The 137685-nt window shown below is 32.7% G+C and overlaps 5 protein-coding genes, 1 long non-coding RNA gene and 4 pseudogenes across 6 annotated transcripts; 3 read left to right on the top strand and 7 right to left on the bottom strand.

The window, feature by feature from the left end:
* The first annotated feature begins 598 nt into the window (after positions 1-598).
* Positions 599-1162, top strand: LOC131171418 (kiwellin-1-like; annotated as a pseudogene).
* Positions 1163-1556: 394 nt separating this feature from the next.
* LOC131171419 (riboflavin biosynthesis protein PYRD, chloroplastic-like) lies at positions 1557-8441 on the bottom strand (annotated as a pseudogene).
* Positions 8442-28146: 19705 nt separating this feature from the next.
* On the bottom strand, positions 28147-80291 carry LOC131171416 (uncharacterized). Its single transcript, XM_058131503.1, has 3 exons — positions 79713-80291; positions 79216-79428; positions 28147-28543 (listed from the first exon to the last, which is right to left on the bottom strand). The coding sequence occupies exons 1-3, from the start codon at positions 80007-80009 to the stop codon at positions 28214-28216; spliced, it is 840 nt and encodes a 279-aa protein (XP_057987486.1). The 5' UTR covers positions 80010-80291; the 3' UTR covers positions 28147-28213.
* LOC131171417 (uncharacterized) lies at positions 30212-31237 on the bottom strand. Its single transcript, XM_058131504.1, has 2 exons — positions 30931-31237; positions 30212-30642 (listed from the first exon to the last, which is right to left on the bottom strand). The coding sequence occupies exons 1-2, from the start codon at positions 31225-31227 to the stop codon at positions 30397-30399; spliced, it is 543 nt and encodes a 180-aa protein (XP_057987487.1). The 5' UTR covers positions 31228-31237; the 3' UTR covers positions 30212-30396.
* A 1906-nt stretch (positions 80292-82197) lies between the features above and the next one.
* LOC110642520 (uncharacterized) lies at positions 82198-85872 on the bottom strand. The gene is made up of 3 exons (XM_058131502.1): positions 85303-85872; positions 84800-85012; positions 82198-82635 (listed from the first exon to the last, which is right to left on the bottom strand). Exons 1-3 carry the CDS (start codon positions 85597-85599, stop codon positions 82306-82308), a joined length of 840 nt encoding a protein of 279 aa, XP_057987485.1. The 5' UTR covers positions 85600-85872; the 3' UTR covers positions 82198-82305.
* Positions 85873-90630: 4758 nt separating this feature from the next.
* LOC131171415 (uncharacterized) lies at positions 90631-92613 on the bottom strand. Its single transcript, XR_009142104.1, has 2 exons — positions 91752-92613; positions 90631-91047 (listed from the first exon to the last, which is right to left on the bottom strand). It is a non-coding gene; the product is annotated as an uncharacterized LOC131171415 (long non-coding RNA).
* Positions 92614-93175: 562 nt separating this feature from the next.
* On the top strand, positions 93176-95544 carry LOC131171414 (voltage-dependent chloride channel 1, chloroplastic-like; annotated as a pseudogene).
* Positions 95545-96449: 905 nt separating this feature from the next.
* LOC131171412 (kiwellin-1-like) lies at positions 96450-97050 on the top strand. The gene has a single exon (XM_058131501.1). The coding sequence runs from the start codon at positions 96487-96489 to the stop codon at positions 97048-97050; it is 564 nt and encodes a 187-aa protein (XP_057987484.1). The 5' UTR covers positions 96450-96486.
* A 394-nt stretch (positions 97051-97444) lies between these two features.
* On the bottom strand, positions 97445-103657 carry LOC131171413 (riboflavin biosynthesis protein PYRD, chloroplastic-like; annotated as a pseudogene).
* A 20045-nt stretch (positions 103658-123702) lies between these two features.
* Positions 123703-127398, bottom strand: LOC131171212 (uncharacterized). Its single transcript, XM_058130681.1, has 4 exons — positions 127307-127398; positions 126648-127107; positions 126147-126359; positions 123703-124321 (listed from the first exon to the last, which is right to left on the bottom strand). The coding sequence occupies exons 1-4, from the start codon at positions 127396-127398 to the stop codon at positions 123992-123994; spliced, it is 1095 nt and encodes a 364-aa protein (XP_057986664.1). The 3' UTR covers positions 123703-123991.
* Positions 127399-137685: the final 10287 nt, after the last annotated feature.

Here is a 137685-nt window from a genome sequence, read left to right as displayed (position 1 = left end):
TTGAAGTATAAATCATACTACAGTGCATGTTTGAAAATTCCTCCGCATATCTTGTGAATATTAAATAATAATGTGTCATGTAACATAAAAAAATGTTTCTTTTCTTGGTCTTACAGAAATGATCCTCTATACATTTATATCATTTATTAACATATGGTTATATTTATGGAACCTCTAATGTAACTTCTTCATAGTTGGGCCAATATGGGCTCATATTAACATGTTACTGCTATACTGTTTTGCTAATTATTTAAAATTATGATTTTCTAGAAATATGTTGGTATCATAAGCTTGATGAAATGAAAAAAATACAAAACACCAGCCAATGTTGTATTAATTTAAGTTCTTTTAATTCTGTTTTGTCTTCATCCTCCTCCTACACCTTTCACGGTACCTTTATCTAAGGTTTTGATACTGGTCATCATTTACCACTGGCATGATTATTTGAATTGAAACGATCACAAACTTGTCCTAATTTCACATTTAAATAATTGCTATTTTCAGTACCTTCTCTCTATATAAAGTCATGCCAATTCATTTCACTCACGCCAAACCATCATAAAACAGTACAACAGAGATAAAGAGGAAAACAAAAAAAATGAAGAGTCAAGTTTGCTCCAGCATCCTTCTCCTTAGTCTTCTCTTTCTTGTCATAAGCAGTGCATAATCTCAGACATGCAAGCCCAGCGGCAAGATAAGAGGTAGAAAGCCTCCCCCAGGACAATGCAACCAAGAAAACGACTCAGATTGCTGCATAGATGGCGAGCTTTACACTACTTGCAAATGTTCACCACCAGTGAGCAGCCACACAAAAGCAAAGCTAACAGTGAACAGTTTTGAAGCTGGTGGTGACGGGGGTGCACCATCTGAATGTGATAATAAATTCCATTCAGATAAAGAGCTGGTGGTAGCACTTTCCACAGGATGGTTTGACAACAAGAGTAGGTGCTTGAACTATATTACTATCCATGGAAATGGAAAAAGCGTCAAGGCCAAAGTAGTTGATGAGTGTGACTCTACCATGGGATGTGATTCTGATCATGATTATCAACCTCCTTGCCGAAACAATATTGTGGACGCCTCCAAAGCGGTCTGGAATGCCTTGGGAGTGTCTGCCCCTGATGATGTGGGAGAAATGGACATATACTGGACCGTTGCTTGAGCAATTGAGCTTGAGCGATCACTATATAATACTCTAATATAATTCTCATTCTCTATGTAATATTCTCTTGTTTATAGAATGATACATGTATTTTATATTTGTACCATATAAATCCATTATTGTGCCATATTTATAAAGACCCAATATATATATATATATATATATATATATATATATATATATATATATATAACGTTTCCCGTTTCATTCTTGTTACGAATTCCAAAAATAACCAATTAGAAATTTCAAAACAGACATCTATTTGTTCACCATTTTGCCTTGCAGATGTGAGACGTGCTTAAATTATTCATCAAACATGCAAGTACAAGAAGTCAGGAACAGAACCTCATCCACCAGTAGTGATGCCTGAAACATAATTACTGCTTTTAGTAGGTGAAAAGCAATGTTTACTGATTTTATGATCTGATATAAAAAGTTTTGTGGATGAAAGGAAGTTTTGTCTCTCCCAATAGCCATTTTTCTATGTTTCTTGAGCTCTAAAGTCAACAACTAGTATCAGAGCTTCTCTGGTCTTTAAAGGGGCAGCGAAAGAAAAACAAGGGAGAAAAACCGTCACTACAAAATCCTTAAGCACTGACAGTCAATGGCTTCCAGCTGCTTCATACCTCCTTCACCTCCTATTTTCTCAGGAGAAAATTACCAAATGCGGGTAGTGAAAATGAAAGCTTATCTCAAGGCTTTTGATCAATGGGATTTTGTTGAGACAGGCAGGGCACCTCCGCCATTGCCTGATAATCCTTCATTTGCTCAAATCAAAATGCATAGTAAGCAATGTGCAAAAAGGTTCAAGGCTTTAACCTCCATACATTCTGCTGTGTCCAAGAATTATGGCTTGTGAATTAGCTAAGGAGGCCCGGGATGAGCTCAAGGAGGAGTTTTTTGGGAAGGGACAAAACCAGGCATATGCAGACTAAATCTTAGGAGATTTTGAAGTTCTAAGTATGAGAGATACTGAGACAGAAAGATTCTAACATATTTTATGAAGGTGGTTAATGAAAGTGATTGATGGGGGATGAGTTAATAGACAAAAGAATTGTAGAGAAGGTGCTTGCAATTTTACATGAGAGATTTGAACCAAAAATGGAGATAAACACTGTTGGCTGGCTTCAGTTTATCCTTGACTCCATTTTGCACATACTTTTACTGGGAGAATAAACACCTCTGAAAAGCTGCTGGAGGCGAGAATCCATATCATCTTCTTTCTGCATTTCATCATTACTTTATTTCTGAAGTAACAAGGAAGCTAGCCACATTTACTCGGGTCGAGGTGCTTCCATCCGCTCACCGTCATTGTCGACTTGCAATGCTTGTTTCCTGCATAATCTTTCAGGCACTTCTTTTCCAGAATAGTCATTCTTTTCAATTGCAACATTCGTCCAAACATTTGGTTCAGCAACAGAGATTCCTTCATTAAACCCTTCCATATTGAATCAGAACTTCCTTATCCGATAAAGATGCCTCGATTGCCATTGGCCCTTCATTGAGCACCTCCATTGGATGAGTCACTCTACCATGTGATGTGATTCTGATCATGATTCTGTTACATATTAGTCTGCACACTTACTAAAACAGAGGAATAGGGAGAGAGAGATAGAAATAGATGAGAAAAGAATAAAAGTAGATGAGAAAAGAGAAGAGAGTAGATCAGAAGAGAAAGAGAATATTTCAGAGATGAGAGATATCTTTGATTATTAATGATCTTGGATAGTCTCCTCTTTACAATTAAGTTCTTATTTATACTTCTTTGGATCCTATAATTGCTCTCTACAATTACAATTGACTGGAGAGTAATTACAATATACTAGTACAATAAAATCTTCCTATTTAACTACTGGACTAACCTCCTAACTGCTTTACTCCTTACTCATAACATTCCCTACTCCTTGACATCATTCTTGTCCTCAAGAATGAAGAAAATGCTAGAAATTGAAATGAATTTTAGGTGCTGCCTTCTCATCAGCCGACAGAATGTGAGAATCCCACATAGTTTCTTTTGCTGGCCAGTTAATTCCCTAAATTTTGGAATACCAAATGTTAACTTCCATCATATGCTTCAGCTGAAATGTTTCATAGAATTGGCTAAAAGTTGCAAGTGATAGTATGAACTGTTAATGAACAAAGAATTTTTTTTTTTCTTTTGCTTCTCCAAATTTTCCATGCTTGTTCCTTGAAGATCATAATTCATTTGATGGCTGAAGTTTCTTCCTTTCCCTTCTTGATATTTCTCATTCATCTTCTATGAGACTTATAGGATTACTACAGCTGAACTCACCATCTTGGCTCCTAAAATTCTGCCACTTGCTTACCGTAACCACATTTTTTGTAGCTTCTTTATCTTTCTTGTTTTCAGGAACATCCCCAAAAGTTTGTGCAGCAAGAATTTCAGGCTTAACTTCTGCATTCCCCATTGTCAACTCTAGTTTCCTATCATCACCATCATTATCCTTCTCCTCCTCATATTCCTCTATTGCACCAGACAAATCAAAAACAAAATCCTGATCTTGCTTCATCTCAATAGACTTGTCTTTCTTATTGGAAGTTTCATCAAAGACATCTTGTTCTTCACTTGAATTTTCAAGAAGTGGATCCTCATTATTAAAGACTGCAACATTCTCCTTTACCACTTGAATTGCTTCCACCAATTTGTCAATTTTCTCTTGAAATGACTTCTCATATTTCTCTAATTTTTGTAATAACAATTCTTCCTGCCTTTTTAATCCTCTTTCAACAACTTCCATAATCCTATCAAGTAATTTCTGTTCCCAATGATGGTCTTCCATGATCATCATGTAGAAGGCTGAGTAAAATGTTGGAAAATTTTATTTCTTAGAGAAGAAAAATTATAGGGACTGGGGAAGAAAAGTTGATACAGAAACAAGGATTTCATGAAAGAATAAAGAGAAGAAATTAGGGAAAAGGTGGAGAAAGAAACAGGTTTCTAGAAATTCCAAGAATTTCAAGAAACAGGTTTCTTGAAATGCAGCAAGTGAAAAATTAAAGAAAAGAAACAGAAAAAAGAACCAGAAATTGATAGAAGAGAGAAATTTGATTCAAGAATTCAAGAAAGAAGGAAGAATAGAAAAGAAATCTGAATAGAGGAAAGGGAAGAGAAATAGAAGAAAGGAGAACAAAAGAGGAAGAGGATAGATCAGAAAAGTAAGAACAGAAGAAGAAGAGGAAGAAGAAGAACAAGAATAGAGGGAAAGAAGTAAAGACTTTCGGAGAAGAAGAAGAATTAGAGGGAAGAAGAGAGGATGAGAGAAGAAACCGGGTATTTTGAGAAGAGTAATCTACCATAGATGCTACTCCCATGGAAAAATTTTCAGTAGTTGCCCACCAATCTAACAGCTCGATACCAATTTGTTACATATTAGTCTGCACACATACTAAAACAGAGAAATAGGGAGAGGGAGATAGAAATAGATGAGACAAGAATAGAAGTAGATAAAAAAAGAGAAGAGAGTAGATGAGAAGAGAAAGAGAATATTTCAGAGATGAGAGATACCTTTGATTATTAATGATCTTGGATAGTCTCCTCTTTACAATTAAGTTCCTATTTATACTTCTTTGGCTTCTATAACTGCTCTCTACAATTACAATTGACTGGAGAGTAATTACAATATACTAGTACAATAGAATCTTCCTATTTAACTACTGGACTAACCTCCTAACTGCTTTACTCCTTACTCATAACAGATTCCTTGCGTTGACAATATTGTCGATACCTCTAATGCTGTTTTGAATACCTTAGAAGTGTCTAACCCTGAGTGTGGGAAAAATGAAAATATGCTGGTCCGAATGCTTGAGGCATCCGCATACACTACACATCTGTAATATAATTCATGTAATAATTTAATGTGTATAGGTGGATACATGTATATAAAATTATTATTATGTGTTTAAACTTCTTATGAAGACTCCCCATTGTATTTATCTCTGGGGCAGGTCAATGAATTGCCTGCAAAATAAAGCTTTAATACCCCAGGCATTAATATGGTGAAGCAATCAAAATAAGGCATAAGAGTGAACATATCTCAAGAAAGTTCTCAGTACAGCTTGTTGTTAACACATAAGCTGCTAAAAAAAAAGGGAAAATGTCTTCAGGCATCTGAAAATTCGCAAACATAATATTAAAGCAGCATGCAATCGCAAATGTAGGGAAGGTCAAATTTGTTGGTTCAGGACCTTTCAGGGCATTATGCTACTGTTTCTCGATGTAAGCAAAGGAATAAAGGAAGCATGAAATAAACATTTCCATTCTATTCTTGAAGCTCATAGTGAAATGGAGTACCTGGTAAGCTCGACATGGGCTCTGCTCGAAAATATATGTGCTGTCTCCTTGAGTTCAGACAACTTGCACTAAAGATAACCCTCCAGTATAATGCTCTGATGTGAGATCCTGGGCTGTAGATTATTTACTTTTAGTCTTTTTTGAACACTCTTCAAAGCCACAAAGGAACTCTTGGTACTATTTTCATCCCACAATGGCAATACTTCCACCATGACTTTTTGCAACATATTCTGCTCAATACCATCATTAAGAAGCCCTTGAAGCTCATCAAACCCTCCCCTCAAATCCAGCAAAATGCTGCACAGTCCCCGATGCTTAGCATACTCCAAAATTTCATTCAAGCATATCCCATCCAATACCACAGTTTCAATTCCTTTTGGAGCTGTTACTGGTTCGACAGTTGTCTCTTTGTCTGTAAATATAATCATTTTGGATGCTGCTTCTTCCTCTACAGAACGGATTTGGATTGGAGAAGAACGAGAAGCTGCAGTTATGACACAAAGGGGTTGATTGGCACCAGGTTCTTGTGATGTAGGAACTAAAAACTTGTGAATTAATGAGCTGGAAACTATAATTGCATCATATTCCTGTAACAATTTTGAGTAGTATCCGCCACACTCTGTGACTCCTTCCTCAAGTTGATTTAAAAGGTGGCCATTGACTGAGAGGGAGTATCTACATGTTAGGCAGATGCCTCGAGTTAAAATACTTCAACAATTATATTAGCTAAGAACAAAGTTAATACCAAAGCAGATCCTCAAAGAAAATAAGGAAAAAAAAAAAAAAATCCAAGCACTAGCATTAACCAACTAAAAATAGTCTCCTTAATATTAGTTATTCAGGATAAATGATTTGCTTTAATACTATCAAAGGGAATATATGGATACCTGAGTGTAACAAAAGGTTTCCAGTCAGCATTTGATGGATGTATGCCTCATTGAGCCTCTTGCACAATTCTTCTTCTACACCTACAAGTACATCAATGCCTGCATGTCTCAGTTTATCCACCCCTGTTGAAGCCACAATTGGATTTGGATCAACCATTCCAATTACCACCTTCTTAACTTTGGCATTAATGAGGGCTTCAGTGCAGGGTGGAGTTCTCCCGTAGTGATTGCAAGGCTCTAAGCTCACATAAGCTGTTGCTTTCTCAGCCAAATCTCCAGCATCTCTCAGAGCAAATACCGGAACCAAATTATCTGACAACAGTTTGTCAAGAAAAGACACTGATTTGAAAAGTAGACATCATATTGTACAAGAATAGGAAAGATGCATGTTAGCTGCATAAGTCAGCAAATCAAAGGTAGAAAATCCTCAAAACATAATCCACTCAAAATTTTGAAACTCTTTCTTCATTTTCAACCTTAACCTTCAATGTTTGCTCAAAAGAATGCTAAACACATTTCAAATCGAACGACATCAATAATTTAAATCAGGCAAGAATTACTAATCCCAGAGCTTTATGAAAGTTATCTGATCACCTAAGGTCGAAAGAAAAAATTGCTTCTAAACACGCCCAGACTCGGTCTCGGGTGCCATGGATAACAAACTCAATACTCGCAATTTTTAGATCCAGCCACTATTAATTGAACAGCAGAAAACGAGATTTATCCACAACAAAGAGACACTCAATACATGTAAACGAGACCAAAGATCAAAACAATCAGTCAGATTTAATGGCAAACGAAATGTGGAGACAAAAGGAAAGGAACGTGGGGTTACCTCAGCATGAGGCTGACCAGCTTTTGGGTGGAACCCTTCACCAACAATCTTGCCATCTTTGACAATGACGCAGCACACCATAGGATTAGGCCTTGTACACCCAATTGCCTTCCTTGCCAGTTCCACACACCTCCTCATATAAAACCCATCGTCTTTACCTTCATCACTACCATCATTTGCTAACACTCCACAACTGACCATAACCAATCCACCATATCTTCTCAAACCACCAAGTGATTTGGATAACCTTTTGACTGAATTGCAACACCCAAATTTGGAATGAAATCTGTACCCTGGAATAGAGAGACCAGAAGCTGGTGCAAAAGATAGAGCATATGAGAATGTGATAAATTGGGCAGTCCCAGAGTGCGATTTGAGAGTGAAAAATATTGAATTTGCATCTTTGTTTGGAGTACTGAAAGATGAGGATGTGAAATCTTAGCAGATTTTGTGGGTGTCTTTGTGATTTGCCTCTGAAGATTTGGTTTAAGATCGAAGCAAAAAAAGATTAGAAGTATGTGTGAGACTAGCGTGATAACCAACTACACCACCCAGACAATCTGTTTCTTCAGAGCTTCCTAGACATGCTGTTTCATTTTTTTTTTTTTTATTATCAATTTTATCAGATAGGCGATAGTACATCTTGTTATGCAATAGAGTTGATCAGGCATATCATATATTGTGCTCCAAAGTTAACGAAGCTCTCTGCTTCCATCTACAGCCCTCCCTCAACAAGTCCTTGAAATCATCCTCTGTTAGTAACTCTTCTTGTGTTGCTTTGCTCCTATATTTTGTCCTTGTAGTTGTTTTTTTTGGGGAGGGGGAAAGCTGGCAGTAAGTGGTGTGGATTGGTTTTTGCGGATTCTCATTCCCAATTTCGTTTCTCTTGGGCAGTGATCCAAAATGAGGCGTAACTGACATGATTAATCATGTTCAGTTTACTTAATGTGTGTTATAAGCATATGACTATCCATGCCTCCTGAATCTTTTTTTCCTCCACCGTATTTCTAGTGTTTTACACGGTAGGCCTAAGGAAGAATTTGTATCTGATTCATGCTACCATTCAATCTTTTTGTTTTGAAGGTGAATATATTCCTGGGCATTACCTTGCCAGATGCCCCAAAATTTGGAAAGGTCTTTGGAGGACAGTTTGTTGGGCAGGTCTGAATCATCTTTTCTCCCTCTTCCCCTTATGAAACAGTACAATTTAGTGTTGTTGAATGGTGAACATTGTCAGGAGATTTTGGCATATTAAGGCTTCTTGTAGACACAGGCAGATGGCAAAATGTTTTTCCTTCTAATCTATTGGCATGCATATAGCTGCATCTTCAAAATGTCCTTAGGCTTAAAAATTGAACTTCATTTCTTAGCTTGTAATGGTACATACATCTTTACATTCTTCTCAAAGCAATATGGTATTAATGTTTCTCATATTGTTATGAGATGGTCATAAACTGTAAAAAAAATCCTTTTGATTTGTCAATTTTTTGTCCACTGTGCCTTTTCAAATTTGAAAATGGCTTTTAATATAGTCTATCTCCTTTGAATTCTCTCAATATCACAAGTGTGACTACAATTTAAAATTGTGGAGCCCTTTTGTTTTAGATAGTTGCCTTTTTTTTCTCTTGGCTTTAAAGGAATTTTTCCTCATTAGAGTACTTCATTTCCTTCTCTCCTTTTATTCGGTATATTCCCCCTTTTTATTTTTAGTTCGGAAATGATGTTTTCACAATATATAAACATTACAGTTTCCTTCTTTTATAAAAGGAAATAGTTTTGTTTTTGCTCATCTTTTTTTGAATGAAAGTAATTTAACTTGGCACCTGTTGCACTCTAATTCGACCAGACAAGTAATTTATAAAAGATAGACAAGACTTCTAATTCAACCTGGATTTTGTTGCACTCGTTTTGAACAGACTTCTAAGGTTTTTGATACTCTGAAACAAGACCATTAAGTACCTGATATAAATACTAGAAGGCAGAAACAAGCAGGAGAGTTTGTTTTACTTTCAACCCTAATTTTCTAGGCAATTTGGAGAGAGTCTGCATCAAAGCTCAAATTTTCAGTTGAAGTTCTAAAAGTCCAAGGCTACAGATCCTTGTTTTGGTTTCTTTTGTTCTATTTTTTTTAGATTGTTTTATGTTCTCTTATTTTAATTTTATTATGTTTGTTAAACTCACCATGAGTGAGTAGTTTGTTTAATTCTTGGGTTAGGGAAATAGCACTCTCAAATTCTTTTATGGATCTATATTAAAGTTATTTAATAAATCTGAGTTTTATTCTTTGATTCAATCTTCTATGTTCTTAATACATGGTATGTGTTGGTATCCACTTAGTTATGATGTAAGATACTAACTAAAGAACTGAAAGATGAAGATTAATATTAGAAATCAGAATTTTGAACTTAGAAAATCTGATCTAGAGATAGGCTGAAATCCTTTATGGAGCTTCATAATTAATCAAAGAGCTTAAAGAGTTTTAATTAAGATTGATCTCCATAAAAGTAGGGCTTAGGTTAATTAAAATACACTTTAGATACCTTGAGAGATAACTTAAGATATATTAGGATTAATTTTTATCAAGGTAACAATTCTCAATTTGCTAAATAGATAAGGTTAAGTCCATAATAAGGTTAAAGTGTGAAATTCTAATTCTGAAATTATTTTCGTTAATAGCTTTCTAAGTTTAAGTTTATTGCTTTATCTTCTTTTATTCTCAACAACTTTAGTTGGTTAAATTAGTTTAATTTAAATCTCTCTTATCATATTCGATAGCTTAAATAGTCAAAGTTGTTGTTTAGCTTGGTACTTACAAATTTGTCGTGGGAACGATACTCTATTCATATTACTTATTAACGATCCCTGCACTTGCAAGGTTGCAAACTAGCAAATAAAACTCACGTGTAAACTTGATGTTCCTAACCCTTTTAGAAGACTTGAGGGAAGCTACGACATACAGTTGGCGTGGAGCATGCTTAGCCTTCTTTTATCGTGAGCTATGTCATGTTGCTGTTACTGAAACGAAGGAGATTTCAAGGCCCTTATTCATTTTGTAGATCTGGGTCTGGGAGAGATTTAAAATAATTTCTTCATCAATAAGAGATCCATCAACACCTGATGATGCACTACTAGGTGCTAGGTATGTCCCTACAACTATATTTTCTTTCTATTAAGCAATGAGCAAATTGATTTTTATTGCATTACATATAAATTTTTCTTAGCAATTAACAGGTGGAGTAGAGCTCGCTAGATTACTGATTACCACAAATTCGATACAACCTTGACTAGATTCGTCCTCAAGATGTAAACCACACTTCCATAAATCTGAGTTAAAATAATAATATGTTATATTTTCCTTACATTTATAATGACTTAATGTTTTTTTAATATTAACTTTAAAATTACATGGGAACCATATAATGATAAATCATTGGATGAGCTGCCAGATATGTATGTTCAGGGACGTCCCATTTAAAAGGCAATGGTGTCATTAGTTTACTTCCATATTATTGAATTGCAACAATCTTACAGGGTGCTCAGGTAATTTGGATTGGTTCAGCTTATTCCGTGCCCACCAATGCAGATAGACGAGCTGCACGAGATTGCTCTCTGACTTAGTGAGAGTAATTGGGTGCACCACTATACGACATATATTAATCATTGAAATATGCGAGAATGGTTCATTGTTTAAGGGCAAGAAATAGTACAACCATTCCACCATCATTTTGAATATATGGAGTGGTACTGTCGAGTTGCTAGACGTTGGATCTCAATTAATTGAGCTACTATTGGTTTTATGATAATGATTTACAACACCTATTTTTCCATTATTAAATACTTACTATTAATCATTTTATATTTTTTAAACCAAAATATAAATTAATGCATGGATCTTTTTTTTTTTTTTTACAGGAGGACGGAATCGAGGATTGTTTGCTCAAATTAGAGAACCCATCAACAGAAAATGTAACACAATTTAAGCGTATGTTGAGAAAAATGATGATTGCTCTAAAGCAAGAAAGTTGGCTTTGCCAGATGCCACCTCCTCAGCCCGCACATCAACCAGTAACTTTTATAGATGAATTAGAAGAGGACCAACCCATCAACTAATCTGAGCCCTCACATAGAGTAGGACAATGTCGATCACGTCCTGTTCGACGTTGACAATAGCCAATGCATCCACCCTCTCTGCTTGGTGATGTTTTGCCCCCACCTATCGCATTCCACCCTTACTCCACATCATCGGTGCCTAATCCTTCTGATCCTCTTCCCTCAGCGCCTGCACTGTATGATCCTATTCCATCCACAATATGCCAACCATATTCAGAAACTATCCCAACGCATTACACTGGTTGGGTGCCTACCCCATCAATGCCTGGCCCATCAGCAACATAGATGTCATTTCAATCTCAAATGAAAAGCAGAAGCACATTCAACTTCAGTGAGAGTCAGCAGCCGCAAATACCATTTGACGAATTATTTGCTCCTTTTGGCAAACCATCTAGTATTGGGTCGTCACACTATGCTTCGACTTAATTTGGTGGATATGGTCCATATAAATACTTTACACCATGTCAATCCGATGCCTTAAGCCATATTCCATCTGGTGCGAGTCTATTTGGACACTATAAACAAAGTGCTATGCATTATATTGCATGGGGGGAATCATCAGGACGACAATAAGGATAACCTAACCAACCATACGATGCACAAGGTGATCCAGAAGATTAGGAAGAAGAGGGATAACATCGAGTTCTTCGATTGATGTGACATATAAGGAGACCTGGATTTGGCACATGACTTATTTTAATACTTTTCTTCATTTATATATTAATTATGCTATTACTTTTATTTTGTTTTATTATATGGCATGTTTTAAACGTTATGCCAATTTGAATACTTGTCTTAATTTATATCTTCCTTTATTCCAATTATATGTACAATTTTCGCTTCTTACTCGCACGATATGCTAGTGAAAATTTTATATATTAACTTTATAAAATTAACCTATTTTTTTAAAAAAAAAATTTGCATAATTAAATTGACATAAAAAAAAGTAATTAAGACTAACGAGTATAAAAAACACAATGCAACCCACACGTTCTTAAAAACTAAAAATTTTATAAGAGATTGCAATCTAATTTGGTACTAAATTTTAATAACTTTGTTACTATGATTTTAATATTTTTTATTTCCTTAAAATGAATCTACTGGAGTGATTTATTTTTAATTTTTTTGTAACAAATGATTATTAAAACAAAGTCAAAAGAAATTAAAATTTTAAATTATATATTGTTATAAATGGTTACACATAATATATAATAATTTAATTTCTTTTATACCTAAATTTAATAATTGCAACCAAGAAAATAAATTATCCATAATTACGATAAGAATAAAAATTAATAAAAAATGAAAAATAATATAATTGAGGATAATAAATTTTTTTAACCATTTTTCCTGTCTCATATGACTTAAAATTTAATATATTAAAGTAACAAATTTTATTTTTTTTATTTTTATACATTATCTATATTTTTGTGAATATGCTTTTACTATAATTAGTTAATTATTATATAAAGGCATATAATTTTTTATGTTTAGAATTAAATTTTTATTATTTTTATTTATGTACAAAATAAATTTCAGTATAAAAAATAAATTAAGATGAAAATGGATCGAGACACCATTTTGATTGACGTCCTGCATGTTGGGATGCTAGTTATACTACCATCCTTCATTTGGGACTCTAGTTTAATTGGCATCTACATGGGACACTATTTAAATTGGCTTCCTACATGTTGGGATGCCAATATGACTAACATTTTGTACTGCCTCTTACTCTTTTCGTAACTTATCTACAACACACTTTTTTCTAGTAATTTTTCACTTACAGTACTCTTGCTGGTTTTATTGTTTACCACATAAACAAAGTTGAAAAGGGGGGAGCCTGTCACACCTTACCCCTCTGTAAGGCATAACATGATCCCGTAAAATACCTAATGAACTACCGAACTTCACCTACCGATAACTCATTAAGTACCCTACAAGGGATTTTAAAACAATTTTCTTATTTTTAACAAGTGGTGAGCATTTTCTAATAGGTATTTAAAACATGTAATTAAGTTTGAAAGCTAGTTGGAAATTTTGGCCCATTTTATTTTTCCGCAAATTTTATAAAAATTTTGACAGAGTTCCGTTTGTATTTGGAGAAAATAGTTTTTCAAATACCTGAAAAACGCACTTCTAAAAATTTTTCTCAACAACTGCTTCAATTTCATACTCAATCTCAATCAATTTCTCAACTCATTTATCAACTTTCAAATTTCAAATCCACTATTTAATGATCATCAAAATACTAGCAATCCATTTCATTCAAATTAAATAAAATAGTTGTATTCATATTTCATTAGAGACAAAACAATTTATATTCATTCTTTCAAAATTTACATCAAAAGAAATACAAACTAAACTTTATTACAAACTTCATACAAATTTTGTACAAGCTGCTCAAGACCCATTTACATGTCCATACATTTATATGCAATACATACATCAAAAGAAATATTTACAATTGGGGTATAAATTATACCCGAAGACTTCAAGCTGAATGATCCTCAATCTTTAGCAGCTTAGTCTACTGCTCCTCTAGTCTCAGATCTGCATGACAATAGAAGCTATCGCTGAGTACTAGGACTTAGTGGTGCACAACATACTAAAATAATATCTATGCAAAAATAAAATCACATTTATTCAAAAATTTGACTAAACATGAGCATTAAACACAAAACATGAATTATGAGATTTTAAAGCAAACCAAGTTCATTTCGAAGTATCAAAACACATTTTATAAAACCCACAGTTAGATCATACCATTCTAAAACAAATAGAATCTCAATAGCCAGAGGCTAAAGAGAAATCACATCACAAGGTTAGCTAGCTCAAATATATGGATATCCATTCACATCCTCTTCTACTGGCACACCTCAACACTTCTCCAGAGAAGGAATCAAAATTCGAAACTAATTACCTCCACTAGTCGTGCTAGTGAGGTGTTCAAATATATGGTCATGACACTGTGGTTTCAAAACTTATCTTAACAATTTGCTAAACATTGTCATTTCAAATATACACAATAACTTTCACAATTTAAATCAAACATCATAAGAATGCCATAATTCAATATTTCACATTGTTCAAAACAGTATGCAGAAGATAATTATAAAAAGTATACGTTGTGCACAAACCTCAAGCGAGTCGCCTCTTGGCCTTGACTCGGTTCCTCAGGTTCTTTCCCGGTATTCTTTTCAATTGAAACACACAATTTTACAGTGTTTCAGTACCATAACTTAGCATAAATCCAAAAATAAATTTAACTTCACTTTTACCTAGCTCTAACGTACTAAATTCGACGTTCTTGAAATTTTGTGTTTCGGGTTACTATTCACTGCACTATTCAAGTCAAATTATTGACTTTCTAAGGCTTAATAGGTATGGGAATTCCAACTTTACCCACATACCACATTTTGGTCACCAAACTTATTGGTTTTGGTCATTTTCTCAAAACTTAGGTCTTTTAGGCAAAATTGCCAAATTTTCAATTTTGGTGTCCCTAAATGTACTGTTTCATTGGTCAGTTTACTATTGGAATTTGGCAAAACTTTCTTCATAGAAAATGTTTCCTATTGTCTTAAGTTTATTCTCCTTTTTGAATCACCCCAATTGGAGTTTTGTAGCTCAAGTTATAAGCAAATTACGTTTACTGTTCATGCTGCAGAATTTGGTTCTGTAGATTTGTTGCTCCAACTTCGTTCAGCAATTTGATCAAGTTAAGTCCATAATTTGGTCTAATTTTCTTCATATGAAATGTTCTACCATGTCTTAGGTTTCCATCGGTTCAAGAATCGCCTAAATCGGAGTTTTCTAGAGAGAGTTATAGCCATTGAAACTTTACTGTTCATATGGCAATCTGCAGTTCTGCAGATTCAGGTCACCAACTTTGCTCAGTATTTTGATTGGGTTAAATGGCATAATTTGGGTTCGTGTTCTTCATAAAAGTTTTAGATCTATATCTTATCTAATTACTGGTAAAATTTCAGGTCATTTTGACCTACCTAGCTCGAGTTATGACCAAATGAACAAACACTGTTCATTTGATCAGTTTGTGCAGAGACAGCCTGTGATTTTCCGACTTCGGCCACTTTATTCACTAGGTTTTGGTCACTTTTTGGGCAGGCTTCCTAAATGAAAATTGTGTCATTTAGTGCCTATTTTCATCACTAATTGGTTCCATATCCATTGGACTTGTAAAATTTCATTTTTGGTCCCTCAAAGGAGGTTTTGGTCATGCTGCCAGCACATGACCTTATCCAATCCGAATTGGCTTTTAATTCCAACACTTCTAACACACCTCATTTGGTCACAAATGACCATTTTTCACTTCACATTAGGTCAAAGACACCATTTACAAGTTTTTCACATTTTTGGTCTCTAAACCCTAATGTCCAAAACCCTAACTACACAAACTCTTGCATTTACTTGATTCTATGCCTTTAACCTTAGTCATTCAACTAATTAAGGTTTATATACCTAATTAAATCCATCAAACCATGCAATTATACTCCCATCACCTGCTGGCCAAAATTCAGTTTAGTCCCTCACACATATTTTTATTTCATTTTAAGCATATTTCTAAGTTAACTAAGTTATAAACACAAGTAATAAACTTATTTGCAACTTAAATCACTAACCTTTGTGTAGCAACTTCTAACTCCCCTTTTCTCCAATTTTCTTTCTTCTTTTCTTCTTTCTTTGATGACCAATCTTCTTCTCAAGTTGCCTAGACAAACTTTAACTATGGTGGCTTACTTTTCTATGGTGAAATCTTATAATATGCAAGCTCGAAATTGAGCTTTAATGGAGGTTTTGGTGTGGGAGAGGGAGAGTGACATTTTTTAAGAAGACTTTTGTGTTTTATTTTTTTTTTCTTTTCTTTTATGTCTTAAGAAGACCAAAAATCAATTTAAGTAAATTTATTAATTATATTCTTTATGGCATCATGCATGATGTCATGCATAATGTCATCTCCCTACACCTTTTTCATTTTCTCTTCTTTTTTTTTTTCTATTAGTTCTTTAATTTAATTCTCGATCCCGAAGTTTTTTTTTCTCCGATTTTATTTAACAGTTAGGTCAGGAGTTAGCTCTCGGGGTCAATTGACTAAATTGTCCTCGCTGCTCATCGGTTTGCAATTAATTCTATATTTCTTCCGACTCCCTGACCTAATTATTTGACTGGCTTAACAGTTATTTTTCGTGATTTTCTCTTTTTCACTGTGTTCATAAGGGTCCTAAGGACCGCAACGTCACTTTTTACGGTTCAAAATTTGAGTTTAAAATGACTTCGCAGTCGTTCCTGAGAAGGTCACCCATTGCTGTGACTCTCGGCTCGTTTAACTTCTTCTGTTCTATTTTTCTTGTTTATACTTAACTAATTAGACATTACTAATTATTTGTGTTTATAGCTTCTCTAGTTGTCTTAAGTGTGGTTCTAATCCCCTTAATTGTCCGGACCAACACCGGTCACCGGAATAGTGAAATCTACCAGGCTATGCAAACGGGGGTGTTACAATTCTCCCCCCCTTAAATAAATTTCGTCTCGAAATTTTACCTGGTATCAATCTCTGAACAGCTGTGGGTGTTTTCTTCTGATGTCCTCCTCTCGTTACAAAGTAGCCTCTCGGCGAATGATGGTTCCACAAAGACTTTTACCAACGGTATCTGCTTGTTTCAGAGTCGCTTCACCTCATAAGCCAGAATCTCTATGGTTTCTTCTTCATATGTGAGGTCTGGATTTACTTCAATTTCCTCTACTAGTAGTACATGAGATGGGTCTGATTTATACCTCCTCAACATCGATACATGGAAAACATTAAGTATCTTTTCCAACTCTGGAGGTGATGCCAACCGATATGCCAAAGGACCCACTCTTTCCAGAACCTCATATGGCCCAATAAAATGAGGACTCGCTTTTCTCTTTCGCGAATCTCATAATTCTCTTCCAAGAAGAAACTTTGAGGAATACTTTCTCACCCACTGCATACTCAATATCCCTTCTTTTCAAATCAATGTAGGACTTTTGACGGTCCGATGCAGTCTTAAGTCGATCTCTGATCACCCTGATCTTCTCCTCAGTTTGCTGAACAATTTTGGGTCCAATCATCTTTCTTTCACCCGTGTCATCCCAAAGACAACGGGTTCTACATTTTTTGCCATACAAAGCTTCATATGGAGGCATTCCAATGCTTGATTGGTAGCTGTTGTTGTAAGCAAACTCAATCAAAGGCAAGTGTGTATCCCAACTGCCCTCAAATTCAATCACATAAGCCCGTAGCATGTCCTCCAAGATCTGAATTACCCTCTCGATCGCCATCTGTCGTGGGTGGAATGTCTTCAAGTTCAATCTAGTTCCTAGGGCTCTCAAGACTACCCTAATCTAGAAGTGAACCTAGGATCTCTGTCTGATACAATGGATACTGGCACTCCATGTAGTCTCACAATCTCATCAATGTACAACTTGGCCAATCTTTCTAAACTGTAGTCCATCCGAACTAGCAGAAAATGAGCATACTTGGTTAGTCTGTCAACAATAACCCATACTGCATCATGACTCTTCTGTGTCCTTGGAAGTCCCATCACAAAATCCATTGTTATTCTCTCCTATTTCCATTCTGGCACTGGTAATGGATGTAACAACCCAGTGGGTACTTGATGCTCTGCCTTCACTTGCTGACAAGTTAGGCATTTGGATACAAACTCTGCCACATCTCCTTTCATACCCATCCACCAGTAATGCTCCTTTAGCCCCCCTATACATTTTTGTGCCACTAGGATGCATGGCAAAAGGAGACTCATGTGCTTCCTTCAAAATGATCTGTCTCAAATCAACATCATTAGGAACACATATTCTGCCCTGGTGTAGCAGTAGACCATCATCTCTGATTGAAAATTCTGGTTTCTTGCCCTGTCGGACTTCTTCCATCAGCTTCTGATACTTCTGATCATTCTGAGCAGCCATTCTAATCTGATCAATCAACACTGGCTGTACATGCCATGCAACTACTGTCTGCCCATCATCATTAATCTCTAAGTTGGCATGTAATGATCTCAACTCATGTACTAAAGACAAAGGAGTAACCCGTAGACTTGCCATAGTCTTGCGACTTAAGGCGTTAACCACAACATTAGCTTTCCCTGGCTGATAGTCTATCAGACAATCATAGTCTTTTATCAACTCTAACCATCTCCTCTGTCTCAAATTCAACTCCTTCTGAGTACCCAGATACTTCAAACTCTTATGATCTGTGTAGATGTAACACTTTTCCCCATACAAATAGTGTCTCCAGATCTTAAGAGCAAACACTATAGCTGCAAGCTCCAAGTCATGTGTCGGATAATTCCTCTCATGCGGTTTTAGCTGGCGTGATGCATAGGCAATGACATTTCGATCTTGCATCAATACACAGCCTAACCCATTGTGAGAAGCATCACTATAAACGGTGTATTCTTTACCCGGTGTAGGTAAAGTCAGGACTGGAGCTTCAGTCAAACATTTCTTCAATTCATCAAAACTCTGTTGGCATTTATCCATCTACTAAAATTTCACATCTTTTCTAAGCATCTTGGTCAATGGAGATGCCAACATGGAGAATTCTTTCACAAATCTACGGTAGTATCCAGCTAAACCCAGAAAACTGCGAATTTCTGTTACATTTCCGGGTGGCCTCCAATTAAGGACAGCTTCAATCTTACTTGGATCTACCTTAATGCCCTCTTCTGATACTACATGCCCCAAGAAAGATATTTTCTTCAGCCAAAATTCACACTTCGACAATTTAGCATATAGCTGTTTCTCCCTCAAAGTTTGCAGTACAATCCGCAGATGTTTATCATGCTCTTCTGCATTCCTCGATTAAACTAATATATCATCTATGAATACCACAACAAACTGGTCGAGGTATGGTCTGAAGATAGTGTTCATCAGATCCATAAAAGCAGCCGGAGCATTAGTTAACCCGAATGGCATAACCAAAAACTCATAATGGCCATAGCGGGTTCTGAAGGCAGTTTTAGGAATACTCTGCTCTTGTACTTTCAGCTGATAATAACCTGATCTCAGGTCAATTTTGGAGAACACAGCTGCACCCCTCAACTGATCAAACAAGTCATCAATACGGGGCAATGGGTATCTATTCTTTATTGTCACCTTATTCAACTGCCGATAATCAATGCATAACCGGAGAGTGCCATCCTTCTTCTTCACAAACAATACTGGCGCTCCCCAAGGTGACACACTAGGGCGGATAAAGCCCTTGTCAAGCAACTCTTGCAACTGTACTTTCAACTCTTTTAATTCTGCAGGTGCCATTCTATATGGCGTTATGGAGATTGGATCCACACCAGGCATAACATCAATCTCAAACTGCACCTCTCTTTCTGGAGGTAATCCTGGCAATTCATCAGGAAATACATCCGAAAAATCACATACAGTAAGGATGTCCCTTAGTGCTGGACTCCCCACTTGGGTGTCTATCACATGTGCCAAGTATGCTTCACACCCCTTTCTAATCATTCTTCTGGCTAGTGCAGCCGAAATGATGTTTGATAGCAGTAAATGCCTGTCCCCATGTATTACCACATCACCGTACAAAGGGAGACCAAAAGTGATTGTCTTCAGTCTACAGTCAATCATAGCGTGATGCCTGGCTAACCAATCCATACCCAAGATAATATCATACTCTCTGAAGGGCATTTCAATCAAGTTTGATAGGAAAACATGTCCTTGGATCACCAAAGGACAGTCTCTATAAATTCTGTTGACCCGGACCTCTTGTCCTAATGGACTAGTTACTAGCACTTCAAAATCCATTTGCACACATGGAACAGCAAGTGAACTGACTATGCTAGCACTAACATATGAATGGGTTGAACCCGGATCAAACAATACAAATACTTCTTGATCAGAGATAGAGAATGTACCAGCTACCACATCAGAAGTCTCAGCCTCTTCTCGCTGTCAAATTGTGTAGATTCTGGTTGAAACACTTCCTTGTCCCGATCGACCAATCGTGTTCTGCTCGAGCGGTGCCTCTACCTCTGCCTCTACCTCTGCCAATTAATTGTGAACCTCTGGGAGCAGGACTCTGAATAGATCCCTCGGCAGTAGTAGGAGCTGGACCATATCTCGGAGCACTAGTACAGTCTTTAGCTATATGGCCCTTGCCTCCGCAGTTAAAACAGGCTCCAGTGGCCCAATAGCATTCCCCCCTATGAATCTTGCCACAAGTCTCACAGGGGCAGGCAGAATGTGAACCCCTGCTCGACTGCTGACCAGACCTAGGGGGTCTCTGTCCAGAAAATCTGCCCCTACCAAATCTTCCACCTCGACCCCTGCTGGGTCCACTAAATTTCTTCTTCTTTCCAGAGGTACCACCAGAACTCGGCTCTATTGACTTTTCCCCCTTGTCTTTTTCTGATTTCTCAGCTTTCTCTGATTTTTCTTTCACTGGGGTTGCTTCTGATACTATTCTTTCCAACTCAAGTGCTTGAGACATGAGCTCTGAGAAGTTGCTGTGTCGAAATCCCACAACTTGCATCCTTATGCTGGGCTTCAAACCGCCAAATCTCTTGCACCTTGCCTTGCTGGTGGTAAGGAGACTCCCCGCATAGTGACTCAGGCGGGAGAACTCCCTCTCATACTCTGCCACTGATATGTTGCCTTGTTTTAAACTCAAAAATTCTTGCAAATTCTGATCAACATATGCATCCGATGTATTTCATCAACTCTCGATGAAGTCATCCTGTGTCAAGATCGTGGTTCACCAAGCCGTGGGGATGGTCTTCCACCAATCATGTGCATCCCCTTGTAGTAGCGACACAGAATATTCAAACTTCAGTTCATCTGGGCAGTGCAGTTTCTTAAACACTCTATCCATTCTTTCAAGCCATTGCTCTGCCTCTAAAGTGTCCACTGCACTTTAAATTCTGCAGCCCCATACTTTAATAATTTATCATAACGCTGGTGGAGGTAGTGGTTGTGTCACGATATGTCCGGGTGGAGCTTGAGCAGCCATACCCCAGGCCATTTGTTGAAACATCGCGACCATCCGCGGGCGAATCAGGCAGGAACTGGCATTTGTGGGTGGTGCTCGATCGACTAACATTCGGTAAAGTGGGCTTCCTTGAGCCTCGGCTTCAAGACTGCTCAACTAAGCGATCTCCTTCTTCAATTTCACCAAGTTAGGGTATCTCCTGAACAAGTAACACATGGAGATTTCCCTCTGTTAGTTCATATTCATGATGTAATGCACTGTATGTAACAATTATGAACATTGAGCAGTTATACTTAACAAAGAAAAGACACAAATTCTCAAGTTAAAACATACTTCAAAAATTTGCTCTGATACCACTAAAAACATGTCACACCTTACCCCTCTGTAAGGCATAACATGATCCCGTAGAATACCTAATGAACTACCGAACTTCACCTACCGATAACTCATTAAGTACCCTACAAGGGATTTTAAAATAATTTTCTTATTTTTAACAAGTGGTGAGCATTTTCTAATAGGTATTTAAAACATGTAATTAAGTTTGAAAGCTAGTTGGAAATTTTGGCCCATTTTATTTTTCCTCAAATTTTATAAAAATTTTGACTGAGTTCGGTTTGTATTTGGAGAAAACAGTTCTTCAAATACCTGAAAAAAGCACTTCTAAAAATTTTTCTCAACAACTGCTTCAATTTCATACTCAATCTCAATCAATTTCTCAACTCATTTATCAACTTTCAAATTTCAAATCCACTATCCAATGATCATCAAAATACTAGCAATCCATTTCATTCAAATTAAATAAAATAGTTGTACTCATATTTCATTAGAGATAAAACAATTTATATTCATTCTTTCAAAATTTACATCAAAAGAAATACAAACTAAACTTTATTACAAACTTCATACAAATTTTATACAAGCTGCTCAAGACCCATTTACATGTCCATACATTTATATGCAATATATACATCAAAAGAAATATTTACAATTGGGGTATAAATTATACCCGAAGACTTCAAGCTGAATGATTCTCAATCTTTAGCAGCTTAGTCTGCTGCTCCTCTAGTCTCTGTATCTGTGACAGCGATAAAAGCTATCGCTGAGTACTAGGACTCAGTGGTGCACAACATACTAAAATAATCTTTATGCAAAAATAAAATCACATTTATTCAAAAATTTGACTAAACATGAGCATTAAACACAAAACATGAATTATGAGATTTTAATGCAAACCAAGTTCATTTCGAAGTATCAAAACACATTTCATAAAACCCACGGTTAGATCATGCCATTCGAAACAAATAGAATCTCAATAGCCAGAGGCTAAAGAGAAATCACATCACAAGGCTAGCTAGCTCAAATATATGGATATCCATTCACATCCTCTTCTACTGGCACACCTCAACACTTCTCCAGAGAAGGAATCAAAATTCGAAACTAATTACCTCCACTAGTCGTGCTAGTGAGGTGTTCAAATATATGGTCATGACACTGTGGTTTCAAAACTTATCTTAACAATTTGCTAAACATTGTCATTTCAAATATACACAATAACTTTCACAATTTAAATCAAATATCATAAGAATTCCATAATTCAATATTTCACATTGTTCAAAACAGTATGCAGAAGATAATTATAAAAAGTATACGTTGTGCACAAACCTCAAGCGAGTCGCCTCTTGGCCTTGACTCGGTTCCTCAGGTTCTTTCCCGGTATTCTTTTCAACTGAAACACACAATTTTACAGTGTTTCAGTACCATAACTTAGCATAAATCCAAAAATAAATTTAACTTCACTTTTACCTAGCTCTAACGTACTAAATTCGACGTTCTTGAAATTTTGTGTTTTGGGCTACTATTCACTGCACTATTCAAGTCAAATTATTGACTTTCTAAGGCTTAATAGGTATGGCAATTCCAACTTTACCCACATACCACATTTTGGTCACCAAACTTATTGGTTTTGGTCATTTTCTCAAAACTTAGGTCTTTTAGGCAAAATTGCAAAATTTTCAATTTTGGTGTCCCTAATTGTACTATTTCATTGGTCAGTTTACTGTTAGAATTTGGCAAAACTTTCTTCATAGAAAATTTTCCCTATTGTCTTAAGTTTATTCTCCTTTTTGAATCACCCTAATTGGAGTTTTGTAGCTCAAGTTATAAGCAAATTACATTTACTGTTCATGCTGCAGAATTTGGTTTTGCATATTTGTTGCTCCAACTTCATTCAGCAATTTGATCAAGTTAAGTCCATAATTTGGTCTAATTTTCTTCATATGAAATGTTCTAACATGTCTTAGGTTTCCATCGGTTCAAGAATCGCCTAAATCGGAGTTTTCTAGAGAGAGTTATAGCCATTGAAACTTTACTGTTCATATGGCAATCTGCAGTTCTGTAGATTCAGGTCACCAACTTTGCTCAGTATTTTGATTGGGTTAAATGGCATAATTTGGGTTCGTGTTCTTCATAAAAGTTTTAGATCTATATCTTATCTAATTACTGGTAAAATTTCAGGTCATTTTGACCTACCTAGCTCGAGTTATGACCAAATGAACAAACACTGTTCATTTAATCAGTTTGTGCAGAGACAACCTGCGATTTTCCAACTTCGGCCACTTTGTTCACTAGGTTTTGGTCACTTTTTGGGCAGGCTTCCTAAATGAAAATTGTGTCATTTAGTGCCTATTTTCATCCCCAATTGGTCCCATATCCATTGGACTTGTAAAATTTCATTTTTGGTCCCTCAAAGAAGGTTTTGGTCATGCTGCCAGCACATGACCTTATCCAATCCGAATTGGCTTTTAATTCCAACACTTCTAACACACCTCATTTGGTCACAAATGACCATTTTTCACTTCACATTTGGTCAAAGATACCATTTACAAGTTTTTCACATTTTTGATCTCTAAACCCTAATGTCCAAAACCCTAACTACACAAACTCTTGCATTTACTTGATTCTATGCCTTTAACCTTAGTCATTCAACTAATTAAGGTTTATATACCTAATTAAATCCATCAAACCATGCAATTATACTCCCATCACCTGCTGGCCAAAATTCAGTTTAGTCCCTCACATATATTTTTATTTCATTTTAAGCATATTTCTAAGTTAACTAAGTTATAAACACAAGTAATAAACTTATTTGCAACTTAAATCACTAACCTTTGTGTAGCAACTTCTAACTCCCCTTTTCTCCAATTTTCTTTCTTCTTTTCTTCTTTCTTTGATGACCAATCTTCTTCTCAAGTTGCCTAGACAAGCTTTAACTATGGTGGCTTACTTTTCTATGGTGAAATCTTATAATATGCAAGCTCAAAATTGAGCTTTAATGGAGGTTTTGGTGTGGGAGAGGGAGAGTGACGTTTTTTAAGAAGACTTTTGTGTTTTTTTTTTTTCTTTTCTTTTATGTCTTAAGAAGACCAAAAATCAATTTAAGTAAATTTATTAATTATATTCTTTATGGCATCATGCATGATGTCATGCATGATTTCATCTCCCTACACCTTTTTCATTTTCTCTTCTTTTTTTTTCTATTAGTTCTTTAATTTAATTCTCGATCCCGAAGTTTTTTTTTCTCCGATTTTATTTAACAATTAGGTCAGGAGTTAGCTCTCGGGGTCAATTGACTAAATTGTCCCTCGCCGGTTCATCCCAGTTTGCAATTAATTCCATATTTCTTCTGGCTCCCTGACCTAATTATTTGACTGGCTTAACTGTTATTTTTCGTGATTTTCTCTTTTTCACTGTGTTCATAAGGGTCCTAAGGACCGCAACGTCACTTTTTACGGTTCGAAATTTGAGTTTAAAATGACTTCGCAGTCGTTCCCGAGAAGGTCACCCATCGCTGTGACTCTCGGCTCGTTTAACTTCTTCTGTTCTATTTTTCTTGTTTATACTTAACTAATTGGACATTACTAATTATTTGTGTTTATAGCTTCTCTAGTTGTCTTAAGTGTGGTTCTAATCCCCTTAATTGTCCGGACTAACACCGGTCACCGAAACAGTGAAATCTACCAGACTATGCAAACGGGGGTGTTACAGAGCCAAAAAGATATATTTGACGCGTATCAATTTGCCGACAACGTGAGCTTGTGTATTTTGTGATTTGTTGACTGCATGAACTTGTAATTCTATTACTTGTTGAATGAGGGGAGCGGCCGTAACAAAATATAATGAAGCATCTTTTAGTTCTTTAGAACAACAAAATTACCTCAGGTCCATAAGCAGTGATAATTACCCTATGAAGACTCACTTTCGCTATGGCTCCAATGGGTTCCTTTAATCAAGGCACTGCCTATGAGTGGCTGGCTCATTTCTCTATTTTTAAATTTTTATTCTAAAGCGTTTGTTGAAATTCATCTTCCTAACTGTAGCGAACCCAATGGTTGAGCCTTTACTGGATACAATGAAGAGCTGACAAGAATAAATAAATAAATAAATGGAACACAGAGCCAAATTGTTACCAATTGAACAATAAAAGAAAGTTGAACAAATCATTCCGACAAATAAAATTATATTGAAAATATGTTTACTTTTATTATTATCTTAAAAAATAACAAATATATTTTTATTTGTATTAAAATTTTTTTAAATGTGATTTTTTTATATTAAATTTTAATTTAAAATTCAAAAAATTTATACTATTCACAGTTATTAATTAAACAGATAAAATGAATTATGATTTTTAATTATTAATTCATGTTTTATAATTTACTTTATTCAAATATTTTCTGCTAAAATAAATAATATTCAAAATATTTATTATATTTAATCCCAAATATGTATATGAAACCACTAAAAAATTATCATAACTTAAATTTTTGATAAAATTGACTTTTTTATTATCTATTATTTTAGTTATGAGCTAAAACGTTAACCTTTTTTTTTTAAATTGAGATTTCAATTTTATAAAGAAATAATAAATATAAAAAGAAAGAGAAAGACGACAGCCAATAAGTATACCATCTTATAACTTACCAAATCCTTAATCAGAAAATGATAAGCTACCTTGAGTCTTTGAAATTCAATTCTCATGTCCAGTAAGCCTAAAAATAAAGAAAATTGTGTGATGAATAGCCTATCAATCAACCTATTAATCAAACTTCAATAGTTAAATTATCTAATTTAATCAGAAAGAGTAAATAGTAAAATTTATCATATAGAGTGAAACAATCTTAATATCACAAATTCAAATGTAATTTTGATTTTTTATTTTTATTTTTATTTTTAAATAACATTTTTAGCCATTCATACTTTTAAGAATTTATTGTAACATATATTATATTATTTTTACTTTATCACATTTAACTTAATAATTAGATTCATATTATAGGTTAAGAATTAGATATGATAACATATAAAATATAATCTAATTATAAAAATAATAGTTTTTGAATTGATAAATATTTATTTATATAATTAATTAAATAAATATTAAAATAAAATTTTAATTTAAATGATGATAAATATATAAATAAATAATTATAAATTATTTCACGTACATGAAATACATGTGTTTCAAGGACTAGTATTTAAAAAATAATATTAATAATCTGAAAAGTGAAAAAAGTATAAAAGTAGTAAAAAAAAAAAAAATATATTTATGTCGATAGATATATAGTTTATATCTATAATATATTTAAATATATGAAAGAGAGGAACATTTGGATTTTCAAAAATAGTCTTCATCATCATTTATATTATTTACAATTATCTTATTGTTTTATTATTTAAATTATTTTTAATTTTTATGTAAATTTAAAATTTTTATTTTTTCAAAAAATCAATATATATATATATATATATATATATATATATATATATATATATATATATATATATATATATATATATATTATATCTATGATATATTTAAATATATGAAAGAGAGGAACATTTGGATTTTCAAAAATAGTCTTCATCATCATTTATATTATTTACAATTATCTTATTGTTTTATTATTTAAATTATTTTTAATTTTTATAAATATAAAATTTTTTTTTATCAAAAAATCAATATATATATATATATATATATATATATATATATATATATATATATATATATATATATTGATTTTTTGAAAAAATAAAAATTTTAAATTTACATAAAAATTAAAAATAATTTAAATAATAAAACACACACTATTGTTATATTACAACATTAAAATTTAATTATATACGATTACTAAAATTTAGAATATATTTAGTTAATTGTTAAATACAGTTGGTAACTGATAATTAATAGTGATTGTTATTAATTAATAGCTAACAACTATTAGTTGATAGTTGATAATTAATTATAGTTGATTTATATTGCGTGTTTGATAAAAATATGTCTAATGATTGCGATATGTCTAATATATAAAATAATCAATAAGAGTATAAATTACATAATTTACTATAAAATAATATTATATTATAATATGATATTATAATAAAACGAGGGAGAAGGACAGAGAGAGAACCAAGCTTGTGTTGACTAGAAAGAAGATAGAGTTGAATTAATTGGAGACTAATTAGAGTTTGTACAATTTAAATGGAGCCCATCAACAAGAAGCCCATTAAAAACACCAAGAATCATCTGGTAAATCTGGCCTAAAAAAACCTTTAGTTTACTGGCTCAAAACTATTAATCAAATTCTTTTCAAAACCATCAAATTGTCACCATCCATTTTATAGCATAATTTCACTTGATCTTTAAATTCTTAACCCTATGTCTTCACCACTTCAATGACCAGATCGGCTTTAAAAAACTTGATATATAGAGAAATATTAAATTAAAAAAATCAATTCATGTTAGTATAATAAAACAAACTTTATTTATATATTATAATAAAGGAGAAATCTCATTTGTTTAGAAAATGGCTAGATCCATCCTAAGAATTTTGCATATTTGAAAGACTTAGTCAAGCTGTTTTGTCCAGTCAAAAGGTTCCCAGTCTCGTGCAAAATTTGCAACCGCTTGCTTTTTTGCATCCACTGACTCATGCCTCCATCGACGATATACCTCTTCTTCTGGCAAACGCAGCATACCTTTTATTACATCGAGTCCAAAGGTACTTTTGAATTGCCTTTCGTCGTCGATAACGTGGACAAAGCCACTGTTTAAGCCAAACTCAACATGGAAGTAAGGGAAGTCCTTAGGGACAGAACCACGCAACCCCTTAACGCTTGTATCAATCAGCTTCTTTGCATTGTGCTGGCTCCACTCATGTTCAGCTTCTTCAATTGCCTGAAAAAAAAAATCTTCTTTAGAGACTTGTCCAGGAAGCAAGAAATTAACAATACAAGGATATATAGATGCATTTGCACATTTAAAATCATAATCTAGGCCAAAGATTCCATAAATTCAACTGACTCTTAATCCCAAACTAGTTAGAACAAGTTAATGATGTCATAATCCCAAGTTAAATTCAACAGAAAGATACTTATTGAACAACAACAGTTATAATGCATTTGCAGTAATTTTTATGCTGCAGTTATGTGGTAGCAATTTTGACAGAAGGTATATTCAAACTTATTGGCAAAAATCAGTGAACATAAGCTTATAGTACACATAGTGAATTCTTAAATATTAATTTTGTTATTTTGGGTAAAAAATCAACTTGTTTTCCTCAAAAAAAAAAAAGGTACAAATATTATATACTCCTATTTACAATAACTTCCTATTCTACAACAAATTTCACAAGTTGTTCTCCATGCCTGATGTCATGTCATTGTTTAAGAGGGTGAGCAAACAGTAAAGAATTTTTCAATTGCTAGCAAACAACACTGAAACAGAATTTCACTCTTTTCTGTTACCCTCCCTAAATACTAAGGTTCAGACATTAGTTCACAATTTAAACAAGCAAATGACATTATTTAGTTCAAAGGGGCATCTGTATGGCATTTTTTATGCAAGTGACTACCAATTCAGCATTTATCACTAGGGCTGTGTATGGTTCTTGAAGGAACCGAACCGAACCGAATTAAACTGAAGAATCGTACTAAATCGATAAGAACTGTATAAAACTTAATTTATTTTGATACTTTAATTTTATTCTGGTTCTTCGCTAAGAACCAAACCAGAACCGTATCAAGCCGAAAACCAAATTTATACATATGTTTTTCTATTTGTTTTAGATGTATTATATACTTTCAATATAATTATATATATTTATATATGTATATATAATTATGAACTAAACACAACATAATATTATATTTTATTTTTCTATATTTTCTTAATAATTTTAGTTATAAATACATTAAATCATCTTATAATTTTTAATTATAAATATACTATTATCTTATATATATATATATATATATATATATATATATATATATATATTAATTCTTAATTATATTGATATTTTATAGTTAAATATTATATGATTAATAAATAATTAAAATGTATATTATATGATATATTTATACTATTATATTATAGAATATATTTAATTGTAAATTAGATATACACCTTATAGTTAAACATTATATAATTTAGGTATAGCTAAAAAATTTATTATATGATATATTATGTATTAATAGCCTAATTTGAAACTTAAATGTTAATTTAAGAATGATTTTTTAAGGAAATAATTATATAAAATTATTTTAAGACCGATAATCGAATTGGAATCGAAGAATCGAGAACCATACCGAATCGGAACCGAAATAATAAAGAACCGAACCAAAACCATACCGAAATTTCGGTTCGGTTTCGATTCCTAGCCAAACCTCAAACCGAACCAGAACCGAACGCCCCTATTTATCAGTACAATTCTGACTCCCTAGTTTATGATAAAATTGGCACAAAATGCTAAAATTCTGCTAATAAATTAAAAAGTTATTGTTAAGATACTATTAATTGAACCTAAGATTGAGATGACGTGTTTTGATGTATTCTTCTTTTTTAGTGTATTTGAATTTTGAAAACAATATGTATATATATCCCCAATGACATGAGGGAATAATCAAGCTCTTTTTATCCCATATTCTTCTTCTCATTCTTCTTTATTTCTCCTTCTTTTACAATTATAAAGTTGTTAATAGAATTAAAGAAAGGAAGAAAGTAAATATTAGATGTTCAAGAATTTGTCATTAGGCCAAAACAAAATAATTAAAGACACTGACCTTTTTAAAGTAGAGAGGGCCCTGTTTAGCAATTTTTTGTGGCAGGGGAATGCACTCAATTAAACAGTGACGACGTTGTTGTGCCAACCCCATTACTGTTTCAAGGAACACTAAATCCTTCCCTTGTTTCGCAAACATCATTATAAGGCATTTCTTGAAATTGCGAATTTCTTCCCATACATAATTGTCAACACTCCTTGTGGCTGATTCATGCTGAAAAGGCCAACCAAACTACATTAGAATAAAGCAAGCAGTACTGAATTTAAAAGAACAGAAAATTCAACAATGTCTCATCATTTACCAAAAAAAATTAAGAATGAGTTTATTTCCCCTCCTAAAGCATGCAAAGAATCTTGAATGAAGAAGCATACAAATTTCCCATTATCCTTTAAAATTTTGGGATATATCCAATTTCACAGAATGCAGTAAGTACTGATGAAATTCAACTATGAGAAAGAAAGATAAGCATATTGTAGCATAAAGCAACCAGATTAGACTTACCTGCATCGGTAAGATAAAACAATGGCCTGGAACAACAGGCTGCCACTGTGGCAACATCAAATACGTGAAGTTTGCAATTGACACAACAAGGTGTTTTGGCTGATTAGGATTCTCAAAGCAAAAAAGGCAACGCTCTTGCTGAGTTGCAACCTTCTTCCTAGACTTTCGGCATGGCCCATCTTCAAAATCATATTCATCATCTGCCCGACCATATTGTTTATTCTGGATTAGCTTTATGTTCTCAGCCTCCTGTCTTTTCCGTTTTCCCCAGGATAAACAATCGTTAGCTCTCCTCATTTCAGGAAGCGAGACTGTGTGATTTGTGAATTTGAACGACAACGTTTGGATGCCGAGAATCAATACACAACCAAAGTAACCTGTCGAAAGCGATTCCTCCAATGCCTTATTGGAGCTGTTTGCCAGCAACCAAAGGAAGGCGAGAAAAGAAAGTAATAGTGAGCTGCAAAGGAAAAACCCTAGGAATTGCAGAGAACGAGAGTGAGAATCGACGGAGAAGAGAAAAGAAGTTAGCCTACACGGTATTTATAGAGCTGGGTATTTATAGAGTTTTGATTTTAACGAACGCGTTTTATAATCCTTGTTGAATCGGGAAAGAATTGAAGCAACAATACCCCCGACGAAATTCTTTACTGCGTTACGCGCCTGGTTGAGATTTGTTTAATTTTGATTTGCTAGGGGCCAGCTGCTTAATTTCGGGGTTGGGCCGCCCGCCAATACAATATTGTGCCATTTTCTAAAATTAATATTAATAGAAAAAAAAAAAAAAAATATATATATATATATATATATATATATATATATATATATTAAAGATGTAAAAAAAAATTATAATTTATTATCTGTATAATATATACATTTTACTTTTTATTGAAATAATTTTAATATGTTATTATGGGTGATGATATCAGCATTAAGTTAATTGAAATTTAAAAAAAATAAAAAACAAAAAATAATTATAAATTAAAAATCTCAAATTTAAATGTAAAAATAAATTAAATTGATTATTATATATATATATATATAATTTATTTAATTTAAAACTGCTTATCAATTTAGAATAAAATTATAGAAGAAAATATTTGTATTAATAATTATGAAATATTAAAATTAAATAACATCAATATATAAAACTAACAATCATATAGTCTTTTATCAAGTTATTTGTCTATCCCTTTATTATTAGATAATTGTAATATTTTTTTAAAAAGTCCTAAATTTTAATTTTTTTAATATTGTTATATGAAATAAAAAAAAAATATCTGTAAAATATATGAAATTTTCTGTATGGTTTAAAAAAACCTAAACTTATTTGATAAAAACCTCATAGGATTATATGGAAAAATAGAATTAAATAAAAAAATAATGAACTTATTTGTAAAAAGTTAATATAAATATATTGTCTTTTATGATTATTTTAAGTCCTATAAAATTATAATTTCATAAGAAAAATTTATAGAACTATTACATTGCAATCTTATATTTTGATGGTTTATGCATATGGAAGCAGAAAATTAGATATTTATTCCCAACTTTTTAGGGCAATAACTCTATTTTTCATTGCCATTATGTTGAATGCATAATAAAAAAATTTTATCCTCTGTTGTCCATGGATACTAATTCAATCTCCAACATTGGGTAAACTACCTTTGAAGAAGATATCATATTTATAATAAGATTATAAAATAGAAAATCAAACTGAATTTCAAGAGTCCAACTGATTTCCTAGTTTAACTCAATTATTCATCTTGAATCATTTATAAATAAATTTAATTAAAAATTGATGAAAACTTAAATTTTATAATTTAAAAATACATTGTTATAATTATATATAATATATTAATTTTATTCTTTATTATAACTTCAAATACTTATATATTTTTATAATTAAATAATAATATAAAACTTATTTAAATCGATAAAAATTTGAAATGAATGAGTATTTAAGTTTGATATTATGATTTTTTATTATATTTTAATACAAATAAATTAATTTTTATTTTAAATGATTAATTATCCAAACAAAGTTTAAATAATTTTTATGAATATACTTTTTAATTTTAATAAATTTTTAGATTAAGGTATTTTTTATGCAAAATAATTTATTTAAAAAAAAAGACTAATTAATAAAAAAAATCTAAGCACTTTCTTTTAATTTTATGTAAATTTTTAATTTAGCTAACTTTATCAATATTGTAAAATTAGTGTTAGTTTTATTCTATTTAACTAAATTTGTCAAAATTTTGTTAATGTTTTTAATTGTAAATTTATAATTATGTTAAGGGTATATATATATATATATATATATATAATGATTTTATTCAAAAATTAAAATGAATTTAACATTATAAGTTTATTTAATTTTTAGAACAATTAAAAAGATAAATTACAGACAGTGAGATTCTGTGTTTAACATTTTTTAATGATTTTATTATAATAAGTTAAATAATTTTTAGTGAATTAATAATACTTATGAGATTAGAATTATAAAATTAGTATATTAAAAATTGTAATAGGATTTTTAGTATAAGTAGAATTATTATTAAAATAATATTAAAATTTTAATTTGATTATTTAGAAATTGAATTTTTAGGGATTTAGCGATGAACATTTCATCGCCAAATGTTATTAGAAATGATGCTAGGATAGTAAACCTCATTAGTAAGGGTTATAGCGACGAATTTGTGTTGCTAAAAGATGATGTTGCATGGATAAGCCTTGTTGATAAAATTATTAGCGACTAACATTTTGTCGCTAAAAAGTGTTAGTGACGAATTGATATGTGTTAGCGAAAAAAGCCTTCATTAATATATATTATTGGTAACAAATTACTAATTTGTTATTGTAAATACGTTTTTTTGGTATTTTTGTAAGTAATGAAATAGTGAATGACATTTGTTTGAAATCCCAATGTTCTCCCTTTTCATATATTTATATATATTATAAATTAATTAATTATAGATAGACAATTTATAAAGATGGAGATTATATATTAATTGTATTTTTTATTTTTTACTTACTACTTTCATATTTTAGTTAATTAGTTCTTATAAAATTTTATATTCAATTGATGTTAAATAAAAATAGAACTAAGAATTTAAAATTTATATGAACTCTAAAATTAAGAATTTTAGATTCATACAAATATTAAAATTAATTTAAATAATAAAAATATTATTGTAATTAATTTGAAAAATGAATGACATTTTTGGTAAATCAAATGTTTCCCCCTCCCCACACTTATAGAAAGTATTAGTTTTTATTGTAAAGAGTGTTGCACAATGTGGGGCCCTCAAATCTGGTTCAACATCATCTTTCCACAATATTATCACGATACTTGGATATTAATGCCACAAAAGCGAAGTAAAAGAGTTGCCACTTGGATAATAACTGAGACAAATTCATAAGAAGGGATGTGGGTAGCAATTAACTCTTTGCAGAAGTTCACTACCATTCTTTTACTATAAGCCTAATGGCCTAGGCTCGGGATAGTGGGTACAAGAAAGGGAAAGTGTTTGGCATCCTCTATACCTAGACTTACCTTAGAAGAAGGCACAACCTTTACTAATAATTCTTAAAGTCTGTCTTATTATTTCTTTTATTTAATTCCTTATTCATACATTTATGCAAGTCTAAAGTTACACATAATCAATTTAAACAAATCAACCATGTACATTCATACATGCCAAGTTGCTAATTTAGTAATGTTACCCTTTTGCCACTAAGGCTGAGTATTCGGTTGTTTCAATTGAAAATCGAACTGAATCGAATAAATCGAAAATTAAATTTTTCATTAATTTAAAAATCAAACCGAATCGAATTATGTGAACAATTGAACCAATTCAAACCGAAATAAATCAGTTCGGTTCAAAATTTCAATTTTTTCAAATCTCCATTCTTTTTTCTTCGACGCTCAATCTCACTTACCGATTTCAAACAATCATCCAAATCAAAGGAATAACAACAAAATATTTTCATTAACACAAAAATGATGAATAAAATTTCCATCAACTCAAAACCACTATCATCCAAACAAGCAAGATGACAAGAGTAATAATAAAAAAGGCAAAAAATAAATTAAAAAAAAATAAAAAAAGAAAGGTGGATGTGTGAAGACTAGAAAAAGGTTTGCTGTGGTACTTTGCAATCTAATTGCAAATCAAACCTATTTAATTAATCAATTAAACTCTTTAACTAATTAATTAAATCACATTTAACTTGGTGATTACTTGTATATATGTGTGACTTACTAGGCTCATCACTAATTGGCAATGAGAAATGATATTAACTCTTAATATCATCAGAACTCTTTCTTACCATAAATGATTTCTCTAAGTCATTTTAGGCATCTCATAGACCATGGTTAACACCTAGCATAGCATGCCATGACCACCCAATCAGTAATAAGGAATACCTTAAATGAACCTTTTATCATATATTACCATGCACGAGAATCTCTCTGTTACAAAATCCCAATTCGAGTTGGAGTCATGGTTTATGTCAAACCCCATTTGCTATGAATATTATGTTCTCTTTTAATTTCAGTTCTTGATTAAAAAGATTTTCTCATCAGAAACTATTTTCTGATTAAATCTATCTATCCTGGCCAGGAACTTGAAACATTAAGAATAATTAAATGAAGATAGGATTTTATCCCTATTTACTTAGGGTAACAGATTCCATCTTGATCAACACCTACCTCCATATATAACTAGTAGGAGCCAACATATGCCCATATACCCATGCACAGTACAAGTATGAAAGCAGTATCAAACTCAAACCACCTATATATAAGATAACTGTGCTATCTCAGGTCTAAAGATTATATGCACTGATATGATTTATGACAATGCATTGACAAGAGTAAACTCCATGTGCTTGTCATAAATGTCACTGGTTCGGCCTACTTATCATGCATAAGTGCCTATCATGTTTGTTATATGGCATGAGACTCACCATTCCATCTTATTTATATCTCATATAAATGCATTGGGAACAAACATGAATACAATCTTTCTGGATAAGTCATGTCCTGTGTGAAGCATCTTCAATTGTGAACCAATTTATGATACTTTGTGCTAGAAATACTGTCACTCATATTCTTAACAACTTAAGAATAGAATTTCTAACAAAATATTAATGGACCTTTTCTATTACATATAAAAATTATGTAAACGGAAAAGTGAAAATGCATTTTATTAATAAAACATGTACAAGATACATACTAAATGATATGCTCTAGGGCATACTACTAACAGTTAAGCGTATGTTAAGGAAAATTGTGACTTCCCTCACCCGTCTACAGTATAGCCGAGCAAGGCATGTCACATTGGGTGCCGGAGCACCCTATCTCATCTTACTTTATTCCTTTAATAATTTGTTCTCGTTATATTTTAAAAATAAATTAAATTTCTAAAGGAGAAACTGATGGAGTTTTCCCTATTTTATTACCAGTTGGAGTGTTTTACTATTCACCTGTTTGAAAATTTTCAATAATATTTTACAATAAAGATCTAATCTATACTCATCATAATTATCTCATCATTTCAAATATCATATATGTATTTCAATCCCCATATTCATTTCCATACATTTCCATTTTAGCCCAATTCATATATAAAAATTCTCAAATTTCATTTATTTACATGATTTACACACTAATTATATAAATTCATAATTTACAAGATATAAAAATTAATTATATATGAAAGAGCCAATTTATTAATTTACATCATATACATATTAATTACAATTTCATAATTTACATTTCAACATACTAACTAATTATAATGTACAAAATATATAATATGACCTATATAGCTGAGGAGGTGACAAAATGTGACACTGCAGATCTGATCTCCAAAATTCCAGTCCGATGTGCACTGGGCTTGTCTTCAGTACCTACGCAAGGAAACAATTCATCACACTAAGTATTTTTTCTTAGTGGTGCAATAATATAACAAGAAAATAATATACATAAATATATATAGAATTGGAGCATATTTTCTATACTCAAGAATTTTATTGGTTTCATATGGAATTTTCAATACTGAATATCTTTCATCATTTATGTTGCTCTCTAGAAGCGCTTATTTCATAAGTTACAATAATCATATATAATATACAAAATAAATATAATTATTGAATTTGTGTTCATATTATTATGAAAGATGTATTTGTAATAATTATTTAAGCTATACTTATTTTATTAGTCTTTTATTACTTTACTTAACATTTTCTATATGTTTTGGATCATTTCATAACAATTAAATTCTTAGCAACTAATCTACTTCATTTTAGGTCTTTCTCACTTATTTGTTTAATTTCTAATATTTTTAACTTATTTCACTGCCCAAGTAACCTATGACAGGCTGACTAAACTGGATACACGGATCCTTGGCACTGGACACCATGGTGTCTCGGGCCGTCATACCATGGGACGCAGAATGTCAACCACGTATGCAATCAATATAGCTGACATTGGATACTGTGGTGCCTCACGCCGTCATACCATGGGACGCATAACGTCAACCACGTATGCAATCAATATGGCTAAGAAGCCATGGTAACAAATAGTCGGGCATACAAGCCATAAATGTGGGCATAAAGCTATAAATACGGGCATAAAGCTTTACGCAATACTGCTCAATCAATCCCCTATTGGCATGCCTGTAACGCCCTCACCATAAGTAGTCGTATATTTTACTGTTCCGACAACTCATGTCTGTTCGGACAGTAAAAAATGTCTGGAACTACACCTAAACTATAATGAGGAGGCATAAATTGAAGAAATAAATGTTAAGAAAATATAGGAAAAATTTAGAGAATTTATTAATTGGTATAAAATAATAAAAATAACACGATGAGTACCATGAAGGGCATTTTGGTTATTTCACCCCTAGAGGTGAATTTTGACCTAAATGTCAAATTAAAAATTAGGAAATAAAATAATTAACATAAATTAAATTTATGAATTTGAATTTGAAAAATGAGAAGAGAAAGAAGAAGAAAAGAAAAGAAAAGGAAAGGAAAGAAAAGAAAAGAAAGGAAATAGATTTATGAAATTTAAAAACAATAAAGTACACATAAATGTATATATATAAATACCTACAAGAGACAAAACCCCACCAACCATCTTCTTCTTCCTCTTCTCTCTCTCTCCTTGCCGTCTCCCTTGGTCTCTCCCTCCCCACCATTGTTATCAAGCTTAAAGCTTGATTTGCTCTTCATTTACCCATCAAAACCCATAGCTCTCTTCACAAATAATTCTCCCCACTCCATAAGAAAGCTTTAGATACCCATTTGAAGAAGAGAAATTGAAGTTTGCAAGTTGGGTCACAAGGTAAGTGCAAAAATACCACTCCCTCTCTTTTTTAAATCTTGTAAGAATGATGAGATGAGTGAGTATTCCATGAAAATGAAAACAAATAAAATGGAATTGAAGAACCCTAATTTTGGCAGCCATGAATCTTGTGAGGGTTGCTGTTTTTAAATGATGAAAATTGATTCCATAAGGATGTTTGAATAGTTGATATGATAAGAAGTGTAAAAGAGTTGAGTTTGTGTAAATTGGGTGATTGGAATTAGGGTTTATGTATATGATGTGGGGACTTTTATGTAAATGCTTGAAATTGACTTGGTTGAGTTAAGATTGTTGCTTATAGAAGTACTATGCATGCCAATTGAAGTAAGGAAGATGGAGGAAATTGAAATTGGGAGTGCTTGTTTTCTGCAGGTTTTGGGACTCATGAGTCCAGCATGAGTTTTGAACCATAACTGAAAATATGTGACTCCAATTGGTATGAGGCCAATTGGAGTTGAAACTAGACCCAAAATAGCCCATTTTCCATGAAGAAACCATGCCCAAATTTTGTCCAAAACTTGACCTAAATACTGCCCAAATCCGGATTACCCTGCACCAAACCCAGAAAATGACCAAATGAACAGTACGTGTTCATTTGGTCACAACTCTCTCTATACTGGTCCAAATGACATAAAATTTACATCAATGGAAAGCTTAGACATAGGGCTACACTTTTCATGAAGACCACTTGACCCAGTTTTGCCTTTAACCAAATCATATTGTTAGCACAAGTTCAGTCACTAAAACTGCCAACCCAGAAATTGTCCAAAATACTGTTCCTTTGGTATGCTTGACCAGTTTTGGCAAAAATGCCATAACTTGATCTCCAAAGCTACAAATTGAGTGAAACTAGTGCCAAAAGTTTTATAAGACATAGCACAACAATTTTTATGTTTTGACCAAGCTCTAGAAACTATTGCATCCTAGGAAAAATATTAGCCAAAGTTAGGAATTAAAATCTGGAAAATGTTAAGTGGAACCCAGAATGCCATTTGATACCCGTGTGTTCATTTGGCCATAACTCCTACTAAGAAATTCCATTTGAGATGTGCCAATATGATCTGGAAACATGATACTTAGGGCTACAATATTGATTTAGATACTTTTGCCAAATTCTAAGTGTAAAGACCCTAAAAAGAGGGTCAAACATATTGCGCTGAAGTTTGGTTATTGCCTTTATAGGATTGAGAGTCCAGGTTAATAAATTGACTATAACTTACTATACCAAGCTTGAAAAATTATGAAATTGTACCTAGGAGTCCCTAAGACATAGAGGAACATATCTTGTGAAGGAACCTAAGTTTAAAAATGACCATAAAATGATCAAATGACTGGTCAAATTTTATTGACTAAGAATTGTAAATTCTGGACAGCTTTGAGGCAAAGGGACCAGTTATGGTATTTTGACCATAACTTAAGTTCTATAACCCCAAATTCAGTGATTCAAAAACTAAAATTTAAGTTTAAACATAGAGGAGCAATTGTTATGAAGGAAGTGAGACTAAATAGACATCCTAACCTAGTCAAATTCCTAGATAAAAATAACACATCAACATAAACCTAAAGAAAGGTTCATGGAAAAAATGCTATATATGATAATTAAAATACTCATAAGGATAATTAAATATTAAAATTGATATGAATATGTAAATTGGGACTGATATCCTATTAAAATGAAATTAATGGTACCAATGAACAGCACCAAAAAATAGTAACAGTGAATAGTGCTAAAATAATTAAAAATGTTTAATTGCCCATAATATACCTAGACCTATTTATTTAGTTTGGATAAATTAGTATATAAATTAGGGACTACAGATAGCAGTACTGCCTACCGAGAAAATCATGAACTTGAAGAAACGGAAGCGTGAAAAACACAAGTTTATACCATTGAATTCAAAAATTTTCACCTAGGGTCACGTGCATCATGCAAGATTTATTTTTATCTATTTGATTTCAATGATAAACAAAATATTAAAACTCTTTTAATATTTTTTTGGATTTGTATTTGTCATTTAAGATTTTAAAATTAATCAGATTAATTTTAGAACCCTAGATTAAATCAAGAACGATTACACTAACCTCTTGATGCCTTTGCGTATGCGTGCCTTTGAGATTCGTCTTCAGGACACCAGATGTTGTCCCTCTAGCTTGTCCACACCAAGAACACCTATGGCAGCCCTTGAACAGCTTCAAAAGCTTTTTCTATTAATTAGAAATTCAAGTTCTGCCCTTTTAAGTGATTAAAGATGTAAACAGAACTCTAGAAATAATTTCTAGTGTTCTTAATTCAAGAGATTGATGGCTAATCTCTTTGAATTGATGAGAGATGAAGAAGAATAGATGGAGAGCCTCAAAATGGCGTGACAAAGGAGGAGTGGCTGCTGGTTGCTTTTCTTTTTTCATAACAACACTTATATAGATAGGTTAACACATTAAACCCTTGCCACATGTCACCCTTTGATTAGCTCTAGGTTTAAGTGACCCAATCACATTGTGCCAAGTGTCAAACCTATATTTAATCTTAATATTAATCATCTTACATGATTAAAAACATTTGGCAAGCTTATGTGTAATCCCATGTGTCACCATCTCATGGTGCCATGTGTCACACTATAAAATGACCAAAATGCCCCTGTGTATTAATTTTGAGTTCTTAACCCAAAATAATTATTTCTCTTCTTCTAATCAATTTATATCAAATATAAATTAATTAATTAATCTCTATTAATTAATTTCTCATTAATTAAATTCATATTTAAACACTTTAAATATAAATTTAACTTATACTACACATCCAATAATCTAGATTTGGTTTCAAGTCATGCTAGGGACTTTGCAATCTAATTGCAAACCAAACCTATTTAATTAATCAATTAAACTCTTTAATTAATTAATTAAATCATATTTAATTAGGTGATAACTTGTGTATGTGTGTGACTTACTAGGCTCATCACTAATTGGCAATGAGACATGATATCAACTCTTAATATCATCAGAACTCTTTCTTACCATAAATGATTTCTCTAAATCATTTTATGCACCTCATAAACCATGGTTAACACCTAGCATAGCATGCCATAGCCACCCAATTAGTAATAAGGTTTACCTTAAATGAACCTATAATCATATGTTACCATGCACTAGAATCTCTCTGTTACAAAATCCCAACTCAAGCTGGAGTCATTGTTTATGTCAAACTCCATTTGCTATGAATATTATGTTCTCTTTTAATTCCAGTTCTTGATTAAAAAGATTTTTCTTATCAGAAACTCTTTTCTGAATAAATCTATCTGTCCTGGCCACAAACTTGAAACATCAAGAATAATTAAAAGAACATAGGATTTTATCTCTATTTACTTAGAGAAACAGATTCCATCTTGATCAACACCTACCTCCATATATAACTAGTAGGAGCCAACACATGCCCATATACCCATACATAGTACAAGTATGAAAGCAGTATCAAACTCAAACCACCTATATACAAGATAACTGTGCTATCTCAGGTCTAAAGATTATATGCACTGATATGATTTATGACAATACATTGACAAGAGTAAACTCCATGTGTTTGTCATAAGTGTTACTGGTTCGGCCTACTTATCATTTATAAGTGCCTATCATGTTTGTCATATGGCATGAGACTCACCATTCCATCTTATTTATATCTCATATAAATAACTTGGTAACAAACATGAATACAATCTTTCTGGATAAGTCATGTCCTTATTATGAAGTATCCTCGATTGTGAACCTATTTATGATACTTTGTACTAGAAATACTGTCACTTATATTCTTAACAACTTAAGAATAGAATTTCTAACAAAATATCAATGGACCTTTTCTATGACACATAAATATATTATGTAAACGGAAAAGTGGAAATGCCTTTTATTAATAAAATATGTACAAGATACATACTAAATGATATGCTCTAGGGCATACTACTAACAATCTCCCACTAGCACTAGAGCCATTCATTACAATATCTTAGACCCATCTTCTCAAGATGTCGGTCTAGCTGAGTCTGTGACATAGGCTTAGTGAATGGATCAGCTGGATTTTCAGCTGATGCTATTTTCTGCATGGCTACATCGCCTCGCCCAACTATTTCTCTGATAATGTGGTAGCGTCTTTCTATGTGTTTGGATTTCTGGTGAGACCTTGGTTCCTTAGCCTGTATGACTGCTCCATTGTTGTCACAGTGTAGTGGAACTGCTGACTCAATGGAAGGAACTACTGTAAGTTCTATCACGAACTTCTTTATCCAAATAGCTTCCTTTGCAGCATCTGATGTAGCAATATACTCAGCCTCTGTAGTGGAATCTGCAGTCGTGCTCTGTTTGGAACTCTTCCAACTGACTGCACCTCCATTACAAATGAACACATACCCAGAGGTAGACTTTCTATCATCGATATCTGATTGGAAATCAGAATTAGTATAACCATCCAATTGCAAGTCTCCACCTCCATAAATCAAGAATAAATCCTTAGTTCTGCTCAAGTACTTAAGGATATTCTTGACAGCTATCCAGTGTTCCAAACCTGGATGGATTGGATTGATACCTGCTAGTCAAACTAATAGCATATGCGATATCCGGCCTAGTACACAACATTGCATACATTAAACTTCCAATAGCCGAAGCATATGGAATCCTGGCCATCTTATCTCTTTCTTCAGGTGTCTTTGGAGACATCTCTTTAGAAAGGTGGATACCATGTCTCATTGGTAACAATCCTCTCTTGGAATCAAGCATGTTAAACCTCTTTAACACCTTTTCCAAGTATAGACTTTGGGATAAACCAATTATTCTTTTCGCTCTATCTCTATAGATGCGAATTCCAAGAATATAGATGCGAATCCCAAGAATATAGGTTGCCTCCCCTAAGTCTTTCATGGAGAATGTATTTGACAACCATAACTTTATAGTTGTCAACATACCTGTGTCATTACCCATCAACAGTATATCATCCACATATAAGACAAGGAAAGTGATAGCACTGTCACTAACCTTCTTATATACACATGGCTCATCCTCATTTTTGATAAAACCGAAGGATTTAATGGCTTCATCAAAACGGATGTTCCAACTCCTCAAAGCTTGTTTCAACCCATAAATGGATCGCTTTAGCTTACATACCTTGGAACCATCTTGGGATTCAAAACCCCTAGGTTGTTCCATGAAAATGTTTTCTTCAATGTATCCATTGAGAAAAGTTGTTTTGACATCCATCTGCCAAATCTCATAATCATAGTATGCAGCTATAGCTAATAAAATCCTAATTGATTTAAGCATGGCAACAGGCGAGAAAGTCTCCTCATAGTCGACTCCTTGCCTTTGGCGAAACCCTTTCGCTATTAGCCTTGCCTTATAGGTCTCTACCTTTCCATCAGAACCAATTTTCTTCTTGAAAACCCATTTGTTCCCCATAGGTACAATACCTTCAGGTGGGTCAACAAGATCCCAAACTTGATTCTTATACATGGAATTAATCTCGGATTTCATAGCATCAATCCATTTTGAAGAGTCTATATGTGATATAGCTTCTTCATAGGTAAGTGGATCATCTCCATGATCTGCTTCTTCATGAGTAGACAACTCTTGTTCTTCTTCATGAAGGAAACCATATCTCACTGATGGGTGAGATACCCTGGTTGTTCTACGAGGAACAGCTGTAGATGTTTCATCAACGGGTATAGGTTGACTAGATGGATCTATATCCACCTGATCTGTTGGTTGGTCGGAATTCTCCAATTCTAACTCTATTTGCCTTCCTTTGCCTCCTTCTTGAACAAACTGTTGTTCAAGAAATGTGGCATCTCTACTTCTCACAACCTTTTGTGAAGTAGGCAAATAAAAATAATATCCAAAACTATCTTTTGGATATCCAACAAATCGACCTTTTTCTAATCCGGTCTCCAATTTATTAGTGTTCAGCTTTTTGATATAAGTTGGATAACCCCAAATCTTAACATGCTTAAGACTTGGTTTTCTTCCATGCCATATCTCATAAGGTGTGGAAGAAACTAATTTTGATGGAATCCTATTCAGAATATACAAAGCTGATTCTAATGCAAATCCCCAAAAGGAGATTGGCATATCAGTATAGCTCATCATACTACGTACCATATCAATAGGGTACGATTTCTCCTTTCAGATACACCATTCAACTGTGGCATTCCTGGAGGAGTCAGTTGGGAAACAATGCCATGCTCTTTCAAGTATTCATCAAATTCAGTACTCAAATATTCACCTCCATGATCTGATCGAAGAGCTTTAATACTCTTTCCTGTTTGATTTTCTACTTCAGATTTAAATTCTTTGAACTCTTCAAAGGATTCATGTTTGTATTTCATCAAATACAAATACCCAAATCTTGATTTATCATCAGTAAAGGTAATAAAATAATGAAAGCCCCCTCTAGCCATTTCTTTAAATGGACCACATACATCACTATGTATTAGCTCCAAAATATTTTTAGCTCTTAGCCCTTGTCCAACAAAGGGTGATCTAGTCATTTTGCCCTGAAGGCAAGATTCACAAGTTGGAGTAGGCTCAGAGCCCAATGAGGATAGAATACCCATTTTCTCCAGTTTTGCAATCCTATCTTCTGCAACATGACATAACCTTAAGTGCCAAATATATTTTGAACTTGAGTTGGTTTTCACCATGGCATTGCATTCTTTTAGATCACTTGCATTCAATTTGTGTTTGTCATTATTATCCAAATAATAAAGACCATCATTCATATAATCCGAACCAACATATTTATTTCTAAAATAAATATTGCAAACATCATCTGTGAAGTGAAATTCATAGCCATTTCTAGTCAAACTAGATATAGAAATGATGTTCTTAAAAGCATCAGGTACATATAAAATACTATCCAAACACAAAACATGTCCAAACATGTAAAAAGATTTAGATCCTATGGCTAAAGCTTCAACAGTTGAGCCATTGCCAATCCGGACTCTAATATCTTGAGAACGCAAGTTGCTACTATTTGTTAGTTCCTGTATATCATTAGAAATGTGAGAACTGGCACCAATATCTAAAACCCAAGCTGTAGATGAACTATGAGTATCATCTGAATCTAAATAACAAGATATGGACATACCTTCCGAAGGTGTATCCTTTTTTTCCTTTAGAGAAGCAAGATACTCTGGGCAGTTCCTTTTCCAGTGCCCATCCTTTTGGCAGTGGAAACACTTTCCTTTGCCTCCATCAGCTTCAGTTTTCCTTTTCTGTTTAGCTATTTTCTTAGAAGGACCAGGAATCTGAGGTTTCTTTTTCTTATTGCCCTTCTTCTTGTTGGACTTTCCAGTAGAAGAAGATGCAACCAAAGCTACCTCTTTTCCTTTATTGCCCGGCATATTCTTTTGGACAATAACCAGCATGTTGAGTAAACCAGCTAAGGTGCATTCCTATTGAGTCATATGGAAATTTGTCACAAAATTCCCAAAAGACTCAGGAAGGGACTGAAGGATCAAATCCGTCTGTAGTTGGAAATCCATGTTGAAGTCAAGATGTTCCAACTGCTCAATCAGTCGAATCATCTTGTGGACATGATCCCCAACATTCTGTCCCTCAGACATCCTCATTCGGAATAGCTGTCTAGATATCTCATACCTAGCATTCCTGCTGTGCTCACCATACAACTCTTGTAGGTGAAGGAGGATCTCACTCGCACTCTGCATGTTTTCATGCTGCTTCTGTAACTCATTACTCATGGAAGCAAGCATGTAACACTTAGCTCTCATATCATGCTTCTTACACTTGTCCAAAGTTTCATGTTCCTCTTAAGTGGCCTCTGGAGGTAAAAGACCAGGAACATTTGAATCTAGAACATATCCTATATGTTAAAGGTTCAGGACAAGTTTCAAATTTCTTAGCCAATCAGAGAGATTAGGTCCTGTCAACCTATTGCGATCAAGTATGCTTGCAAGGATATTGGATGGTGGTGGTTGTTCTGTGCTCATTTTTATCAAAAAATTAACTGCAGAAAATAACCAGATTAATTAGTAAATGTATCATGTAATTAACCAAAATGATTATGGTCTTTTAATCAAATTGGTCCTCCCACTAACTTAGCGAATCCTATACTTCCAAAGTAGAAAACGGAAATCCTAGTTGGATGGATTTCTAGTGGGTGATTGAATTCTAATAATTCTATTGATCATCCTCAGGTACATCCGTTATTGGAATTACAATAAACTATAAGTGAGCAACTCCTTGCCTATCACATCTCATGTGAGGTTCAATCCTTTACCTAGCCCCTAATGCTCAAAATCTCAGGTACATCCATTATTGACTTATCTTGCATTAGTTAAGTTGATCCCATTGAACCAGTAATTATGCAAGTAATTTTAATGTCCTCAGGTACATCCAATATTGGCCACCAAACCATTTACATATTTACAACATCTCATGCTTAATAATTATTCTTAAGAAAATCTCTTAAATTAACTGCATCTTATGCAACTATTTAAAATTTCTTAAAATAATTGCCCCAATGGAGGGCCTATGTTATAATTACTTTAATTATAGCATTTTCAACTTAATCATTTGTTTGGAAGATTTTATAGTCATCCTAATTACTATTAAGGTCTCACTTTGCACATTATCCATTTAGCATGCATATATCATATAATTGCATACATTCCTATACATCTCATGCATTCATGGATAAGCAGTAAATATGGTATGATCATGGACTTTCTAAGGGATTCAATTCTGAGCCACCAAGAATTGAATCAGGGCATTCCTAGGTGCATTTCATTCATTCATTTTACAAGAGTTGCTGAAGGAGTACATAATCAACACTTGATCTTGAATTCCTCCCACTGGTCCCACCAATGCTCTTGACCTCCTTGAACTTCTTGCAATCCAATTACATAGTAATCTTTGGCATACCAAGGCGAATTTACAAGAACTTAAATAAATGAAATTACAACCCAAAAATTATTACAAACTTAATAATACATGCCCAAAATAAATTAAAATTAATTAATTAATTTACAATCCCAAAGAAACATAAAAGAAATAAATCCAATCACATTGGTCTTTTATAGTCCATGATCATCCATCATGCATATCACTATTTAACAATTAAATAAAACATACATACTTAAATTAAATTGAATATCTCATATTCAACTTAAAAATCCAGATTTGAATATAATTCAAATAAATTTAAAAATTCAGATTTGAATCTCATTCAAACAAATTTAAAAATTCAGAGTTGAATCACATTCAAACAACCTTAAAAATTCAGATTTGAATCACATTCAAACATTTTTTTAAAAATCATATTTGAATCACATTCAAACATTTTTTAAAAAATCAGATCTGAATATTATTCAATCAACTTTAAAAAATCAGATTTAAATATGATTCAAACAACTTTAAAAATTCAAATTTGAATCACATTCAAACAACTTTTAAAATTCAGATTTGAATCACATTCAAATAATTTTTAAAATTCAGATTTGAATCATAATTTAATTGTGTGATTAAAACTACTAATTAAACACTTTAATTAGTCAAAGAATAGGCCTTAGATCATACAACAATTGCAGAATTAAAAGCCAAACCTTGAACCACCCATGGAAGCCAAACCATGCGCACCATTGATGGTGTTTTTCAAGCATGCCTCCACACCTCCATTGCAACCAGCAATGGATAAATCATCTCATGATCAAAACACAAAATTAATTATAAAATCAACAATCTAAATGGCAAATATAGTGGCTCTAATACCAATTGAAGAAATGGAAGCGTGAAAAACACAAGTTTATACCATTGAATTCAAAAATTTTCACCTAGGGTCACATGCATCATATAAGATTTATTTTTATCTATTTGATTTCAATGATAAACAACATATTAAAACTCTTTTAATATTTTTTTGGATCTGTATTTGCCATTTAAGATTTTAAAATTAATCAGATTAATTTTAGAACTCTATATTAAATCAAGAACTATTACACTAACCTCTTGATGCACTGCAGCGTGTCTGTGCCTTTGAGATTCGTCTTCAGGACACCAGATGTTGTCCCTCTAGCTTGTCCACACCAAGAACACCTATGGCAGCCCTTGAACAGCTTCTAAAGCTTTTTCTATTAATTAGAAATTCAAGTTTTGTCTTTTAAGAGATTAAAGATGTAAACAGAACACTAGAAACAATTTCTAGTGTTCTTAATTCAAGAGATTGATGGCTAATCTCTTTGAATTGATGAGAGATGAAGAAGAATAGATGGAGAGCCTCAAAATGGCGTGACAAAGGAGGAGTGGCTGCTGGTTGCTTTTCTTTTTTTCATAACAACACTTATATAGCTAGGTTAACACATTAAACCCTTGCCACATGTCACCCTTTGATTAGCTCTAGGTTTAAGTGACCCAATCACATTGTGCCAAGTGTCAAACCTATATTTAATCTTAATATTAATCATCTTACATGATTAAAAATATTTGGCAAGCTTATGTGTAATCCCATGTGTCACCATCTCATGGTGCCACGTGTCACACTGTGAAATGATCAAAATGCCCCTGTGTCTTAATTTTGAGTTCTCAACCAAAAATAATTATTTCTCTTCTTCTAATCAATTTATATCAAATATAAATTAATTAATTAATCTCTATTAATTAATTTCTCATTAATTAAATTCATATTTAAACACTTTAAATATAAATTTAACTTATACTACACATCCAATAATCTAGATTTGGTTTCAAGTCATGCTATGGACTTTGCAATCTAATTACAAACCAAACATATTTAATTAATCAATTAAACTCTTTAATTAATTAATTAAATCATATTTAATTAGGTGATAACTTGTGTATGTGTGTGACTTACTAGGCTCATCACTAATTGGCAATGAGACATGATATCAACTCTTAATATCATCAGAACTCTTTCTTACCATAAATGATTTCTCTAAATCATTTTATGCACCTCATAAACTATGGTTAACACCTAGCATAGCATGCCATGGCCACCCAATTAGTAATAAGGTTTACCTTAAATGAACCTATAATCATATGTTACCATGCACTAGAATCTCTCTGTTACAAAATCCCAACTCAAGCTGGAGTCATGGTTTATGTCAAACTCCATTTGCTATGAATATTATGTTCTCTTTTAATTCCAGTTCTTGATTAAAAAGATTTTTCTCATCAGAAACTCTTTTCTGAATAAATCTATCTGTCCTGGCCACGAACTTGAAACATCAAGAATAATTAAATGAACATAGGATTTTATCTCTATTTACTTAGAGGAACAGATTCCATCTTGATCAACACCTACCTCCATATATAACTAGTAGGAGCCAACACATGCCCATATACCCATACATAGTACAAGTATGAAAGCAATATCAAACTCAAACCACCTATATACAAGATAACTGTGCTATCTCAGGTCTAAAAATTATATGCACTGATATGATTTATGACAATACATTGACAAGAGTAAACTCCATGTGTATATCATAAGTGTCACTGGTTCGGCATACTTATCATTTATAAGTGCCTATCATGTTTGTCATATGGCATGAGACTCACCATTCCATCTTATTTATATCTCATATAAATAACTTGGTAACAAACATGAATACAATCTTTCTGGATAAGTCATGTCCTTATTATGAAGTATCCTCGATTGTGAACCTATTTATGATACTTTGTACTAGAAATACTGTCACTCATATTCTTAACAACTTAAGAATAGAATTTCTAACAAAATATCAATGGACCTTTTCTATGACACATAAATATATTATGTAAACGGAAAAGTGGAAATGCCTTTTATTAATAAAATATGTACAAGATACATACTAAATGATATGCTCTAGGGCATACTACTAACAGAACTGACAAAATATGTCTGGTATGATTGTTCTACAGGCTATATGCCTACTTATTGGCCATTGTGCCAAACTTTATTTCTGGCTTTACAAGCCTGATAATGGTCTCGTGTTCGACGTGGCCTGTGCACAGACGATATCTTGGATGACATATGGCTGTCTAACCAGTATACACCCGTGCATCCAGCTTTTATAATTTGTTATAGGTTTCTTGGGCACTGATAAAAATTAATTGAGACTTAAAATACAATAAGTAATCATAAAAGATCCCGATAATGTTAATTGCTTCCAAAGAGCAATAAAAATGTAAAAGACCTAGAAATTATGATTTGCAGATATTATTTTAATTGTTAAATTATTGTTATTATAAATTATGCACCACTAAGCGTTGTTCTTAGTGCGTTGGTTTTCCATCGCATAGGTACTGGAGATCAGTCCTATCAGCCGCAGCAGCAGTACTAGTAATGCACTGACAAAGCTCTGACTAGATCTGCCACTGTCCAGAGTCATCTCATCGATCTTTTGTATTTTGGTAGGGCCCATGTATAGACTAGTATTTTGGTTCATTATGTCTAGTCATGATGTATTTCATTTTGGACTTGTAATTAAACTTTGAGATTGAAATGAAAACTTGTAATTTATTATCTATGAATTTCTATATGAATGCAATAGATGATACTTCATTTTTAGATCTCATAAATAATTATAAATGATATGATACATGAGAATATGATATGGAAATGTGTAAAATGAATATGGACATGTTAACAGGTGATTAGTGGAACCCACCAGATGCTAATAAAACAGGGGAGGCTCTGTCCCGGTCTCCACAGAAATAAGATATAAAAAAAAAAATTCTACATATAGAATACATGTTTTAAATGACATCAAAAGTTTGCAATAGATATTATAAAACAAGATAGGGTGCTCCAACATCGAATGTGGCACTTCTTGCTTGGCTATACAGTAGACAGGTAAGGGGCGTCACATTTAGTGGTGTCAGAGCAGAGGTTTAGGCGGTCCTAGACCTAAATAGTTAGAAATAGATAGAGTGCATCACATGCATGGGCCTTTAAATAGAGTCGAGGTGACACTAATGCAGATCTATTTCTTTGTCTGTTTTATAGGATCGATGGCATCTGATCCTTCAGAGCACGGACCTCCAGGACTGATAGAGGAGGAAGTAGAGAGTCACACACCTGCTCCTAGTCGGGGGAGAAGTGGTAGTAGAGTAGAGTCATCTCAAGGTACTGTGAGTAGGGCACAGCAGGCCTTCTATGAACAGATGACATAACTATTCCGTCAGATCACCAGAGCTATTCCCCAGCCACAGCCACCTCCACCTCCACAGCCACAGCCACAGCCACAGCCACCACCACCTGTATAGCCACCTCCACCCCCACAGCCGCAACCTGTACACAGATCTCCACTAGAAAGACTGCAGAAGTATGGGGCAGTTGACTTCAGAGATAAGAGGGATGATGATCTAGCCACAGCAGAGTATTGGCTAGAGAGGACAGAGAGGGTATTGCAGAAGTTGCACTGCACCCTAGAGCAGCAGTTGGAGTGTGCTCTGTCACTGCTACAGGAGGATGCATATAGATGGTGGGTGACAGTATCTAGAGTGGTACAGCCTGCACAGATCACTTGGGATTTCTTTCTGGCTGAATTCAGAAAGAAATACATCAGTCATGCGTACTTGAAGGCCAGAAGGAGAGAATTTCTGGCACTGAGATAGAGGCAGCTGACAGTCTCTGAATATGAGCAGGAATTCATGAGACTTAGTGGATATGCATTAGAGTTGATGCCGACAGAGGTTGATAAATGCAGAAGATTTGAGGACGGACTGAATAACAACATTAGGTTGATAGTGACATCTCATCACTTCACAGATTTCTCTCTGTTGGTAGCATCAGCCCTTGATGTGGAGAGAGTCAGAAATGAAGAGTAGTCCAGAAAGGATAGGCAACGCAAGAGGGGTTCTGGATCTGGTCAGTCCGGGTCAGCAGACACGGATAGTAAGAGGCCCAAGGAGTCTCAGGGTTGGGGTAAGAAACAGAAGTCTCGGTTTGCTCTAAGGAGAGGAGGAGGATAGTCTGGTGCATTAGTGGTTAGTTCACCTGGTGCAGCTACACGGGGATCAACCCCGCCACTTGCTTATGTACGTTGTGGTAGACCCCATAGAGAAGAGTGCAGATTGTTGACAGGTGGATGTTTCAGATGTGGGTTTACGGATCACTTCCTGAAGGATTGTCCACAGAGGAACATTAGTGCTCCCACTGCTCCACCTCAAATGAAGAGGTCTGCCCCAGCAGCACAGAGGGGTAGGAGACATGCGAGACCTGATACAGCTGGTACATCACAGAGGCCTACTGCAGAGATAGTCCAAAGGCAGGAGATTAGGGTAGCACCTCGTGCTTATGCCATGAGAGCTCGAGATGAGCCAGAGCCAGCTGATATCATTAGAGGTACATTTTCCCTTTATGATCTGCTAGTATCTGCATTGATTGATCCGACCACACATTCATATGTGTGTATCACACCACCAGTTGATAGAGGGGTACAAGTAGAGGAGCTAGACATACAAATCACAAACCCTTTAAGCCATAGTGTCATGGTGAAAAAGGTCTACAATACAAGGGTATGAGTTTTTAGCTGACTTGATTGAGCTACCATTCCATGAGTTCGATGTGATATTGGGTATGGACTGGTTATCACGTCATCAGGCGATGGTAGATTGTTGGCTAAAGAGGATGTCACTACAGACAATAGATGGGGATGAGGTTATAGTTGTGGGTGAAGGAACGGGTTGTCTTTCCACCATCATATCAGCCACAACATTTAGGAGATTGATAAGAAAGGGCTGTGAGGCTTTCTTAGCACATGTGGTTGACACCAGGAAGACTAGCCCAAGCATGCAGGAGATCCCACTATATGTGATTTTCCGGATGTGTTTCCGGAAGAGTTGTCGGTTTGCCACCTGATAGAGAAGTGGAGTTTGCCATAGAGGTTATGCCGGGTACTGCACCGATGTCCATTACTCTATATAGGATGGCACCTACTGAACTGAGAGAGTTGAAAGTTCAGTTACAAGAGCTACTAGACAAGGGCTTCATACGCCCTAGTGTGTCACCTTGGGGAGCACCAGTGCTATTTGTAAAGAAAAATGATGGTACCCTTCGGCTATGTATAGACTACCGGCAGCTGAATAAGGTGACTGTGAAAAACAAATACCCTTTACCTAGGGTAGATGAACTATTTGATCAATTGAGGGGAGCTAGAGTATTCTCCAAGATAGATATCAGATCAGGCTATCACCAGTTGAGAGTAAAGAAGACAGATGTTCCTAAAACTGCTTTCAGGACCCGGTATAGACACTATGAGTTCCTAGTGATGCCATTTGGGCTGACAAATGCACTAGCAGCCTTCATGGACCTAATGAACCGCATCTTTCATCCCTACTTAGATCGGTTTGTTATGGTCTTTATAGATGATATCTTGGTGTATTCTAAGAACCAGGAAGAGCATGATGAACACCTGAGAGTAGTACTACAGACACTGCGGGAAAAGCAATTGTATGCTAAGTTGTCCAAGTGTGACTTTTGATTGGATGAGATATCCTTCCTTGGACACATTGTGTCAGCAGATGGGATCAGGGTAGATCCAAGGAAGATTGAAGCAATAGTTGAATGGAAGCCTCCCAGAAATGTAATGAAAGTCAGAAGCTTTTTGGGGTTAGCTGGATACTATAGGAGATTTGTAAAGGGATATTCCCTTATAGCAGCCCCACTAACTAAGTTACTGCATAAGAATGCAAAGTTTAATTGGAATGATAAATGTCAAACCAGCTTTGAGAAGTTGAAGGCTATGCTTATAGAAGCTCCAGTGTTGACACAGCTAGAGTCAGAGAAAGACTATGTGATCTACAGTGATGCCTCTCACAATGGGCTTGGGTGTGTTCTGATGCAGGAAGGGAAAGTAGTTGCCTATGCTCCTAGACAGCTAAGGCCACATAAAAGGAACTACCCAACTCATGATCTAGAATTGGCGGCAATAATATTTGCATTGAAGATATGGAGGCATTACCTATATGGTGAGAAGTGTTACATCTACACTGATCACAAGAGTCTAAAGTACTTGCCAACTCAGAAGGAACTCAATCAGAGACAGAGGAGATGGATTGAATTCCTTAAAGACTATGACTGTGTGATCGACTACCATCATGGAAAGGCAAATGTAGTGGCTGACGCCCTAAGCAGGAAGTCCATGATGGCTTTGAGTGCATTGAATGCTCGGTTGTCTTAAGCACAAGATGGGGTACTTTTAGCTGAGTTGTGTGTAAAGCCAAGTTTGTTACAATAAATATAAGAAGCACAGTTAAGGGATAAAAAGTTGCTAACTGTTATGGGCAGAACTCAAGAGGGGAAGGAAACTGATTATGAGTTGAAAGGAGATGGGTGCCTGTACTATAAAGGCAGAATATGTGTACCAAGAGATGAGGAATTGAAGAAGAATATCTTGAAAGAGGTGCACAGGAGCTTCCATGCTATGCACCCAGGAAGTACCAAGATGTACCAAGACCTAAAAACACATTATTGGTGGCCTGGAATGAAGAAAGAGATTGGTGATTTTGTGACTAGATGTTTGACATGCCAGCAGGTTAAGGCTGAGCATCAGGTTCCATCAGGGTTGTTGCAACCTATATCCAGACCAGAATGGAAATGGGACCCGGTTACCATGGATTTTGTGACTGGGCTACCATTGACACAGAGGAAGCATGATACTATATGGGTGATTGTGGATAGATTGACCAAGTCAGCTCATTTCCTACCAGTTAGAACCGACTACCCATTAGAGAAATTAGCAAAAATTTACATAGATGAGATAGTCCGGCTACATGGAGTGCCAACATCGATCATATCTGATCGAGACTCGAGATTTACTTCAAGGTTTTGGAAGAGGCTACAAGAGTCTTTAGGCACTCGACTACACTTCAGTATGGCTTTTCATCCTCAAAAGGATGGACAGTCAGAATGGGTGATTCAGGTAACCCTTAGAACCTAATAAATTATTATAGATGTTAAAAGACTATTAAAAATGACATGAATCACATGATAGGTATTGGAGGATATGTTGACAAGCTGCATCATTGATTTTGAAGGAAGTTGGGAGAAGTATCTTCCTTTGGTAGAGTTTGCTTACAACAACAGCTACCAAGCCAGCATAAAAATGGCTCCATATGAAGTATTGTATGGGAGGAGATGTAGGACTCCCTTATGCTGGACAGAAATGGGTGGGAGAAAGTAGTGGGCCCAGATTTAGTGAGACAGATAGAGGAAAAAGTGAAACTCATCAGAGACAATTTGAAAGTCACCTTGGACAGACATAAGTCATATGCCGACCTGAGGGGAAAGGATATAGAGTATGAGGTTGGCGATAAGGTGTTTCTTAAGTTATCACCTTGGAAGAAAGTGCTGAGATTTGGTAAGAAGGGTAAGTTGAGCCCTAGGTTTATTGGTCCATATGATGTCATTGAGCGTGTGGGTCCAGTAGCCTACAGGCTAGCTTTACCACTTGAGTTGTACAAGATCCACAGTGTATTCCATGTGTCAATGCTCAGGAGATATAGATCAGATCCTTGACATGTCATTTCAGCAGAGGAGATAATTGTGCAACCTGATTTGACATATGAAGAAGAACCATTCAGAATCTTGGCACGAGAAGTGAAAGAACTCAGAAATAAGAGGATCCCACTAGTGAAAGTCTTGTGGAGACACCACAACACGGAAGAAGCGACATGGGAGAGCGAAGAGACGATGAGGCAGCAGTTCCCTCAGCTCTTCACATTAGGTAAATTTCAAGGATGAAATTTCTATTAGAAGGGAAGAATTATTTTACTGTTCCGACGACTCATGTCTATTCGGACAGTAAAAAATGTCTGGAACTACACCTAAACTATAATGAGGAGGCATAAATTGAAGAAATAAATGTTAAGAAAATATAGGAAAAATTTAGAGAATTTATTAATCGATATAAAATAATAAAAATAACCCGATGAGTACCATGAAGGGCATTTTGGTTATTTCACCCCTAGAGGTGAATTTTGACCTAAATGTCAAATTAAAAATTAGGAAATAAAATAATTAACATAAATTAAATTTATGAATTTGAATTTGAAAAATGAGAAGAGAAAGAAGAAGAAAAGAAAAGAAAAGAAAAGAAAAGGAGAGAAAAGAAAAGAAAGGAAATAGATTTATGAAATTTAAAAACAATAAAGTACACATAAATGTATATATATAAATACCCACAAGAGACAAAACCCTACCAACCATCTTCTTCTTCCTCTTCTCTCTCTCTCCTTGCCGTCTCCCTTGGTCTCTCCCTCCCTACCATTGTTATTAAGCTTAAAGCTTGATTTTCTCTTCATTTACCCATCAAAACCCATAGCTCTCTTTACAAATAATTCTCCCCACTCTATAATGAAGCTTTAGATATCCATTTGAAGAAGAGAAATTGAAGTTTGCAAGTTGGGTCACAAGGTAAGTGCAAAAATACCACTCCCTCTCTTTTTTAAATCTTGTAAGAATGATGAGATGAGTGAGTATTTCATGAAAATGTAAACAAATAAAAAGGAATTGAAGAACCCTAATTTTGGCAGCCATGAATCTTGTGAGAGTTGCTGTTTTTAAATGATGAAAAATAGTTCCATAAGGATGTTTGAATCGTTGATATGATAAGAAGTGTAAAAGAGTTGAGTTTGTGTAAATTGGGTGATTGGAATTAGGGTTTATGTATATGATGTGGGGACTTTATGTAAATGCTTGAAATTGAATTGTTTGAGTTGAGATTGTTGCTTATAGAAGTGCTATGCATGCCAATTGAAGTAAGGAAGATGGAGGAAATTGAAATTGGGGGTGCTTGTTTTCTGTAGGTTTTGGGACTCATGAGTCCAGCATGAGTTTTGAACCATAACTGAAAATATGTGACTCCAATTGGTATGAGGCCAATTGGAGGTGAAACTAGACCCAAAATAGCCCATTTTCCATGAAGAAACCATGCCCAAATTCTGTCCAAAACTTGACCTAAATACTACCCAAATCCAGATTACCCTACACCAAACCCAGAAAATGACCAAATGAACAATACGTGTTCATTTGGTCATAACTCTCTCTATACTGGTCCAAATGACCTAAAATTTACATCAATGGAAAGCTTAGACATAGGGCTACACTTTTCATGAAGACCACTTGACCCAGTTTTTCCTTTAACCAAATCATATAGTTAGCAAAAGTTTAGTCACTAAAACTGCCAACTCAGAAATTGTCTAAAATACTGTTCCTTTAGTATGCTTAACCAGTTTTGGTAAAAATGCCATAAATTGGTCTCCAAAGCTGCAAATTGAGTGAAACTAGTGCCAAAAATTTTATAAGACATAGCACAACAATTTTTATGTTTTGACCAAGCTCTAGAAACCATTGCATCCTAGGGAAAATATTAGCCAAAGTTAGGAATTGAAATCTGGAAAATGTTAAGTGGAACCCAGAATGCCATTTGATACCCGTGTGTTCATTTGGCCATAACTCCCACTAGGAAATTCCATTTGAGATATGCCAATATGATCTGGAAACATGATACTTAGGGCTACAACATTGATTTAGACACCTTTGCCAAATTCTAAGTGTAAAGACCCTAAAAAGAGGGTCAAACATACTGCCCTGAAGTTTGGTTATTGCCTTTATAGGAATTAGAGTCCAGGTTAATATATTGACTATAACTTACTATACCAAGCTTGAAAAATTATGAAATTGTACCTGGGAGTCCCTACGACATAGAGGAACATATCTTGTGAAGGAACCTAAGTCTAAAAATGACCATAAAATGATCAAATGACTGGTCAAAGTTTATTGACCATGAATTGTAAATTCTGGACAGCTTTGAGGCAAAGGGACCAGTTATGGTATTTTGACCATAACTTGAGTTCTATAACCCCAAATTTAGTGATTCAAAAATTGAAATTAAAGTTTAAACATAGAGGAGAAATTGTTATGAAGGAAGTGTGACTAAATAGACATCCTAACCTCATCAAATTCCTAGATAAAGATAACACATCAACATGAACCTAAAATTCATGGGAAAAATACTAAAATACTCATAAAGATAATTAAATATTAAAAATGATATGAATATGTAAATTGGGACTAATGTCCTATTAAAATGAAATTAATGGTACCAATGAACAGTACTTAAAAATAGTAACAGTGAATAGTGCTAAAATAATTAAAAATATTTAATTGCCCATAGTATACCTAGACTTATTTATTTAGTTTGGATAAATTGGTATATCAATTAGAGACTACAGATAGCAGTACTGCCTACTGAGAAAATCATGAACTGATAAAATATGTATGGTATGATTGTTCTACAGGCTATATGCCTACTTATTGGCCATTGTGCCTAATATTATTTCTGGCTTTACAAGCCTGACAGCAGGTCTCATGCCCGACAATTGGCCTCGTGCCTGACAGACGTATACTGGACAGATATATGGCTATCTAACCAGTATACACCCGTGCATCCAGCTTTTATAATTTGTTATAGGTTTCTGGAGCACTGATAAAAATTAATTGAGACTTAAAATATAATAAGTAATCGTAAAAGATCCCGATAATGTTAATTGCTTCCAAAGAGCAATAAAAATATAAAAGACCCCGAAATTATGATTTGCAGATATTATTTCAATTGTTAAATTATTGTATTATAAATTATGCACTACTAAGAGTTATGCTTAGCGCGTTGGTTTTCCATCGCGTAGGTACCGGAGATCAGTCCCATCAGCCGCAGCAGCAGCACTAGATCTGCCACTGTCCAGAGTCACCTCATTGATCTTTTGTATTTTGGTAGGGCCCATGTATAGACTAGTATTTTGGTTCATTATGTCTAGTCATGATGTATTTCATTTTGGACTTAAAATTAAAATTTGAGATTGAAATGAAAACTTGTAATTTATTATCTATGAATTTCTATATGAATGCAATAGATGATACTTCATTTTTAGATCTCATAAATAATTGTAAATGATATGATACACGAGAATATGATATGGAAATGTGTAAAATGAATATAGATATGTTAACAGGTGATTAGTGGAACTCGCCAGATACTAATAAAGCAGGGGAGGCTCTGTCCGGGTCTCCACAGAAATAAGATATAAAAAAAAAATTCTACATATAGAATACATGTTTCAAATGACATCAAAAGTTTACAATAGATATTATAAAACAAGATAGGGTTCTCCGGCACCGAATGTGGCACTTCTTGCTCGGCTATATAGTAGACGGGTAAGGGGCGTCACAATGCCAATCTAACCAATCTGACACATTTGTCTAGGCAATACATGGGCACATTAGTACCATTAAATGTTCATATGTTTTATTATTTCATTATATTTTCTATTTATATTTTATAGCATTTTAATTCTAGTTATAATGGAAGCATAATTTTCAAATCACATTTCTGCATAATTTTCAAATCACATTTCTACGTAATTTATACATTCATTATATGATCTATATTGATCACAATTCACATCAATTATTTTCACATACCATTATACTTAAAACATTCTTCCTTTCTCTCATGATGAGAATTAATGTCTCATTCATACATTCATGTGATCCATTTATTTATTACAATATTTATATGAATTCATAATTCAAAAAGTATTTTACTTACTAAGTATTTATTATTCACTTTAATTCCACTCATGTACCATTTATTGTATAAGGTGTTATTATCTTATTTGTAATAGAAACATAAGTCCTAATGTTAATTTCATCTTATTTATACTTAACAATCCATTTAGGTAAATTTCATTTCATATTTTAAGTTGTATTACTTATGTTTTATGAGGTCCACTAGTGATGGGAATACAAATCCTAACTACCTATTCACATAACTTAAGTGTTCATTAAGTTATTTAGGTGCATTACTATTCCTATTCCAAGTAATCCATGAACATTTCATGGATTCCAAATTTCATACCTTAATTTCCTCTATCAATTTAGTTCTTGTATTTTGTATCACTGTATTTACTATTCAAATTACTATTCATACAAATTTTGACTATTTAATAAATAATAGGATTACAAATTCTAATTTCATAATAATACTACATTTTGGGTTATACACTTGTTGGTACTAGTTGCCAATTACAATTCAAGGCTCTCTAGGATTATTTCCAAATTTTCAGATTTTGTCACCTATGTTTACTATTCTATTGGACCATTCTACAATGGGATTTTGGCTAATCTTTCTTCATCAAAGTTGTTCCATAATGTCTCTACTTTAATTCCCTATTTGAATCACTCCATTTGGAGTTTTGTAGCTCAAGTTATGGTATTTTTACCATAACTGGCTGGATTGGTCATCGTTCAAAATTTCTGGGCAAATTTTGGTTCTAGTAGTTTTGATGAGAAAATTTTATTAGCAATTTGATTAGGTTATAGTCAAAATTTGGGTTTCAATTCTTCATGAAAGTTGTTCTATATTGTCTAAGCTTTCCATGTGTTCAAGAATCAAGTCATTTGGACCTCTTTACACAAAGTTATGGCTATTTGAACAATCACTGTTCATATGATCATTTTTCCAGGTCCAGATTTTGGTTACCTGGATTTAGGCAATTTTTAGGTCACTCTAAGTTAGTTTTCTGGGCAGGGTATCTTCATAAAAAATATGGCATTATGTCCATAGTTTCACCTCCAATTGGCCTTACACCAATTGAAGCTATATAAGTCAATTTGTGGCTGTCCAAACCCACTAGATTCCAAGTCCAGAATTTCCAGCAAGAGGGCAGCACCACCAATCCATAATCCAATGCCACAATCACTTCCATTTTATGGTCAAACCATACCAAATGGTCACTAATTGACCATTAGAACACCAATTCAACATCAATTGAACAAATCCCCAATTTTCTCCTTAAAACCCTGGCTCCAAATTTAAGATTCCCACAACACATAACAATTAAGTGTACTAAGCTTACTTATCATCATACTTAAGCAAATTATCAAGTTTATTTGCAATAAAACACTTTAATTCCTACTCCTACACAAGCTGGCCGAAATTCTTGTCTAGCATACATCCATCAAATTCAATATTTATCATAAAATTCTATTGTATATCAGTTTGTTTTCACCATTAGAAGAAGAAGAAAAAAGGGTTTAGTACTAACCTTAGTAGGGTAGAATTTTCTCTCAATCAAACTTCACTTTTCTTGTACTCTCTTGGTTGCCAAACACGTCCTCTGGGTCCAAGGATTCATTTAAGTGTTGGGGTCTTGAGGTAATATGGTGAGGAAGCATGAGAATGAAAGCTTGCAAAGAATGGCTATGGTGGACAACCATGAAGATGGTTCGGCCAACTTGGGATAAATAGAAGAAGATGACTAAATTTTGGTCTCTTTCAATTTCTTTTATCCTTTTTAAATGTATTTGTCTAACTCTAATTGGTTAAGGATTTTTAATTGCATCATCTTTACATGTGCATGATGTCATAATTATGATTTTAATTTCATTTTATTTTTTTCCTTTTTCTTCTTTCTTTCACTCATTTTTAATTAAATTTTTAGCAATATTTATTCATATTTTTGGACATGGATCTCACTTACTTAAATTGACAAGTTGGTCAAAAATTATCTGTGAATGTGAAATGACCAAAATGCCCTTCGTTTTATTATTGTGCTAAAATTGTCTGTACCGATTTACAAAATTTTCTTAGCATTTCCTTGGCATTCTATTGCCATCCAAGCCTCGATAATCTTTCACTGGAGCCCCAAAAATTATTTCACAGGGTTTCCCCCTGGGTTTAGGGTCGGCAACTATCTTCACAGCCGCTTCCCATTAGGGTTACCCATCGCCAGAGCTATGGCTCATTTAACCTTAGTGCATTTCATTGCTTAAATTTTTTTTTAATTTTTCTTGTCATTATTTAAACTATTTATGACTCCTCACTCTAGTTTACATAGAGTTTCAGACATTTTGACTGTCCGGACAGATATTAGTCACTGGAACAGTAGAATGTACGGACTATCTAAAGTAAGGATGTCACAATTCTTCCCCTCTAACAAAAATTACATCCTTGAAATTTACTTGATTTAGGTAACTGAGATAATTTCTTCACTTTTCCTGTTTCTCCCTCTGTCCTATGATTTTTCCATAGTATTTTTAAACTCATTTCTAATAATAGAACTCTGTCCTGGCATAACTATACCAAAATAAAGACCATATGCAAATATCCTCATCTCGATATACTATTGAGAAACTATATAGCTCTATACAATAATCTCAAGTCAGTACTATAATCTACAGCTTACAGCACAAACATCGAGAATATTACATTGTTACCACGGTATATCCCAATAGATCAGATTTTTCTATACTTATCCTTTTCGAATCTATCATTATATACCTAGACTTATCATAAAGAAAGAATACGTTACCTCAAATTATGTCTTGGAGCATCTTGCTCCTCTCTGGCTTGGGTGACAGTTTTCTCTGTCTGGATCCGTGGTAAATTCCTCTTAAGACAATCTTTTAGATAGTGGTCCATGGCCCCACATCTATAACAAGCTCCGGTCAATCCCATACATTCACCTTTATGCCACTTTTTACAATGGCCACATTTTTTTAGGGTAGAACTTCTCACTGTTAGCCCTGATGTACACACTACTAGTGTCTCTAGTTGACCTCTTCTAGGCAAAAGCCTAGGCCTCTGTCTCCTACTCTAATCAGATGTCGGACTTAATGGTTCTCTAGATCTCTTATTATTAGACTGGCCAAAATCTCTTTTCTGTTGATCATCCTTTTTATTCTATTCTTTTTCATGGATACAGTTAATATATTTCTTTCTGAACTCTATCAGAAAGAAATTCCAAGTCATCTTGGCTGGCAGCACTACTTTTATTATAGAATCCAGCTTCCTGTAGCAGTGAAACTGCACACTCTAAACTCTGTTTTGGTATGCAATGTAATTGCTGCAGCACTCTTTCAGTCCTTTCTAACCAATATGCAGCAGCTGTAGAGTCGTCTTCCTTCTTACCCTTGAAGTCTACAGCCCCATACTTTTTGATTTTTCCCAAAGGTGACTTCTGCTGAGGTTGTGATGGTGGAATTGCCCCCGTCATCTGTCGAAAGAATTCTATCATCTGCTCCAATAAAGCTTGTTGGGGTCGTGCAGACCTCTCTAGCACTTGTGGAGCAGGACCTCCCCTGCCTCCAACATCACTCCCAACCGGGGATGACTTTCTACTTTTTCCCTTACTGCTCTCTGCGACTCTAGGTTCATACTATAACCTAAAATAACCAAAGAAAATAGATCTGCATTAGTGTCACATCGACTCTTATGAATATAATGCATGTTATGCACACTATCTCTTTCTATCTATCTATGCCTAGGAACGCCTAAACCGTGCTTTGATACCAATAAATGTGACACCACTCACCCGTCTACAGTATAGCCGAGCAAGGCATATCACATTCAGTGCCGGAGCACCCTATCTTATCTGACTTTATTCCTTTAATAATTTGTTGTCGTTATATTTTAAAAATAAATTATATTTCTAAAGGAGAAATCGACGGAGTTTCTCCTATTTTATTACCAGTTGGCGTATTTCACTATTCACCTGTTTGAAAATTTTTAATAATATTTTACAATAAAGATCTCATCCATACGCATCATAATTATCTCATCATTTCAAATATCATATATGTATTTCAATCCCTATATTCATTTCCAAACATTTCCATTTTAGCCTAATTCATGTATAAAAATTCTCAAATTTCATTTATTTACATGATTTACACACTAATTACATAAATTCATAATTTACAAGATGTACAAATTAATTACATATGAAAGAGCCAATTTATTAATTTACATTATATACATATTAATTACAATTTCATAATTTACATTTCAACATACTAACTAATTATAATGTATAAAATACATAATATGACCTATATAGGCCCTATCTACATGCATTGCTGAGGAGGTGACAAAATGTGACACTATAGATCTGATCTCCAAAATCCCAGTCTAATGTGCACTGAGCTTGTCTTCAGTACCTACACGAGGAATCAATCCATCGCGCTAAACATTTCTGCATAGTGATGCAGTAATATAATAAGGAAATAATATATATAAACAAGGATATAATTGGAGCATATTTTCTATACTCAATAATTTTATTGGTTTCATATGAAATTTTCAATACTGAATATCTTTCGTCATTTTTGTTGCTCTCTAGAAGCGCTTATTTCTATTCTAAAGTGTCTGTTGAAATTCATCTTCATAACTCAATAGTTGAGCCTTTACTCCCCAGTAAGGATACAATGAAGAGCTGACAAGAATAAAAAAATAAATGAAATAAAGAACCAAATTGTTGCCGGCTGAAAAAAAAAATGAAAGTTGAACAAATCTTTCTAACAAATAAGATTATATTAAAAATATGTTTACTTTTATTATTATCTTAAAAAAAATAACAAATATATTTTTATTTGTATCAAACTTTTTTAAATGTGATTTTTTATATTAAATTTTAATTTAAAATTCAAAAAATTGATATTAATCACAGTTATTAATTAAACAGATAAAATGAATTATGATTTTTAATTATTAATTCATTTTTTTATAATTTACTTTATTCAAATATTTTCTGCTAAAATAAATATTATTCAAAATATTTATTATTTTTAATCCCATATATGTGTATGAAACCACTAAAAAATTATCATAACTTAAATTTTTGATAAAATTGATTTTTTTTATTATTTATTATTTTAGATATGAGCTAAAACGTTAACTTTTTCTTTTTAAAAAAAATTAAGATTTCAATTTTATAAAGAAATAATAAATATAAAAAGAAAAAGAATGATAATAGCCAATAAGTACAACATTTTATAACTTTTCAAATCCTAAATCAGAAAATGGTAAGCTATCTTTAAAATCTAATTCCCGGGTCAAGTAAACCTAAAAATAAAAAAAAAAAAATTGTGTGATTAATAGTCTATTAATCAGCCGCTCCGACATACAAGTTTGAGATTTTATAAGAGTGTATAAAAAATTGAATAAAGAAAATTTAAGTAAATAATTTAGCTTGACACTAGAATTGAATTTCAAAAACTTACAAACAACATCACAAATAATGTAAAATCTTGATAAATATTATTATTTTTATTGAAATAGTTTTAAAACAATTTTATTTTTAATAGTGTAGTTAATAGTTTTAACAATAGTGTTATGATCATTTTATCGTATTTTTTATTTTTGATTTATTTTTTTAAATTTTTTTATTATTAAAATAAAGATTTTCTTTTTAATTTGTACATGATATAGTTTGAAATTTGTGACATATTAATCTTTTTTTTTCTTTTTTCAATTAGTAAAATCTTTTAACTATAATGAACGCTAGAATTTCGTCAAATCTTTTGGCAACTTATCTTATAATATTTTATTATATTTACTTTTTTGTTAATATTTTTTATTATAATTATTATTATTAATTTTTTATAATATTTTTATATTAATTTTTTAGTACTAAGTTTTCATTAATAATTTATTACTTTAATAATTTTTTTAAAATTTATTTATTTAAATTTTTTATTTATTATTTGAAATTTTAATTTTTTATAATTTTTTAAACTAACAACTAACTTTTCGATTTTTAAATTAGTTACAAAGAGTAACTGATTTACAAAATAGTTACAAAATTATAAAATTAAAGATATCAATTTTTTTGCAACTGATTATATCTTGGTTGCTAAATTGGTTACTTCTAACAACCAATAGTTTTTTATCAAAAATTTTATTTTTAAATTTAATTAACTTGGCAATTGATCTGATTGTAGATTATTATTGATAACCGATTTGATTGTCGATTACTATTTGTAATCAGTCTCATTGCAATTGACTGAATCGATTGCTAAATCGATTAATAACTAATTTTAATGAATTAGTAATCGATTTGATCAGTTGCTAATTTATTATTATTATTTTTTTAGTGATATAATTTTAAAAAAAATTGACTTGCTTTACGTTACATATATAAGATTTCATTTACTTTAACAAAATTAAAATCTATATCATAAAAAAGTTATGTGTTGAGCCATATATATGTATACTATATACCTACAATAAAAACTTAACATTTCTCACATCTTTTAAGAATTTAAAGGATATTAAATTTATGCGAATAATATTATTTCATTTTTCATTTTTATTTATTTTTATTGAGTAATACATTTTAAATTAATATTTATTTTTCAATTAATATATGATAATATGTATATGCAAAAGGTTCAATAAGAGTTGAATTATAAAAATCTAAAAAGTGTTAAAGAAGTAAAAACCATGAAAACCATACCTAACTCACTTAACGGGAAAATCAAACATATATAGTTTTGTAATTTAATTTGTTGGTTTCAATTTGAATACTGTAAACCGACTTTGTTGATTTGTTTTAATTGGACAAAATACAGTAAACCCACTCAAACCAATTCATGTACAGCTTTACCTGCAAATACCCTAAACCTGTTATGGATATCTATTGATACCTTAAACCTGCTACACTATTAGCTAAATGAGTTCAAGTAGTAGATACCTAGGGTTTAGAACCTGAACCTATCTGAACCCATGACAGGTAGCATATTTTGAACTAAACCTGCCCAAATCAATACATAAATTACTAAAACCTATCTTAATAGGATTCAATCAAATCGGTTATTCGTGGAAAACTCAGCCCTTTACCATTCCTATTCCACAAGTTGTTCACAAATATCTTGTAATGTCCTTAAAATCCTGAGGCAATGTACCTAATTGATTAATGTTATTTCAGACTAAATTATTTTTTTTCTAGATTTAAAATTGCTGAGCAATGTTAATTTTCCTTTATCTGTTAATTGTGATGCTAGGGAATAGACCCTAAACCTTCTGCTACTAAATAATGTGGATAAAGTTACCGCTTTCATGGTTTATTATGTGAATTAATGCATGACATTAAATAAAAAAGAAAAAAAAAATCCAAGACATTACATGAAGAGTATAAATAAGCGAAGTAAATATTTTAAGAGAATCTATGGATGAATGATAAAGGATTGAGATTTTAAATTTTGAGTCACATGGGTATTCATTTGTGAAAAATTTACATACTAAATCATTATTATTATTATTTTTAAAAATTTAAAATATTATGAAAAATAAAAAATTATTATTAATTTATTTATTTAAGACTAAACAAATTACTAAATGCATGCTTTATTATGTGAATTAATGTAAATATTAAAATTGATACTTTACATATATTATTAGCTATTGATAAATCCAAATGCATGTTTTAATAAATATTAAATGATTAGTTATTTAGCCTAATCATCTACAACAAAAAAAATAATTTAAAATAGAAGTTGTTTATCTAAATATTAGTTTATTATTTTCAATAACTCAAGCATTTAATCTTTAAATAAAGAGATGCATTTTCAATATTAATTAAATGTGACAAATTGACAATCAATTTTAAATAAATATAAAAATATAACATATCAATTGAATTATAATCATGTGCTAATCTTGTTAAATAGAATATTCAATTAAATTAAACACGTTGGATGGGATTGTCAATTTTATTATATAAACTATGCCTATTGAATTAAAGGGCAGGTAAAAAGTAACTTAAAAATTATAAATATTCTATAAATATTATATTTTTAAGAAAAAAATTGTATATTATTAAGATTATGTTTAAAACTTATATTTATTATTTATAATTTATTTTTTAATAAATAAATTTATATTATATAATAATAAATTAAATTAAAAGAATAAAAATAAAAATTCTCATGGAGAAATCCACCCAGCCCTTCCCTACTCCACGGTGGAAAAGTCATTTCCCCAACTCCGATATCTTGCGCGGTTGGGACGGGAAGAGCAATCGCCACCTCGCTCTGCCCGTTGTCATTTTTAATACTAAATGCATATTTATAATATCTTTAATAAAAATATAAACGGCAGAAAAAATTATGAATTAATAAAAATATCTTCTGTCTTATTTATATTACTTATAATATTTGAAATTCTAATGTCAAAATAATCGAACTAAAAAATTTTAAAGCATTAAAATAAAGGAGAAAAATCTATTTTTACTATATAATCCTATTATAATTTGATGTAATATAAATATATTTTAGAAAAAAATATTACTCTGAAAGAAAAAAATATATAAATATAAAACAAAAAAAAGATATCATAAAAATTTTTTAAAAATCCCGAAGAATTATAGACCCTTAAAAGATGTATGATTATGAACACATATGTGTTGAAGTCTAAGTGTTGATAAGAGAAATTAAGACGAGACACTTGTAGTGGTGCGATCCACTGCTTTCCCGATGAAGGAATTCAAATTCGATAATTAAAAAAAAAACATTGTTAGGAGAGCAACTATAACTTTAAAAGAGATTAATATTCTGTTGGACCGTAAAAAAGATAAAAAAGGATATACTGATAAATTTAATAAAAGAAATTTAATATCTAAACTAATAAGAATTAGAAGATTAATTTTATTCAAAGTTGACACTAACAATTTAACTTCTTAAATATAATAGATAAATAGATAGATAAAAAAGTTATTAATTAAAACTTTTATTTTTTTTTAATTTGAATATTATTGTTTGTATTGTTATTAATAATTTTTTTAAAAAAATGATTTTTAATAGTATTCAAATATATTTTAGTTTTTTATAATTAAATATTATTAAATTATTTCATATCATTTATAATTATATCATCAAGTTAAATAAATTGAAAATAATTATCAATATGGGATGTACTTGTGAATGGATGAAAATGCCTTAAAAATTTCATCCTATTAGAAATCTTATTATAAAACTAATTCTAGTTAAAATCCTTTTATATAAAAAAATTGGTTTTGTTGAAAGGAAAACTATCAAAAAATTCCTATATTTTTAAAGTTTTTGTAATTCTATCTTACATACTGAAAATTATTAAGTAAACTCTAAACTTTTTAATCCTTAACAATTTAACTTTATCGTTAAGAAAATTATTATTTCACTAACAAAGACGCCTTATAAGCTCCACATACGATACAAAGCATACTGAAATAATATGTTTTTACCCAAAATGTAACACCCCAAAATTTTATTATTTATGAGTATTTTTGGTATTTTAATTTTATTAATATTTTAGGAAATTTTTTGAGATTTTTCTGATTTTAAAAATCGGGTTCGATTTTCCGAAAATATAAACTTTGATGATTTTTAAAAATTAATTTAAAGATCATGTGGCAAAACTAAAAATATATTTGGAGTCTACGTATTTTTCTGAGTTTTATGAAATTTTTTCGGAATTTTTGGACCTCGTTTTCGGTCCCGAGGCAGAGTAAAAATTTAAAATTTTGTATTTCGAATCGAACCGGCCGAATCGAACCGGACCGGATCGGACCAGCAGACTTGGTTCCTCTACCAGTAATGGATTTTGATGTAATCCTGGGGATAGATTGGTTGGCAACTCATTTTGCCACCTTAGACTGCAGGAACAAAAAGGTGTATTTCCACATACCTGGTGTGGAAGAGTTTAGCTTTGATGGTGACAGGAGCGTGGCTCCGTATAATTTGGTGTCAGCAATTAGTGCTAGAAAAATGTTGAGGCGGGGATGCCAAGGGTATTTGGCATTGGTGAGAGATACATCTGTAGAAGGTGTCAGCATGGAAAATGTTCCTGTTGTCAGAGAATTCATGGATGTCTTCCCTGAGGAGCTTCCAGGGTTGCCACCAGGAAGGGAAATAGAGTTTTGCATTGATGTTGTGCCGGGTACAAACCCCATATCGATGCCACCTTACAGGATGGCACCAGCAGAATTGAAAGAGCTGAAGGAGCAACTACAGGAGCTTTTGGACAAGGGTTTTATACGTCCGAGCACTTCACCTTGGGGCACTCCTGTTTTATTTGTGAGAAAGAAGGATGGGTCATTGAGGTTGTGTATCGACTACTGAGCAATTTGAACAAGGTCACCGTGAAGAACAAGTATCCACTTCCTCGGATCGATGATTTGTTTGATCAGCTCCAAGGAGCTAGATTCTTTTCCAAGATAGACCTGCGATCAGGCTACCATCAGTTGAGAATCAGGAATGAGGACGTGTCCAAAACGGCTTTCAGGACAAGATATGGTCATTATGAGTTCTTGGTGATGTCTTTTGGACTCACTAATGCACCAGCAGCCTTCATGGACTTGATGAACAGGGTTTTCAAGCCATTTTTGGACCGTTTTGTCATCGTATTCATAGATGACATTCTGGTATACTCTCGGACCGAGGAAGAACACGTGTGGCACTTGAGGATGGTGTTGCAGACTTTGAGGAGCACGGCTATACGCCAAATTTTCAAATGTGAATTTTGGCTAAAAGCATCTCATTCTTGGGACACGTGGTTTCTAGTGGCGGTATTCAAGTGGATCCCAAGAAAATTGAAGTCATGGCGATTGGCTTAGGCCTACAACAGTCGAGGTGCGAAGTTTTACGGTTTAGCTGGCTACTATAGGCGTTTTGTACAAGATTTCTCGAATAGCGGCTCCCTAACTAAGTTGACCGGGAAGAATGTTCCATTCATTTGGATGGATATTTGTGAGGAGAGTTTCCAAAAGCTTAAGGAGTGTCTAACCACCGCCCTGTGTTGACACTACCGTGAATGGTGAAGGATACACCGTGTATTGTGACGCCTCGAGTTGGCCTAGGATGTGTTTTGATGCGAGAATGGAAAGGTAGTGGCTTATGCTTCAAGGCGGTGAAGAGGCATGAGCGTAACTACCCCACCCATAATTTGGAAATGGCGGTGTAGTCTTTGCACTAAAAACTGGAGACACTACTGTATGGTGAAGTGTGCGAGATATACACCGACCATAAGAGTTTGAAGTACATCTTCCAGCAGAGGGACTTGAACTTGAGACAGAGGAGATGGATGGAGCTTCTGAAAGACTATGATTGCACCATCCAGTACCACCCGGGAAAAGCCAATGTTGTGGCAGATGCCTTGAGCAGAAAATCTTCTGGCAGTTTGGCGCACATTTCAGTAGAGAAGAGACCATTGATTCAGGAGGTACATGAGTTGATGGATCAAGGTTTAATCCTAGATCTTTCAGATGAGGGGGTATTGTTGGCTCACTTTTCAGTGAGGCCAGACTTGAGGGACAGAGTTAGAGTTTCCCAGCACAGAGACCAACAACTGATGAAGATCATAGAAAGAGTCTGACAAGGTGAAGGTGGTGAATTTGGATTTGCCAATGATGGCGCCCTAGTGCAAGGTTCTAGGATATGTGTGCCCGATGTGGACAACCTCAAGAATGAAATCATGCGAGAGGCACACTACACAGCATGCTGATGTCCACCTGTGTTCCACCAAGATGTACCATGATGTGAAAGATAGCTCTGGTGGAATGGTATGAAGAGAGACATAGACTTTGTGTCCAAGTGCTTGACTTGTCGAAGGTGAAGTTTGAACACGAGAGACCATCGGGGAAGGCTGCAAGAGCTCCCTATCCCGAGAATGGAAGTGGGAAATGATCACTATGGATTTTGTGACTGGGGTGCCTCGTACCACGCGAGGAGATGATTCGATATGGGTAATTGTAGACCGCTTGACCAAATCAGCTCACTTCTTACCTATAAAGACTACATACTCGTAGCACGGTATGCGGCTCTACATTCGAGAAATAGTCGATTGCATGGAGTTTCGGCTTCCATAATATCACAGAGGCCCTGATTCACTTCTCGATTTTGGAGAAAGTTACAGAGGCACTTGGCACCTGATTGAACTTGATGACGGCTTTCCACCCTCGCAGACGGACGGTCAGAAAGGACAATCCAAACATCGAAGACATGCTTCGCATGAGTGTCTTGGATTTTGGAGGTCAATGGGATGACGGCTAGCTTTGGTGGAGTTTGCTTATAACAACGATTATCACTCCGGATAGGGATGGCACCTATGAGGCATTATATGGAAGAAAGTGTAGGTCTCCTCTGTGTTGGACGAGAAAGGAAGCGAAGGTGCATGATGTAGACCTAGTGCGTACACTTGAGGTAGTTCCTTTAATCGAGAACGAGGGCGGCTTTCGATGAAGCGGAAGAGTTATGCGGACCCAGACGGAGGGATGTGGAGTTTGCGATGGGCGACTATGTATTCCTGAAGGTTTCTCCAATGAAGGGAGTCATGAGATTTGGAAAGAAGGGCAAGTTGGCACCTCGGTATATTGGACCTTTTGAGGTTACGGATAGAGTTGGAGCAGTTGCCTACCGGTTGGAGCTACCACCCAACCTTTCTCACGTTCATCCCGTGTTTCACATCTCCATGCTCAGGAAATACATTCTCGATCCTTCTCATGTCTCTGCCTAGGATGTGATAGAGCTAAAAGAGAACTTGACATTTGAGGAGCAGCCTGTAGCCATAGTGGACTACCAAGTGAGACAGCTGAGATCAAAACAGATCCCTATGGTTAAGGTTTTGTGGAGGAGTCAGTCAGTGGAAGAATGCACCTGGGAGTCAGAGCGGGACATGCGTAGCAAGTACCCTTACTTGTTCAATGTATAATCATGTGCTTTATTCTGCCTTGTGTAAAAATTCGAGGACGAATTTTCTGTAAGGGGGGAAGAATGTAACACCCCAAAATTTTATTATTTATGAGTATTTTTGGTATTTTAATTTTATTAATATTTTAGGAAATTTTTTGAGATTTTTCGGATTTTAAAAATCGGGTTCGATTTTCCGAAAATATAAACTTTGATGATTTTTAAAAATTAATTTAAAGACCACGCGGCAAAACTAAAAATATATTTGGAGTCTACGTATTTTTTTGAGTTTTATGGAATTTTTGAATTTTGGACCTCGTTTTGGTCCGAGGCGATAAAAATTCAAAATTTTGTATTCGAATCGAGCCGGCGAATCGAGCAGACCGGATCGGACCGGTCGAATCGGACAGTCTCTTCTCTTTTTCTTCCTCCCGCGCGCGACGTTCCCTCCCCTCTTATCTCTCGTTTCTCTCTCCTCTCCACCCCCGGTAGCCCGGCCACGCGCGCCTTGACCAATGAGGCCGCCGCCCACACGGCCGGAAAAACGCGCGCGAAGCCTCCCCCCCCCTGCGCGCGCCGCTTCGACTTCCCCGGCCAAATCCGGCCGATCCGGCCACCAATTGGACCGGGTCTTGTGTCCAAAATCATCTACTCGGCGAGAGCTTTCCATAGACACCAAGAACGCCGAAATCCATCGAGCGGATTGTCCGATTTTTGCTCGGGAAGATTTTAGCCCATTTCGACTTTTGGGCTAGATTTCTCGAAAATCGTGAATCCCACGAGAAAACCGAGGCCACCAGCACGCTCCATTCGTCGAGAGCTTCGCAACGACATAAATTTCAAAATTTTCCGACACCGTTTTTCGGTGGGTCCCACGGAACTTCGCAGTATTTTTTCGAGCATTAAATGAGCTTAGAAAATTCTGAAAAATTTATGTACTAACCCCCGTGTTATGGGCTTCGTGTAGGTATCCTCGATTCGCGGAAATTCGACAGTTGACCGGGTCTGCAAATTTCGGGCCAGACAGACCCGTTACCGGAAAAGTCTCCGAATTGGACCGAGGTTTTGGCTAGCCCCCCATTGTCAGACGTCCCGAGCGCGTTCCCGAAGTCGGAATCGGCAAAGGTAAACCCGAACCTTGCTTTTTCGTAATTTTCTAGTGCTTAAATAGGATTAAAAATCCATAAAATATTCGTGGTAGCTTAGAAAATTACGATTCTTTTTGCAATAGCTTAGTAATATTGCTAAGGACCGCGGGGCAAAGTTTTATAATTTTTAGAGCTTGTTTGGGCAGTTTTTGCAAAAATGATCAATAATAAGGACTAAATTGAAATTTTACATATTGTGATGGATGACTGATTTGATGGGCGGGAGGCTGTGTGATATGATTGAACTGTTGATATATGGATTGTGAATATAGAAGTGCGTTTTTAGCCCTTTTGCAGGTTGGGTAGGTCCTAGGTATAGGGGGGACTCTGCCGGATTTTCGGCACGACTTAGGACGTAATTGGTCTTTTCTTTGTTTGTATTGAGTCAGATTGTATTAAATAAATGTAATCTAATTGTCAGGTGAGCCGGATGACTTCTTCCTCCGCCCGCCACGGTGATTGTCGTCAAGTCGTGAGTAAAATATTAATTTTAATTGTAATTTCGATATTATTATATGTTCAGCATGCCCATGCATCACTTATATGCATATATTTATGTAGTTAAACTCTAGGCACGATTTATGATGCATTGATAAATGTTAAAGTGCCATGATGTTGTTGTGGTAATTTGGAGCAGTGTGCGTGCGTTGGTGTGCGTGTGATGTGGTGTGGACTATGGATAGGACGGGTAGTCACGGCTTGAGTTCTTCGCTGGGACCCTCGATTTGGTTTATTAAGCGAAAGTCCGGCTTGAGTTCTTCGCTGGCACCAGGTTGGATTTAAGAGAGCTGTATAGGGGATCAGCTCCCATATGTTATGATTGATGCTACAGGGTGTGTGAGTGCTCCAAATTACCTTTTTGATGTTATGATGTGAAAATGATGTGGATGTTGCATTTCACTCTACAGGGTGCATTAGTTTTAGATAGTTATAGAGATTATGGTTAAAATTGATATTTTACTCTCTGAGTCGAACGCTCACTCCTGTTCAAAAATTTTTACAGGCCACAGGAGGATATTTTGTTCCGGGTTAACCTGTTTTTCTACTTCGCAGGTTGTTTATCAATATTTGTGTAATATTAATTACTCCTAGAATTTCCGCATGTGTTAGCAGTAATTATTTGAATTTGGTCTGTAATATTATATTCATGTTGGACCTGTAAACTTAATATTTTAAGTCTGTTTTGATGGATTGGATGAGGGAGCTGAGCTCCCATTTATTATTATGTTGATGAGTATGTGGAGGGTGAGCTGAGCTCCCCAATGGATTGTTTATTGTGTTTACAGGTCGGGTGAGTCGAAAACTACCCGTTGGAAAGTCCATTTTATGGCCGGACTCTGTCCGTTTGTTTTCTTGAATTTGGGCCCAATGGGCCTTAGAATTGGGTAAATGAACAGTTAGGCTTACTACGGGCCTCGGGGGCTTTAGGCTGGCCCAGGTTCTAGTGCCGGTCCGGCCCATAGGTTGGGTCATGACACAAAAATATATGTTTCAAGTATCTTCAAGCATTCTAATTTTATATTTTTGTTTCATCTGTCAATATTAAAGAACTATTTAAGTACTAATTTATCAAATATATATTAATATAAGGTACTTACATTAAATTAAGCATACTTTTTTCTTTTCATTTAAAGGTATGTCTACCTCTTCTTTATTGAATGCAACTAGATCATACTTACGTAGTGTCTTATATAGTGTCTCTATTAATGAGATAATAATTTTTATAATGATGGTGTAGAATTAGTAAATATCAAAAAGTTCAAGATTTAATTAGTAATTTTTATAGTATAGAGTAAAATTGTAAAAATTTAAAAAATATAGGTTTTTTTTTTCTAATTGAAAATTGGCCCTTTTCAAATTAAAAATTCATGTTTAATTTGAACTACTATTATTAGTTACTATATTTTGCTAATTAGTTATAAAATAAATATTTTATTGTCAAGTATGTAGCTTTTCAATAGTTTAAATTATCTAATTTAATTGGAAAGAGCAAACAGTAAAATTTACCGTTTAGAGTTAAAACGATCCTAATATCACAAATTCAAATGTAATTTTGATTTTTTTATTTTTATTTTAATTTCTAAATAACATTTTTAGCCATTCATACTTTTAAGAATTTATTGTAACATATATTATATTATTTTTACTTTATCACATTTAACTTAATAATTAGATTCATATCATAGGTTAAGAATTAGATATGATAACATATAAAATGTAATCTAATTATAAAAATAATAATTTTCGAATTGATAAATATTTATTCATATAATTAATTAAATAAATATTAAAATAACAAATTTAATTTAAATAATGATAAATATATAAATAAATAATTATATTTCAAAGGCTATTATTTAAAAAATAATATTAATAATCTGAAAAGTGAAAAAAGCATAAAAGTAGTAAAAAAAAATAAAGAAAATAAAAATATATTTATGTCCTATATCTATAATCCATAGTTTATGTCTATAAAACATTTAAATATATGAAAGTGGGGAACATTTGGATTTCCAAAAATAGCCTTCATCATTTATATTATTTACAATTATCTTATTTTTTTATTATTTAAATTATTTTTAATTTTTATTTAAATTTAAAATTTTTATTTGTCAAAAAATCAATATATATATATATATATATATATATATATATATATATATATATATATACACACACACTATTGTTATATTACAACATTTAAATTTAATTATATACAATTACTAAATTTAGATTATATTTAGTTTAACAGTTTAATATAGCTAATAATTGATAATTAATAATGATTGCTATTAGTTATTAGATAATAGCTGTTAGTTGATAGCTCATAACTGATTATAATTAATTTATATTAGATATTTGATAAAAAGATATTTAACTGTTACTGCTAATATATGGTGAGGCAAGTGTAGGCATAAAAGCACTTGGGGTAGTAATGATGAAAGGATTTTGAACACTGATGTTGACAAATGGGTTATATGGCTTTGTGGTTCTGAGTCCATAAAAGCCCATCAGGCCGTTGGAAAAAAAGGCTTATGGAAAATGAATAGGGCTCTATTATAATAAAATAAAACGAGGGAGAGAGACAGAGAGAGAACCAAGCTTGTGTTGGTGCAATTAGTAAGACTAGAAAGAAGATAGAGTTGGATAAATTGGAGACTAATTAGAGTTTGTCCAATTTATATAGAGCCCATCAACAAGAAGCCCATTAAAAACACCAAGAATCTTCTAGTAAATCTGGCCTAAAAAAACCTCTTGTTTAGTGGCTCAAAACTATTAATCAAATTCTTTTCAAAAATATTAAATTGTCACCATCCATTTTATAGTATAATTTCACTTGAACTTTAAATTCTTAATTCTCTGTCTTCCCTAATTCAATAACCAGGTCAGCTTTGAAAAACTTGATATATAGAGAAATTTTAAATTAAAAAAATTAATTCATATTAGTATGATAAAACAAATTTTATTTATATATTATGTTGCAATCTTTCGTTGTGGTTACTAGCTTGGGCATTCACCAAGACCAAAATGCATTCACAAATCATTTGGTTCGCACCAACCATCATAGTGAAGGCTAGCATGCAGCCTACAGCCTGCAAGTTGATTAGTTAAATAATGGAGACAATAAAGGAGAAACCTCATTTGTTTAGAAAATGGCTAGATCCATTCGTAGAACTTTGCATATTTGCAAGACTTAGTCAAGCTGTTTTGTCCAGTCAAAAGGTTCCCAGTCTCGTGCAAAATTCGCAACTGCCTGCTTTTTTGCATCCACTGACTCATGCCTCCGTCGACGATATACCTCTTCTTCTGACAAACACAGCATACCTCTTATTACATCGAGTCCAAAGGTACTTTTGAATTGCATCTCGTCATCTATAATGTGGACAAAGCCACTGTTTAAGCCAAACTCAACATGGAAGTAAGGGAAGTCGTTGGGGATTGAACCACGCAATCCCTTAACACTTGTATCAATCAGCTTCTTTGCATTGTGCTGGCTCCACTCATTTTCAGCTTCTTCAATTGCCTAAAAAAAAAAAAATCTTCTTCAGAGACTGTCCAGGAAGCAATAAATTAACAACACAAGGATATATGGATGTATTTGCACATGTAAAATCATATATCTAGGCCAAAGATTCCATAAATTCAACTGACTCTTAACCCCAAACTAGTTAGAACAAGTTAATAATATCACAAAGATTTTTGTCTTCTCCGAAGTGTCTGAATCTCTAACAGCCTACATTACATTGCTTAAATGCAAGAAAACATATAGGCAAAAGAATCAATACAAGTGACTATCCCTACCCTGCCAACAGAAAGCTACTTATTGAACAACAGCAGTTATAATGCATTTGCAGTATATTCTTAATGCATTTGCAATATATTCTTATGCTGCAGTTATGTGGTAGCAATTTTGACAGAAGTTATATTCAAACTTATTGGCAAAAATAGAGAACATAAGCTTATAGTACACAGTGAACTCTTAAATATTAATTTTGTTATTTTGGGTGAAAAATCAACTTGTATCACTCCTATTCACAATAACTTCCTATTCTACAACAAATTTCACAAGTTGTTCTCCATGCCTGATGTCATGTCATTGTTTGAGAGGGTGAGCAAAGTAAAGAATTTTTCAATTGCTAGCAAACAACACTGAAACAGAATTTCACTCTTTTCTGTTACCCTCCCTAAATACTAAGGTTCAGACATTAGTTCACAATTGAAACAAGCAAATGACATTATTTAGTTCAAAGGGGCATCTGTAAGGCATTTTTTATGCAAGTGACTACCAATTCAGCATTAATCACTAATCAGTACAATTCTGACTCCTTAGTTTATGATAAAATTGGCACAAAATGTTAAAATTCTGCTAATAAATTAAAAAGTTATTGTTAAGATACTATCAATTGAACCTAAGATTGAGATAATGTGTTTTGATTGTGTGCTGTAACGGTGCCTGTGAATGTGTCATCATGTATTCTTCCTTTTTAGTGTATTTGAACTTTGAAAACAATGTATATATATATATATATATATATATATATATATATATATATATATATATATATATATATATATACCCAGTGACTTGAGGGAATAATCAAGCTCTTTTTAACCCATATTCTTCTTCTCATTCTTCTTTATTTCTCCTTCTTTTACAATTATAAAGTTGTTAATAGAATTAAAGAAAGGAAGAAAGTAAATGTTAGATGTTCAAGAATTTGTCATTAGACAAAAACAAAATTATTAAAGACACTGACCTTTTTAAAGTAGAGAGGGGCCTGTTTAGCAATTTTTTGTGGCAGGGGAATGCACTCAATTAAACAATGACGACGTTGTTGTGCCAACCCCATTACTGTTTCAAGGAACACTAAATCCTTCCCTTGTTTCGCAAACATCATTATAAGGCATTTCTTGAAATTGCGAATTTCTTCCCATACATAATTGTCAACACTCCTTGTGGCTGATTCATGCTGAAAAGGCCAACCAGACTCCATTAGAATAAAGCAAACAGTACTGAATTTAAAAGAACAGAAAATTCAAAGTCTCATCATTTACCAAAAAAATTAAGAATGAGTTTATTTCCCCTCCTAAAGCATGCAAAGAATCTTGATTGAAGAAACATACAAATTTCCCATTATCCATTAAAATTTTGGGATATATCCAATTTCACAGAATGCAGAAAGTAATGATGAAATTCAACTATGAGAAAGAAAGATAAGCATATTGTAGCATAAAGCAACTAGATTAGACTTACCTGCATTGGTAAGATAAAACAATGACCTGGAATAACAGGCTGCCACTGTGGCAACATCAAATACGTGAAGTTTGCAATAGACACAACAAGGTGTTTTGGCTGATTAGGATTCTCAAAGCAAAAAAGGAAACGCTCTTGCTGAGTTGCAACCTTCTTCCTAGACTTTCGGCATGGCCCATCTTCAAAATCATATTCATCATCTGCCCGACCATATTGTTTATTCTGGATTAGCTTTATGTTCTCAGCCTCCTGTCTTTTCCGTTTTCCCCAGGATAAACAATCGTGAGCTCTCCTCATTTCAGGAAGCGAGACTGATGATGACAGTGGAGAGGTGGGTGGTATGCCTACTGTGGGATTTGTGAATTTGAACGACACCGTTTGGATGCCGAGAATCAATACACAACCAAAGTAACCTGTCGAAAGCGATTCCTCCAATGCCTTATTGGAGCTGTTTGCCAGCAACCAAAGGAAGGCGAGAAAAGAAAGTAATAGTGAGCTGCAAAGGAAAAACCCTAGAAATTGCAGAGAACGAGAGTGAGAATCGATGAAGAAGAAAAAAGACGTTAGCCTACACGGTATTTATAGAGCCTGGGTATTTATAGAGTTCTGATTTTAACGAACGCGTTTTATAATCCATGTTGAATCAGGAAAGAATTGAAACAACAATGCCCCCGACGAAATTCTTTACCGCCATTACACGCTCCACTCAATGCGCGAGTAACTCGATTAGGCGCCTGGATTTGTTTAATTTTGATTTGCCCGGGGCCCGCTGCTTAATTTCTCGCTTGGGCCGGCCGCGAATAAAATCTTTTGCCATTTTCTAAAATTAATATTAATAGAAAAAAAAAAATATATATATATATATATTAAAGATGTAAAAAAAAATTATAATTTATTATCTTTATAATATATGCATTTTACTTATTATTGAAATAATTTTAATATGTTATTATGGGTGATGATATCAGCATTAAGTTAATTGAAATTTTTAAAAAAATAAAAAACAAAAAATAATTATAAATTAAAAATCTCAAATTTAAATGTAAAAATAAATTAAATTGATTATTATATATATATATAATTTATTTATTTAAAACTGCTTATCAATTTAGAATAAAATTATAGAAGAAAATATTTGTATTAATAATTATGAAATATTAAAATTAAATAACATCAATATATAAAACTAACAATCATATAGTCTTTTATCAAGTTATTTGTCTATCCCTTTATTATTAAATAATTGTAATATTTTTTAAAAAGTCCTAAATTTTAATATTTTAAATATTGTTATATGAAATAAAAAATATATATATCTGTAAAATATATGAAATTTTCTGTATGGTTTAAAAAAACCTAAACTTATTTGATAAAAACCTCATAGGATTATATGGAAAAATAGAATTAAATAAAAAAATAATGAACTTATTTGCAAAATGTTAATATAAATATATTGTCTTTTATGATTATTTTAAGTCCTATAAAATTAGAATTTCATAAGAAAAATTTATAGAACTATTACATTGCAATCTTATATTTTGATAGTTTATGCATATGGAAGCAGAAAATTAGATATTTATTCCCAACTTTTTAGGGCAATAACTCTGTTGTCCATGGACACTAATTCAATCTCCAACATACGTTAAACTACCTTTGCAGAAGATATCATATTTATAATAAGATTATGAAATAGAAAATCAAACTGAATTTCAAGAGTCCAACTGATTTCCTAGTTTAACTCAATTATTCATCTTGAATCATTTATAAATAAATTTAATTAAAAATTGATGAAAACTTAAATTTTATAATTTAAACATACATTGTTATAATTATATATAATATATTAATTTTATTTTTTATTATAACTTCAAATACTTATATATTTGTATAATTAAATAATAATATAAAACTTATTTAAATCGATAAAAATTTGAAATGAATGAGTGTTTAAGTTTGATATTATGATTTTTTATTATATTTTAATACAAATAAATTAATTTTTATTTTAAATGATTAATTATCCAAACAAAGTTTAAATAATTTTTATGAATATACTTTTTAATTTTAATAAATTTTTAAATTAAGGTATTTTTTATGCAAAATAATTTATTTAAAAAAAACTAATTAATAAAAAAAAATCTAAGCATTTTATGTAAATTTTTAATTTAGCTAACTTTATCAATATTGTAAAATTAGTGTTAGTTTTATTCTATTTAACTAAATTAGTCAAAATTTTGTTAATGTTATAGAGCCCATCAGCAAGAAGCCCATTAAAAACACCAAGAATCATCTGGTAAATCTGGCCTAAAAGAACCTTTTGTTTAGTGGCTCAAAACTATTAATCAAATTCTTTTCAAAACCATCAAATTGTCACCATCTATTTTATAGCATAATTTCACTTCCTATGTCTTCACCAATTCAATGACTGGATCGGCTTTAAAAAACTTGATATATAGAGAAATATTAAATTAAAAAAATCAATTCATGTTAGTATAATAAAACAAACTTTATTTATACATTATAATAAAGGAGAAATCTCATTTGTTTAGAAAATGGCTAGATCCATCCGTAGAACTTTGCATATTTGAAAGACTTAGTCAAGCTGTTTTGTCCAGTTAAAAGGTTCCCAGTCTCGTGCAAAATTTGCAACCGCTTGCTTTTTTGCATCCATTGACTCATGCCTCCGTCGACGATATACCTCTTCTTCTGGCAAACGCAGCATACCTCTTATTACATCGAGTCCAAAGGTACTTTTGAATTGCATCTCGTCGTTGATAACGTGGACAAAGCCACTGTTTAAGCCGAACTCAACATGGAAGTAAGGGAAGTCCTTGGGGACAGAACCACGCAACCCCTTAACCCTTGTATCAATCAGCTTCTTTGCATTGTGTTGGCTCCACTCGTGTTCAGCTTCTTCAATTGCCTGAAAAAAAAAAAAAATCTTCTTCAGAGACTTGTCCAGGAAGCAAGAAATTAACAATACAAGGATATATAGATGCATTTGCACATGTAAAATCATAATCTAGGCCAAAGATTCCATAAATTCAACTGACTCATAATCCCAAACTAGTTAGAACAAGTTAATGATATCATAATCCCAAGTTAAATTCAACAGAAAGATACTTATTGAACAACAACGGTTATAATGCGTTTGCAGTATATTCTTATGCTGCAGTTATGTGGTAGCAAATTTGACAGAAGGTATATTCAAACTTATTGTCAAAAATCAGAGAACATAAGCTTATAGTACACATAGTGAACTCTTAAATATTAATTTTGTTATTTTGGGTAAAAAATCAACTTGTACTCCTCAAAAAAATTTGTACAAATATTATATACTCCTATTTACAATAACTTCCTATTCTACAACAAATTTCACAAGTTGTTCTCCATGACTGATGTCATGTCATTGTTTGAGAGGGTGAGCAAACAGTAAAGAATTTTTCAATTGCTAGCAAACAACACTGAAACAAAATTTCACTCTTTTCTGTTACCCTCCCTAAATACTAAGGTTCAGACATTAGTTCACAATTTAAACAAGCAAATGACATTATTTAGTTCAAAGGGGCATATGTATGGCATTTTTTATGCAAGTGACTACCAATTCAGCATTTATCAGTAGGGCTGTGTACGGTTCTTGAGGGAACATAACCGAACTGAAGAACCGCACCAAATTGATAAGAACTGTATCGGAATGAATTTATTTTGATACTTTAGTTCGATTCTGGTTCTTCACTAAGAACCAAAAGGGGCATCTGTATGGCATTTTTTATGCAAATGACTACCAATTCAGCATTTATCAGTAGGGCTGTGTACGGTTCTTGGGGGAACCGAACCGAACCGAACCAAACTGAAGAACCGCACCAAATTGATAAGAAATGTATCAAACTGAATTTATTTTGATACTTTAGTTCGATTCTAGTTCTTCACTAAGAACCAAACCGGAATCAAACTGGAACCGTATCAAGCCGAAAACCAAATTTATAATTATGTTTTTCTATTTTTTTTAGATGTATTATATACTTTCAATATAATTTTATATATTTATATATATATATATATATATATATATATATATATATATATATATATATATATATATATATATATATATATATAATTATGAACTAAATATAACATAATATTTTATTTTATTTTTCTATATTTTCTTAATAATTTTAGTTATAAAAACATTAAATTATCTTATTATTTTTAATTATAAATATACTATTATCTTTTACATGAATATATATATATATATATATATAAATTCTTAATTATATTGATATCTTACAGTTAAATATTATATGATTTATAAATAATTAAAATGTATATTATACGATATACTTATACTATTATATTATAGAATATATTTAATCCTAAATTAGATATATACCTTATAGTTAAACATTATATAATTTAAGTATAACTAAAAGATTTATTATATGATATATTATATATTAATAGCCTAATTTGAAACTTAAATGCTAATTTAAGAATGACTTTTTAAGGAAATAATTATATAAAATTATTTTAAGATCGATAATCTAATTGGAAACGAAGAATCGAGAACCATACCGAATCAGAACCGAAATATTAAAGAACCGAATCAAAACTATACCGAAATTTCAGTTCAGTTTCGATTCCTAGCCAAACCTCAAACGGAACCGGAACCGAACGCCCCTATTTATCAGTACAATTCTGACTCCTTAGTTTATGATAAAATTGGCACAAAATGCTAAAATTCTGCTAATAAATTAAAAAGTTATTTTTAAGATACTATTACTTGAACCTAAGATTGAGATAATGTGTTTTGACGTGTGCTGTAACGGTGCCTGTGAATGTGACATCATGTATTCTTCTTTTTTAGTGTATTTGAATTTTGAAAACAATATGTATATATATCCCCAATGACATGAGGGAATAATCAAGCTCTTTTTATCCTTTATTCTTTTTCTCATTCTTCTTTATTTCTCCTTCTTTTACAATTATAAAGTTGTTAATAGAATTAAAGAAATGAAGAAAGTAAATATTAGATGTTCAAGAATTTGTCATTAGGCCAAAACAAAATAATTAAAGACACTGACCTTTTTAAAGTAGAGAGGGGCCTGTTTAGCAATTTTTTGTGGCAGGGGAATGCACTCAATTAAACAGTGACGACGTTGTTGTGCCAACCCCATTACTGTTTCAAGGAACACTAAATCCTTCCCTTGTTTCGCAAACATCATTATAAGGCATTTCTTGAAATTGCGAATTTCTTCCCATACATAATTGTCAACACTCCTTGTGGCTGATTCATGCTGAAAAGGCCAGCCAGACTCCATTAGAATAAAGCAAGCAGTACTGAATTTAAAAGAACAGAAAATTCAACAATGTCTCATCATTTACCAAAAAAAAAATTAAAAATGAGTTTATTTCCCCTCCTAAAGCATGCAAAGAATCTTGAATGAAGAAGCATACAGATTTCCCATTATCCATTAAAATTTTGGGATATATCCAATTTCACAGAATGCAGAAAGTAATGATGAAATTCAACTATGAGAAAGAAAGATAAGCATATTGCAGCATAAAGCAACTAGATTAGACTTACCTGCATTGGTAAGATAAAACAATGGCCTGGAACAACAGGCTGCCACTGTGGCAACATCAAATACGTGAAGTTTGCAATAGACACAACAAGGTGTTTTGGCTGATTAGGATTCTCAAAGCAAAAAAGGCAACGCTCTTGCTGAGTTGCAACCTTCTTCGTAGACTTTCGGCATGGTCCATCTTCAAAATCATATTCATCATCTGCCCGACCATATTGTTTATACTGGATTAGCTTTATGTTCTCAGCCTCCTGTCTTTTCCGTTTTCCCCAGGATAAACAATCGTGAGCTCTCCTCATTTCAGGAAGCGAGACTGAAGATGACAGTGGAGAGGTGGGTGGTATGCCGACTGTGTGATTTGTGAATTTGAACGACAACGTTTGGATGCCGATAATCAATACACAACCAAAGTAACCTGTCGAAAGCGATTCCTCCAATGCCTTATTGGAGCTGTTTGCCAGCAACCAAAGGAAGGCGAGAAAAGAAAGTAAAAGCTAGCTGCAATGAAAAAACCCTAGAAATCAAAGAGAACGAGGGCGAGAATGGATGCAGAAACCAAAAGCCAGATGCGGAAGGGGAAAGAAGTTAGCCTACACGGTATTTATATAGAGATTCGATCTTAACGAACGCGTTTTATAATTCTTTGCTGCCATTACACGCTCCACTCAATGCTCGAGTAAATCCATTACGCGCGTGGTTGAGAATTGTTTAATTTTGATTCGCTAGGGGCCCGCTGCTTAATTTCTCGCTTGGGCCGGACGCGAAATTTTTTTTTTTTACCATTTTCTAAATTAATGTTAATAGAAAAAAAAAACATTTATTATTTATTATCTTTATAATATATACATTTTACTTCGTATTGAAATAATTTTAATATGTTATTATGGGTGATGATATCAGCATTAAGTTAATTGAAATTAAAAAAAAATAAAAAATAATTATAAATTAAAAATATCAAATTTAAATGTAAAAATAAATTAATTGATTATTTTATTATATATATATAATTTTATTTAATTTAAAACTACTTATCAATTTAGAATAAAGTTATAGTAGAAAAAATTTGTATTGATAATTATGAAATATTAAAATTAAATAACATCAATATATAAAACTAACAATCATAGAGTCTTTTATCAAGTTATTTGTCTATCCCTTTATTATTAAATAATTATAATATTTTTTTAAAAAAAGTCCTATATTTTATTTTTTTTAATATTGTTATATGAAATAAAAAAAATATATCTCTAAAAGGTTAAACTACCTTTGAGGAAGATGTCATATTTATAATAAGATAATGAAATAGATAATCAAATTGGATTTCAAGAGTCCAACTGATTTCCTAGTTTAACTCAATTATTCATCTTGAATCCTTTATAAGAAAATTTAATTAAAAATCGATTAATTAATATATTGATGAAAACTTAAATTTTATAATTTAAAAATACATTGTTATAATTATATATAATATATTAATTTTAATAAGACAGTAACAGCTGGGTGGTTGTGATTAATGATAACCAAAGAGGTCTCAAGTGCCAGATTTTGTAAATAGTGGGTCTGGATATTTAAGAATTGTCCGTGTTTTTGTACATAATTAATATTAATTTTAATATGTAAATACTTTTAATTTATATATTTTTAATTTTATGCATATAAAATAAATTTTGAAATTTATTATTAATTATTCATTTTTTTATTATTTTAATTTAGATTAAATTTTATTTATTTTTTTATTTATTATTAATACTTTATAATAAAAATAATAAAAATATAGAAATATAATAAAAATATTAATTATAGATATAAAATAATTTAATATTGATTAAATTAAATGACTTTAAAAATATCAAAAAAAAAATTTATATCTTCTTAATATATTAGAGAAATATAATATATTTAAAGTTTTTTATTTAATAATATTTTAAGAAATGAGATTAATAATCTGAAAAATATAAAAGTAGTTAAAGAATAAAGGAAAAAATTAGATTTATGTCCTATATCTATAATCTATATCTATTTTTGTGTATATATATATATATATATATATATATGAGAATATTGAAATTTAATTGCATATCATTTCAGATTTAGAGTCTGTTTAGTTTAACTATTAAATGCAACTAGTAACTGATAGTTGATAACGGTCGCTATTAATTGATAACTAGTGATAGTTGATTTATATTAAATATTTACTAAAAATGAATGGTCATTATTGATATATAAAATATCCAATACAGATATAGATTACGTAATTTATTTTGCTATTGAAATAATATATAGTTATTAATTTATTATATTATATTATTTATTTTAATATATATAATTATTAATATAATTTATTATATTATATTATATTATAATATAATATAATATTATAACAAAATGATGGAGGGAGATGAATCAAATAAAAAAAATAAAAAATTATAACTTGTTAACTCACTTGACATTTCATGTAGCAAAAGTGAAAATACCCAAATTAGATTATGTATTTTAAATAAAATTTCTTTTAATTTTAAATGTAATAATTAAATTGTCTAAAATTAAAAATTTTGAATAAATGAGTAATACAACTAAAGGTTTAAATTTATTCTATCATTTGATCTTTAATTTTTTAAATAATGTGACATGTATGCTCTACTATTTAATAATAAAAAATATGCATGCCACATCAATTTCCCCCAAATTCAATTTCACAATTGGATAAAATTCATTCAATCTTTGAAGGTTTATATTTTTGTCTCAAAATTGAAACAATTGAATTAAATCACAAAGGAGTAAAAATATTTGACTTTTTAATATGATTAAGCCTATCTAGCACATAGTGCATTGTGAGCTTGATTTGAGGGATAAGCAATGGCTATTTTTATTAAACAATAAAAGGTTTCTACTGCTGTTCATGAACAACTTTATATATAAGCTGATAGAAAAGATAGTAAATAGATATCCTATCAGTTATCAATTACCTTTTCAAAAGGTTTATCAAATATATAGGTTCAGTTATTTAGATTTCTATCAGCTATCAGTTAGATCTAATAGCTAAAATAAATCTTCATGACTCTAATTCTTAAATGCGAGAAGGTTTCTACTAGCAAAAAGTAATTCTTGATTTCCTCTTTTTTTGGACAAAATAGAAAATTTTCTTTTTTTTTTCTTTTGATATTTTCCAACTGATAAAAACAATGTTTATAAATTGGACATATAAAAATACAGAATTCACAATTTCGAATTATTATCAGCCGTTTAATGTCAAAAAAATACACTGTAAAAGAAAAAAATTAAAATTTTAATTTAATAAAGAATTCAAAATGAAGAAGAATAATTTAAAAAACACTGCTTGCATTTTTTATATTATTTGTACATAAGAATAGCATAAATTAATTAAATAATAATGTTTATATATATTGTATTAGCAATTTAATAGAATTCTCATGTAATAGTATTTACAGGAAATTGTTCATGTTTGATGCGAAGTTTGTATGAAGTTTGTATGAAAATCCAAGTTTACTTAGAACTGATTTAGGTTCATTGATCAGGGTTATATATATATATATATATATATATATATATATATATATATATATATATATATATATATATATATATATATATAATCCTGCAAATTGTATCTGATTAAATCTAGGTATTGTAGACATTCCCCCATTTCCATCCCCGAGCATTTTGATTTTCCCGTTTATTAAAAAAAATCTCATTATTGGATCATTCTTCATTCAATTATATATATGTTTGTGTGAGGACTTTTCGAGACACTATTGGTTTGTTGTATTTGATGCTTATGGAAGATTGTTTTTGTAAGTCACAATTATTTTAGGAAAAATCATTTTCGAGGTGGTCTTATTCTCATGGATGAAGTTGGAATTGCATTGCTCACTTTCAGGTAATGTAAACTTAGTAACATTCTCCTTCATTCAAATGATATCTGAAGTGCATTTTTTGGAAATCAATAAGCTTAATGATGCTATATATAAATATGTGCTAAGCATGCATTTCTAGTGAAATGCTTATAAAGGAGATGTGTATAGAAATTGGAAAGAATCCAAAGATGAAGATATTCTCATTGAGGAGTACATCGAGGTTTTTCAACATGGCTAACAAGATAAGATCTAGAGAAGGCTAATAAAGTAAATTTTCCATTACAAGTCTATTTGATTTAAGATTCTAATAAACTAAAATTTTAATTAAACTAAATTAAAAGAGCAAATTGTTAGGTTTTTTTTCTTACTATAATATCCGTAATTGATTAGAATTTATTTTACTCGAACAACATATATTTTTTTGTTTATTAAGAATGATTTATATATATATAGTCAATAATTTATACATTTTCTCTATTTTTTTATTAATTCTCATAACTTTTTTAGTTTTATATGCTAGTCGTTTAACATACATTAAACTATATATTTATAAATTTTTTTTTCTATTTTAAATAAATAATTAGGACTTCTATAGTTTTGTGTCATGACCTAAGATGTGTATGAATTGGCAACACTGTGTTTATTATATTATTTGACAAAATTGATTTATAAATTTGATTTGAAAATTGTCAAATGGGACTGTGATTTGTTTGACTTATGATTTAATTGTGAATGTTTTATATTCAGCATTTTAAATTTTTATTGTGCACCACTGAGTAAATTTTACTCAACGATAGCTTATTTTGCTGTCACAGATAAGAATAAGAAGAAAGCAGTAGAGTGAGCTGCTATTGAGACAGAGGACTGCATTGACCTTTTTGTACGGGTATTTACTTATACCTTATAGTTATTTTGATGTAAATATTGTAGTTTCATATATACTAATGTAAAGTTGAGCAGTTATACAGTAAATTATAATAACATTATTTTGAATTTTCTTTCTGTAAATTAAGACATATATATGTAAATTAAATATAAAATGCAATGTGAATGAATTTATGAAATATTTTGAGATGACAAATTTAATTTGAATTGTGGACTTTGAATTGAATTGTGTTGAACTGAGTTATATTTGGAGGTTAGGAGTTGTGAAAACAATTATTAGAAGTGCCTTTTTATAGGTGTTTGAAGAACTGTTTTCTCAAAATACAGAAGGCACTCTGCCGAAATTTTTACAAAATTGTGAAAAAATTGAAATTTTCAAAAATTCTACCTAACATTTAAACTTCAAATAAAAGTTTTTATTTCCTATTAAAGGTACTCACCATCTTCAAAAAAAAAAAGAATTGTTTAAAAATCGCTTGTAGTGTATTTAATGGGTTATCGGTAGGCGAAATACGGTAATTCATTAAGTACACTACGGAATCATGTTATGCCTTACGGAGGGTTAAGGTATGAGAAAAGCATTCTATTATTATTTTCCTTTAACTAACAACAATAGAGAACCTTCATTCCCTACAAGGCCACTTGAGTAGCCCGAAATGATTCCTTTGTTCTCCCATAGTAGACTGGTTTAGTGCCTAAAAAGGTTATAAAATTACAGCAAAAAGCAGATCCACCTATGCAGCATGATTGCTCCTCAAGATCTATAGCCTCCTTACTTTTAGATGGTTTTGCAAAAACTCAGTTTGATTGAGGCTGATCTGCTAGCTTAACTTCCTGAATCTGCTCCTCAGGCTCTTACCCAATCCCATTTTCACTTGGTAAGAGCTGCTTTGCAGGTTCATTCTTAGGCTTCATTGTGGTGACGGCTTCATTGTGGTGACTACTTCAGCAATCATCTAGTTGTATAATTCCATTAGTAGCTTCAACCTTGAAAACCACAGGTTACATGGTCAAAAGCAAGTCCCACAAACTAATACACAGATTTCGCAATTACAAATAACTCGTTTAGAATAATAATAATAATAATAATAATAATAAAGTGATATTGATGATACCAATTAGTGATTTGTTTATGAAACTAAGAGATAGGCTCATGTACAAATAAGATAAAAAAGTTTTCTAATTATTGATGTCAACAAATTATGCTAAAATGACTTCCAGTATAAGCTGCGCAGAAGTTCTTACTACTTAGAATTACACATCTGAATTTGATCATAGGCTTTCACTGACATTTGTTGCTTTAATTTCATTTTGCAGTTCATTTTGCAGTTCTTTTAATAATTAAACAAATAGATCAAGCAAGTTATGTCCTATTTCAGAATCCATGAATACCATTTCTTAAATCTCAAATTATTACAATTTTTAAACTAAGAGAATTCCAAGATAATTTCCATTGCAATAAGTTGGAGATAGTGAAGACTACAACATAATCATAACTAAGAGATTATAGACAATGAATTTGAACTCACATACAGTAGTTAGCAAAGATTCCAATTCAACAAAGGTCAAAAATTGGATTTGATAAAGCATGTCAAGCCAGAGATAAAATTTGCGTTCAGAACATCTACAGGTATATAGTTATTAAACTATGCACATTTTTATGGAACAAAACTACACATAAGTAAGTTTACTCTCTCAAAGTTCATCAGCTCCTTTGCAACTCCGAAAGTCCACTGTTTGAAGCACCTTCAACAACAAGAATGAATTTCGCCTCCTTAGCCTTAATATAAACACATGAGGCACGATAAAAAGGTTAATGCGCCAAAAACTATAGAGGGGCACTTTTACTATGAAGTGGAGCACTATTGTCTACCGCACCATTTTACTCTCTCCATCGTATATAGAGGCTGAGACAAGGTTTTCAAAATGTAGAAAAACTGAAAGAAATTGGGTCTAAAATTTGATCATGCAAGATAATTAAGTACCTGAGGTCGTGGGCATATTCAACTAATAATTGTTCTAAAAGGGGCTAGAGGATTTGCAACTAGTAAACAGTATACTACAAGCCCAGAAAGAGATCACCTGCTCTGAAGCATTTCAAAATGATTGCAAACAAAATAAATTCTAAAAATAGACCACGCCTATGAAGCTATGAACCAAATTAACATAAAAATAAAACAAATTTAGATGAATTACACCTTAAATTCCTAGAATGAATTCGAGCAAAGTAAAATACCAAAACAAAAATCTCAATCACAAATGCTGATCAAATAGTCAAAAACTGGAAATGGATTATTAAGTGTAACTCGAGTAAATGGGAACGAATATCTTTGAGAACAACACGCATCTTGAAGTAGCTGCAGTATTGGATTTGGACATAACCATCAAGCGCTTTCTTTTTGCCTTTGGGAGGGAGAGAAGCAGCTGCTAGAGGGGGTGGCGGTGGTGGTGGTGATGAAGGTGAAGGCGATGCTACAACAACTGTTGCCGGTTGTGGTGGTGCAGCATTTACCGTTGCTGGTGGTGGCTGTGAAAGGGGAGTTGGGTTTGCAGCTTATGAGTTTGGGTTTGTGTCTGGGTTCGGGTCTTGGGTTGGTGGGTCTTGGACTAGTATTGCTCCTTCCATGACTGTGCTGTGTCTTAATTGGGAATTGGAGAAGATGTAATGAATATAATAAAGAATTAATAATTTCAAGACTGTCAGTGGTTAGTGAAGAGTGAGGGTAATGTTTGGTTGTGGTATTAATCTGAACTGGGAGCAGTGAGTGTAAAATACGGTAATTTACAATTAAATCAATAAAAAATTATAAATTAATTTTTGATATGTTATAACAATTTAATCTTTAAATTTTAACTTTGTAATTTTATTAAAGAAGAAAATTTTATTAATTTTAATAATAATTTAATAATGTGTGTTATTATTTAATTTTTTAATAAAATAATATGAATAGAGGATATATTTAAAAAATAAAATTTATTATTTAATTATATTTTTTAATTTATGTGTAAATAGAAAGAAATCTATCTTTTGTGGAAGGAGAGCATTTGGGTAACTATTTATTTTATATTTACATAATTATTTAAAATGGAAACATGTGTGAAAAATCTCCTTCACAAACAACGTTGATTTAACTATCCCATCTACTCTCAGCTGCCACTGCCTTGTTCATGTTCATGTTCCATTGTACGTGTCCGTGTTCACCTGGACCATCTCCTCTCCCTCCCTTCTCTCCCTCCAAGCTCCAGCCCTAAACCTAATAGCCACCACCAATGACACCATCCACAACCCCCTTCGAATCTCCACTACCCAAATTCTCACTTTCCTCCAACTTTTTCCCAAAAATTGTCCTCAAACTACACCTAACTACCTTACTCTCCAAACCCCCAAGACCCGTCCTTTCCTTCAAAACTCTCTGTTCTCACTCCTCCATCCCACCTGACCCCTCTAAAACCGTAACCCTAATCTCCCTTCTCCGCGCAATCCCCGACTGGGCTGACAGCGTAAAAGAGCAAGGAATGCAGCAGAAGCGCTCTCTTTACACCCACAAGAAATGGGTCGAACACAGAAGTTCCCGTCGCCACATCCGCCACTTACTCTCGAGTCTTCAATCGCGAGTCATATTATCATTAATTCCTCCAGTGATTGCCTTCACTTCAGCGGCTGCCGTCATAGCTGTCTATGATTCTGCGGTGGAGATGCATTTATTGCCGGGGCTTTTCCCTGTTTTGAGGGCTTCTTCTCTGCCCTATCAGTTGACAGCTCCGGCATTGGCGCTGTTGCTGGTGTTTAGGACGGAGGCTTCTTATTCGAGATTTGAAGAGGGAAGGAAAGCCTGGACAGAGGTGATTTCGGGTACAAATGATTTTGCCGGGCATGTGATTGCTACGGTTGACAATTCTAATGATGCTGCCCTTAAAAATGCTCTTTTGCATTATATTATGGCCTTCCAGTTGCACTTAAGGTCAGCTTCTTTTTGCCAGAGTACAGGGCTAATTCCTCAGTAGCTTGACTGGTAATAATAGATGTTCTGCTGAACAAACAGGAGCAATTTAATATTGAGGGGGACCCATAATTATATCGTTTACATTATGACTCGTTTAAGATGCTTACAAAGAAATGAATTTGAATGATGGTCCTGTAATTACATAGATGCATCATACTTTGAATCTGTATTGGTTTAACATGGAGATGAAAACTTGTTTGATAGGCCTCTGTGTTTGAGAAATAATGAGTCAGATTTGCTGGAAAAATGTTGGCTCTTGTGACAGTTTCTAAATTCTAATTTAATGAAGTTGGCTGAAAAGTTTTTATTTGCAGTGCCATGTGATTTATGGTTCAGGTATTGTCCGAGACCTCAGGAATTTGCTTGAACTAGATGATCTAGCAGTGGTACTCAGTTCTAGGCATCGGCCTCGCTGCATTATTGAATTCATTTCCCAATGCCTTCAATTGCTCAACTTAGAGGAATCACAGAAAAATCAGCTTGTATTTTCCTTGTCAGGTTAATTGACTGTTTAAAGTTTTTCATTCTGATTGGTGGGGTTTCCATACTTTTCACCAGTAGCTTTCTCAGCCCCGTAACTATTGGATCGTGTTATCGGGAATTTTGAAAATAATATCAGGTTAAAATTAGTGGGTTCTTCATGCTTTACTTTGCAACAGAAGGGAACATAACTAGACTCAAGTAATAAAATGAAAGCTGGTGAATCTACCATAGTAATTACCAATAAATAATCTTCCAGCAACACTTTCATTATGGTGCAGGAGTCAAAGATCTCATGTTTGCAGGAAGGAATTGGTGTCTGTTAACAACTCATGGGAATTCCCATTCCACTCTTATACACCCGCTCGACATCAAGATTTCTGGTCCTTTGGCATCTCACTCTTCCTATAATACTTTGGGATGATTGCCACTGGATTGTGGTCCCCGCAACCTTCATCAGTGCTGCTTCCTTATTCTGCATAGAAGAGGTATGTTTATTTTCCCCTCTTTGCTGTGAATTGTCTACATTAATTTCTTTTATACGCTTGCATAGTGTGTGCGTGAAGCAAATATGCTGTATGACGGACTCCCTCCAATCTCTGCACAACCTATGTGAACATTAGTGGAGCCAGAATCTTCATATAGAGGGAATGGGTGTGGTGGGGAGGGGTGATATATCTGGCTTCTCTTCCTTTTCTTTCTTATCAACAATTAGTTCTATATTGTGATGTCCTTGTTAGATAGGTGCTCCCTTTTCCTTTGTACCAAATTTTAACACTTCATTCTTCTTTTGGCACATAATTTATTTCCATAGGTTGGTATTCTGATCGAGGAACCATGTTCAATGTTAGCCCTTGATGAGCTTCGCAGTCAAGTTCACAGTAACATTCAGGAAGCAATTGGAACTGAGAAAGTCATCCAAACACAACTTATTGCAAAAAGAAAGAACTACGCTTGTGAGCACTCAACAAATGGTCGGCCCAATTCATAGGACTCTAAGCTTTAATGCCTGATCCCAGAACTAAATGCCAGTTAACTACTGAGATTTGGTGGAGATTGCAGTTCTCATCCTCTCTTATAAAAGCCTCACAAAGTAGCTGAGGTGAAGCATTCAAATATATGCAGAAAGCATTCTCCCTGGAGAAATCTTCCATCCAATGTATGTTCTGTATATATAGAACAGTATCACTGTGAATGTGCTAGTCGTATATAGAAGGAATCGTCAACGGCATTTGCATGCAGTGAGGACAGTTGTGGCACTGCAATGGATTATATTATACTGTCCGTCTCCCAGTCCTAGGGGATGATAGTCTTGGAGGAATATGGCTACAAATCCACATTGAAGTATAAATCATACTACAGTGCATGTTTGAAAATTCCTCCGCATATCTTGTGAATATTAAATAATAATGTGTCATGTAACATAAAAAAAATGTTTCTTTTCTTGGTCTTACAGAAATGATCCTCTATATATTTATGTCATTTATTAACATATGGTTATATTTGTGGAACCTCTAATGTAACTTCTTCGTAGTTGAGCCAATATGGGCTCATATTAACATGTTACTGCTATACTTTTTTGCTAATTATTTAAAATTATGATTTTCTAGAAATATGTTGGTATCATAAGCTTGATGAAATGAAAAAAAATACAAAACACCAGCCAATGTTGTATTAATTTAAGTTCTTTTAATTCTGTTTTGTCTTCATCCTCCTCCTATACCTTTCACGGTATCTTTATGTAAGGTTTTGATACTGGTCATCATTTACCACTGGCATAATTATTTGAATTGAAAAGATCACAAACTTGTCCTAATTTCACATTAAATAATTGCTATTTTCAGTACCTTCTCTCTATATAAAGTCATATGCCAATTCATTTCACTCACACCAAACCATCATAAAACAATACAACAGAGATAAACAGAGGAAAACAAAAAAAATGAAGAATCAAGTTTGCTCCAGCATCCTTCTCCTTAGTCTTCTCTTTCTTGTCATAAGCAGTGCAGAATCTCAGACATGCAAGCCCAGCGGCAAGATAAGAGGTAGAAAGCCTCCCCCAGGACAATGCAACCAAGAAAACGACTCAGATTGCTGCGTAGATGGCAAGCTTTACACTACTTACAAATGTTCACCACCAGTGAGCAGCCACACAAAAGCAAAGCTAACATTGAACAGTTTTGAAGCTGGTGGTGACGGGGGTGCACCATCTGAATGTGATAATAAATTCCATTCAGATAAAGAGCTGGTGGTAGCACTTTCCACAGGATGGTTTGACAACAAGAGTAGGTGCTTGAACTATATTACTATCCATGGAAATGGAAAAAGCGTCAAGGCCAAAGTAGTTGATGAGTGTGACTCTACAATGGGATGTGATTCTGATCATGATTATCAACCTCCTTGCCGAAACAATATTGTGGACGCCTCCAAAGCGGTCTGGAATGCCTTGGGAGTGTCTGACCCTGATGATGTGGGAGAAATGGACATATACTGGACCGATGCTTGAGCAATTGAGCTTGAGCGATCCATATATAATACTCTAATATAATTCTCATTCTCTATGTAATGTTCTCTTGTTTATAGAATGATACATGTATTTTATATTTGTACCATATAAATGCATTATTGTGCCATATTTATAAAGACCCAATATATATATATATATATATATATATATATATATATATATATATATAAAACGTTTCCCGTTTCATTCTTGTTACGAATTCCAAAAATAACCAATTAGAAATTTCAAAACAGACATCTATTTGTTCACCATTTTGCCTTGCAGATGTGACACGTGCTTAAATTATTCATCAAACATACAAGTACAAGAAGTCAGGAACAGAAACTCATCCACCAGTAGTGATGCCTGAAACATAATTACTGCTTTTAGTAGGTGAAAAGCAATGTTTACTGATTTTATGATCTGATATAAAAAGTTTTGTGGATGAAAGGAAGTTTTGTCTCTCCCAATAGCCATTTTTCTATGTTTCTTGAGCTCTAAAGTCAACAACTAGTATCAGAGCTTCTCTGGTCTTTAAAGGGGCTGCGAAAGAAAAACAAGGGAGAAAAACCGTCACTACAAAATCCTTAAACACTGACAGTCAATGGCTTCCAGCTGCTTCATACCTCCTTCACCTCCTATTTTCTCAGGAGAAAATTACCAAATGCGGGCAGTGAAAATGAAAGCTTATCTCAAGGCTTTTGATCAATGGGATTTTGTTGAGACAGGCAGGGCACCTCCGCCTTTGCCTGATAATCCTTCACTTGCTCAAATCAAAATGCATAGTAAGCAATGTGCAAAAAGGTTCAAGGCTTTAACCTCCATACATTCTGCTGTGTCCAAGAATGGCTTGTGAATCAGCTAAGGAGGCCCGGGATGAGCTCAAGGAGGAGTTTTTTTGGAAGGGACAAAACCAGGCATATGCAGACTAAATCTTAGGAGATTTTGAAGTTCTAAGTATGAGAGATACTGAGACAGAAAGATTCTAACATATTTTATGAAGGTGGTTAATGAAAGTGATTGATGGGGGATGAGTTAATAGACAAAAGAATTGTAGAGAAGGTGCTTGCAATTTTACATGAGAGATTTGAACCAAAAATGGAGATAAACACTGTTGGCTGGCTTCAGTTATCCTTGACTCCATTTTGCACATATTTTTACTGGGAGAATAAACACCTCTGAAAAGCTGCTGGAGGCGATAATCCATATCATCTTCTTTCTGCATTTCATCATTACTTTATTTCTGCAGTAACAAGGAAGCTAGCCACATTTACTCGGGTGGAGGTGCTTCCATCTGCTCACCGTCATTGTCGACTTGCAATGCTTGTTTCCTGCATAATCTTTCAGGCACTTCTTTTCCAGAATAGTCATTCTTTTCAATTGCAACGTTCGTCCAAACATTTGGTTTAGCAACAGAGATTCCTTCATTAAACCCTTCCATATTGAATCGGAACTTCCTTATCTAATAAAGATGCCTCGATTGCCATTGGCCTTTCATTGAGCACCTCCATTGGATGAGTGACTCTACCATGTGATGTGATTCTGATCATGATTCTGTTACATATTAGTCTGCACACTCACTAAAACAGAGGAATAGGGAGAGAGAGATAGAAATAGATGAGAAAAGAATAAAAGTAGATGAGAAAAGAGAAGAGAGTAGATGAGAAGAGAAAGAGAATATTTCAGAGATGAGAGATATCTTTGATTATTAATGATCTTGGATAGTCTCCTCTTTACAATTAAGTTCCTATTTATACTTCTTTGGATTCTATAACTGCTCTCTACATTTACAATTGACTGGAGAGTAATTACAATATACTAGTACAATAAAATCTTTCTATTTAACTACTGTACTAACCTCCTAACTGCTTTACTCCTTACTCATAACATTCCCTACTCCTTGACATCATTCTTGTCCTCAAGAATGAAGAAAATATTGGAAATTGAAATGAATTTTAGGTGCTGCCTTCTCATCAGCCGACAGAATGTGAGAATCCCACATAGTTTCTTTTGCTGGCCAGTTAATTCCCTGAATTTTGGAATACCAAATGTTAACTTCCATCATATGCTTCAGCTGAAATGTCTCATAGAATTGGCTAAAAGTTGCAAGTGATAGTATGAACTGTTAATGAACAAAGAATTTTTTGTTTTTTTTTTCTTTTTCTTCTCCAAATTTTCCATGCTTGTTCCTTGAAGATCATAATACATTTGATGGCTGAAGTTTCTTCCTTTCCCTTCTTGATATTTCCCATTCATCTTCTATGAGACTTATAGGATTACAACAGTTGAACTCACCATCTTGGCTCCTAAAATTCTGCCACTTGCTTACCGTAACCACATTTTTTGTTGCTTCTTTATCTTTCTTGTTTTCAGGAACATCCCCAAAAGTTTGTGCAGCAAGAATTTCAGGCTTAACTTCTGCATTCCCCATTGTCAACTCTAGTTTCCTATCATCACCATCATTATCCTTCTCCTCCTCATATTCCTCTATTGCACCAGACAAATCAAAAACAAAATCCTGATCTTGCTTCATCTCAATAGACTTGTCTTTCTTATTGGAAGTTTCATCAAAGACATCTTGTTCTTCACTTGAATTTTCAAGAAGTGGATCCTCATTAATAAAGACTGCAACATTCTCCTTTACCACTTGAATTGCTTCCACCAATTTGTCAATTTTCTCTTGAAATGACTTCTCATATTTCTCTAATTTTTGTAATAACAATTCTTCCTGCCTTTTTAATCCTCTTTCAACAACTTCCATAATCCTATCAAGTAATTTCTGTTCCCAATGATGGTCTTCCATGATCATCATGTAGAAGGCTGAGTAGAATGTTGGAAAATTTTATTTCTTAGAGAAGAAAAATTATAGGGACTGGGGAAGAAAAGTTGATACAGAAACAAGGATTTCAAGAATTTCAAGAAAGAATAAAGAGAAGAAATTAGGGAAAAGGTGGAGGAAGAAACAGGTTTCTAGAAATTCCAAGAATTTCAAGAAACAGGTTTCTTGAAATGCAGCAAGTGAAAAATTAAAGAAAAGAAACAGAAGAAAGAACCAGAAATTGATAGAAGAGAGAAATTTGATTCAAGAATTCAAGAAAGAAGGAAGAATAGAAAAGAAATCTGAATAGAGGAAAGGGAAGAGAAATAGAAGAAAGGAGAACAAAAGAGGAAGAGGATAGATCAGAAAAGTAAGAACAGAAGAAGAAGAGGAAGAAGAAGAACAAGAATAGAGGGAAAGAAGGAAAGACTTTCAGAGAAGAAGAAGAATTAAAGGGAAGAAGAGAAGAAGAGAGAAGAATAGAAGAAACCTGGTATTTTGAGAAGAGTAATCTACCATAGATGCTACTCCCATGGAAAAATTTTCAGTAGTTGCCCACCAATCTAACAGCTCGATACCAATTTGTTACATATTAGTCTGCACACTTACTAAAACAGAGAAATAGGGAGAGGGAGATAGAAATAGATGAGACAAGAATAGAAGTAGATAAAAAAAGAGAAGAGAGTAGATGAGAAGAGAAAGAGAATATTTCAGAGATGAGAGATACCTTTGATTATTAATGATCTTGGATAGTCTTCTCTTTACAATTAAGTTCCTATTTATACTTTTTTTGATTCTATAACTGCTCTCTACAATTATAATTGAGTGGAGAGTAATTACAATATACTAGTACAATAGAATCTTCCTATTTAACTACTGGACTAACCTCCTAACTGCTTTACTCCTTGCTCATAACAGATTCCTTGCGTTGACAATATTGTCGATTCCTTTAATGCTGTTTTGAATACCTTAGAAGTGTCTGACCCTGAGTGTGGGAAAAATGAATATATGCTTGTCTGAATGCTTGAGGCATCCGCATACACTACACATCTGTAACATAATTCATGTAATAATTTAATGTGTATAGGAGGATACATGTATATAAAATTATTATTATGTGTTTAAACTTCTTATGAAGACTCCCCATTGTATTTATCTCTGGGGCAGGTCAATGAATTGCCTGCAAAATAAAGCTTTAATACCCCAGGCATTAATATGGTGAAGCAATCAAAATAAGGCATAAGAGTGAACATATCTCAAGAAAGTTCTCAGTACAGCTTGTTGTTAACACATAAGCTGCTAAAAAAAGAGGGAAAATGTCTTCAGGCATCTGAAAATTTGCAAACATAATATTAAAGCAGCATGCAATCGCAAATGTAGGGAAGGTCAAATTTGTTGGTTCAGGACCTTTCAGGGCATTATGCTACTGTTTCTCGATGTAAGCAAAGGAATAAGGGAAGCATGAAATAAACCTTTCCATTCTATTCTTGAAGCTCATAGTGAAATGGAGTACCTGGTAAGCTCGACATGGGCTCTGCTCGAAAATATATGTGCTGTCTCCTTGAGTTCAGACAACTTGCACTAAAGATAACCCTCCAGTATAATGCTCTGATGTGAGATCCTGGGCTGTAGATTATTTACTTTTAGTCTTTTCTGAACACTCTTCAAAGCCACAAAGGAACTCTTGGTACTATTTTCATCCCACAATGGCAATACTTCCACCATGACTTTTTGCAACATATTCTGCTCAATACCATCATTAAGAAGCCCTTGAAGCTCATCAAACCCTCCCCTCAAATCCAGCAAAATGCTGCACAGTCCCCGACGCTTACCATACTCCAAAATTTCATTCAAGCATATCCCATCCAATACCACAGTTTCAATTCCTTTTTGAGCTGTTACTGGTTCGACAGTTGTCTCTTTGTCTGTAAATATAATCATTTTGGATGCTGCTTCTTCCTCTACAGAACGGATTTGGATTGGAGAAGAACGAGAAGCTGCAGTTATGACACAAAGGGGTTGATTGGCACCAGGTTCTTGTGATGTAGGAACTAAAAACTTGTGAATTAATGAGCTGGAAACTATAATTGCATCATATTCCTGTAACAATTTTGAGTAGTATCCGCCACACTCTGTGACTCCTTCCTCAAGTTGATTTAAAAGGTGGCCATTGACTGAGAGGGAGTATCTACATGTTAGGCAGATGCCTCGAGTTAAAATACTTCAACAATTATATTAGCTAAGAACAAAGTTAATACCAAAGCAGATCCTCAAAGAAAATAAGGAAAAAAAAAATCCAAGCACTAGCATTAACCAACTAAAAATAGTCTCCTTAATATTAGTTATTCAGGATAAATGATTTGCTTTAATACTATCAAAGGGAATATATGGATACCTGAGTGTAACAAAAGGTTTCCAGTCAGCATTTGATGGATGTATGCCTCATTGAGCCTCTTGCACAATTCTTCTTCTACACCTACAAGTACATCAATGCCTGCATGTCTCAGTTTATCCACCCCTGTTGAAGCCACAATTGGATTTGGATCAACCATTCCAATTACCACCTTCTTAACTTTGGCATTAATGAGGGCTTCAGTGCAGGGTGGAGTTCTCCCGTAGTGATTGCAAGGCTCTAAGCTCACATAAGCTGTTGCTTTCTCAGCCAAATCTCCAGCATCTCTCAGAGCAAATACCGGAACCAAATTATCTGACAACAGTTTGTCAAGAAAAGACACTGATTTGAAAAGTAGACATCATATTGTACAAGAATAGGAAAGATGCATGTTAGCTGCATAAGTCAGCAAATCAAAGGTAGAAAATCCTCAAAACATAATCCACTCAAAATTTTGAAACTCTTTCTTCATTTTCAACCTTAACCTTCAATGTTTGCTCAAAAGAATGCTAAACACATTTCAAATCGAACAACATCAATAACTTAAATCAGGCAAGAATTACTAATCCCAGAGCTTTATGAAAGTTATCTGATCACCTAAGGTCGAAAGAAAAAATTTCTTCTAAACAAGCCCAGACTCCGTCTCGGGTGCCATGGATAACAAACTCAATACTCTCAATTTTTAGATCCAGCCACTATTAATTGAACAGCAGAAAACGAGATTTATCCACAACAGAGAGACACTCAATACATGTAAACGAGACCAAAGATCAAAACAATCAGTTAGATTTAATGGCAAACGAAATGTGGAGACAAAAGGAAAGGAACGTGGGGTTACCTTAGCATGAGGCTGACCAGCTTTTGGGTGGAACCCTTCACCAACAATCTTGCCATCTTTGACAATGACGCAGCCCACCATAGGATTAGGCCTTGTACACCCAATTGCCTTCCTTGCCAGTTCCACACACCTCCTTATATAAAACCCATCGTCTTTACCTTCATCACTACCATCATTTGCTAACACTCCACAACTGACCATAACCAATCCACCATATCTTCTCAAACCACCAAGTGATTTGGATAACCTTTTGACTGAATTGCAACACCCAAATTTGGAATGAAATCTGTACCCTGGAATAGAGAGACCAGAAGCTGGTGCAAAAGATAGAGCATATGAGAATGTGATAAATTGGGCAGTCCCAGAGTGCGATTTGAGAGTGAAAAATATTGAATTTGCATCTTTGTTTGGAGTACTGAAAGATGAGGATGTGAAATCTTAGCAGATTTTGTGGGTGTCTTTGTGATTTGCCTCTGAAGATTTGGTTTAAGATCGAAGCAAAAAAAGATTAGAAGTATGTGTGAGACTAGCGTGATAACCAACTACACCACCCAGACAATCTGTTTCTTCAGAGCTTCCTAGACATGCTGTTTCATTTTTTTTTTTTTTATTATCAATTTTATCAGATAGGCGATAGTACATCTTGTTATGCAATAGAGTTGATCAGGCATATCATATATTGTGCTCCAAAGTTAACGAAGCTCTCTGCTTCCATCTCCTGCCCTCCCTCAACAAGTCCTCGAAATCATCCTCTGTTAGTAACTCTTCTCGAGTTGCTTTGCTCCTATATTTTGTCCTTGTAGTTGTTTTTTTTGGGGAGGGGGAAAGCTGGCAGTAAGTGGTGTGGATTGGTTTTTGCGGATTCTCATTCCCCATTTCGTTTCTCTTGTGCAGTGATCCAAAATGAGGCGTAACTGACATGATTAATCAAGTTTAGATTACTTAATGTGTGTTATAAGCAAATGACTATCCATGCCTCCTGAATCTTTTTCTCCTTCACCCTATTTCTAGATGTTTTGCACGGTAGGCCTAAGGAGGAATTTGTATCTGATTCATGCTATCATTCAATCTTTTTGTTTTGAAGGTGAATATATTCCTGGGCATTACCTTGCCAGATGCCCCAAAATTTGGAAAGGTCTTTGGAGGACAGTTTGTTGGCAGATCTGAATCATCTTTTCTCCCTCTTCCCCTTATGACACAGTACAATTTAGTGTTGTTGAATGGTGAACATTGTCAAGAGATTTTGGCATATTAAGGCTTCTTGTAGACACAGGCAGATGGCAAAATGTTTTTCCTTCTAATCTATTGGCATGCATATAGCTGCATCTTCGAAATGTCCTTAGGCTTAAAAATTGAACTTCATTTCTTGGCTTGTAATGGTACATACATCTTTACATTCTTCTAGAAAGCAATATGGTATTAATGTTTCTCACATTGTTATGAGATGGTCATAAACTGCAAAAAAAAAAATCCTTTTGATTTGTCAATTTTTTGTCCACCGGGCCTTTTCAAATTTGAAAATGGCTTTTAATATAGTCTATCTCCTTTGAATTCTCTCAATATCACAAGTGTGACTACAATTTAAAATTGTGGAGCCCTTTCGTTTTAGATAGTTGCCTTTTTTTTCTCTTGGCTTTAAAGGAATTTTTCCTCATTAGAGTACTTCATTTCCTTCTCTCCTTTTATTCAGTATTTCCTCCTTTTTATTTTTAGTTCGGAAATGATGTTTTTACAATATATAAACTTTACAGTTTCCTTCTTTTATAAAAGGAAATAGTTTTGTTTTAGCTCATCTTTTTTTGAATGAAAGTAATTTAACTTGGCACCTGTTGCACTCTAATTCGACCAAACAAGTAATTTATAAAAGCTAGACAAGACTTCTAATTCAACCTGGATTTTGTTGCACTCCTTTTGAATAGACTTCTAAGGTTTTTGATACTAGTGAAACAAGACCTTTAAGTACCTGATATAAATACTAGAAGGCAGAAACAAGCAGGAGAGTTTGTTTTACTTTCAACCCTAATTTTCTAAGCAATTTGGAGAGAGTCTACATCAAAGCTCAAATTTTCAGCTGAAGTTCTAAAAGTCCAAGGCTACAGATCCTTGTTTTGGTTTCTTTTGTTCTATTTTTTTTAGATTGTTTTATGTTCTCTTATTTTAATTTTATTATGTTTGTTAAACTCACCATGAGTGAGTAGTTTGTTTAATTCTTGGGTTAGGGAAATAGCACTCTCAAATTCTTTTATGGATCTATATTAAAGTTATTTAATAAATCTGAGTTTTATTCTTTGATTCAATCTTCTATGTTCTTAATACATGGTATGTGTTGGTATCCACTTAGTTATGATGTAAGATACTAACTAAAGAACTGAAAGATGAAGATTAATATTAGAAATCAGAATTTTGAACTTAGAAAATCTGATCTAGAGATAGGCTGAAATCCTTTATGGAGCTTCATAATTAATCAAAGAGCTTAAAGAGTTTTAATTAAGATTGATCTCCATAAAAGTAGGGCTTAGGTTAATTAAAATACACTTTAGATACCTTGAGAGATAACTTAAGATATATTAGGATTAATTTTTATCAAGGTAACAATTCTCAATTTGCTAAATAGATAAGGTTAAGTCCATAATAAGGTTAAAGTGTGAAATTCTAATTCTGAAATTATTTTCGTTAATAGCTTTCTAAGTTTAAGTTTATTGCTTTATCTTCTTTTATTCTCAACAGCTTTAGTTAGTTAAATTAGTTTAATTTAAATCTCTCTTATCATATTCGATAGCCTAAATAGTCAAAGTTGCTGTCCAGCTTGGTACTTACAAATTCGTCGTGGGAACGATATTCTATTCATATTACTTATTAACGATCCCTGCACTTGCAAGGTTGCAAACTAGCAAATAAAACTCACGTGTAAACTTGATGTTCCTAACCCTTTTAGAAGACTTGAGGGAAGCTATGACATACAGTTGGCGTGGAGCATGCTTAGCCTTCTTTTATCGTGAGCTATGTCATGTTCTTTATTCTGAAATGAAGGAGATTTCAAGGCCCTTATTCATTTTGTAGATGCAGTGCAGGAGAGATTTAAAATAATTTCTTCATCAATAAGAGATCCATCAACACCTGATGATGCACTACTAGGTGCTAGGTATGTCCCTACAACTATATTTTCTTTCTATTAAGCAATGAGCAAATTGATTTTTATTGCATTACATATAAATTTTTCTTAGCAATTAACAGGTGGAGTAGAGCTCGCTAGATTACTGATTACCACAAATTCGATACAACCTTGACTAGATTCGTCCTCAAGATGTAAACCACACTTCCATAAATCTGAGTTAAAATAATAATATGTTATATTTTCCTTACATTTATAATGACTTAATGTTTTTTAATATTAACTTGAAAATTACATGGGAACCATATAATGATAAATCATTGGATGAGCTGCCAGACATGTATGTTCAGGGACGTCCCATTTAGAAGGCAATGGTGTCATTAGTTTACTTCTATATTATTGAATTGCAACAACCTTACAGGGTGCTCAGGCAATTTGGATTGGTTCAGCTTATTCCATGCCCACCAATGCAGATAGATGAGCTGCACAAGATTACTCTCTAATTTAGTAAGAGTAATTGGGCGCACAACCATACGACATATATTAATCATTGAAATAGGCGAGAATAGCTCATTGTTTAAGGGCAAGAAATAGTACAGCCATTCTACCATCATTTTGAATATATGGAGTGGTACTGTCGAGTTGCTAGACGTTGGATCTCAATTAATTGAGCTACTATTGGTTCTATGATAATGATTTACAATACCTATTTTTCCATTATTAAATACTTACTATTAATCATTTTATATTTTTTAAACCAAAATATAAATTAATGCATGGATTTTTTTTTTTTTACAGGAGGACGGAATCGAGGATTGTTTGCTCAAATTAAAGAACCCATCAACAGAAAATGTGACATAAGTTAAGCGTATATTAAGGAAAATGATGATTGCTCTAGAGCAAGAAAGTTGGCTTTGCCAGATGCCACCTCCTCAACTCGCACATCAACCAGTAACTTTTATAGATGAATTGGAAGAGGACCAACCCATCAACTAATCTGAGCCCTCACATAGAGTAGGACGATATCGATCACGTCCTGTTCGACGTTGACAATAGCCAATGCATCCACCCTCTCTGCTTGGTGATGTTTTGCCCCCACCTATCGCATTCCACCCTTACTCCACATCATCGGTGCCTAATCCTTCTGATCCTCTTCCCTCAGCGCCTGCACTGTATGATCCTATTCCATCCACAATATGCCAACCATATTTAGAAACTATCCCAACGCATTACATTGGTTGGGTGCCTACCCCATCAATGCCTGGCCCATCAGCAACATAGATGTCATTTCAATCTCAAATGAAAAGCAGAAGCACATTCAACTTCAGTGAGAGTCAGCAGCCGCAAATACCATTTGACGAATTATTTGCTCCTTTTGGCAAACCATCTAGTATTGGGTCGTCACACTATGCTTCGACTTAATTTGGTGGATATGGTCCATATAAATACTTTACACCATGTTAGTCCGATGCCTTAAGCCATATTCCATCTGGTGCGAGTCTATTTGGACACTATAAACAAAGTGCTATGCATTATATTGCATGGGGGGAATCATCAAGACGACAATAAGGATAACCTAACCAACCATAGGATGCACAAAGTGATCCAGAAGATTAGGAAGAAGGGGGATAACATCGAGTTCGATTGATGTGACATATAAGGAGACCTGGCTGTGGCACATGACTTATTTTAATACTTTTCTTCATTTATATATTAATTATGCTGCTACTTTTATTTTGTTTTATTATATGGCATCTTTTAAACGTTATGCCAATTTGAATACTTGTCTTAATTTATATCTTCCTTTATGCCAATTATATGTACAATTTTCGCTTCTTACTCGCACGATATGCTAGTGAAAATTTTATATATTAACTTTATAAAACTAACCTATTTTTCAAAAAAAAAAATTGCATAATTAAATTGACATAAAAAAAAAAGTAATTAAGACTAACAAGTATAAAAACTACAGTGCAACCCACACGTTCTTAAAAACTAAAAATTTTATAAGAGATTGCAATCTAATTTGATACTAAATTTTAATAACTTTGTTACTATGATTTTAATATTTTTTATTTCCTTAAAATGAATCTACTTGAGTGATTTATTTTTAATTCTTTTATAATGAATGATTATTAAAACAAAGTCAAAAGAAATTAAAATTTTAAATTATATATTGTTATAAATGGTCACACATAATATATAATAATTTAATTTCTTTTATACCTAAATTTAATAATTGCTAACAAGAAAATAAATTATCCATGATTACGATAAGAATAAAATTTAATAAAAAACGAAAATTAATATAATTGAGGATAATAAATTTTTTTAATCATTTTTCCTGTCTCATATGACTTAAAATTTAATATATTAAAGTAACATATTTTTTTTATTTTTTTTATTTTTGTACATTATCTATATTTTTGTGAATATGCTTTTACTATAATTAGTTAATTATTATATAAAGGCATATAATTTTTTATGTTTAGAATTAAATTTTCAATATTTTTATTTGTATACAAAATAAATTTCAGTACAAAAAATAAATTAAAACGAAAATGTATCGGGACACCATTTTGATTGACGTCCTGCATGTTGGGATGCTAGTTATACTAGCATCCTTCATTTGGGACTCTAGTTTAGTTGGCATCTACATGGGACACTATTTAAATTGGCTTCCTACATGTTGGGATGCCAATATGACTAACATTTTGTACTGCCTCTTACTCTTTTCGTAACTTATCTACAACACACTTTTTTCTAGTAATTTTTCACTTACAGTACTCTTGCTGGTTTTATTGTTTACCACATAAACAAAGTTGAAAAGGGGGGAGCCTGTCACACCTTACCCCTCTGTAAGGCATAACATGATCCCGTAAAATACCTAATGAACTACCGAACTTCACCTACCGATAACTCATTAAGTACCCTACAAGGGATTTTAAAACAATTTTCTTATTTTTAACAAGTGGTGAGCATTTTCTAATAGGTATTTAAAACATGTAATTAAGTTTGAAAGCTAGTTGGAAATTTTGGCCCATTTTATTTTTCATAAATTTTATAAAAATTTTGTGAGTTCCGTTTGTATTTGGAGAAAATAGTTTTTCAAATACCTGAAAAACGCACTTCTAAAAATTTTTCTCAACAACTGCTTCAATTTCATACTCAATCTCAATCAATTTCTCAACTCATTTATCAACTTTCAAATTTCAAATCCACTATTTAATGATCATCAAAATACTAGCAATCCATTTCATTCAAATTAAATAAAATAGTTGTATTCATATTTCATTAGAGACAAAACAATTTATATTCATTCTTTCAAAATTTACATCAAAAGAAATACAAACTAAACTTTATTACAAACTTCATACAAATTTTGTACAAGCTGCTCAAGACCCATTTACATGTCCATACATTTATATGCAATACATACATCAAAAGAAATATTTACAATTGGGGTATAAATTATACCCGAAGACTTCAAGCTGAATGATCCTCAATCTTTAGCAGCTTAGTCTACTGCTCCTCTAGTCTCTGTATCTGCGACAGCAATAGAAGCTATCGCTGAGTACTAGGACTTAGTGGTGCACAACATACTAAAATAATATCTATGCAAAAATAAAATCACATTTATTCAAAAATTTGACTAAACATGAGCATTAAACACAAAACATGAATTATGAGATTTTAAAGCAAACCAAGTTCATTTCGAAGTATCAAAACACATTTTATAAAACCCACAGTTAGATCATACCATTCTAAAACAAATAGAATCTCAATAGCCAGAGGCTAAAGAGAAATCACATCACAAGGTTAGCTAGCTCAAATATATGGATATCCATTCACATCCTCTTCTACTGGCACACCTCAACACTTCTCCAGAGAAGGAATCAAAATTCGAAACTAATTACCTCCACTAGTCGTGCTAGTGAGGTGTTCAAATATATGGTCATGACACTGTGGTTTCAAAACTTATCTTAACAATTTGCTAAACATTGTCATTTCAAATATACACAATAACTTTCACAATTTAAATCAAACATCATAAGAATGCCATAATTCAATATTTCACATTGTTCAAAACAGTATCTGAGAAGATAATTATAAAAGTATCGTTGTGCACAAACCTCAAGCGAGTCGCCTCTTGGCCTTGACTCGGTTCCTCAGTTCTTTCGGTATTCTTTTCAATTGAAACACACAATTTTACAGTGTTTCAGTACCATAACTTAGCATAAATCCAAAAATAAATTTAACTTCACTTTTACCTAGCTCTAACGTACTAAATTCGACGTTCTTGAAATTTTGTGTTTCGGGTTACTATTCACTGCACTATTCAAGTCAAATTATTGACTTTCTAAGGCTTAATAGGTATGGGAATTCCAACTTTACCCACATACCACATTTTGGTCACCAAACTTATTGGTTTTGGTCATTTTCTCAAAACTTAGGTCTTTTAGGCAAAATTGCCAAATTTTCAATTTTGGTGTCCCTAAATGTACTGTTTCATTGGTCAGTTTACTATTGGAATTTGGTAAAACTTTCTTCATAGAAAATGTTTCCTATTGTCTTAAGTTTATTCTCCTTTTTGAATCACCCCAATTGGAGTTTTGTAGCTCAAGTTATAAGCAAATTACGTTTACTGTTCATGCTGCAGAATTTGGTTCTGCAGATTTGTTGCTCCAACTTCGTTCAGCAATTTGATTAAGTTAAGTCCATAATTTGGTCTAATTTTCTTCATATGAAATGTTCTACCATGTCTTAGGTTTCCATCGGTTCAAGAATCGCCTAAATCGGAGTTTTCTAGAGAGAGTTATAGCCATTGAAACTTTACTGTTCATATGGCAATCTGCAGTTCTGCAGATTCAGGTCACCAACTTTGCTCAGTATTTTGATTGGGTTAAATGGCATAATTTGGGTTCGTGTTCTTCATAAAAGTTTTAGATCTATATCTTATCTAATTACTGGTAAAATTTCAGGTCATTTTGACCTACCTAGCTCGAGTTATGACCAAATGAACAAACACTGTTCATTTGATCAGTTTGTCTTGAGAGACAGCCTGTGATGTTCCGACTTCGGCCACTTTATTCACTAGGTTTTGGTCACTTTTTGGGCAGGCTTCCTAAATGAAAATTGTGTCATTTAGTGCCTATTTTCATCACTAATTGGTTCCATATCCATTGGACTTGTAAAATTTCATTTTTGGTCCCTCAAAGGAGGTTTTGGTCATCTTTGCGACACATGACCTTATCCAATCCGAATTGGCTTTTAATTCCAACACTTCTAACACACCTCATTTGGTTACAAATGACCATTTTCACTTCACATTAGGTAAAAGACACCATTTACAAGTTTTTCACATTTTTGGTCTCTAAACCCTAATGTCCAAAACCCTAACTACACAAACTCTTGCATTTACTTGATTCTATGCCTTTAACCTTAGTCATTCAACTAATTAAGGTTTATATACCTAATTAAATCCATCAAACCATGCAATTATACTCCCATCACCTGCTGGCCAAAATTCAGTTTAGTCCCTCACACATATTTTTATTTCATTTTAAGCATATTTCTAAGTTAACTAAGTTATAAACACAAGTAATAAACTTATTTGCAACTTAAATCACTAACCTTTGTGTAGCAACTTCTAACTCCCCTTTTCTCCAATTTTCTTTCTTCTTTTCTTCTTTCTTTGATGACCAATCTTCTTCTCAAGTTGCCTAGACAAGCTTTAACTATGGTGGCTTACTTTTCTATGGTGAAATCTTATAATATGCAAGCTCGAAATTGAGCTTTAATGGAGGTTTTGGTGTGGCAGAGGGAGAGTGACATTTTTTAAGAAGACTTTTGTGTTTTATTTTTTTTTTCTTTTCTTTTATGTCTTAAGAAGACCAAAAATCAATTTAAGTAAATTTATTAATTATATTCTTTATGGCATCATGCATGATGTCATGCATAATGTCATCTCCCTACACCTTTTTCATTTTCTCTTCTTTTTTTTTTCTATTAGTTCTTTAATTTAATTCTCGATCCCGTAGTTTTTTTCTCGATTTTATTTATGATTAGGTCGGAGTTAGCTCTCGGGTCAATTGACTAAATTGTCCCTCGTAGGTTCATCCGGTTTGCAATTAATTCTATATTTCTTGACTCACGACCTAATTATTTGGTAGCTTAATGATTATTTTTCGTGATTTTCTCTTTTCACTTTGTGTTCATAAGGGTCCTAAGGACATAGCGTCACTTTACGGTTCAAAATTTGAGTTTAAAATGACTTGTGATCGTTCTGAGAAGGTCACCCATTGCTGTGACTCTCGGCTCGTTTAACTTCTTCTGTTCTATTTTTCTTGTTTATACTTAACTAATTAGACATTACTAATTATTTGTGTTTATAGCTTCTCTAGTTGTCTTAAGTGTGGTTCTAATCCCCTTAATTGTCCGGACCAACACCGGTCACCGGAATAGTGAAATCTACCAGGCTATGCAAACGGGGGTGTTACAATTCTCCCCCCCCCCCCTTAAATAAATTTCGTCTCGAAATTTTACCTGGTATCAATCTCTGAACAGCTGTGGGTGCTGTCTCCTCATGTCCTCTTCTCGTTCCCAAGTAGCCTCCTGGCCCGAATGATGGTTCCACAGCACTTTTACCAACGGTATCTGTTTGTTTCGTAGCTGCTTCACCTCATAAGCCAGAATCTCTATGGGTTCTTCTTCATATGTGAGGTCTGGATTTACTTCAATTTCCTCTACTAGTAGTACATGAGATGGGTCTGATTTATACCTCCTCAACATCGATACATGGAAAACATTAAGTATCTTTTCCAACTCTGGAGGTGATGCCAACCGATATGCCAAAGGACCCACTCTTTCCAGAACCTCATATGGCCCAATAAAATGAGGACTCAGTTTTCTCTTTCTGCCGAATCTCATAATTCTCTTCCAAGGAGAAACTTTGAGGAATACTTTCTCACCCACTGCATACTCAATATCCCTTCTTTTCAAATCAATGTAGGACTTCTGACGGTCCGATGCAGTCTTAAGTCGATCTCTGATCACCCTGATCTTCTCCTCAGTTTGCTGAACAATTTTGGGTCCAATCATCTTTCTTTCACCCATGTCATCCCAGCACAACGGGGTTCTACATTTTTTGCCATACAAAGCTTCATATGGAGGCATTCCAATGCTTGATTGGTAGCTGTTGTTGTAAGCAAACTCAATCAAAGGCAAGTGTGTATCCCAACTGCCCTCAAATTCAATCACATAAGCCCGTAGCATGTCCTCCAAGATCTGAATTACCCTCTCGGTGGCCATGCATGCGTGGGTGGAATGCCGTACTGAAGTTCAATCTAGTTCCTAGGGCTCTCTGAAGACTACCCCAGAATCTAGAAGTGAACCTAGGATCTCTGTCTGATACAATGGATACTGGCACTCCATGTAGTCTCACAATCTCATCAATGTACAACTTGGCCAATCTTTCTAAACTGTAGTCCATCCGAACTAGCAGAAAATGAGCATACTTGGTTAGTCTGTCAACAATAACCCATACTGCATCATGACTCTTCTGTGTCCTTGGAAGTCCCATCACAAAATCCATTGTTATTCTCTCCTATTTCCATTACGCGCTTTGGTAATGGATGTAACAACCCAGTGGGTACTTGATGCTCTGCCTTCACTTGCTGACAAGTTAGGCATTTGGATACAAACTCTGCCACATCTCCTTTCATACCCATCCACCAGTAATGCTCCTTTAGCCCCCCTATACATTTTTGTGCCACTAGGATGCATGGCAAAAGGAGACTCATGTGCTTCCTTCAAAATGATCATCTCAAATCAACATCATTAGGAACACATATTACGCCACTGATGTGATGAACCATCATCTCACGATTGAAAATTCTGGTTTCTTGCCTGTCGGACTTCTTCCATCGACCGATACTTACGATCATTACGGCGACCATTCTAATCGATCAATCAACCTGGTTGTACATGCCATGCAACTCTTGTCGCCCATCATCATTAATCTCTAAGTTGGCATGTAATGATCTCAACTCATGTACTAAAGACAAAGGAGTAACCCGTAGACTTGCCATAGTCTTGCGACTTAAGGCGTCAACCACAACATTAGCTTTCCCTGGCTGATAGTCTATCAGACAATCATAGTCTTTTATCAACTCTAACCATCTCCTCTGTCTCAAATTCAACTCCTTACAGTACCCGGATACTTCAAACTCTTATGATGCGTGTAGATGTAACACTTTTCCCCATACAAATAGTGTCTCGGATCTTAAGAGCAAACACTATAATGCAAGCTCCAAATCATGTATCGGATAGTTCCTTTCATGCAGTTTTAGCTGGCGTGATGCATAGGCAATGACATTTCGATCTTGCATCAATACACAGCCTAACCCATTGTGAGAAGCATCACTATAAACGGTGTATTCTTTACCCGGTGTAGGTAAAGTCAGGACTGGAGCTTCAGTCAAACATTTCTTCAATTCATCAAAACTCTGTTGGCATTTATCCGTCTACTAAAATTTCACATCTTTTCTAAGCATCTTGGTCAATGGAGATGCATGGAGAATTCTTTCACAAATCTACGGTAGTATCGGCTAAACCAGCTGAATTTACATTTACATTTCAGGTGGCCTCCAATTAAGGACAGCTTCAATCTTACTTGGATCTACCTTAATGCCCTCTTACGATACTACATGCCCCAAGAAAGATATTTTCTTGACCAAAATTCACACTTGACAATTTAGCATATATTTGTTTCTCCCTCAAAGTTTGCGGTACAATCCATGGATGTTTATCATGCTCTTACGCATTCCTCGATTAAACTAATATATCATCTATGAATACCACAACAAGCTGGTGAGGTATGGTGCGAAGATAGTGTTCATCGGATCCATAAGCGTAGGAGCATTAGTTAACCGAATGGCATAACCAAAAACTCATAATGGCCATAGCGGGTTACGAAGGCGATTTAGGAATACTCTGCTCTTGTACTTTCGGTGATAATAACTTTGATCTCGAGTCAATTTTGGAGAACATTTGCACCCCTCAAGTGATCAAACAAGTCATCAATACGGGGCAATGGGTATCTATTCTTTATTGTCACCTTATTCAACTGTCGATAATCAATACACAAGCGGAGAGTGCCATCCTTCTTCTTTACAAACAATACTGGCGCTCCCCAAGGTGACACACTAGGGCGGATAAAGCCCTTGTCAAGCAACTCTTGTAACTGTACCTTCAACTCTTTTAATTCTGCTGGTGCCATTCTATATGGCGTTATGGAGATTGGATCCACACCAGGCATAACATCAATTTCAAACTGCACCTCTCTTTCTGGAGGTAATCCTGGCAATTCATCAGGAAACACATCCGAAAAATCACATCTGATGAGGATGTCCCTTAGTGCTGGACTCCCCACTTGGGTGTCTATCACATGTGCCAAGTATGCTTCACACCCCTTTCTAATCATTCTTCTGGCTAGTGCAGCCGAAATGATGTTTGATAGCAGTAAATGCCTGTCCCCATGTATTTCCACATCACCTTACAAAGTGAGACCAAAAGTGTTTGTCTTCAGTCTACTGTCTATCATAGCGTGATGCCATGCTAACCAATCCATACACTAGATAATATCTTACTCTCTGAAGGGCATTTCAATCAAGTTTGATAGGAAAACATGTCCTTGGATCACCAAAGGGCAGTCTCTATAAATTACATTGACCGGACCTCTTGTCCTAATGGACTAGTTACTAGCACTTCAAAATCCATTTGCACACATGGAGCGACAAGTGAGCTGACTATGCTAGCACTAACATATGAATGGGTTGAACCCGGATCAAACAATACAAATACTTCTTGATCAGAGATAGAGAATGTACCAGCTACCACATCAGAAGTCTCAGCCTCTTCTCGCTGTCAAATTGTGTAGATTCTGGTTGAAACACTTCCTTGTCTGGTGACCAAGCGTGTGCTTGCACGAGCAGTGCCTCTACCTCTGCCTCTACCTCTGCCAATTAATTGTGAACCTCTGGGAGCAGGACTCTGAATAGATCCCTCGGCAGTAGTAGGAGCTGGACCATATCTCGGAGCACTAGTACAGTCTTTAGCTATATGGCCCTTGCCTCATGATTAAAGCAGGCTCGGTGGCCCAATAGCATTCCCCCCTATGAATCTTGCCACAAGTCTCACAGGGGCGGGCAGAATGTGAACCCCTGCTCGACTGCTGACCAGACCTAGGGGGTCTCTGTCCAGAAAATCTGCCCCTACCAAACCTTCCACCTCGACCCCTGCTGGGTCCACTAAATTTCTTCTTCTTTCCAGAGGTACCACCAGAACTCGGCTCTATTGACTTTTCCCCCTTGTCTTTTTCTGATTTCTCAGCTTTCTCTGATTTTTCTTTCACTGGGGTTGCTTCTGATACTATTCTTTCCAACTCAAGTGCTTGAGACATGAGCTCTGAGAAGTTGCTGTGTCGAAATCCCACAACTTGCATCCTTATGCTGGGCTTCAAACCAGTTTCAAATCTCTTGCACCTTGCCTTGCTGGTGGTAAGGAGACTCCCCGCATAGTGACTCAGGCGGGAGAACTCCCTCTCATACTCTGCCACTGATATGTTGCCTTGTTTTAAACTCAAAAATTCTTGCAAATTCTGATCAACATATGCATCTGGGATGTATTTCAGTCTGAACTCTCTGATGAAGTCATCCCGGTCGACTGATGGTTCGACCAAGGCGTGGGGATGGTCTTCCACCAATCATGTGCATCCCCTTGTAGTAGCGACACAGAATATTCAAACTTCAGTTCATCTGGGCAGTGCAGTTTCTTAAACACTCTATCCATTCTTTCAAGCCATTGCTCTGCCTCTAAAGGGTCCACTGTACCCTTAAATTCTGCAGCCCCATACTTTAATAATTTATCATACTGCCTGGCTGGAGGTAGTGGTTGTGTCACAGATGTCTGGGGTGGAGCTTGAGCAGGCATACCCCCGGCCATTTGTTGAAACATCGCAGCCATCTGCAGTGCGAACTGTGCAGGGAACTGTGGCATTTGTGGGGCTGGTGCTACTGACCGACTAACATTCGGTAAAGCTGGGGCTTCCCCTTGAGCCTCAGCTTCAACAGACTGCTCAACTAAGCGATCTCCTTCTTCCATTTCAGTCTGAAGTTAGGGTATCTCCTGAACAAGTAACACATGGAGATTTCCCTCTGTTAGTTCATATTCATGATGTAATGCACTGTATGTAACAATTATGAACATTGAGCAGTTATACTTAACAAAGAAAAGACACAAATTCTCAAGTTAAAACATACTTCAAAAATTTGCTCTGATACCACTAAAAACATGTCACACCTTACCCCTCTGTAAGGCATAACATGATCCCGTAGAATACCTAATGAACTACCGAACTTCACCTACCGATAACTCATTAAGTACCCTACAAGGGATTTTAAAACAATTTTCTTATTTTTAACAAGTGGTGAGCATTTTCTAATAGGTATTTAAAACATGTAATTAAGTTTGAAAGCTAGTTGGAAATTTTTACCCATTTTATTTTTTCGCAAATTTTACAAAAATTTTAACTGAGTTCCGTTTGTATTTGGAGAAAACAGTTCTTCAAATACCTTAAAAAAGCACTTCTAAAATTTTTTCTCAACAACTGCTTCAATTTCATACTCAATCTCAATCAATTTCTCAACTCATTTATCAACTTTCAAATTTCAAATCCACTATTCAATGATCATCAAAATACTAGCAATCCATTTCATTCAAATTAAATAAAATAGTTGTACTCATATTTCATTAGAGACAAAATAATTTATATTCATTCTTTCAAAATTTACATCAAAAGAAATACAAACTAAACTTTATTACAAACTTCATACAAATTTTATACAAATTTGCTCAAGACCCATTTACATGTCCATACATTTATATGCAATATATACATCAAAGAAATATTTACAATTGGGGTATAAATTATGCAGAAGACTTCAAGTGAATGATTCTCAATCTTTAGCGACTTAGTCTCTTTGCTCCTCTAGTCTCTGTATCTGTGTGATAAAAGCTATCATGAGTACTAGGACTTCGATGGTGCACAACATAATAAAATAATCTTTATGCAAAAATAAAATCACATTTATTCAAAAATTTGAATAAACATGAGCATTAAACACAAAACATTAATTATGAGATTTTAATGCAAACCAAGTTCATTTCGAAGTATCAAAACACATTTCATAAAACCCACGGTTAGATCATGCCATTGAAACAAATAGAATCTCAATAGCCGAGGCTAAAGAGAAATCACATCACAAGGCTAGCTAGCTCAAATATATGGATATCCATTCACATCCTCTTCTCTTGGCACACCTCAACACTTCTCGGAGAAGGAATCAAAATTGAAACTAATTACCTCCACTAGTCGTGCTAGTGAGGTGTTCAAATATATGGTCATGACACTGTGGTTTCAAAACTTATCTTAACAATTTGCTAAACATTGTCATTTCAAATATACACAATAACTTTCACAATTTAAATCAAATATCATAAGAATTCCATAATTCAATATTTCACATTGTTCAAAGCGATTATCTGAAGATAATTATAAAAGTATCGTTGTGCACAAACCTCAAGCGAGTCGCCTCTTGGCCTTGACTCGGTTCCTCGAGTTCTTTCGGTATTCTTTTCAACTGAAACACACAATTTTACAGTGTTTCAGTACCATAACTTAGCATAAATCCAAAAATAAATTTAACTTCACTTTTACCTAGCTCTAACGTACTAAATTGACGTTCTTGAAATTTTGTGTTTTGGGCTACTATTCACTGCACTATTCAAGTCAAATTATTGACTTTCTAAGGCTTAATAGGTATGGCAATTCCAACTTTACCCACATACCACATTTTGGTCACCAAACTTATTGGTTTTGGTCATTTTCTCAAAACTTAGGTCTTTTAGGCAAAATTGCAAAATTTTCAATTTTGGTGTCCCTAATTGTACTATTTCATTGGTCAGTTTACTGTTAGAATTTGGCAAAACTTTCTTCATAGAAAATTTTCCCTATTGTCTTAAGTTTATTCTCCTTTTTGAATCACCCTAATTGGAGTTTTGTAGCTCAAGTTATAAGCAAATTACATTTACTGTTCATGCTGCAGAATTTGGTTTTGCATATTTGTTGCTCCAACTTCATTCAGCAATTTGATCAAGTTAAGTCCATAATTTGGTCTAATTTTCTTCATATGAAATGTTCTAACATGTCTTAGGTTTCCATCGGTTCAAGAATCGCCTAAATCGGAGTTTTCTAGAGAGAGTTATAGCCATTGAAACTTTACTGTTCATATGGCAATCTGCAGTTCTGTAGATTCAGGTCACCAACTTTGCTCAGTATTTTGATTGGGTTAAATGGCATAATTTGGGTTCGTGTTCTTCATAAAAGTTTTAGATCTATATCTTATCTAATTACTGGTAAAATTTCAGGTCATTTTGACCTACCTAGCTCGAGTTATGACCAAATGAACAAACACTGTTCATTTAATCAGTTTGTGCAGAGACAACCTGCGATTTTCCAACTTCGGCCACTTTGTTCACTAGGTTTTGGTCACTTTTTGGGCAGGCTTCCTAAATGAAAATTGTGTCATTTAGTGCCTATTTTCATCCCCAATTGGTCCCATATCCATTGGACTTGTAAAATTTCATTTTTGGTCCCTCAAAGAAGGTTTTGGTCATCTTTGCCAGCACATGACCTTATCAATCGAATTGGCTTTTAATTCCAACACTTCTAACACACCTCATTTGGTCACAAATGACCATTTTTCACTTCACATTTGGTCAAAGATACCATTTACAAGTTTTTCACATTTTTGATCTCTAAACCCTAATGTCCAAAACCCTAACTACACAAACTCTTGCATTTACTTGATTCTATGCCTTTAACCTTAGTCATTCAACTAATTAAGGTTTATATACCTAATTAAATCCATCAAACCATGCAATTATACTCCCATCACCTGCTGGCCAAAATTCAGTTTAGTCCCTCACATATATTTTTATTTCATTTTAAGCATATTTCTAAGTTAACTAAGTTATAAACACAAGTAATAAACTTATTTGCAACTTAAATCACTAACCTTTGTGTAGCAACTTCTAACTCCCCTTTTCTCCAATTTTCTTTCTTCTTTTCTTCTTTCTTTGATGACCAATCTTCTTCTCAAGTTGCCTAGACAAGCTTTAACTATGGTGGCTTACTTTTCTATGGTGAAATCTTATAATATGCAAGCTCAAAATTGAGCTTTAATGGAGGTTTTGGTGTGGGAGAGGGAGAGTGACATTTTTGAAGAAGACTTTTGTGTTTTTTTTTTTTCTTTTATGTCTTAAGAAGACCAAAAAATCAATTTAAGTAAATTTATTAATTATATTCTTTATGGCATCATGCATGATGTCATGCATGATGTCATCTCCCTACACCTTTTTCATTTTCTCTTCTTTTTTTTTTCTATTAGTTCTTTAATTTAATTCTCGATCCCGAAGTTTTTTTTTCTCCGATTTTATTTAACAGTTAGGTCAGGAGTTAGCTCTCGGGGTCAATTGACTAAATTGTCCCTCGCCGGTTCATCCCGGTTTGCAATTAATTCTATATTTCTTCCGACTCCCTGACCTAATTATTTGACTGGCTTAACAGTTATTTTTCGTGATTTTCTCTTTTTCACTGTGTTCGTAAGGGTCCTAAGGACCGCAACGTCACTTTTTACGGTTGAAATTTGAGTTTAAAATGACTTGCGATCGTTCGAGAAGGTCACCCATCATTTGTGACTCTCGTCTCGTTTAACTTCTTATGTTCTATTTTTTTTTTTTATACTTAACTAATTTGACATTACTAATTATTTTTGTTTATAGCTTCTCTAGTTGTCTTAAGTGTGGTTCTAATCCCTTAATTGTCAGGACTAACACGGTCACAAAGCGATGAAATCTACCGGGCTATGCAAGCGGGGTGTTCTGAGCCAAAAGATATATTTGTGGCGTATCAATTTGCCGACAACGTGAGCTTGTGTATTTTGTGATTTGTTGTTGCATGAACTTGTAATTCTATTACTTGTTGAATGAGGAGCGTAGTAACAAAATATAATGAAGCATCTTTTAGTTCTTTAGAACAACAAAATTACCTCCGGTCCATAAGCAGTGATAATTACCCTATGAAGACTCACTTTCGCTATGGCTCCAATGGGTTCCTTTAATCAAGGCCTTTGCCTATGAGTGGCTGGCTCATTTCTCTATTTTTAAATTTTTATTCTAAAGCGTTTGTTGAAATTCATCTTCCTAAGCATGTAGAACCCAATGGTTGAGCCTTTCTGGATACAATGAAGAGTGACAAGAATAAATAAATAAATAAATGGAACATGAGCCAAATTGTTACCAATTGAACAATAAAAGAAAGTTGAACAAATCATTCCGACAAATAAAATTATATTGAAAATATGTTTACTTTTATTATTATCTTAAAAAATAACAAATATATTTTTATTTGTATTAAAATTTTTTTAAATGTGATTTTTTATATTAAATTTTAATTTAAAATTCAAAAAATTTATACTATTCACAGTTATTAATTAAACAGATAAAATGAATTATAATTTTTAATTATTAATTCATGTTTTATAATTTACTTTATTCAAATATTTTCTGCTAAAATAAATTATCATAACTTAAATTTTTGATAAAATTGACTTTTTTATTATCTATTATTTTAGATATGAGCTAAAACGTTAACCTTTTTTTTTTTTTAAATTGAGATTTCAATTTTATAAAGAAATAATAAATATAAAAAGAAAGAGAAAGACGACAGCTAATAAGTATACCATTTTATAACTTACCAAATCCTTAATCAGAAAATGATAAGCTATCTTGAGTCTTTGAAATTCAATTCTCATATCAAGTAAGCCTAAAAATAAAGAAAATTATGTGATCAATATCCTATTAATCAGCCTATTAATCAATACTTCAATAGTTTAAATTATCTAATTTAATCAGAAAGAGCAAATAGTAAAATTATCTAATATCACAAATTCAAATGAAATTTTGATTTTTTATTTTTATTTTTATTTTTAAATAACATTTTTACTCATTCATACTTTTAAGAATTTATTGTAACATATATTTTATTATTTTTATCACATTTAACTTAATAATTAGATTCATATTATAGGTTAAGAGTTAGATATGATAACATATAAAATATAATTCAATCATAAAAATAATAATTTTCAAATTGATAAATATTTATTTATATAATTAATTAAATAAATATTAAAATAAAAATTTTATTTAAATGATAATAAATATATAAATAAATAATTATAAATTATTTCACGTACATAAAATGCACGAATTTGAAAGACTAGTATTTAAAAACTAATATTAATAATCTGAAAAGTGAAAAAATATAAAAGTAGTAAAAAATAAATAAATATATATTTATGTCGATAGATATATATTTTATATCTATAATATATTTAAAAATATGAAAGGAGGGAACATTTGGATTTTCAAAAATAGTCTTCATCATTTATATTATTTACAATTATCTTATTTTTTTATTATTTAAATTATTTTTAATTTTTATGTAAATTTAAAATTTTTATTTATCAAAAAATCAATATATATATATATATATATATATATATATATATATATATATATATATATATATATATATTATCTCTAATATATTTATATATAGGATAGAGAGGAACATTTGGATTTTCAAAATAGTCTTCATCATCATTTATATTATTTACAATTATCTTATTGTTTTATTATTTAAATTATTTTTAATTTTTATCTAAATATAAAATTATTATTTTATCAAAATATATATATATATATATATATATATATATATATATATATATATATATATATATATATATATATATATATATATATTTTGAAAAAATAAAAATTTTATATTTAGATAAAAAATAAATATAATTTAATTTAAAAAACACACACTATGGTTATATTACAACATTAAAATTTAATTATATACAATTACTAAATTTAGAATATATTTAGTTAACTGTTAAATATAATTTATAGCTGATAATTAATAGTGATTGCTATTAATTAATAGCTAACAACTATTAGTTGATAGCTGATAATTGATTATAATTAATTTATATTGAGTGTTTGATAAAAATATATAATATGTCTAATGATTGTAATATATCTAATATATAAAATAATCAATAAGAGTACAAATTACATAATTTATTATAATATAATATTATATTATAATATGATATTATAATAAAACGAGGGAGAAGGACAGAGAGAGAACCAAGCTTGTGTTGACTAGAAAGAAGATAGAGTTGAATTAATTGGAGACTAATTAGAGTTTGTACAATTTATATAGAGCCCATCAGCAAGAAGGCCATTAAAAACACCAAGAATCATCTGGTAAATCTTGCCTAAAAGAACCTTTTGTTTAGTGGCTCAAAACTATTAATCAAATTCTTTTCAAAACCATCAAATTGTCACCATCCATTTTATAGCATAATTTCACTTGATCTTTAAATTCTTATTCCTATGTCTTCACCAATTCAATGACCGGATCGGCTTTAAAAAACTTGATATATAGAGAAATATTAAATTAAAAAAATCAATTCATGTTAGTATAATAAAACAAACTTTATTTATATATTACAATAAAGGAGAAATCTCATTTGTTTAGAAAATGGCTAGATCCATCCTTAGAACTTTGCATATTTGAAAGACTTAGTCAAGCTGTTTTGTCCAGTCAAAAGGTTCCCAGTCTCGTGCAAAATTTGCAACCGCTTGCTTTTTTGCATCCACTGACTCATACCTCCGTCGACGATATACCTCTTCTTCTGGCAAACGCAGCATACCTCTTATCACATCGAGTCCAAAGCTACTTTTGAATTGCATCTCATCGTCGATAACGTGGACAAAGCCACTGTTTAAGCCGAACTCAACATGGAAGTAAGGGAAGTCCTTGGGGACAGAAGCACGCAACCCCTTAACCCTTGTATCAATCAGCTTCTTTGCATTGTGCTGGCTCCACTCATGTTCAGCTTCTTCGATTGCCTGAAAAAAAAAAATCTTCTTCACAGACTTGTCCAGGAAGCAAGAAATTAACAATACAAAGATATATAGATGCATTTGCACATGTAAAATCATAATCTAGGCCAAAGATTCCATAAATTCAACTGACTCTTAATCCCAAACTAGTTAGAACAAGTTAATGATATCATAATCCCAAGTTAAATTCAACAGAAAGATACTTATTGAACAACAACAGTTATAATGCGTTTGCAGTATATTTTCATGCTGCAGTTATGTGGTAGCAATTTTGACAGAAGGTATATTCAAACTTATTGGCAAAAATCAGTGAACATAAGCTTATAGTACACATAGTGAACTCTTAAATATTAATTTTGTTATTTTGGGTAAAAAATCAACTTGTATTCCTCAAAAAAAATAGGTACAAATATTATATACTTCTTATTACAATAACTTCATATTCTACAACAAATTTCACAAGTTGTTCTCCATGCCTAATGTCATGTCATTGTTTGAGAGGGTGAGCAAGCAATAAAGAATTTTTCAATTGCTAGCAAACAACATTGAAACAGATTTTCACTCTTTTCTGTTACCCACCCTAAATACTAAGGTTCAGACATTAGTTCACAATTTAAACAAGCAAATGACATTATTTAGTTCAAAGGGGCATCTGTATGGTATTTTTTTATGCAAGTGACTACCAATTCAGCATTTATCAGTAGGGCTGTGTATGGTTCTTGGAGGGACCGAACCGAACTAAACTGAAGAATCATATTAAATCGATAAGAAATGTATCAAACTTAATTTATTTTGATACTTTGATTTTATTTTGATTCTTTACTAAGAACCAAACCAGAACCGTATCACGCCGAAAACCAAATTTATACATTTGTTTTTCTATTTTTTTTAGATGTATTATATACTTTCAATATAATTATATATATTTATATATGTATATATAATTATGAACTAAATACAACATAATATTATATTTCATTTTTCTATATTTTCTTAATAATTTTAATTATAAATACATTAAATTATCTTATAATTTTTAATTATAAATATACTATTATCTTATATATATATATTAATTCTTAATTATATTGATATTTTATAGTTAAATATTATATGATTAATAAATAATTAAAATGTATATTATATGATATACTATTATATTATAGAATATATTTAATTCTAAACACACCTTATAGTTAAATATTATATAATTTAGGTATAGCTAAAAGATTTATTATATGGTATATTATGTATTAATAGCCTAATTTGAAACTTAAATGCTAATTTAAGAATGACTTTTTAAGGAAATAATTATATAAAATTATTTTAAGACCGATAATCGAATTGGAACCGAAGAATCCAGAACCATACCGAATCGGAACCGAAATAATAAAGAATACCGAAATTTCAGTTCGGTTTCGATTCTTAGCTGAACCTCAAACCGAACCGGAACCGAACGCCTCTATTTATCAGTACAATTCTGACTCCTTAGTTTATGATAAAATTGGCACAAAATGCTAAAATTCTGCTAATAAATTAAAAAGTTATTGTTAAGATACTATTAATTGAACCTAAGATTGAGATGACGTGTTTTGATGTATTCTTCTTTTTTAGTGTATTTGAATTTTGAAAACAATATGTATATATATCCCCAATGACATGAGGGAATAATCAAGCTCTTTTTATCCCATATTCTTCTTCTCATTCTTCTTTATTTCTCCTTCTTTTACAATTATAAAGTTGTTAATAGAATTAAAGAAAGGAAGAAAGTAAATATTAGATGTTCAAGAATTTGTCATTAGGCCAAAACAAAATAATTAAAGACACTGACCTTTTTAAAGTAGAGAGGGCCCTGTTTAGCAATTTTTTGTGGCAGGGGAATGCACTCAATTAAACAGTGACGACGTTGTGGTGCCAACCCCATTACTGTTTCAAGGAACACTAAATCCTTCCCTTGTTTCGCAAACATCATTATAAGGCATTTCTTGAAATTGCGAATTTCTTCCCTTACATAATTGTCAACACTCCTTGTGGCTGATTCATGCTGAAAAGGCCAACCAAACTACATTAGAATAAAGCAAGCAGTACTGAATTTAAAAGAACAGAAAATTCAACAATGTCTCATCATTTACCAAAAAAAATTAAGAATGAGTTTATTTCCCCTCCTAAAGCATGCAAAGAATCTTGAATGAAGAAGCATACAAATTTCCCATTATCCTTTAAAATTTTGGGATATATCCAATTTCACAGAATGCAGTAAGTACTGATGAAATTCAACTATGAGAAAGAAAGATAAGCATATTGTAGCATAAAGCAACCAGATTAGACTTACCTGCATCGGTAAGATAAAACAATGGCCTGGAACAACAGGCTGCCACTGTGGCAACATCAAATACGTGAAGTTTGCAATTGACACAACAAGGTGTTTTGGCTGATTAGGATTCTCAAAGCAAAAAAGGCAACGCTCTTGCTGAGTTGCAACCTTCTTCCTAGACTTTCGGCATGGCCCATCTTCAAAATCATATTCATCATCTGCCCGACCATATTGTTTATTCTGGATTAGCTTTATGTTCTCAGCCTCCTGTCTTTTCCGTTTTCCCCAGGATAAACAATCGTTAGCTCTCCTCATTTCAGGAAGCGAGACTGTGTGATTTGTGAATTTGAACGACAACGTTTGGATGCCGAGAATCAATACACAACCAAAGTAACCTGTCGAAAGCGATTCCTCCAATGCCTTATTGGAGCTGTTTGCCAGCAACCAAAGGAAGGCGAGAAAAGAAAGTAATAGTGAGCTGCAAAGGAAAAACCCTAGGAATTGCAGAGAACGAGAGTGAGAATCGACGGAGAAGAGAAAAGAAGTTAGCCTACACGGTATTTATAGAGCTGGGTATTTATAGAGTTTTGATTTTAACGAACGCGTTTTATAATCCTTGTTGAATCGGGAAAGAATTGAAGCAACAATACCCCCGACGAAATTCTTTACTGCGTTACGCGCCTGGTTGAGATTTGTTTAATTTTGATTTGCTAGGGGCCCGCTGCTTAATTTCTGGCTTGGGCCGGCCGCGAATAAAATCTTTTGCCATTTTCTAAAATTAATATTAATAGAAAAAAAAAAAAAAAATATATATATATATATATATATATATATATATATATATATATATTAAAGATGTAAAAAAAAATTATAATTTATTATCTGTATAATATATACATTTTACTTTTTATTGAAATAATTTTAATATGTTATTATGGGTGATGATATCAGCATTAAGTTAATTGAAATTTAAAAAAAATAAAAAACAAAAAATAATTATAAATTAAAAATCTCAAATTTAAATGTAAAAATAAATTAAATTGATTATTTTATATATATATATATATATATATAATTTATTTAATTTAAAACTGCTTATCAATTTAGAATAAAATTATAGAAGAAAATATTTGTATTAATAATTATGAAATATTAAAATTAAATAACATCAATATATAAAACTAACAATCATATAGTCTTTTATCAAGTTATTTGTCTATCCCTTTATTATTAGATAATTGTAATATTTTTTTAAAAAGTCCTAAATTTTAATTTTTTTAATATTGTTATATGAAATAAAAAAAAATATCTCTAAAATATATGAAATTTTCTGTATGGTTTAAAAAAACCTAAACTTATTTGATAAAAACCTCATAGGATTATATGGAAAAATAGAATTAAATAAAAAAATAATGAACTTATTTGTAAAAAGTTAATATAAATATATTGTCTTTTATGATTATTTTAAGTCCTATAAAATTATAATTTCATAAGAAAAATTTATAGAACTATTACATTGCAATCTTATATTTTGATGGTTTATGCATATGGAAGCAGAAAATTAGATATTTATTCCCAACTTTTTAGGGCAATAACTCTATTTTTCATTGCCATTATGTTGAATGCATAATAAAAAATTTTTATCCTCTGTTGTCCATGGATACTAATTCAATCTCCAACATTGGGTAAACTACCTTTGAAGAAGATATCATATTTATAATAAGATTATAAAATAGAAAATCAAACTGAATTTCAAGAGTCCAACTGATTTCCTAGTTTAACTCAATTATTCATCTTGAATCATTTATAAATAAATTTAATTAAAAATTGATGAAAACTTAAATTTTATAATTTAAAAATACATTGTTATAATTATATATAATATATTAATTTTATTCTTTATTATAACTTCAAATACTTATATATTTTATAATTAAATAATAATATAAAACTTATTTAAATCGATAAAAATTTGAAATGAATGAGTATTTAAGTTTGATATTATGATTTTTTATTATATTTTAATACAAATAAATTAATTTTTATTTTAAATGATTAATTATCCAAACAAAGTTTAAATAATTTTTATGAATATACTTTTTAATTTTAATAAATTTTTAGATTAAGGTATTTTTTATGCAAAATAATTTATTTAAAAAAAAAGACTAATTAATAAAAAAAATCTAAGCACTTTCTTTTAATTTTATGTAAATTTTTAATTTAGCTAACTTTATCAATATTGTAAAATTAGTGTTAGTTTTATTCTATTTAACTAAATTTGTCAAAATTTTGTTAATGTTTTTATTTGTAAATTTATAATTATATTAAGGGTATATATATATATATATATATATATAATGATTTTATTCAAAAATTAAAATGAATTTAACATTATAAGTTTATTTAATTTTAGAACAATTAAAAGATAAATTCTGAGTGAGATTACTGTTTAACATTTTTTGATTTTATTATAATAAGTTAAATAATTTTTAGTGAATTAATAATACTTATGAGATTAGAATTATAAAATTAGTATATTAAAAATTGTAATAGGATTTTTAGTATAAGTAGAATTATTATTAAAATAATATTAAAATTTTAATTTGATTATTTAGAAATTGAATTTTAGGGATTTAGCGATGAACATTTCATCGCCAAATGTTATTAGAAATGATGCTAGGATAGTAAACCTCATTAGTAAGGGTTATAGCGACGAATTTGTGTTGCTAAAAGATGATGTTGCATGGATAAGCCTTGTTGATTAAATTATTAGCGACTAACATTTTGTCGCTAAAAAGTGTTAGTGACGAATTGATATGTGTTAGCGAAAAAAGCCTTCATTAATATATATTATTGGTAACAAATTACTAATTTGTTATTGTAAATACGTTTTTTTGGTATTTTTGTAAGTAATGAAATAGTGAATGACATTTGTTTGAAATCCCAATGTTCTCCTTTTCATATATTTATATATATTATAAATTAATTAATTATAGATAGACAATTTATAAAGATGGAGATTATATATTAATTGTATTTTTTATTTTTTACTTACTACTTTCATATTTTAGTTAATTAGTTCTTATAAAATTTTATATTCAATTGATGTTAAATAAAAATAGAACTAAGAATTTAAAATTTATATGAACTCTAAAATTAAGAATTTTAGATTCATACAAATATTAAAATTAATTTAAATAATAAAAATATTATTGTAATTAATTTGAAAAATGAATGACATTTTTGGTAAATCAAATGTTTCCCCCTCCCCACACTTATAGAAAGTATTAGTTTTTATTGTAAAGAGTGTTGCACAATGTGGGGCCCTCAAATGCAGTTCAACATCATCTTTCCACAATATTATCACGATACTTGGATATTAATGCCACAAAGCGAAGTAAAGAGTTGCCACTTGGATAATAATGAGACAAATTCATAAGAAGGGATGTGGGTAGCAATTAACTCTTTGCGAAGTTCACTACCATTCTTTTACTATAAGCCTAATGGCTAGGCTCGGGATAGTGGGTACAAGAAAGGGAAAGTGTTTGGCATCCTCTATACCTAGACTTACCTTAGAAGAAGGCACAACCTTTACTAATAATTCTTAAAGTCTATCTTATTATTTCTTTTATTTAATTCCTTATTCATACATTTATGCAAGTCTAAAGTTACACATAATCAATTTAAACAAATCAACCATGTACATTCATACATGCCAAGTTGCTAATTTAGTAATGTTACCCTTTTGCCACTAAGGCTGAGTATTCGGTTGTTTCAATTGAAAATCAGTGAATCGAATAAATCGAAAATTAAATTTTCATTAATTTAAAAATCAAACGAATCGAATTATGTGAACAATTGAACCAATTCAAGCGAAATAAATCGATTCGGTTCAAAATTTCAATTTTTCAAATCTCCATTCTTTTTCTTGACGCTCAATCTCACTTACGATTTCAAACAATCATCCAAATCAAAGGAATAACAACAAAATATTTTCATTAACACAAAAATGATGAATAAAATTTCCATCAACTCAAAACCACTATCATCCAAACAAGCAAGATGACAAAGTAATAATAAAAAGGCAAAAATAAATTAAAAAAATAAAAAAGAAAGGTGGATGTGTGAAGACTAGAAAAGGTTTCTTTGTGGTACTTTGCAATCTAATTGCAAATCAAACCTATTTAATTAATCAATTAAACTCTTTAACTAATTAATTAAATCACATTTAACTTAGTGATTACTTGTATATATGTGTGACTCACTAGGCTCATCACTAATTGGCAATGAGATATGATATTGACTCTTAATATCATCAAAACTCTTTCTTACCATAAATGATTTCTTTAAATCATTTTAGGCACCTCATAGACCATGATTAACATCTAGCATAGCATGCCATGACCACCCAATCGGTAATAAGGAATACCTTAAATGAACCTTTTATCATATATTACCATGCGAGAATCTCTGTTACAAAATCCCAATTCGAGTTGGAGTCATGGTTTATGTCAAACCCCATTTGCTATGAATATTATGTTCTCTTTTAATTTCAGTTCTTGATTAAAAAGATTTTCTCATCAGAAACTATTTTCTGATTAAATCTATCTATCCTGGCCAGGAACTTGAAACATTAAGAATAATTAAATGAAGATAGGATTTTATCCCTATTTACTTAGGAGTATGATTCCATCTTGATCAACACCTACCTCCATATATAACTAGTAAGAGCCAACATATGCCCATATACCCATGCAGTACAAGTATGAAAGCGATTATCAAACTCAAACCACCTATATATAAGATAAGCGTGCTATCTCGAGGTCTAAAGATTATATGCAGATATGATTTATGACAATGCATTGACAAGAGTAAACTCCATGTGCTTGTCATAAATGTCCTAGTTCGACCTACTTATCATGCATAAGTGCCTATCATGTTTGTTATATGGCATGAGACTCACCATTCCATCTTATTTATATCTCATATAAATGCATTGGGAACAAACATGAATACAATCTTTACGGATAAGTCATGTCTGTGTGAAGCATCTTCAATTGTGAACCAATTTATGATACTTTGTGCTAGAAATCATCACTCATATTCTTAACAACTTAAGAATAGAATTTCTAACAAAATATTAATGGACCTTTTCTATTACATATAAAAATTATGTAGCGGAAAAGTGAAAATGCATTTATTAATAAAACATGTACAAGATACATACTAAATGATATGCTCTAGGGCATACTACTACTTGATTAGCGTATGTTAAGGAAAATTGTGACTTCCCTCACGAGTCTACAGTATGGCAGAGCAAGGCATGTCACATTGGAGTGCGGAGCACCCTATCTCATCTTACTTTATTCCTTTAATAATTTGTTCTCGTTATATTTTAAAAATAAATTAAATTTCTAAAGGAGAAGCGATGGAGTTTTCCCTATTTTATTACCAGTTGGAGTGTTTTACTATTCACCTGTTTGAAAATTTTCAATAATATTTTACAATAAAGATCTAATCTATACTCATCATAATTATCTCATCATTTCAAATATCATATATGTATTTCAATCCCCATATTCATTTCCATACATTTCCATTTTAGCCCAATTCATATATAAAAATTCTCAAATTTCATTTATTTACATGATTTACACACTAATTATATAAATTCATAATTTACAAGATATAAAAATTAATTATATATGAAAGAGCCAATTTATTAATTTACATCATATACATATTAATTACAATTTCATAATTTACATTTCAACATACTAACTAATTATAATGTACAAAATATATAATATGACCTATATAGCTGAGGAGGTGACAAAATGTGACAACTGCAGATCGATCTCCAAAATTCGGTCAGATGTGCTGCTGGGCTTGTCTTCAGCCTCATGCATGAAACAATTCATCACACTAAGTATTTTTTCTTAGTGGTGCAATAATATAACAAGAAAATAATATACATAAATATATATAGAATTGGAGCATATTTTCTATACTCAAGAATTTTATTGGTTTCATATGGAATTTTCAATACTGAATATCTTTCATCATTTATGTTGCTCTCTAGAAGCGCTTATTTCATAAGTTACAATAATCATATATAATATACAAAATAAATATAATTATTGAATTTGTGTTCATATTATTATGAAAGATGTATTTGTAATAATTATTTAAGCTATACTTATTTTATTAGTCTTTTATTACTTTACTTAACATTTTCTATATGTTTTGGATCATTTCATAACAATTAAATTCTTAGCAACTAATCTACTTCATTTTAGGTCTTTCTCACTTATTTGTTTAATTTCTAATATTTTTAACTTATTTCACTGCCCAAGTAACCTATGGTGACTAAGCCTGGATACGGATCCTTGCCTTTGGACACCATGGTGTCTCGGGCGATCATACCATGGGGCAGAGAATGTCAACCACGTATGCAATCAATATAGCTGACATTGAATCTTTGTGGTGCCTCAAGCAGTCATACCATGGGACGCATAACGTCAACCACGTATGCAATCAATATGGCTAAGCCATGGTAACAAATAATCGGGCATACAAGCCATAAATGTGGGCATAAAGCTATAAATCGGGCATAAGCTTTCATAATCTGCTCAATCAATCCCTATTGGCATGCACATGCGCCCTCACCATAAGTAGTCGTATATTTTTCTTGTTCGACAACTCATATACATTGGACGATAAAAAATGTCGGAACTACATCTAAACTATAATGAGGAGGCATAAATTGAAGAAATAAATGTTAAGAAAATATAGAAAAAATTTAGAGAATTTATTAATTGGTATAAAATAATAAAAATAACACGATGAGTACCATGAAGGGCATTTTGGTTATTTCACCTAGAGGTGAATTTTGACCTAAATGTCAAATTAAAAATTAGGAAATAAAATAATTAACATAAATTAATTTTATGAATTTGAATTTGAAAAATGAGAAGAGTAAGAAGAAGAAAAGAAAAGAAAAGGAAAGGAAAGAAAAGAAAAGAAAGGAAATAGATTTATGAAATTTAAAAACAATAAAGTACACATAAATGTATATATATAAATACCCACAAGAGACAAAACCCCACCAACCATCTTCTTCTTCCTCTTCTCTCTCTCCTTATAGTCTCCTTGGTCTCTCCTCCCCACCATTGTTATCAAGCTTAAAAGCAGTTTGCTCTTCATTTACCCATCAAAACCCATAGCTCTCTTCACAAATAATTCTCCCACTCCATAAGAAAGCTTTAGATACCCATTTGAAGAAGAGAAATTGAAGTTTGCAAGTTGGGTCACAAGGTAAGTGCAAAAATACCACTCCTCTCTTTTTAAATCTTGTAAGAATGATGAGATGAGTGAGTATTCCATGAAAATGAAAACAAATAAAATGGAATTGAAGAACCCTAATTTTGGCAGCCATGAATCTTGTGAGGGTTGCTGTTTTTAAATGATGAAAATTGATTCCATAAGGATGTTTGAATAGTTGATATGATAAGAAGTGTAAAAGAGTTGAGTTTGTGTAAATTGGGTGATTGGAATTAGGGTTTATGTATATGATGTGGGGACTTTTATGTAAATGCTTGAAATTGACTTGGTTGAGTTAAGATTGTTGCTTATAGAAGTACTATGCATGCCAATTGAAGTAAGGAAGATGGAGGAAATTGAAATTGGGAGTGCTTGTTTCTGCAGGTTTTGGGACTCATGAGTCCAGCATGAGTTTTGAACCATAACTGAAAATATGTGACTCCAATTGGTATGAGGCCAATTGGAGTTGAAACTAGACCCAAAATAGCCCATTTTCCATGAAGAAACCATGCCCAAATTTTGTCCAAAACTTGACCTAAATACTGCCCAAATCGGATTACCCTGCACCAAACCCAGAAAATGACCAAATGAACAGTACGTGTTCATTTGGTCATAACTCTCTATATACTGGTCATTTGTCATAAATTTTACTTTTATGGAAAGCTTAGACATAGGGCTACACTTTTCATGAAGACCACTTGAACCAGTTTTTCCTTTAACCAAATCATATTGTTAGCACAAGTTCAGTCACTAAAACTGCCAACCGAAATTGTCCAAAATACTGTTCCTTTGGTATGTATTGATTTTGCAAAATGCCATAACTTGATCTCCAAAGCTACAAATTGAGTGAAACTAGTGCCAAAAGTTTTATAAGACATAGCACAACAATTTTATGTTTTGACCAAGCTCTAGAAACTATTGCATCCTAGGAAAAATATTAGCCAAAGTTAGGAATTAAAACTGAAAATGTTAAGTGGAACCAGAATGCCATTTGATACCCGTGTGTTCATTTGGCCATAACTCCTACTAAAGAAATTCCATTTTGAGATGTGCCAATATGATCTGAAACATGATACTTAGGGCTACAATATTGATTTAGATACTTTTGCCAAATTCTAAGTGTAAAGACCTAAAGAGGGTCAAACATATTGTTGAAGTTTAGTTATTGCCTTTATAGGATTGAGAGTCCAGGTTAATAAATTGACTATAACTTACTATACCAAGCTTGAAAAATTATGAAATTGTACCTAGGAGTCCCTAAGACATAGAGGAACATATCTTGTGAAGGAACCTAAGTTTAAAAATGACCATAAAATGATCAAATGACTGGTCAAATTTTATTGACTAAGAATTGTAAATTCTGGACAGACTTTGAAAAGGGACCAGTTATGGTATTTTGACCATAACTTAAGTTCTATAACCCCAAATTCAGTGATTCAAAACTAAAATTTACGTTTAAACATAGAGGAGCAATTGTTATGACGGAAGTGAGAAGAAATCGACAGCCTAACCTATTAAAATTCATAGATAAAAATAACAAATCAAAATAAACGTAAAGAAAGGTTCATGGAAAAAATGCAATATAGTATAATTAAAATACTCATAAGGATAATTAAATATTAAAATTGATATGAATATGTAAATTGGGACTGATATCCTATTAAAATGAAATTAATGGTACAATGAACAGACCAAAAATAGTGATGAATAGTGCTAAAATAATTAAAATGTTTAATTGCCCATAATATACCTAGACCTATTTATTTAGTTTGGATAAATTAGTATATAAATTAGGGACTACAGATAGCGATCGCCACTCGAGAAAATCATGAACTTGAAGAAGCAGGCGTGAAAAACACAAGTTTATACCATTGAATTCAAAATTTTCACCTAGGGTCACGTGCATCATGCAAGATTTATTTTTATCTATTTGATTTCAATGATAAACAAAATATTAAAACTCTTTTAATATTTTTTGGATTTATTTGTCATTTAAGATTTTAAAATTAATCAGTTAATTTTAGAACCTAGATTAAATCAAGAACGATTACACTAACCTCTTGATGCAACTGCAGTCGTGTGTGCCTTTGAGATTCGCCTCGTGACACGGATATTTGTCCCTCTAGCTTGTCCACACTAAGAACACCTATGGCAGCCCTTGAACAGCTTCAAAAGCTTTTCTATTAATTAGAAATTCAGTTCTGCCTTTTAAGTGATTAAGATAAATGAACTCTAGAAATAATTTCTAGTGTTCTTAATTCAAGAGATTGATGGCTAATCTCTTTGAATTGATGAGAGATGAAGAAGAATAGATGGAGAGCCTCAAAATGGCGTGACAAAGGAGGAGTGGCTGCTGGTTGCTTTTCTTTTTCATAAATAACACTTATATAGATAGGTTAACACATTAAACCCTTGCCACATGTCACCTTTGATTAGCTCTAGGTTTAAGTGACCCAAATCACATTGTGACAAGTGTCAAACCTATATTTAATCTTAATATTAATCATCTTACATGATTAAAAACATTTGGCAAGCTTATGTAATCCCATGTGTCACTCATCATCTCATGGTGCCATGTGTCACACTATAAAATGACCAAAATGCTCTGGTATTAATTTTGAGTTCTTAACCCAAAATAATTATTTCTCTTCTTCTAATCAATTTTATATCAAATATAAATTAATTAATTAATCTCTATTAATTAATTTCATTAATTAAATTCATATTTAAACACTTTAAATATAAATTTAACTTATACTACACATCCAATAATCTAGATTTGGTTTCAAGTCATGCTAGGGACTTTGAATCTAATTATAACCAAACCTATTTAATTAATCAATTAAACTTCTTTAATTAATTAATTAAATCATATTTAATTAGGTGATAACTTGTGTATGTGTGTGACTTAATAGGCTCATCACTAATTAAATGAGACATGATATCAACTCTTAATATCATCGTAACTCTTTCTTACTATAAATGATTTCTCTAAAATCATTTTATGCACTCTCATAAAACCATGGTTAATACTTTCAGCATTAGCATGCCATAAGATGTTATGGCCACTCCCAATTAGTAATAAGGTATTACTCTAAATGAACCTATAATCATATAAGTTACCACATGCACTAGAATCTCTCACAGAAATCCCAACCTGCCGGAGTCAATATTTATGTCAAACTCCATTTGCTATGAATATTATGTCTTCTCTTTTAATTCCAAACTTCTGATTAAAAAGATTTTTCTATCGTAAACTCCTTTTCCTAATAAATCTAATCCGTCTCCGGCCACAAAACTTCTGAAACATCAAGAATAATTAAAAGAACATAGGATTTTATCTCTATTTACTTAGAGAAATGGAATGATTCCATTCGATCAACACTTACCATATATATAAATCTAGGTGGAGCTTCAACACATGCCCATATACTCATACATAGTACAAGTATGAAAGGATCAAACCCCAAACTACCTATAGTTAAGGAGAGATAAATCGTGTATCTCAGCCCAAAGGATTATATGCATCGAGTATGACGGGAGATAACATATCGACAAGAGTAAATCATGTGTTTGCCATGGCGTTATCGTTCTACTTCATTTATCATTTATATAAAGCCATCATGTTTGTCATATGGAAAGAGACTCACCATTCCATCTTATTATCTTGGCAGTAAATAACTTGCAACAAAACATGAATACAATCTTTCCGGATAAGCTATGTCCTTATTAT

The sequence above is a fragment of the Hevea brasiliensis genome, chromosome 12 (assembly GCF_030052815.1).
Source record: "Hevea brasiliensis isolate MT/VB/25A 57/8 chromosome 12, ASM3005281v1, whole genome shotgun sequence".
In the NCBI taxonomy this organism is placed as follows: Eukaryota; Viridiplantae; Streptophyta; class Magnoliopsida; order Malpighiales; family Euphorbiaceae; genus Hevea; species Hevea brasiliensis.
The sequence above is the reverse complement of the archived record's forward strand: the minus strand, read 5'-3'. Positions and strand labels throughout refer to the sequence as shown.

Bases quoted from the DNA above. Each gene is read 5' to 3' on its own strand.
- LOC131171417 (XM_058131504.1), bottom strand. From the start codon at position 31,227: ATGAGGAGAGCTAACGATTGTTTATCCTGGGGAAAACGGAAAAGACAG. The intron at 30,643-30,930 runs GTAAGTCTAATC...TGGCCTTTTCAG, and splicing joins GTTTTATCTTACCGATGCAG to CATGAATCAGCCACAAGGAG.
- LOC131171412 (XM_058131501.1), top strand. From the start codon at position 96,487: ATGAAGAATCAAGTTTGCTCCAGCATCCTTCTCCTTAGTCTTCTCTTT.
- LOC131171212 (XM_058130681.1), bottom strand. From the start codon at position 127,398: ATGGCAAAAGATTTTATTCGCGGCCGGCCCAAGCCAGAAATTAAGCAG. The intron at 126,360-126,647 runs GTAAGTCTAATC...TGGCCTTTTCAG, and splicing joins GTTTTATCTTACCGATGCAG to CATGAATCAGCCACAAGGAG. The intron at 124,322-126,146 runs GTCAGTGTCTTT...TTTTTTTTTCAG, and splicing joins GCCCTCTCTACTTTAAAAAG to GCAATCGAAGAAGCTGAACA.
- LOC131171416 (XM_058131503.1), bottom strand. From the start codon at position 80,009: ATGAGGAGAGCTCACGATTGTTTATCCTGGGGAAAACGGAAAAGACAG. The intron at 79,429-79,712 runs GTAAGTCTAATC...TGGCCTTTTCAG, and splicing joins GTTTTATCTTACCAATGCAG to CATGAATCAGCCACAAGGAG. The intron at 28,544-79,215 runs GTCAGTGTCTTT...TTTTTTTTTCAG, and splicing joins CCCCTCTCTACTTTAAAAAG to GCAATTGAAGAAGCTGAACA.
- LOC110642520 (XM_058131502.1), bottom strand. From the start codon at position 85,599: ATGAGGAGAGCTCACGATTGTTTATCCTGGGGAAAACGGAAAAGACAG. The intron at 85,013-85,302 runs GTAAGTCTAATC...TGGCCTTTTCAG, and splicing joins GTTTTATCTTACCAATGCAG to CATGAATCAGCCACAAGGAG. The intron at 82,636-84,799 runs GTCAGTGTCTTT...TTTTTTTTTCAG, and splicing joins CCCCTCTCTACTTTAAAAAG to GCAATTGAAGAAGCTGAACA.